Source organism: Mesocricetus auratus, unplaced genomic scaffold, assembly GCF_017639785.1.
Source record: "Mesocricetus auratus isolate SY011 unplaced genomic scaffold, BCM_Maur_2.0 Super-Scaffold_100023, whole genome shotgun sequence".
Lineage (NCBI taxonomy): Eukaryota > Metazoa > Chordata > Mammalia > Rodentia > Cricetidae > Mesocricetus > Mesocricetus auratus.
The window spans coordinates 27,823,541-27,967,719 of NW_024429204.1; the positions used below are offsets into that span (position 1 = coordinate 27,823,541).

Below are 144,179 nucleotides of genomic sequence, written 5' to 3' on the forward strand. Positions count from 1 at the left end.
AAAATATCTGTGCTCATTTCTTTGTGGCATCACCTTTGTGTGCTGGGGCATACAGAAACCTAACCAGCCTTTTTTTTAAAGCTTCCTTTCTGTAGATCTGCAAAGACCCCACATGTGCCCCGTCTGAATCGAGAGCTGGCTTGGGTGATGAGAACCTAAGACCCACCTAAGGATTCACCATGTGGAAAGAATGACTATACTCTGTGTAGGGACAGTCTGTGAGCAGAAGGCAGACCCTAGTAAAGATGCCCAAACATTCTTTGACACTCTTCCCATGGGATTATGGGATATGACTCCTTCTCTAACCACTGAACTGAGCTGTCAGCTGAACAGGCATGGTCAGGTCCTATCCTGTCTGTCTTGGTGACCTTGGATTCGCAAACTCCATTAAATGGCCTCTCATGGTGTCTGTCTTTGGTCATTTAGGGGCCGACCAACTACTAATGTCCCTAGCAGATAGACATGAGTTGGATGGAAATGAAGAACTATAACTTCTGTGAAGCTGCTCCCTTCCCCTGTGTGTGTGTGTGTGTGTGTGTGTGTGTGTGTGTGCGCATGTAGGTGTGGATGGATGTATTTGTGGAGGTCATCAAATCAAGGGGAACCCTTGGGTGTTGTTCTTTTCTCAATTGCTATTTATTTCTTCCTACCCTTTTTAAAAATATTTTTTGAGATAGGGTCTCTGACTGGTCTGGACCTCGGCAATCCTTAGTTGTCTGTAGTTCTTTGTCTAGGGAGGTAAACTTTCCCCCATCCACATTAGCAAGTTTATTGACATCCTATCAGTTCAACTTATGTTTACGCAGCTATGCTGGTTAGACTTGATGAGTGAAGCTTCTGGCATTTCTAGGTGAGACAACCCTCACAGGCTCCCGGCTCCTCTGGCTCTTACACCCTTTCGTTCCTCTCTTTCGCAATGATCCCTGAGCCTCACGTATTGGAGTTGCATTGTATATATGTCTGATGAGACTGTGCTCCACAGCTCTACAATTTGATCAGCTGTAGTTTTCTGTTATGGTCTCCATCTGTTGCAAAGGGAATTCACTTTGATGTGAGGGGTGACTTACCCTTATCTACCCGAGTGAGTATTGGACATGTAGTTAGGGATTATGCTAGTTTAGTAGAGTGGCAGTTGTAGGTTCTCCTACAGGATCCATGACCTCACTAACCATGGGTAGTTAGCTAGGTTTCTAGTTAACAGTCACGATTTCCCTCTGGTTGAATGAGTTCGAATCCAATTAGAGAGTTGTTGACTACCACTGAGGTATAAGTGCTACGATATAAGTTATATGTGCCACCTCTAAGCACTTAGAGGTATCGTGCCACACTGGTTGTTATGGTTCATAGATGTCACATCTTGTAGGACAACTGGTTGCTTCTCTACTTTGGAAGCTTGCACGGTACCTCTGGTAATTATGAAGGACATTCCTCAGGGAGGAAGCCTAACATTTTTAAAGGACTATTTCCCATGAAATCAAAAATTTTTCCAAAAATAATTATTGATGTGTAAAAGATACTTAATAATTTCTCCCCTGAGATATTAGATGATCTAAAAGATTGCAGCATTATAATTAGAGCCAGGAAGACCACCCACACACTGAGGTATTTTCGTAGAGCATAAACAAATACCATGATCTTGCTGCACTTCAAAAATCTTTCCAAAAATGCTGCACCATTTGTGTTGTCCCCAGCAATAGGTAGAGGCACCCAGATGCACAGCTTGAAGGGGAAATCAAAGGCACACAGGGCTTTCCCTGTCCTCAGAGAATGACATCATTTCTTGGCACGTCTGCCAAAACCAACTCTGTTGGGTGGACCGTGAAGCGTGACTTTTTTTTTTAAGCCAAGGAAAGGATGTCTGAAAATGGGATTTTAATTTTTTTTCCAAATGAGTGGGAGGCCAGCTGGCTCTAGATCTGAGTTTAGACAGAGGGAAAAAAATCAACTGAGCTACAATTGCTTTTTCTCTTTAATCAGAGATTCATATGAGGATTTTCTCCTTACACCCGAAACCTTCTGCAGTCCAAGTGGCATACACTGCACACAAAAGACCCCTTCCAAACTGACTCTGATGCTGACTCATTGGCAGGGAGATTGCAAGCGAAGTACTTAACTCCCCTGTAACATAGTTTCTGTCTCTGCTGGTGAGGTCACTAAGTGTTCAGAAGGTTTAGGGACAGTCAAATACCACCCACCCAATCCTGTGCTCTGAATTCAGTACCCCATCTACAGGACAACCCATTTCCTTCCATGCCCAAGAATGAACTTGCCAGTTTGTTTGGCCCCAGAATGCTGGCCTCACCCAAGCTTCCAGATTACTGTGAAGAACACATTCCCTCAGTTCACCAAATGTTTCATTGTCATGCTTGCTTTTTTTCCTGTAAGAACACATGCATGCTTCCTGTATTTTTTCCTAAAAAAGAAAAAGAAATGCAGAACCCAGTGCTGCCCCCAGCCCTTCACCCTCACCCCCAAGCCCACACCCCTGTGCATTGTCACCGCCAATCACTTCATGTGTCTTTGACTTTCCCTCACTTTGTGACAGACCTTTCAGAAAAGTCTTACTTATAGTTCTTATAGTTTTCACCCTTTCAGTGCCTTCTCTCATTGACATTGGGTTTGAAGTGAGAGGTGTGGCCCCATAAACCCTCCCTGGCTGCCTCTCTCTCTCTCTCTCTCTCTCTCTCTCTCTCTCTCTCTCTCTCTCTCTCTCTCTCTCTTGTTCCTCCCCCTTCCTTGTTTCTTCCTCTCCAGGTCCATGGCCTCCTGGTCTAAGTGTTTCAGTTCATTGCAGGGTCTTTGCACCTCTCTGCCCCTCAGTCTTGCTAGAGACCTCTTCCCCAGGAAGTCTCTTTGACCATGGTAGCACTGAGGTCTATGCTTGATGCCTGAGGCGTAGCCTTCCTGACCACAGAGGCAGCATTGCCTCTCTTGCCTTTTCTCTCTTGTTCCTTCTCTACACAGCATAACCATATGGTTGCTTTGTTTATTCATCTGCTTGCTTATTTTTCTGTTACATTCCATAAGAAGAGGCTCTTGTCATTTCCTCTGATTGCTGTACCCTCAGCCTGAAAGCTGGTAAGTCCTCAGTATTGGCTTGAAATAACATAGGCCGTGCAGTAGATACATAGCACACACTGGTTATCATTTTAGCGATTTACAGAAGTAGATTAGCCTTGCTAAACTAAGTGTGTCGTGGAAGCAGTGCTGCTGAGACCCATGAGCGCCGACCTTCTTTTGGGCAACCAGTTCACAAATAACAACATAGAGACTTACTAGTTATGAAAACCTGGCCATCAGCTTAGGCTTGTCCCACCAGCTCTTATAACTTAAATTAACCCACAGTCTTATTAATCTATGTTTTACCATGTGGCTTCTACCTGTCTTCCATCCTGTGCGTCTGACTTGTTCCACATCTCAATGGTACCCCTGGAGCCTCTCTGTCCCCTGAAGTCCTGTCTAACCTCTTCCTGCCTGACAACTGGCCATTCAGTGCTTTATTAAACCAATCAGAAGGTGCCTCGACAGAGACACATCTTCACAGTGTAAACAAATATTCAACAGCAAGACATTTTCCATTTTTCTGAGTTGTCATTTTTAATAGAAGAACATATTTAAAGTCATATTTTAACAACTTTTCCCTAAAAAGAAAGGCAAATTAAAGCAACAGTTCCTAGCTTAGTTAACACTGTTGGCTCATGGAATAGCCTTCATCTGGTCTAATTAAAAAAGCTAGGCATAATTACAGGCCATTTCTGGAGATTGCTCCTTCTCAGGAGCTATGAGAAGACCTAAGGATGAGGAGGGCATGGGGGCTCACATGATCCCGCTCACCTAGACCTCTGAGAAGTCTCCTTTCTCCCGTTAGCTGTGTAGGAAGACCTGGACATGTTTCTACTTGTGCTGTGATGACCCAGTTCCATGTTGTCTGTCTTATATGTGTCCTGTGCACTGAAATTTCGGCTTCCACGACTATGCACTGGGTGAATTCCAGGTCAGTGATGTGCCTCTTCTGCCCAGTTTGTTTATCTGAGAATAAGAAACTCAGCAGTGCATGAAATTGTTAGAAGGGGATGTTGAGTGGTACACACACAATCCTCAGTGGATAAGAGTGACCTTTCACATTCAGAGTTGGTTCAGGACTTGGGGCCATGTGAGAATTCAACTCAACCTCTGTAATTCCAGGTTCTGACATGTGGGCTACAAAAAGATCATCACAGCCATGTGGGGTGGAAAATAATCTCTACATCTCCATGAATGCTCTTTCTTTGAAGAAGGGCCATATAAGAATGGACTGTGCCCTGACTCTAGGGTGGGGCCGTCAGTTGAAGTTGGAAGTGGGAGTGGCCTGCAGTGCACACATGAAACTATACAGTCCCTGTGTGTGCAGACTGACAAGAATACCTGACATACATCCAACACAGTGAGTCAGGTATGTGGCAGGAGGGATGACTTTCCTGCCAAGGTTTATTCCAGAGTTGCCCAGGAAGTACTTCAAACAGAAATAAAGGGACAGGAGATTGTACTGAAGGACTGAGGGGAATAAGACCATGCAGCCTTACTTAATGTGTTAGCAAGACGCCTTGTCTTATTCCCTATTAAAACATACCTCAATGGTGCCTGTTAGCCATTCCAGATCAAATTAACTCAAGAATATGGAGAAGATCTTTCAGTTTTGCCCCCATTTTTCACCTATACCAGTCATGTTCTAGGTGTAAATTTTTGCATACGGTTGGAGTTAAATTTAATTTTCTCCATACAGACACACACTTGACTTAGCATTATTTATTGAAGAGATCACATTCAGAGAATCCCCCACATAAATACAAATCACACCAGCATATTCTTCTGTTGCTTTCTAGTTCTCCCTTTGTTGTAGGCTGAGTGTCTCAGTGGGGTTATTTCATTTCTGTGTTCTACTTAATTCAATTCACACTGTTCAATTCTTTATACACATTCCTATTCTCTATATTCACATTAAATGAGAAAGAGTCATCACCACCACCATCATCATCAACATCACCTGTAATGGGATTTCTTCCAGTCAGCCTGGTTCCAGTGCCACATCAACCCCAAATAACACACAGAGACTCTATTAGTTACAATGCTGTCGGCTAATGTCCAGGGCTTCTCAATGGCTAGTTCTGTCTTAAGTATTAACCCATGACTACTAATAGATATTTTATAAGGACTTATCTTTCTGAGGATGCCAGACTTGTGCCCTTTCCTCCTGGGATTACATGGCAACTCTCTACTCTACTACATTTCCCAGAATCTTCCTCGACTCCTAGTCCCACCTATCTTTCTTCCCTATTAGCCAACAGTACCTTATTCATCAACCAATAAGAGAAACATATTTACAGAAAGACATCTCCCATCAACCACCACCACTATCCAACATCATCTGGCTGTTACCAGCACCACCATCTTTATAGTTACATTAATAACCTTTCTGTTACTGAGATGAAACACCCTGACTTAAAGCAATTTACGGACAAGTATATTTTGGCTTGTGACTCCAGAGGGATAACATGGCAGAGGGACATGGCGTCAAACATAAGAATGGTGTAAGGATCAGGAAGCTGGGAGATCACATCTCAGCCACAAGTCTAAAGCAGACAGAGAAAACTGGAAGTAGATGAGGCCATGGAATCTCAAAGTGCAATTCCAGTGATACAGTTCCTTCACCAAGCTGTGCCTCCAAAATCTCCTCAGGAAGTATCACCAACTGGAAACCAAGTGTTCAAATACATGAGCCTACCGGGGACATTTCTCACTGAAGTCACAATACCTAAAGCCATTAAGTGCTTGCTGTGTGCCTAAGCACACTTAAACCCTACACCCTATGATAGGGCATTACTATGAACCCTCTTTTATATATAAGGATTTTGACACTCTGAAATAGAATGCAACATTCCTAAGATCATAGTGTTACATGATGATCTGTCCCAGTTCCGAAAGACCCTAGGCCAAAAAGGCTTTGATTTAAACATTGTGCTCCCTCAGAGGACCCTCAGAATACCCACCTTGAGACCAGAGAAGGCTATTTGTTGATAAGGAAACAACTTGAGCTTTTCTTGTGTTTACTGCCTTTTCTGAAGCTCTGAATGAGTGAATTTCTTCACAGATAGAAAACTTTAAGCCTGTAAAGCACTTAAAGATCTGTGACTGTCCATTAGTGTAGTTTATACTTAGAAGCAATGATTCCCGATCTCGGCAATGCTAACAACACTTGGGCCCACCTGCAGTCTTAACTGGAGAAATCACATACTACCCCAGGGTTCCCATGTGCTCCTCTTAGAGTCCCCACATACTTATACCCTTCCAAGCAGATGACATTGGAAAGACACATACGTGTCATTCATAAGCAGTTGGGCCCATATTTTCAGGCAGAATTTTTATGGAAACATGACAGAGGAAGAGAAAATCTGCTGTAACAGGTAGAGTGCCCAGCTTAGAGATGTGGGACTGAAGCAAACGGGGAAAACATCAGAAAATGTGTGCTGGGCTTTTAGTGGTGAGCAGATATAGGAGAGAGGGGAAAGAGAATGAATGGTAGGAAGAAGAAAGATAGATAGGTTAGGTAGGTAGATAGAAAGACAGACAGATAGATGATAGATTAGAAAATGGAATGGGGGACATAAAGTACCTCAGTAAGTGGACCAGGCAAGTGACATACCAGGTATGGAGGTGGAAACCTTTTACACCAGCACTTGGGAGGCAGAGGCAGGCAGACCTCTGAGTTTGAAACCAGCCTGATCCACAAAGAAAGTTTCAGAACAGTCAGCGCTGTTACACAGAGAAGCCCTGCCTTGAAAAACCAAACCAAAAAATAAAAGAAAAGAAATGAATGATGACAGGAGAGAGTTGGTTTTAAAAAAGGAGGGTAATAAGAAAAAAGAAAGGAAGGAAGGAAAGAAGGAAGGAAGAAAGATACAGATATATTGAAAAAAACACATAGGACTCGTTAAGGGTATCTGTATTGTAAACAGACAGTGGTCCTGGGATATACATAGAATACAATCTGTAGGAAAGTTCTTTCTTAATGGTATTTGCTCATAGTGCATGGTGGGAAACCAGCTTGAATTGATGCTGAGTTTAGAGTTTTAGGAGTTGAAGTCCTCTGCTTTCTTCCATGCCAGGTGTCGGGGCTCATGTGTAATATTTCAGAAAGATGCTCTTTCCAGCCACAAATTCTAGGTGCTCAGAACTTTTATTGTATTTTAGTTGTTGACCTCTGGATGGCATGGCCTTGGTGGAGAATGGCTCCTATTTTGTATAACAGAAGACCTAGGCCTGAAAGGGTCTACACCCACCCTGGAGGCTAGTGAGACATGCTGATATGGAGTGTCTGAGGGCTTGAGTATGTGCTGCTTAGGAATGTCTCTAGGATTAGGAGACATATTTCCTATTCAGTCCTCTATACATGATAATAGATGTCTTCTGCCATTACTCCCCACTTTTGGATAGTTACTTAACATGATGCTTCAATAAACCGAGGTCTCCAGTACTGACTGGGAGCCCTCTTGCTATGACGGAATGAATGTCTTTGTCTTGTCCTTAACATCGTTGGGTAGCTAAGCCTTACCACGTCCACACTCCTCCACCCAGGGTCAGACCCGAGGCTGATTGGCTGGTTCTGAACGAAGCCCCAGAGACATCAGTTCAGAATAGATGGCCCCTGCAGTGTGAGACTGATGCAGGCCAGACCCAGCAACCAGGAACCCATAGTGAGGTCCAGATGTCCTATCACTATGTTCAGGCCTGAAATACTGATCCAATTCAGGGAGAAAACAAACTAAACAACAAAAAGAAAAGAAAGAGGGAGGGAGGGAGGGAGGATGGACGGACGGACGGAAGGAAGGAAGGAAGGAAGGAAGGAAGGAAGGAAGGAAGGAAGGAAGGAAGGAAGGAAGGAAGGAAGGAAGGAAGGAAGGAAGGAAGGAAGGAAGGAAGGAAGGAAAAGATTTTTGAACAAGAACCTTGGAGAGCTCCACACGGTGGTGAAAACCAGTCAGAGAGCAATGGGAATCTTTCTTTTGGGATCATGGAGGAGGAAAACTAGCTTTCCGAGATCCTGGAGGGGAAACGAGTGTTGGGACCTGACTGCCTGCAGGAGGTAAGTTGTGTCTGTAGCAGTAGCCGCCATATCTGCACAGGCTTCCCCACTACAGCAACGTGAGCATGAGGGTACCGTGTGCCAGGACCTGTGCGTGGGAAGCTTGCAGTCTGCCGCATCCAGTCCTGAGAGATCTTGATGGCGTCCAACTGGCGATAAGCACTGCCAGCTCGCCCCCAAGCCATTCCCTCTGGTTGCTAGGCGAACAGCACAAAGGAAAACAGAGGGGGAGCCAAACAGCACAGAGACTGTTCTCACCAGGTGGGTAGACGAACATGGCCAAAGAGAAGGTAAGTCTGCATAGACCCAGAATCCACACTGCTGGCTGATCGGGTGAAATCTGCAGACCCAGAGTCCACACTGCTGGCTGCTCGAGTGACATCCGTAGACCCAGAGTCCACACTGCTGGCTGCTCAGGTGAAATCCGCAGACCTAGAGTCCACACTGCTGGCTGCTCGGGTGAGATCCACAGACCCAGAGTCCACACTGCTGGCTGCTTGGGTGAGATCCACAGACCCAGAGTCCACACTGCTGGCTGCTCGGGTGAGATCCACAGAAGTTAGCACACATACCATGTTTTTTTAAAAATATAAGAAAAGTAATTAATATCACTTCCTCACTTTGCTTATTTCTTTTCCTCACTCTTTTTTTCTGTAGACACAGTGTAACTCAGACTGAGTAATTGGCATGTTTATATGTGTCTAATACTCAATTTCTTTGACTTGCTTTGTCCTGTCTTTATGAGGAGTTGTTTCAGTTTTAGCTTTGCTTTGTTTTTCATTTATATTGGTTTTGTTTAGAGATTAGGTTTTGCTTTACACAGGATATAGGCTGTCTGGGACTTGTAACCGCCCAGACTTAGATTCCTGAGGGCCAGGTTGTTACATGTATGCTCTCACACCCTGGTCTTAATATTTATCTTGAAATTTCTTATTATCTACCTATTATTATCTATTATTATTATCTGTCTTCACATAAATGATTTTTTTCTGTCTTCCTTCTTAATTTTTATCCTCTTTCACCCATCTATAAGCTTTTTTGCTATTTTGGTGTTTTTCCCCTCTTATTTTACTTTTAGCTGGGTTGAAGTAATTTCTTTCCTTCTGCATTGGCATTTTCCATTCTATTTAGTGTTTCCTCCTCCTCCATTTCCTCCTTGCCATCATCCTCTTCTTCTATTTTTACTAATACTATTCATTATAATTATTCTTTTTCTGAGCCTCTCTGAACCAACTAATATCTTCTTTCTATACAGTATTATATTTATTCCCCTAAAGCTAATGAAGTTATGTTGATTTTTATAATTTGATATTAATGTATTTTTATGGTGGATTTATCTGTGGTTGCTTCTGCAGTGATTTTTATTTTATCAGTGGTATTACTTGTAGCAGGCTGGGTGGTTACTTGGCTTTGAACTATGTTTTTCCTGTCCAGTTGTGAAAAACTGCATCTCATCTCTGCCACGACCCTGTCTCCCCTAAACTTCTATAATACTTCAACTTAAATAATGGGAGAAATTGGAAGTTAAAACCAATGAACTGAGCTCCAGATGTTCATGTCCATTTTTTTAAATGTTAAAAATAAGAAAGTGTGATTCACATAAAGTTACAGAACATGGAAAAATCAAATTGGAACTGACAAAAAAAAAGATGTCTCACTGTGTCTACTTTTCGTGGTACTGGAAGATGCTATGTAGGCAGTGTGTATGTATGTGTGTGTAGGGGGAGAGTCATCAACAGTCTTACCCAACTGTGAATCTTGTGAAATGCAATAATGATGGTGTAGCAAGATATGCCCATGAGTGTAATAGCGGCATGAATATTATGGGGATAACCAACCTCCTTCTGATTGTTTTAAAGACCTGCTCCACAGGAGGAAACACTTGGCTGCTACTGTAAATCTGACCGTGAAACCATTGCTTGGGAGCTCACAGTCCACAGATGTGAACCTATACCTATCACTTGTAAACATTTCTGCTAAGTAGACACAGTATTAAACTACCCCCAAAATGTTGTATCTGTCTACTTATGTGTGGGTATAGCTCTCAGACCTCATCAGAAAAGCTCTGTGTGCAGTGGAAAAATAATTAATACAGAAACTTTGCAACTGGTCAAAGTATAGAGAATAAGGAGCAGTGGAGTGCTCAGCCACAAATGAGACATCTACATCATCCCTACCTCCAGGTTCTGAGACCATAATGGAACAGGTGTATAAGAGCTGGAGGCCACAGAGGAACAGAGCAGAGTGGTGTTTCCCCAGGTATGACAGGACAACTGTACTCAGGAATTAATAAGAGCCAGACTACACAAGGAAAAGCCAGTCAACATTCTAACACAAGATAGGAAGGTGTCCATGACCTTCCACCCCTAAGTAAGGTGGTATGGACAGCTAAGGGCTTAAAAGGGAGGGAATGCCAGTTTCTTTTTTCCAGGGGTGTGACCTCTATTAGGTCAAGCATGCTCCAGTAGGTGGCCCTATAGGCCATGAAGTTTGTGGGGGAAGAAGGTAGATCTGGGAGGAATTAGAGGAAGAAGTTGGGGTGAGTTAAATCAAATTACATTGCATGGCATTATGAATGAATTAATAAGATATTTTTTAAATGAATTTGTGAGATGTAGTAATAAAAGCAACAATAGTTTGTAGTTATAAGTCAATGTCTACTTTAAAAAGTCAGAAAAGGCTGGGGGGTGGTGGCACACGCCTTTAATCCCAGCACTTGGGAGGCAGAGGCAGGTGGATCTCTGTGAGTTCAAGGCCGGGCTGGACCCACAGCCTCCAAAACACTACAGAGAAACCCTGTTCTCATAAACCCCCCCCCCAAAAGTCAGAAAGATCTTAATAGCTAATAATTCCTCCCATAGTCTTAGATAAACAAGAACAAGTCGATTTAAAACTGGACAAGTAGGAATAAAGATAAAAATCCAAGCTGAAATAATGAAATGAAAATCAGAAAAAAATACAATGGCTCAATGAATCAATGTGATGATTCTTTGAAAGATGTCATCAAACTTTTAGCCAAAATAATCAAAATAGAGAAGACACTAATTCATAAACTAGAGTTAAAAATATGGTACATATACAAGGAGAATCCAGAAGTTCATTAGATAACTTAATACACTCTACAAGTTAAGAAGTTTAGAAGGAAATGGTAGAGTTCTAGATACATAGAAGCTAACAAATTAAAGCAATAAAATTAACACAACTAAGTCAATCAATAATGGATAACACTCTGAAAGACTAATAAAAAATAGTCCAAGGTGGATTGAATATACTGCTGAATCCTATGACCTTTAAAGAAACTGACGCTGAAAGACAAATAAAAAATAGTCCAAGGTGGATTGAATATACTTCTGAATCCTATGTCTCAAATCATTGTATAGACTAGAAGAGGATAAATAGTTGAAATCTCATTCTAGAAAGTCAGGATTGCCCTGGTACAAAACTGGAGTGAGGGCACACACAAAAAGACTTACAAGACAATTTCCTTGATTAGCATGGATGTAAAAATCCTCACTGAAATACTTGCTAACTGTATTCAATAGAATATTAAAAAATCATATATCATTACCAACCTGTATTCTCTCCAGAAATGTAACTACGTAACATATACAAATAAATACAAGACATTATATGAACAGGGACAAGAATGAAAATCAAATAATCATCTCAACACACACAGAAAAAAGCATTTGCCCTAACCCAAGGTCCTTTCATAACCAAAGTTCTAAAACACTAAGAACAGAAGATCACACCTCAACCTAAGTTGGCTACATACAACACAGCTGTCGCCAGCAATATATTCAGTATGACAAAACTTAGAATATTCTCTAAGACCAGAATTGAGACAAGGTTGTCCACTATTACCCTCACATTCAATACAGTGCTTTTAGCCAGAGCTTATAAGGCAAGAAGAAGAAATAGGAAAGGAGTGATAGAAATAGGAAAGGAAGAGATCAAGTCGTCTTTGAAGATTAAGCAATGCTACATTTAAAAGACCATATAGACTCTCCCAGAACTGTTGGATCTGAATAATAGTTTTATCAAGGAGTGGGTTACAAAATCAGCATACAAAAAAGTAGCTTGGACTGGAGAGATGGTTTAGTGGTAAAGGTACTTACCACCAAATTTAAAAACCTATGTTTGATCCCTGAGGTCTACATAGACAGAAAGAGCTCACTCAAATGTCTTTTGGCCTCTGTTATGGACTCTGTGGTGTACCTGCGCACTCGCGCGCGCGCACACACACACACACACAGATAAATATATAAAAAATTTAAAAATAAAAAATCAGTAGCTTTTCTGTATAGTTACAATAGATTAGCTGAAAAACAACTCAGAAAAGCAATCCCATTCTTAATGGCTTCAAAAAGTTAGAAGACGAAGGTATGAACTTAACCCACAAATTTACAGATTTCAACAATTAAAACTATAAAGCACCAAAGAAAGAAATTACAAAAAGCATCATTTCCCCCACATACACCAATCTGCAGAATTACTAGTGTGAAAATGCTTCAGAAGCAAAAGCAATACACCAATTTTATAAAACCCTCATCCGAATTCCAATGAAAATTTTTCACAAAACAAGAAAAGCAATCCTAAGATTCATATGGAAACACAAAAGACCCCAAATAGGCAAAGGAATCCCGAGCCACAGGACAACGTAGTAGTCACCATAGTGTCTGCCTTCAAACTACAAGACAGCATGGTGTTACTAACAAAAACAGACATGTAGACCGGAAGGACGTTGAAATTCCATTTCACGCTAGTCCTGATGGCTAGTGTCAAGAAGGCAAACAAACAAAACTGCTGGCAAGTCCAGAAAGTAGAAACACTTAGATCTGTCAGAAACATAAATTATTGCAGTGACTGTGGAAATCCGTATAGGAGGTTCTTCACGCAGTTAAAACTGGAAGTTCCATCTGCTCTACATGTGCCTCTTCTGGATTCACAGCCAGTACCCGTCCCTCAATAATCTAAGTCAAGTTACTACAGAGATGCATTAGGGCATCTGTGGCCACACCAATTACAATAGCCAAGATTTGGAATCATCCCCGCTGCCCACCAACAGAGCAGATAAAGACGACACATTGCGTATGTGTGATGGAGTTTCCTTCAGCCACAGAGAGGAAATCATGTCATTTGAAGGAAAATGGGTCGTACTGCAGAGCACCACGTTAGGTGAAACAAGCTGGTTCCAGAAAGCATCAACAGGTGTTTTGTGTCATGTATAGAAGCTGGGAAAACCACAAGGTCTTAAAACTGAGGATGGGCTACTAGAAATGTAGACGTCGAGGGAAAATGAAGGGGTTGGGGCAGCAACCAGAAAGAGAAATGGACGGGGTTGGCTCAAGGTACATTACCTGCTTGTGTGGAAATGTCCTATTGAAACCCTCCACTTTGTACAAGCATTGTGTGTCAACTAAAATTTTAAAAGAGAGATTCCGTAACAGCAGTAAGAACAGACTGGACCAAGCAGGCTGCCAAGGGCCCTGAGCTTTGAGGGCAACCGCGGTGGGCAGAGAGACCGGAAGGTCACTGGGAGCCAGAGAGGGCTTGGCCTCCTCTGACCCTGAGATTGGGCACTGTTTCTGCTCTTCTTGGCTACTGGCAGCAGCGGGGCAGGTGCTAACTACATTCAGGCAAAGCTTCAGAGGTAATTTCACGCCCCGCCTCAGTGCTGATGAGGCACTATTAATTTGGGGACACTTTAACACCACTTCAGTGTGGCAGCTTAGCAAGCTGGCTAATTAATAGGGCAAAACGAATAAAGAGTCTATTTTAAGAGACATCACAATGAAAACCGGTCTTTGCAATATTTGGATAAAATGAGGCAGTTTGGGGGATCTGTGTGTGTTGGTGATGAGGCTACAGTTGTGCTGACACACATCTATATAATGTGTTTTCTTTATCAGCCAGTATGATAGGACGCATATATCTAAAAGAATGTACATCGTGAGAAGTACATAGGTCTGAAATAAGATGGATGTTAGTTTGAAATCAAACTCTTTTTCCCCTACTAAAATAATGTGGGAAAGAAACATCTCTCACCCATTAATCAGACATAACGTCAACATATTGGTTTATCCTGGGAATATGAAATGGGAACATATGCTGTATCATATTGGTCCTTACTACTGTTTATAAATCTACTATAGTTTATAAAACTACTATAGGTTATAAATCAGAGTCCATCATGAAACTGTTCTCAACTGGCAAAAGCATTCATGAAGTGGGTTCTATGAACATTAAATCCATTGTTTGCAAAGTTCTCATGTTCCCATGCCATGGATGATTTGGAGTTTAAGGTTGCAATGTGCTTGGTCAAGGGGCCAGGCAGGTGCACATAAAACTACTGGATCCCCAGTCTCATCTACAGCAAGTCATGGCCGTATGCCAGTCTTCCACAGGATATTAACAGTTTTCATAATATACCACCCAGTGCATGGTGAACTCACATGCTTACTTTGTTCCTTTCTGAGTTTTCTTCTGCCCCAAATGTTGACCTGATACTTGAAGGTACAGCAGCAGTTTTTTGAGGATAAAAGTTGTATGCCCATGTCCCAGTAGGAGGGGGAGTGACCCAAGCTAATGACTGTCCTGCCAAAAGAGGGAGTGACCCAAAGCTAATCCCCAATTTAATGCCACCAAGAGCAAGCTATAGAGACAAGGCTTCAAGTGTTTACAAAGAAAAACAATTGGCTCCCCAAAGCCACACCTGATGAGGTCATCACACTCGAAGACCATGTCGGAGAGGGGATAGGACTTTGGATATACATCACAGGGATACCTTTAAAATTATTAGGTAATACTTTTCCCGCCCTGTGGTTTTTTTTTTTTTCTTTAAGAGGGCTCCACGAGATCTCTCTTTGACATGACTACCTGTTGAGCCTGACTGTCTCTGGGTTCCCGGAGGCTGTGACACTGGCTAACAGAGCACTCTACCCTCTTTGACTTTGACCCAGGGGGCCCCCAGAGGCCCCATGACATCTGGTGCCCAAACAGGGTATCGCTGTGATGTATCTAGTGTCCTATCCCCCACACGATCTATGCTCCTCCACACCTGTAGTGGTGTAGTGGGAACACAGGAAAATCCAGTGGTTTAGAATCATCAAAGTGGCCCTGAACTTTTATGTTGGGCATATTAGTCAGTGTTTGCAATGGTATTGCACATGTGGAGGCTAGAAATGGACATATGATTGAGACAGGATCTTTCATGAAACCTGGGACACCTGGAATTGGCTAGACTGGGTCGCCATCTCTGTCTTCCCAGCGCCAGGAGTAAGTAGCTGTATTTGTTTTTGTTTTTGTTTTTTATGTCAGTCCTGGGGACCCCAATCCAGGCACACATGTTTGCAAGCCAAGCACTTTACTGACAGAGCCTCCTCACCAGCCTCGTGGGTGTAACTTTGAAGTTTCAGATTATGCTAGATGAAGCAACAGGCCTTCATCGCCTCGTTTATAGGGCAGAGATTAAGAAAGGGTGACGAGCTCTGAACTGACACAAGGGACACATGGAGTGGAGAAGCTGAGGGTCGGAGCTTAGTGACAGAACGATCCCATCGAACAGGCAGCCGGGATGGTTTGCAAAGTACCTTCCAGCATAAAGCAAGTGACCAGTGATCTGAGTCGGAAGCAGAGAACCGATGGCAACCTTTGAGGAACTCTAAAGACCAAGTCCTCAGGCATGCAGCCCTACATCGGACAGAAGGAGACTGTGAGAGCTGCGAAGAATGCAACTCGGGCTGCAGTACTTCCATGTAGCCAAGTCATCAGTCATGAAACTGCCAAGGACTCGGTTTCCTTCTCTGTAAAATGGGCCAGGAATCAGCCTGGTGAGGGAAGGTCTTCATTCTGAACCGTGTGAAGCCATCTCCTGGAGCTGGACCTCTGACTGTGAAGAGGTGACAGCCACTCGCTGGACTACGGCACCGTGGCTTTTTGCTATGGCCATTGACTCGTGTCTCTCTCACAGCTGTGTGGGATGGACCACTCTGCTAGCTTCAGCAGGGTAGAGAAAGTGAACCTGGGGTCATAACCCAGAAGTTAGTGACCGGATGAGCTCATAAGCAGCAACTGCATGGGAGCAAGGAACACAGAGCCCTCCCTGATTTTAACTCAACTCAACCTTGTGACCTCATGCTACCTGCCAGGCTCGGTAGAGATTGCCAGCCTGAATTTGTGAGTGAGTTCTGAGCTGGGTGGGTTGTCATGCAGAGACTGCTTCCCTCACCTAACTGGGAGTTCAGTGTTGCCAGGTATTTAATCTTGGCCAGTGAGAAATACAAAGACATTTAAGATCTTCAAGAGGGATTCTGAGAGGCAAGTGAACCATGGACAAGTGAAGGCCAGGTTTAAATGCGTTCACCAGACCCAAGATAAATAGATAAATGATAAGGAAGTATTTATAGGGAAGCACTTACACAGATAAGAGTAAATAACCACCACAGACTTTCCCCTCCAGAGGACACAGTCTTTGCCTTTCTGATGCTCTCTGCAACCCAAGAGAGTGCAAGCCAGCCCCTCCTCTACCTTATAATGGGTCACATCTGCACCTGAAACCACGCCCAAAGGGTGTGGCCACCACTCCAAGCTCACTGGCAAAGCAAGATGCCACTACAGACAAGTACTTTTTCCTTTGTCTAGATGACCCATGTGTGTAGTGGCTGGCACTCTAGTCATGAGATACTCTCAAGTCATGTCCAGGAGAGAATTAATTACAGTGCTGAATAAAGAAGTAGAAGCTAGAGCATTGCTCCTTGATGACACTTCCTCTGCTGTTATCAGGTCCATTTCTTTCATTTCCTGTCGTGTGTAACCAAGTAGGGCAGAACTAAAATACATAACTCTTAATTAACACAGCTAATGTACCAGTTAGTACTATTGGCTCTTAACCTTAGTCTAGGAGAGGGAGGCCCAGACTTAAGTTCAAAGGTCTGAGATGGGTACAGTAAAGGAAAGGACTGTTCCAGATAGTCCAGTCTCTGGGGGGATTGTCTCATGGTTTCTTCATGCTACCCTGGAGACTGAACCTCATGCTGCCTTGTATTAAACTGCAATCGAGCTCGGAAACACATGCTGTAGGTACACGGAAGGGGAGAGATTAATTCTACCTTGACACTGGGAAGAAGGTGAATACAGAGGATGGAGAAGACAGAATCAGGCAGCCGTCAATGTGAGCCTACCAATCTGAACCTCTTCTGAGTTGCATAAAGGATTTCTCAGATTTTCTAAGCAGAATATTAGAGACAAAAACATTGAGCCCTACTGACTCTCCTTTGCTCTAACTTAACACATAAACATCTGCCCTATATTACTCTCTCTCCTTCAAGTTGTTGTCTTCCATTTATTCCGGTATATGTGTGTGCTCTTAAGCCAGGAGAGGAGGTTCAATGGTTAAGAGAACTCGCTGCTCTTCCAGGATACCCGTGTTTGTTTCCCAGCACCCACACCAGAAAGCTTCCCAAATGCCCATAACTTCAACTCCAGTGGATTCAACACTCTCCCCTGGGCTCCGCAACCACTGCACACACACACACACACACACACACACACACACACACACACACACACACACACACACACTTTTAGAAAAATTAAATTTCATGAAGCAAGTTGTTTTACAATTTTATAAAACATTTTCATTCTATGCACTTTAATTTTAACCCCATCTCTTACTTTCATGTAAAACTACTTAAAGATCTAAGTTTGTTTCTGTGCACAGCTCTTGCCTGTGATGTTTGATCCTACAAAGAACACCATTTGAAGTACATATCATGCCAAACAGCCACCTCCCTTAATACCAGGCATAGGTCCCTCTCCCTCTTTTCTGCTGCAGACTTTAATGTTCTCCTACTGTTTTTATTGAAAGTAAAAATTCCTCTAAAGGTAAGCAGTGACATGCATTATCTACTAGGCACATTCTGTACTCAGTTCCCGAAGTTTTATTGTCTGCATCTCCTTGATGAGGACACAAATTACAGACTCCCAGCATGAAACCAGGTGTTTGCTAGACACCATCTTGTTTGCACAACATATTTAGGAACCCCAAGACATCTTATTAGTTCTGAGAATGTTTGTAACTCTCCCGAAATCCCAGGTTCCAACTACCAACCATGCAAGCTGGCTTTTCTACTGGCTTGCATATTAAGGGTGTCTCGGGAGAGAAGAGAGCATGTTGGTGCTAGAGACTGTATTTTAAAACTGTTTCAGATTTTAACCTTCTAGAACAGCACTGGCTCAGAGTATAGCCTGAAGACTACTCCCACCACTGCCTGAAGAGTTTAAGAGATTTTACGAGAAATGGGCTGACTCCTAGCAAAAACGATTTTGTGGAATACTGACTCTTAAATTAGAATCCCCACTCTATGATCTGGTTGGGGGTGGCTGTGTTTGGTATTGACTGGCTGTATAATACATCTCTCTCTAGGGGTATGTCCTAGCCATTGATGGAAGCAATCTGTGTGAATGATCCCTAAACATAATGAGTCTAGGACTGTTCAGAAAATAAGGCAAAACTTATCTGAAAGAATGTGACTCTCATATAGAGCCCAAAGATTTAAGTATCTAAATGTCCATTCCATGACACAGACTTAATATAAAATTCAGACTTTGTCATTTTTGTAGAGAACTCTAGCACTTCCAAGGAAATGGGATCACATTGGAGAAGAAAGAACTTGAGAGCCCAGAGAGATAGCTCAGAGGTTAAAAAAAGCATATTATTTTCTCTGAGGACTTGAGTTCAGTATCCAGAAACCATGTCAATTGGTTCACAAATTGATGGGGAAGTCTTGTGTATATGTCAATAAAGCACTGGTGGCCAATAGGGAAGCAAGATAGGTGGGACTAGGAGTTGAGCAGAACTCTGGGAAGGAGAAACACAGGGAATCACGATGTAGCCCACCAGAGAAGTAAGATGTCTGGACCCCATTCTCTGGTAAGAGAAATACTTTGATGGGTTAAATACTTAAGTCAAAGATAGCCAGTAAGAAATAAGCAAACGGCCAACAGCTTCATAATTAATACAGTGTCCTGTGTGTTCATTTGGGGACTGCAATGTGGCAGAGCCCAGGCGACTGGTGGGGAAAAAACCAAAGCGGCTGGCAAGAAAAAGCCTTCCCTCAACAACAAATGTCCATAAATCCAGCTGCATGGGATCCATCTCCTTCTGACCACCATAAGCAGAGTACTAAGGGGCACATGCCCTCTGTAGACACATGTGTGTGCATAATAAGGAAATTTAATGTACTTGAGAAGAATAAGGGGAGGTGAAAGAGATTATCAAAAAGGAATAGAGGATTGGGGTGATCCCACAAGTTCTAGGATGCAGTGTCTTGCACTATGAGAGAGGGAAAAGAGTACCATGCTCTACCCCAGCAGGGCTTTCCACAACCCAACACTTGGTACATGGAGGATATGGTCTCAATTCACACAGAATTAGGCCATATCCTGAGGTCTTGCCTCTAAACTCAAAAGTTGTAGGGCCTCTTAATAACTGAGGTCCTGGGATGGTCATAGGTTGAAATTTTGGTGGTGGTCCAAGAACCAGCATAGAGAGTATAGGTCAGGAGAGAGGAAGCCTCCTCCCCAGAGGAGTTTTGCAGTGGTGGTATCTGAGTGCCTACATATGAGGAATTTTCCCCAGGAACATTAGGACTCAGGCTGGCGTTCCTCCATCAGCAGGTGGTGAGGAGCTGGGCAAGTCTGAGTGAAGACTTTACCTGTCATTTCAGATAAACCCACAAGCCTTGGAAAACTTGAATCATATGGGAGATAATGCAGATATAAAAAATGCCAACCAATTAAAAGGTAAGTGCAGCCACATGGTTAAGCATTACTCTAAAGGGAACACCGTTAGAAGGTTTTTCCCCCTGAAAAATCTAAGAATCATTAAATGGGATCTAATTCTAAACAGCCTAAAATGCCTAAGAGGGACCTTACTTGTATTGATTTATAAATTTCCAATTATAGACTCCTCTGGGGGAGGGAGTGTGAAGGAGGAGTGTGGGTTAGAAAAACGATTCTGGGCTAAAATTAAAAGAGACTTTTTCTCCCCAATATTTCACTCACACAAGGTCAAGACAGCAGCCCCAGCTTCCCCCTTTCTCCTTTGTGGGAGAAATGCCTTTATGTCACTTCTGCAAACCTGAGTCTCGCGGAGGAACTCCTCAGTCTCTCTTCTTTCAGGTGTTCTGTGAGTTCTTTCCCTTGCTCAGCAAGAGGTGGGAATGGCGTCTTTTTCCACCGAATCTGGGGAGGCCTTTGACTTGTTCTGATGTAACAGAAGGGAACTGTGGAGCCTTAAAATCTAGATCCTATTAAAATCTAGATCCTCCAAATGCCATACACATCTTCAGTTCTCTGTGGTCCAAAGACGCTGAGAACAAGCCCCATGGACACGTGCAGGCACTCTTCTTATCAGGCCAGCTGAAGACTGTTCAAATTCAGCATCAACTATGAGGTGTGGGTGAAGACACCACTCTCCTGGCTTCAGGTTAGCACTGGTTTCTGGGTCTTCCAAGCAGAGGCCCCAGATTGGTTTCCAAGATTCGATCTTCCTACACATCTTCCCTGTATCTCAAGACTTGCCTATCACCAGGAGAAAAGACCAGTTGTCTCCACTATACATGCTTGCCTTTCTGACCTAAGCGAGCCATACACATAACAAAACTGGTGGGTTTTATTATGAAGCACAGAATGGTTGTTAGGCAGCCACCAGGTGAATATGCGAAGCTCTTCCTTTGATGGTGGAATTGAGAAGATGAACATGATTTTCCGTAGCCCTGGGTGTTTGGGCGTTCATAGATGATCATGGTCAGTGGTTCATGCTCTGACAGTACCATCATACTGAACTGACCCAGCATAGTTGTCACAGCATGGTAGTCTACCATGCCAGAAGTAATAATTGGTCACAATTATTCTAACAGTGGTGGCTTTTGTCAAGTAAGTGCTCCTGGTGTGCCTTAACCCTGATTTTTTTCTATACCACTTGGCCCTCCGCAGTGTTCATGGTCCATGGAGGTCCTGCCACCCACTTGTCCCACCCCTGAGGTGAGTTTATATTTCAGATGTGCTGGTATCCTTCCTCTGTTCAGTCTTGATATTCACGAGGGTCTAAGAACACTCAATGACTCTCTGCATGTTTGAAGGGGCAGGATCCTTGGAGGTGTTGATGGATGAGGATGTAAAATTGGCCTCTTCAGAGTTGTCCTCAAGGTGATGGTCTAAGGAAGTGCTTACAGGGAGGATGTGTATAAACGGAGAACCTTGACAACCAGACACTGGGAGATTAAAGCAGACAGGGAAGTGGGTTGGGGAAAGACAGAAATGGCCTTCCTGAGGTAGACTTGAAAGGACTGAGTTGCCACCTGAATATTGAACATAGGAGTCAATAGTGAGTGTTTTAATCTGGCTAATTAAAACATGAATACCTAAAAGAAAAGTCAGAAGGTAAGGTGAGGTAGCAAGAAATCACAGAAAGATGTGCTAAGTCAGAGATGTGACCTCAGAAGGGACTTTATTTAGGCTCAACCTATGGCTGGGAAACTCCAGAGGTAAGCTTGTCTAGCGGAAGCAGAAACTACGCAATAAAACAGGTTCACTGTGGTCTTAGGAAAGGTGAGAAGCTTGGGGCAGCCTGGGGGACTGTCTTCTTGTGATCGGTTATGGCAAAATCCTCAGTAGATGGACAGCAGAAAGAAAAATGGGTTCCGAGAAGAGACTCTGTCCTGGCATCTAATGGGGCTCCTCAGATCTCACGGGGACTCCTTCTGTGTGCACTGATTGAAGAGACACTGCTTTGGGAAATGGAAAGAAGTCTCTGCCACAATGAGGCACCAGGCTGAAGGAGAAGGAAGAGTTGGGGGAGACACACAAAAGAAACCTCATTTTAGCGTAGGGCCATGAGCATGGCAGATGCCCTGGCCTGACATGCGTCATTTGTAGATCGGGAAGCACTTTCCCATCCCAGTGTGTCACAAAGGCTGTGAGAAGCTGTCAACGGTGACAGACACATGCTGCGTGCCACAGCCCCAGCTGCCAAACACAGGGCAGTCTTTCCTCCTGTGAAGGGAGCGCTGGAACCTCGAACTCTCTCCAAGCCCGTGACATCGTCTTGACCTTTGCTGGCCATGCACAGTCAGGGGGGATGATTGCATACCTCTCATGGTGGCTCCTGAGAGTACAACGAAGGGTTGTGAGAGGCTGAGCTGGAGACACTGAACAACCAGTGGTGAGCTATGAGGAGGAATGACCTGCTCAGGCAGCTAGGGAGGAACCCAGGACACCAAGTTTCCTCCCTAGCGTGCTGGTAGGGAATGGGGTGTGGTACACATAGTGTGACTTTCCCCTGGATGTAGGGAGGATGAGGACAGAAGGCCTTCTTTCTCTGTCAGTGCCAATGGATGGGAGAGACATCAGCAAAAGTGGCTTCAGGAAGCAAAATACCAAGAAGACAAGAGAAATGGAAGAGGAGAGGAAATGTGTTGGGACCTGAGTCCTGGGTGTGACACTCACTGGTCATTACATGCATCATCTCCAGAATCTAAGAATGTCATCTTCTTTTCTCAGTGAGGTGGTACGTCTTGGTATTGGGTGTAGACTTAGGTAGATTCCACTGCATTTCCACTGTGACCAACATGGCAGCAGCAGGAGGAAATATGGAGCCCATTCTATTCTAAGGTTTCTTGAAGGTGCCAGGGGATGTCGTGGTTTGAATAAGAGATCTACTTCATAGGCTCACGTCTTTGGTTGGCTGTGCTAGTTGATGAGTGAATAAAACTTTTAAGGGGTGCTGCCAGCCTTGCAGAAGGAAGGACATTAGTGGAGCTGGGCTTTCGGTATCTGGAGCTTTGACCCGTTCCCAGTTGCTTCCCTATGTTTGCATCCTGTTTGTGTCTGAAGATGTGATTGTAGACAGAGACTCTGTTCTGCCTGGTCCCACTGGCCTTAGTTCCAAACAAATACACAGAGGCTTATATTAATTAGAAACTGTTTGACTGATGGCTCAGGCTTCTTATTGGATAGCTCTCTCTTAATTATTAGCCCATAACTACTAATCTATGTATTTCTACATGGTCTTATCTTTACTGGAGAACGTCTGGTGTTCTATCTTCCAAAACAGCTACATGGTGTCTCTCTCGTGGCTTCTCTCTGCCTCCTCTCCCCAGAATTCTCCTTGTCTGGTATCCCCGTCTATACTTTCTGCCTGTCTACTGGCCAATCAGTGTTTTATTTATCAACCAATAAGAGAAGTGTATCTACAGAAGGACGTCCCCCATCATGTTGCCATGACTCCCCCACCGTTATGGACTCTGTAAGCCCAAGTGAACTTATCTATCGCAACAACAGAAAAGTAACTAATTCAGGGGGACACCTAACTCATTGCCTTGGCAGGCTTCTGTCCGGGTGGCAGGCCCTGTGTCTCCCTGGAAGATTCCCTCAGTCTGAATGAGTGGACTTTCCTTCTGTTCAGAGTTTCCCCTGAACCCACCATCTGGAGATTTAAATTACAAATAGCATCTTCACTGCCTAACATTCTATGGGATGCTGCTTAGATCAGGAAATCCAAGTTGCCTTAAATGAAGTCTGCTGATGGAATGACATCATGATAGTCTGTGGAGCTGCTGTGCTCTTTGTCATTCTGGTTTGACAGAAGTGATACAACAAGGATGTAGCTGGCCGTTTGATAATTTAATGCCAGTGCCAGATGTATATATAGGTCTGGTACCAAGAGGTCAAAATGGAGAGATTCCCCTCATCATTGTGCCTATGTTTGAAAGCTATACTGACTTGGCTGGTTTCGAAGAAAATACAGCATCCTTCTGTGAGTATAATTCTGACTCCTCACTAGATGTGGAAGCAATTTGCCATTTGGCATCCTTGTGCCAGCCAACCAGCAAGCAATAGCGAAGCTGACAGACTGACTATGATCCTAGGACAATGGAGTATTGCTACCTGAAGGATGGCTTGAGACTGGAGGATTCTAGCTAAAATGAGATAAGTTCTCAGGGATTCTCTATGGAACCAGTACATGGGTAACCAAACGCTCTCTCCTCTTCTCTCTCTCTCTCTCTCTCTCTCTCTCTCTCTCTCTCTCTCTCTCTCTCTCTGTGTGTGTGTGTGTGTGTGTGTGTTACTAGTGCAGGATTGTGAAAATGAAGGCTGTATATTTCCCCAGAGCAGGAACTAGTAGCAGATGAAATGTCTGCTCAGAAAAAGATAAGGTAACAGGTAGTAGAAGACAGAAACCATCAATGCAAGTCATGAACATGTGATGATGTGTGAAAACAAGAGAAGCTCCAGCTGGAAATCTGCCGAGGGAACTCGGTCATGAGTCTACAACACAGCAACTCAACACTGTCTACCTTTCAGTAGAAGGGTGGTTTCTACAGGCCTCCCTACCCCCAGTTCTGGCCATCCATCTGCAACTGTGCTTCTCTCTTCATTCTCCACCTCCCTTCCAGATCCCCTCATAACTAGGTTCGACTGCATCCCAGCCCCCTATTTCCATCAAACCTAGAGAGGCACAATTTTCTTGACTCAACACTGATTTACACATTTTGTCTTCTCTGCAAATAAAATATCATTGCACATTCCTGTTGGAAAGTCTTTCTGGTGGAGTCCTCATTCTTGGCTGGCAAATTATGTATGACAGGTAGGAAGTTCTGGAGGCTGAAAAACCATTGGTCAAGTCTCAGAGCTACTCGGCAATCTTCAGGCCAGGTTCACTACGCAGAGACACCCTCTGTGGGTCCTTTGTACCAATGCTACTTATGTGTACCTGCCACCAAGAAAATAAGACAGGATGTTCCAAGACTCTCTGAGATACTGTGGCCAAATGTACCTGGGTACTCCACGTTGTCATTATCCCTTGTTTTCAGGTCTCCAGAGCATCAGCATCTCCAACAGTAGGCTCCCTCTCAAGATGACACCATATAAAGATGACCCTCAATGATATGGGCAATGACAATGAGGATTTCTTTTGCAATTCTGACCTGACATGAAGAATGAGTTACTATCTCTCCTAGTTAGCTTTCCTTATTAACATTACACAGTCTAGGGTCATCTAAGAGGTAGGAACTGCCTAGTTAGCTTTCCTTATCAACTTTAAATAGCATAGGGTCATCTAAGGGGTAGGCCTTTGCTGAGGAACTGCCTAGATTAGGTTGGACAGTGAGCGTATCTGTGAGAGACTGTCTTTATTAAAAGACCCACAGAAACAGTTGACCTGAACAAGGGGAGCTCTTGGACCCCAAACTGATGGCATTGTGGACCCCCCCTGAATGTGAGTGTCAGACTCTGGAGATCTACCATGGAGGGTCTCATTCTCCCTGGGGATTGGAGTGGAGATTGGGTGGGGTATTGGGGGGCCTGGTGGGGAGGAATGGGGAGGAGGGAAGGGAGAGGGAGCTGAGATTGACATGTGAAACAAACTTGTTTCTTACTTAAATAAAAAAAAAGGAAGAGAGAAAAAAAGACCTAAGAGGGCCCAGTTCCCTTGAGCACAACCATCCCTAGGCAGTTGTCCCTGACTGTGTAAGAAAGACAGGTAAAGAGTGAGTGCACGTGCAAGTAAGCAGAATTCTTCATGGCTCCTGCCTCTCACTTCCTGCCTTGCACTCTCACCCTGACTCTCCTCTAGGATAGATTATAACCTGGAAGCAGAAGCCAAACACACCCCTTCTTTCCAAAGTTGCTTTTGGTCACGGTGTTTATTACAGCAACAGGAAACAAAAGAGAACAGAGATTGGTACCAGGGTAGGGCGTTGCTATAATGAATCTCGCCATATGGTTTTGTTGGAGGGTTCTCAAAGTGTTTAGAACTTTGTGGTAGAAGAGCCACTGAGTGTTCCCAGCTTAATGAACTATTGTGAGAGTTTCCAAGAGAAGAATTCTGAGGGAAGGCAGACAATGGAGGCCCGGCTTTTGAGATTACAGAGGGAAGCCGAGAGACTACGGGGACCATTTGAGTGATATTTTTATTCTTTTAGGAAGAAAGCACTGATTGATGGTCAGGTACTATAGAAGAATAAGTTGTGATTAATAAGAGGTGAAGCCCTCTGTGTTCCACTTCAACAACAGGCAAGGACTGTCCTCAGGATGAGTGCGCAGATGCTGTGGGCCAGGGCAGCCAAAACTGCCAGTCATGCTGGCCGCTCAACTTGGGAGTGGAGAAGAGTCTCCCACACGGTCCTGGTTTTAAAGGTATGAGAGTTGCAAGACTTAAGGGGTCATGGAGAGAAGATGAGACTTTGCCCTGTGTAGTGGGATTAGAATCCACATGGGGAGGCCTGTAGCACAGATGGAGCCCCAGTTTCAGTGGGGGCCCCCAGGATGGAGGGGATGTGAACAACGGGGTGGGATGGCTCCCAATGACACAGGCAGGTATGAAGTGGAGCCCGTCCAAGCTTGCAATGAATGCAAGCTGAATGCATATGTGCTGTGGGTTGCAGAGCAGAAGGACCCTGCCCAAGCACTCAGTAGCTCAGGTCTCAGTGAGTCCCAGATGTCAGACATCGAGCTACAGAATTTGGATTTTCACTGTTGGCTTTTAATTTCACTTTGATCTGACATGTTATGCCTAAATTTTTCCTTTTAAAGATGAAAGAGTGTAAGTTTTTATTGTACTGGAGTCACCACAGTTAAGTAAGTTTGGTTTCTTAAAGAAACAGTTGACTTTAAGACGTTGTACTGTGATGTACATTATTATAGTAACATGAGATACTGTGTACAAAGAGGGAACACTTAGAGCCTAACGTGGTATGTTTGTGTGTCGAGTTGACAGGGAGTAGGGTTTCCTCACTAGCTTTGATTGCTAACTTGACACAAACCTACAGTTACTGAGAGGAAAACGGTGACTGAGGAAACACCTGGATAAGACTGCCCTGGAGGCATCTCTGAGAGGGATTTTCTTGATTATTGACTCAATTAGGGGTCCAGTCAATGGTGTGGGACCCCATCTCTAGTCAGGTGGTCCTGGACTGTCTAAGAAAGCTAGCTAAATGAACCTGTAAATGAAAAACAGCAAAACTCATCCCTCCATTGTTCCTGTCTCCCAATTCCTACCTTGAATTCTTGCCCTGTGATGGACTGTAACCATGAAGTGTAGACCAAATAAGTCCCTTTCCCCCAAGTTTTTGGTTATCGTGATTGTAACAGCATCAGAAAAGACATAAACACACAATCTCACCAAAGTCTGTACCCCATATCAGCCACTTGATTCAAGGACTGCAAGAGTTACATGACTAGCACAGCTAATCTGCTGTCACCTGGTGTCCTGACTTACCTCATAGCTGTAGCTTCTGCTCCCATTTAGACAAAATAGAGGAGGTGATAGGGGATGTCCTCCTGTATGTATGTTTCTCTTATTGGTTGATGAGCAAAACACTTTTTGACTAACGAGGCAGGACGATAGGCAAGACTAGGAGATGAGGTGGATTCTGGGAAAGGTAGGTGGAGAGAACTCTCCAGAGAAGATGACATGTAGCCGCCAAAGGAGATACAGGTCCAGGCATTCTCCAGTAAGCCAAGATCCCGTATAAGTACATAGATTTAAAGAAATGGGTTAATAATTAAGATAGAGCTATCCAATGAGAAGCCCTAGCCATAAACTAACAGTTTAACAATTAATATAAGCCTATGTGTGTTCATTTGGGCCTGAAGCAGTGGAACATGGCAGGACAAGAAAACTCTCATCAACAAAAAAATCCACCTGGTGACAGGGTCATTTCCTAATTTTTGCTGCACAGTTGTGGTGATAAATTCCATGGTCACAATGATTGGATTAAGAAATACCTACAGCAGGGACTACAGAGATAGCTCAGTTGTTAAGAGCCCTTGCTGGCCTCTGTACTCGTCACATCTCTTTTGAGGTGATAACAACGCCATGGCCAAGACAACTTATAGAAGAAACTGCCTTACAGTTGTAGAGGGACAAGAGGAAGTATTGGCAGAGCAGCAGGAAGCTGTAGTGGCAGCCGAGACTTCAAATCTCAGAATGCAAACAGGAAACAGACAGAAACCCAGGAGAACAGTGACGAACTTCCTCCAGTAAGGCCATGTCCTATCATCCTCACCAAACAATCGCCATCTGGGTACCAAGCATTCAAATGTCCCAGCCTTATGGGAAGCATCTCATTCAAACTACCACCACCTCGTAGAGATCCCAAGTCTGTGTAACTTACCACTACCTGTAACTCAATCTCTAGGAGGTCTGATGCCCGCTTTTGATCTCCTTGAGTGCACACACATAAATAAAAATAAATCTTAAGAAAAGAAACACCCAGAGCGTTCATGAGGCATACCTTTAGGTGTGTCTACGGTGATATCCCATAGGAGACTCACTGATAATGGAAGCTCTGTCCTGAACGTGGGTGGCACCATCTGTAGGCTGGAATCCCAAAACAGATAAACAAGGGAAAAGGGGAAACCCCACTGAGTTTCAATGTTACTCTTTCTCTCCTGTCCCACTGAAATCCAGGAAGGCAGTTGCCACTGGCCTGCCAAGAGAGAGCCACCTGCTGATTTGTCTTCCACACCAGGATGGGCTGTAACTCCTCCAACCATGACCCTTAGGATGCGTATCAAGTATTTGGTTACAGAGATGCAAAAAGTAGTGAATGCAGTAGCATCTCCGATGCCACTCAGATCTCCTAGTGTCTTTTTCATGAATGCTGATGCTCTCTGCCTCTCTCCTCCCCCTTCCCCCCTCTCTCCCAATCTCTCTCCTCCTCTCTCCTCTCCCCCACTCACTCCACTCTCTCTGACACAGAGATCTTTCCTTGGTTATCCCGAACCTTGAATCTTCTCATTCGTGAGGTGACACAGAGGAAGCTTCCAGCATTGCCTTCCAAAGGCCTTGCTCCCACAGACCTAAAGACCTCCTGCAAAGCTGCATTTCCCAAAGGTTCTACCTTTTTCCTATACCAACACCCAAAGAACCAAGTTCTTAGTGCATGAACCTTTAAGGCAACACATTCCAACTACAACCAAACCACTGCACTGAACCTCATGAATCATTCGAACACCTGATGATTCCTCAGTGAGCATCCACTGGAGAAGCATTTGAGAAAGCCTGATCTGATGCTGTGACACCAAGATCACAGGGTACCATGGTCACTGTTGCTAGCATGGATGTGGAATATTGACTTAGTAGTTATTTTAATAAAGAAGCGATGGCAGACATGCCAAGAGATGAAGCAGGAATTAGACTAGGAGGGGAAACCTGGGGAAGAAGCTGAAGAAGGGAGAGAGGGGAGTGAGCAAGCCAGGAGATGCTAGGATGGCCCTGTACGGGATGAGTTACACAGCCTGCTTAGAGACCAGCCTATGAGGAAAGCATCACTGTCTGCCTAGTAGAGATGAAGTCACCCTGCCCTCGAGGGCAAGGACCAGCTGGAAGTCTTCAAGCAGCGACTCAGCAGGAATACAAACACAGGGTCCGAGGTCAAAATTCGTATTCTCGCCTCGGTATCATGCTACTCAAGAAAGCAGACACACGGGAAGATAAATGGAAACACTGTTTAAAATCGTGTCAAAGCATGCTAGTTGGGCCTGAGACTGCAGTTTTACCACCTCAGTCTGACCCGTTTTCTCAAGCCCTTTTCCGTATGACACAATCTGCTGCATAACCAAGCACTAAGTGATTCATTCCTAATGTTGAATGTCATAGTTCTATTACATTACTGCATATTTTCAATAGCTAACCTTAATTATAGATGAGCGATAAGTCATAGCACATTTAAAGCATGCAATTTAATTTTAACTCACTTAAGAATATTACTATGCAAAGTAGGAAATACAACACCAGAGAAAATGATAATGAACTATGTTTGCCCCGTGAGTGACACATCCATTGTTGACACGGGACGACTGGGTCGCAGTCAATGACCGCAGAGCCTCAGGTTTCAAATTAGCGGAGGCACTTCTGGGTGGTCACCAAAGTCGGGATCTTCCTCACAGGGTGCAGTTTGGGGTTGAGAGTCCATTCTTTTAGGTTTCCGTTTTCTCTCCTGAACTATAGTAGTCACATCAGGGAAGGAATGCTTGCTGGGATCGACTTCTAACCTTTCTGTCTGCTTTCTTCTACAACAGAAAAAAGACAAAGGGGGACAAATATTAATATTAGATCCTTTAAAATTAAGCTTCAAAGAAATAGAACTCATTTACTCAGTGAATATTTGGCAAGTGCTGTCTATAGGGCATAGGTCAGTGATTCTCAACCTTCCTAATGCTATGGCTTTACTACAGTCCCTCATGTTGTGGTGACACCAGACCATAAAATTATTTTCGTTGATACTTCATAACTGTAATTTTGCTATTGCTATGAATCATAATATAATATCTGATGTGCCGGATATCTGATATAGGACTCCTGTGAAAGGGTTGTTTGACCCCTAGGGGTCAAAATCCACAGGCTGAGAACTGCTTCCATAGAGTAAAGAAAAGACTGTCCATTGCTTCAATGCTTACAGAGAATTCTAGAAATAAGATTTTAGTCCATGGAGAAATAAAATGTCAAACAGAGCTGTGCTGCTATACTGGCAGCAGGAGATGAGGAACTTGGGGAACTCTCTTACATCAAATATTAAGATGATCCAATGAGCCAAGTGACAAAGACAGAATCAATAGGACACTGGCCAAGTATAATCCCAGACTGGACCTGCCTGGGCTCGACTCTGGTGGGTATGTTTAGACAACAAGTTCAGGGACTTGTGTAAGAAGGCTCAGTCCACAGCTTCTGCTCAGAAGCATCTGCTCCAATTGCCCATGCCCAGTAGTCTCAGAGGCGGTACAACCGCAAAGGACCAGCAGGAAGCTCCATTGCTGAAGAGCCTCGGTGTTGAGCTCGCAGAGGAGCTGTGTGCATGGTGACATCCCTGTGCATGGTGACATCCCTGTGCATGGTGACATCCCTATGCATGGTGACATCCCTATGCATGGTGACATCCCTGTGCATGGTGACATCCCTGTGCATGGTGACATCCCTGTGCATGGTTACATCCCTGTGCATGGTTACATCCCTGTGCATGGTGACATCCCTGTGCTGTTTTCACAGCAGGCTTTGTTCCTCCCACGTGGACTCAGGACCAGTGATCTACACTTCCCTAGCCTTCCCAGCGATTCTTCCAGTACCTAGACACACCATTTGCAACCACTACACCATTCGCTCATTTGTTCATTCAACAGACACATGTCCAATACCTCTATATTCCCGGTACAACAGAATAAACTGAGGACACCTTGGTCTGTATGAAATGATAGAATTCCGGCAACGACTCACAGTGCAGTATAATGCACAAACACAGAATTTGTTACAACATCGTAGAAGTCTATCATACTGTTCTGTTAGAATGCTGGCATCTTCAAGGCAGAGATTTTTTGCTGTTTACTTTTTCCTTGACATACAGCATATTGAATAAATGTTTATTCTATAAGTGAAAGGGTATTATCCTTCACTGGAGAGAGTGAGAAACTGTCTCTGGATTTTGGAGGAGTTACAAAGTGATGTCCTCAGGTGAAATGCACCCAGCAGATGCCGTCTGCTGAGCAGAAGAGAGTCTGTTCTCTTGGGGAAGCAGAAACACTCTGTTCTTCTTGAAATCCCCCCTCCTCATTCCTGGCCTCTGCTCGGCCCTTTAAGGCATTTGAATGAATTCCTCTCAGTGATTTGAGTAATGCACATGGACTTGCTGAGGGAGAACACTAAGACTAAAGAGACTATAAAACAGTACATTCTGTAGTCTGGCTTGTTTATTGTAAATGAACTCTGTATGCTACAGGAAAAGAGAAGAGACCAGAATGGACTGTGCCCTCACTGAAGAAGTGACTGAGATAGGGTCAGATGATGAGGAAACGGGGACTCAGATAAACGATCAGTGTAGGAGGACGAGACCTGGGCACACTATCTCCTCTGACTGTAGGTAAAAAGGCCTGCGAGGCGAAGGCTTGACTACACTCCGTCTCTATAGCAACAGGAAACTCTGAAGGAAGGATGCTCCCTGACCCAGCAGCATATGCAAGCAGCATGGGAGTAGAATTTTGGCATGCTCTCGCCCCCAGTGAGAACCCCAAGTACCAAGCCTCTAATGAGCCTGCCTAATGCACCATGATGGTGCTTCTCTCGCTGCTGCAGAAATTAAGTGTCTCGTGTCACTCTAGAGGAAATGACCCTTAAGAGCATGGCCCTAGTTATCTTCAGACTTGCCCTTGGCTGAATTTTCTTAATGGGGTTCTGTTTTGTTTTGTTTCTGTAATAAACAACAGCCACAAGTACGACTGCGCTGAGTCCTGTATCCTAGCAAACCATTGAGCCTGGGGTCCTCGTGGAGATGCCAGACACTGTCCTCAGACATAGCTTTTGTTACTCCCTCTGAATCCTCAGATACCTTCTGCCACCGGCCCTTCTGGAGCAGCAGAACAGGAGGATGTCAGTCAAAGCCTCAGACATAAACAACCGAGGTTGGGGAGCTAGTCTGGGTTTATGACATCAGCACCACACATATGTCACTGGGAGAAAAGAAGGCGCCAAGTACAACACATGCGGTAGCTTTTTCATCCTTGGACTTGGATGCGCCCTTCCATCTCACTGCCTTGCTGGTCATCCCTGGTAATTGCCCACTAACTGTGTGTTCTGGAGTGACCCAGCCATTATGGCTCAGTGTTCTCACCTTAAATGCTGGATTGGCGACAACATACATATGGATGCTGTCCAGAACAACTTAGTTCATGGAAGTCAAAGAGAGAAAGGAGCCCCAGGAACTCAGCAGAGAGTTGGTGAGGGTGCGACCCGTGCGGAAAAGATGGCAGAGGTCAAGGACATTGCTCCAAGGGTAAGAGTTGGTCATTGGCAGAGGGCAAGGACATTGCTCCAAGGGTAAGAGTTGGTCATTGAGTTCAGTGTGGCTTTTCACCACACCTCTCTCAGGTACCTTGTGCTGTGATCGGTGCTAGGAACTTAGAGATAAAACATGACTTGTGCCCGCAATCTGAGGAAGAAGGCACAGACAGCACACACTCAGCTGCTGTGCCGCAGGCTGCTTGGCAAGATCTTCGGTGTTGGCACCACAAATGCTGTCGAAAAACCAAGACGGGCATGACAGATGGGTGACCCGTGAGAGACACAGAGGAAAGGAAGGGCACCGGCGCTTTGTGGAACTAAGGTTGTAGTTGGCACACTGAGTCATGGTTTCGCTTTGTGGAACTAAGGTTGTAGTTGGCGCACTGAGTCATGGGTTTCACTTTGTGGAACTAAGGTTGTAGTTGGCGCACTGAGTCATGGTTTCCCTGTGATGTTTTCATACCTGTACATCATCACACTGTGTTACCTGACACCTCCTTCCCTCCCTCATCCTTCTGAGGCCATCCAGATTGTTGCCTTTAAAAAGGGATACAGCACTCCTTGAACTTAGTCATTCCGAGATCAGGTACTTATGTGAAGACTGAATTGAACTTGCGCTCTGATTTCCCGTCTATCCTCCTGATGGGTGATGTGATTGCTCCTGACACATGTACCTCAGATGCAAAGTCCCATACCTGGGAGGCCATTATCAGACAGACCATGAACTTTCAGAACTGGGAGCTACATAAACCTCACCTGTTTATAAAGTTATCCTGCTTCTGGTTTTTCAAAGTAGTGTTTGGAAAAAAGGATGGATGTAATTTGCATGTGGAGCCAGGCAAGTTCATTCTAAAATTAATGTAGGCCTATAAAGACACAAGAATAGCCAAACGCCTCTTCAAGAAGGTGGGACGACTTTTCATGCGAGTTATAATGACTTACTATAAAGCTATGGAAATCAAGGAAGGGGAACAGACACAATCCAGAAACAGAATCCAGGCCTTCACATTCACATGCATGATTCGTGACACAGGGGCCTTGATGACCAACTTTTTAGAGATGGTGGAAGTGGAAAAGAATCACACCTTAAACGAAACTTAATTCCAGGTAGAGAACACCTAAACACGAAAGGCAAGACGACAAAACTCTAGCACAGGGGCAGGGTAAGACTCGGAGAGCAAAGCAAAAGAAGCATCAGCCATAAAAACATGGTTGTTTCAACTCGGGATGTTGTTCTCACTAGTGCAATAAGCAGACTAATGTCAAAGGCCAAAGTTCTGGAGCCACCTCCCACTCATTCTGTGATCTCCGTGGATTCAGCTTCTCTGTGTCTCAGTAGGAAAGGCTTCTTTCATGACACGCTGCGTTGATGAGGAAAGGTAGTTTGTTTTGTCAATGGTCTCAGCACCTGCATTCATGAACACTTCCACTTTTGAGGAGCCTGAACATTTTGCTTTGCATCGCAGTGTCAAGAGTCACATTTGGGGGCTGGAGAGATGGCTCAGAGGTTAAGAGCATTGGCTGCTCTTCCAGATGTCCTGAGTTCAATTGCCAGCAACCACATGGTGGCTCACAACCATCTGTAATGGGATTTGGTGCCCTCTTCCTGCATGTTGTCTCTCTATGTAAGTAGAGCACCATATTCATAAAATAAATAAACCTTAAAAAGGAGTCACACTTGTTCATCAGGTGTTCGACAAACCATCCCTTCTTCTTCCTCTACCTGTTCCATCTACACAGCTTGAGAAACGGATTGCTCCAGTTAGGAGAAGGTGGAGGCCTTGTCCAGCCCTCCCAGATTCCTCCTGCATTGCTGTCCCTCTTCTGGAGAGACTCACAGCCCACCCAGACTCAACCCCGAGGTGCACCTTTAACAGACAACTTTAGTTAATGCGGTTGCGCAGACCAGAGGGGATGACGCAAAGAAGAGCTCAGGTGGACGCTCAAGTTTGTCAGAGACGACAGAGATCCACAAACAACCTCCACACAAGCCCGGGATGTGGGGCTGGGAGGCGAACTTTCTCCACAGTGAAACTGAGAAAGAAATGCTTTGTGACATACTTTGCTAAGACTTCTCCATCTGCCAAATCTAATCAGAGTAATGACAGTCTTCCTGGGGTCTGGTAATGACCTCCAAACTACAGTGGTTTGCCTTCCTATTCTGCAACTCCTTGCAAAATTGCAAATTAGCTCAGATTGTTTACATGGCTTGAGGATATTGGGGTTAACTCTGACTAATACTCACATAAGTCATGATACCCGAGGACCTTGAATATGTAGTAAAATTCACTAGGTTGAGAAATACGAATGGCTTTCTAAGGTTAAAAACAGCAAACTGGTTTTCAGTAGAAATTCAATTCCATACCTGTTGTTCAAGCAAATCCCATATTTAAAAATCTCTACAAGATCTAATTGGTCACCTTTGTCTATAGAAATGACTGAGGCCTTAAGATGCAAAAGACAAATGCAGCATGTGTGCAGGTATTTTTTATGATGTAATCCAGCATGCACATTTGTAGCACAGAGATAAATTTGCCTCAGTCCAAAATAGATTTTGCCATCTGGATGTTAAGAGTCTGGAAGTCATGAGAAGTAGGTTAGCTAAAGAAACTGAGGTCTTATCCAGAACCTTGGAACTAGGAGAGCTTTGTACAAAATAACTTTGGTGCTGGCATGTGTAGGGGAGATTGGCTTTGTCCTCAGTCTTTCCAGGAGATGAGCTAGGATCTCAAGGAAGAGGTTTCTAACACGGTGCAATACTGGGAATGGATGGATAGTATCTTGAGAAATGGAGAAGAGGGCAGTGATAGAGGCTCTTATAGTTAGGGAACCCAGAAGGTCAGGTGACAAGAGAATCATGCAGGGATGTATTAAGAGCAATGTTACAGACATGAACTGTTTCCACATGTTACACGGTCTTTGGGACACTCAAATCCCCCTTGGCAGGTGGTGCTTGAATAGATTAATGTGCAATGTGGGTACAAAACATGTGTTCAGGAAATGCCAATAATCATCGTGGATATTATTGGTCTTACTACTTTTCTCACAAGCGGTTGGGACGTGCATGGACACAGGTTGGAGATTTGAAGATCAAGAGCCCTAGAAATGAAGAGTCTAGGGAGTTGGAATGAATATGAATATGCATGGTCTGAGCATTTTCAAACATTAAATGTTTACAGTCATTCTAGCCAGCATGTGATAACGAAGGGAACAGTAAGTATCATATAGATGAGGACAATCCGGAACATGATACCTGTGGCTTGTTTGCTCTTTGCTGTGGTCCCGGGTGCTTTTCACAGACACGGGTGTCCGTTGACCTCCTGTGATCACTTCTCCTACCTGAAATAAAAATATGACACGTGTAGAGTGAAGCATTCTTCCTTAAAGCATCTCAATTTCTCTCGTACATATTCCATGGAAGAGTCTTAATTTAAGCCTCTAAAACACAGTAGTCTTGCAAAGCCTCAAGCTATCGAAAGATTGCCAAAAACAAGCAGGCAGATTTGGTGAATTAATTTATTTAACGAATGTATTTCATCTGAAAGCCAACAACGTTGCCAGCCACTTGCGGGAAGTTGTGGATGCTGGCTTGAGAAGGATGCCTATGTAGTGTTCCCAATGAACATAAGTGCCGAAGAAAGTGCCCAAGCCCGGGACTCTTCCTCTTCCCACTTAGACCTCTTGCTTCAGTTTTGAAATTAGGAGGGAAACAGGCTGTGCTCTCAAAGGTCCCTTCTGGGTCTGAGAATTCTGTAATCCTATTACTGCCTTTATTCTAGATAAGTTCAGTGCTAAGCATGTTGAGAGCACAATAAACAAAGCTGACAAATTCCATTCAGCAAACAAAGACTCTTCACAGGCGAAGAGAGGTCGTCTAATTTGTGCCCTCAATAAGTGTCCAGGCTCTCTCAGTGGACTAGGAAGAGGACACACTGCTCCGTATCATGTCCCAGTTGTGCAATAAGCTTGAAGTTAGCTTTAGTGTTTACGTTACATGTTTTACTTATGACTCCCTCTGCCCCCAGCAGCGCTCCTGTGAGACAGGGATTGCTTGTAAGAACACAAGGGCATCTCAAGACCCTTTCTTTGCACTGCTTGGGTCAGGTGACCAACTCTGAGTCATCTGTCCTTTCTGTTCCAATGTCACGGAGAGATACAATCCCCCGCTCACCCTCACCCTCATCACTTCCTTCTCTTTGACAGAAGGAGACTCATTCCTAAACACATATGTGCGTGGGGGGGGGGACAGGACAGGAGGAACAGTCATTGTCCCAAAAGCTAACATGAACCTGCCATCCTTTTTTGTCCTACCCGAGACTTGGCGTGTTACACAGCTGTGACCCACGGTCCTACGATGGATGATGGCGAATTCTTAGTTTTGAACTTGGGGGGCTTGCCACCACCTAGTTCATCTGCTGCCACAACCAAACATGCTGGACTCATTCGCCTTTGGGAAGGGAGTTGGTTGCCTGGCTTAGCCACAACACTAAGTCTGTCCACCTGGATGCATAACCAAATTCACACGCACGGGAAACAATGATGGTTTTGCCATCTGGCTGAGGAGTTTGTCTTGCATGCACCACACAGCTTGCAGAAGTGTGGGTCAGGCCTTGGTTGAGCCTGCATCATGGCTCCCCCCCCCCCAGTTCCTTCTCTCCCTTCTCAGGTGCTGAGGCTTGGGAAGTCCGTGATGTTTTGCACATTCGTCTACATCTCAGAATCTGCTTTAGGCGGTGCGGTGGCACCTTGGCATCCTTTTATTATTGAAATACTTAAATCATTTTAAACAACATCACCATGAGTTAAGATGCGTTCAAATATCAGCTTTGTTGGGGAGGGAGTACACACTTTATATCGCTTCCCATTGTAAACGCACTAACAAGAATGAGAACTGATGCATAACCAGAGTCTTAGAATGCCTGCTTCTAACACCGCCGTTTGTCACATATTAGGCACAAAGATTCTCTGTGTTTATGGGAATGCAAATGGAGTCACAAATTTGGAAGTTTTCTTCACAGGGAATTTGCTGTGCAGCAGCATGTTCTTATTTTTAAAATAGTTTTCCAGCACAGTTGGTTTCTAAGGTTCCTTTAAGTTTGGAAGTTACAGGGAGCCGAGACATTGGCAGTGAGGAAAAGCACGGACATTGACATTCCTATTCATGGGGGAGTCCGTCAGCACCGACATTCTCACCAACCGCAGGAGACCCTGTCTGATAGGACCTAACTTGGCCCACAGTGCCAAGGTTCGGAAGCCATGTCATTCAGTTTCCCATGGTCGTGTAGTTTGGGGCTGTGCCTCCTCTAGGCGACAGTGCTCATTAAGCAGGTGTCGTAGGCACTGCCCCATGTATGTTTTAGGGATGACTAATGGAAATGTTGTAAGGACCAAAACATGTCCAATAAATTAGATAATATGAGACCAACAGTTTCCTGAGCCCGCAGAGGGAAATGTAATTAACTCCTCAAAAATTCAATTCTCGGACAGGCACTGAGGTACCAATTAACATTTTAATGATGTTACATTGTGTTAACTCTTGGAGGCTTGCTCTGGGGAGCTGGTACAGAGTACGGATGGACTCAGTGACAGGGTTTTGCTTAGATGGTAGCCTGAGTGGCGGTCTCATTACCTCCTGGGCCAGCAGCCGGCACTCGAATATTCGACATGGTTACTAATAAAATGTTCACAGTTGCTTTACTAATAGTAAATGGCACTGTCTCTGAGACTCTGGCTGTGGAGCCGCTGCAAAAGAGAGGCCAAGTCCTTGACTCCCAAGTTTTTTTTTTACAGTAAACCCCATGAACTGCCAATCTATGACTATTTCTGATGCTCAGGAGAGAGGGTAATTAAATAAGAATCAATAAACAGTTACTTATAAATCTAAATAAATACGAGCGGATGGTCATTGTTTTAGTTGAGAACTTGCTTGTGAATTCAAAGAGAAAGAAATGTAGTTAAAGATGTTTGCTGAGAAAAGTATGCAACGATCCACGGCTGGGCACATTAGCAGTAAACTCCGAGTCAGCAGTTATTCAGCAGTAAACACTGAGTAGCACCTCAGTGCGGGCGTCAGGAAAGAACCAAGAGCACTCACCTTTGGTGTCCCTAACCAAGCTCAAGCCCAGAGCTGAATCTCTACTGTGTTTTCCCCTGTGATGTTCATCCTCCCTCCCAGGGGGCTTTGCTCTGAATTCATTGAACCTCACAGACGGTATCAGGTGGGGAGGGATGAGGGATACTTTGCAGGTTTCCTAGTGAGCAGACCACTGACGCCAACTGATCCCAATAACAAAAAGTATTATAAACACCATTGTTTATCAAGTGATATCCAAATGTCCCCTCCAACATTGGTTATCCATGTTATAAGATTACTTCCAACCGCCGTTTTTGCTGTTTTCAGCAAATGATCACCATAAGATGCCTGCATTACTCTGGTTTAAGAGCACAGAAGAGCACGTAATTCAGTATTACATCTGTGCTTTAGCTTAGGTTGTAAAGTTGGCTGTTTGGGAAATCTGAGGCAAGCATGCTTGGCTGTTGCATTGTTCTCTAAAACACAGGTTAAACACACAGGCTGAGAGTACACAGTGGCACCGTCACTTAAATCTTAAGTGACCTTAGGATGTATTATTAACCCCGCTGTGAGGTTCAGCAAAATGCCAGTCTCTTGGAAAGTAAGAGACATATTTATCACGATGCGTGGCCACAGTTTACTGTTTCTTAGAAATTTAGCCCTGCTTCTTAAACACAATATGCATGAAAATCCACAATAAAATTCCTCGTGAGGACTTCTCTCCCCCCCCCCCCAGTTTCAAATGTTACCTCCATTGGGTGGGTACACTGGGCTAAGCACAGGACTGAGGGGTAAACTGAGATTGGCGGCAGATGAGAAACAACCTCTGGTCATTTCACAAGGGAAAAAGACACCACCAACAGAAGTCCTGGAGGGATGTAAGTGATGGACAGATGCATGGCCAGGATTCTGAGTAAGTTTGTTAAAGGACACAGTGTTTCATAACAGAAAGAGCAAGCCTGAATATTCTAGAAGACAGAGATGAGAATGTTCTGGGGGAGAAAGAAGCATCCTCTAAGACAGTGGAGCATGTGGACCCTTAAAATGCACGGGCTGGGACCGTCACACATGGGGACAAGACAAGAGACCTGGAAAGTGTGCGCTGCATGCATGGAGGGGAAGAGTGTGCGCTGCATGCATGGAGGGGAAGAGTGTGCACTGCATGCCTGGAGGGGAAGAGTGTGTGCTGCATGCCTGGAGGGAAGTGCATGCCCTGCATGGGTGGAGGGGAAGACTTACGCTGCATGCCCGGGAGGTGTTCAGACTTCTCCCGTGAGCCCACAGAAGGGTTTTGAGGTTTTACGCATTTGTTCAAGTCAGCTCAGGAGGAATGGTTAAACTATCTTCCTCAACCACTCAGATAAAGTGTGTGATAGCAACCAGAACACCTGAAAATCCCCATAAATTTAACCTGCCTAAGAAGATAACAGTGTACATGAAAATTACATTCCCTTACAGAGTTCACCGTCTCTCCCTTTTAACTTTTGCTTCCATTAAAACTTCTCAATGAAAAGTTTCCTTGAAGCGTTTCAATGTGCAAGGACTTTGTTGATTTGCATCTTTCCTTGTGTTGTCACCAGGGCAGAAGCCCCATACACTAGACCTGTATTCTACTACTCTGAGTTATCTCTCCCACAGTTGCTGGCTCTGCATGAGATGCTAGTCCATCTGCCCTGTGTTTCTCGGATGTTCAGGTATTACTGCTGGAACAAGGTTCCACACCTCCTATTAGAGTTTGCAGATAGCAGCGTGGAGTCCAGTCTTTCTGCGGATGTTTTCTAGGTGATTCTGATGCTGGCAAGTTTGGGATTTGTCTTGGCTGATTGCAAAGCACTCAGGCTTTTCTGGCTGCTGTTGTTGATGGTGTGCTGTGTGTAAGTGTGTGTGTGAGTGTGTATATGTGTGTATAGGTGTGTGTGCATGTGTGTATGTGTGTGAGAGAGAAAGGGAGAAAGAGAAAGAGAGAGGAGTGTGTGTGTGTGTTGCTGGGGGGGGGCTATCTTTCTGCAGCTGAGCAAATGCTCTAATACTGAACTGTGACTCATAGCTTCATATTCACTTACAGAAACTACATCTAAGGGAGGTGGACAGCATCCCAGGAACTGATGTAGGATCTGGGATAGCATGGAAGCCATGGATGAGCAATAACAACTGTATAATACTCCATCATGTGTGCATACTGTTCTGCAATGAACGGTTTATCTATAGAAACTTGAGCTAGTTTACAGTTTCTCAAAATTATATCATGGTATCTACCCATTACATAAAATTGTATCATTGATTTATTTTGCCTTGGAGTCCAAAAGTATAATTATGAAGTCATAGCCTACATCCTAAAGCTTGATACATGATGACAGCTTTTACTTCCAAAAAGATTAGATCACTTCCTGTTTCCTCTGGCAATTTAGGAGAGTGATCTCCCACTGTAGTCTCACGGCATTGAATTTTTAAAAGGTTTCTGATAGAAAATTGGCAGTGGTGTTAGATTCTCCAAGAGAAGGTTGCTGAGGAAGATGGTTTGCACTGTGGACTTCTTAATACTCATACAATTTGTGCTATAGAAGATATAAGCATAGAGCCTAAAAGTTTGTAATCAGATGAATATGCATAATACTTTATTATAAAATAGGATGCCTTGTGGTCTACGAATATTATCTCCCTTGATCTTTTGTGCATTTTTTCTGTCAGTGGAGCATTAGAAAAACAAAGTACTGAGTTGTTTATTTACTTAGTGTTTGTCTTACCCCACTAAAATGCAAATGCCATGGGAGCAGGAATATCCGTGCTGGGCATACACTAGGAACTCGGTAATTTTTATTAACTAATGGATAAACTTAAACAAACAATAAATACTGAGACTTTCAATATAGCTGTTAAATCTTAATTAAAGACTACAGGATGTGGCCAATATTTCACCTGTGGAAAATATGTCTCTACAGAGAATGAAAGTGTATTAAAATAATACTATTTCTGTATTAACATAATACTAATGACTAACTTTACATGAAACTTATTCTGACGCATAGTACTAAATAAGATGCTGTAAGAAAAGTGGTGAGGAGAGGGACTGATCAATCATTAAGTGCTCTTGTTGTTTTTCTAGAGAATAGGTGTTTAGTTCTTCACACCCGCATGGGGTGGCTCACAACTACATATAACTCTGTCTCCAGGGGAGCAGATTTTATCTTCTTGCCAAGACAGGAACTGCACACATGTGGCATGCCCATATAACACATTCATAGAGACACAAATTTTCAGAAATCTTATAAAAGATGGCAAACAGATTATCTCTAGTAGAAAATATTCAAATGTTTGTTGCATAATCATTGTTACGCTTACTATGTTTGCTAACTTGCTTATCCAACCAATTTCAATCAATGAGTCAACAGCGGTTTCTGGTTGTCCCAACTTGCCCCTAAAGTAGGCACACCTCTTGTTTTAGGGAGCTTGTGGTCTCGTGAAAGGGGGTAAATCTGTGTGATCCAGGCACAAGGTGCCCCAGGAGTTCTGTGTGACAAGAGACTCTGGCGGTTCAGGGTCACTTCCCACCAGAGTGTCATGTGTGCCAGAAGAGGATTCATGCCATCCGGAGAGAGGGTAAACCTGTGTGAAATGTTGGGAATTGAGAGTTTCAGAACTGTGGACAGCTCCGGGCTGAGCAGGTCTGAAGCAGGAGTCCTGGAAGGGTGGGAGCTGAGCCTACAGACCTAACCTGAAGGCTTGGAAGCCACCGCTCTAGTTGGCATATTACCCTACCGATGAGAAGGACACACCCAACAGGCTTCAGGACAGGACAGTGATATTGTGGACTTGGGGAAAATACCTGAAATAAGTAATGGCATTCGTAAGAATTTTATAAGGATACGATTTAAGATCGGATGGCAATGGTAAGAGAGAAGAAGTCAGAGCGAGATGTAAAAGCGGCAGGGCCTAGCAGCCTGGAGCATGGGAGGAAGGACAGGGGGAGAGGATGACAGAGAGAGTCACCAAGGAAAGGGATTGGGAAGGCAGGGTATGAACGGGAGGGAAATGAGCTCATATATAACTGAAAATCCTGGCATACATATTCAAGTTAGCATGGAAAAAGTACCTTCTGCCAATTTATCAGGGAGGATCAGGCAGGAGGCAAGGATACATCCCTGAGGAAGGGGCCAGAAGAAAGACAGCCAATGACTGCAATCTACAGGAGGAAGTAGACATGAACTGAACCCTACAGTCCTGCTTAAAATAGAAAATAAATAAGTGTCTAAGTATATAAGAACGAACATATGAAAACAAGGAAACAGATTGGTTTTCTTAAATAAGAAATCCTAAACAAAATTTGAAGAAAAAAAAGACAGCTCCAGTAGTTAAAAATGATGGTTGTGTCTAGTAACTAAGAGCTTTTGTTAAGACCAGCATATTTTTTAATTGCTTTTATTTCTCTATATGCTAGTGTATCATCTTGGTTAGGGTGTACTGAGGCAAAGTCATTCCCTGGCAGGGAACTCTGCCTGTCTAAGGATGGAGAAAGCAAACTGAGCAAAAATATCATTGCTCCCTGGTCCTGACCATGGATGCCACGGGACCGCTTCCTTCCTCATGCTCCTGTGGTTGAGTCTTCTTCACTAAGATGAACTAACACCTGGAAATGTGAGATAAAGAATCCCTTCTCTTTAAGCTGCTTCAACTTAAACAAAGTAACCCCCAGCAGTCATATCCCAGGTAATTCTAACTTGTGCCGAGTTGAAATTTATCGCCAATCGTCTTGGTGATCAATGGCTTTTGCAGAGGGCTCTAAGAAACTCAAACAGGAAAGCAAAGCCTGGTGGTCACAGAACTGCACATCCACACAAGGAACAGCTTCATGACATACAGAAAACCAACTTGAGATGGGTCGTGTATCTAAGGGCAAAAGATATAATGATAGAAGATTCTACAGTAACTAAAAGCATCATGAACAGGGAAGGGGGAGCAATCGCCCAAATGGAGATAAAACGCAGAACCTGTGGGCTAGTGGCAATTTATTAAAGTTGCTTTTATCAGGGCACTTTATTTCACCGCAGTGACCTTGCAAGTAAAAGCCTTTTCTATTCTGCACACTCATCTGTGTATCCTTGTGCCACACTAGGACTGCCTGACTCTGTACTAAGGGTGGAAAGCTAAAGCTCTTCCAACTTTGCTGTTTTGATCATTATTCTGGCCATTCTTTGCATTTTTACACAAATTTGAGAACCAAGACATCAATCTCCACACCAGAGCCTTGTTGGGATAAGAACCGAACCTGCAGGTAAGGCTGAGGAGAACCAGCCCTCAATAGGACGGCGTTTGTCCACAGTTATGGAGCTCCTCTCTATCACCTGTTTTAAAATCTATCCCTGCGTAAGAACTGGGGCTCTGTCATCCTGTTATTAGTACATCGCTCAAGATAAACCAAGCGATAGGAGTGAGAAAGGTGGCTGTATTAGTCATCTTACCATTACTGTGACAAAAACTACCCACATCAAACAACTTATTAAGTAATAAATGTTTGTTTTGCCTTTTCAGAGGTTTCAACCCATTGCGTCTTGTCCCGACTGTTTGGGGACTGAGGTGGCCTGGTAGGGAACCACAGCAGCACGTGTTAGAAGAACCTGTTCTGAAGGCAGCCAAGAAGGAGATGGGGGGGAGGGGGAAGGAGAGAAGAGAAGGAGAAGGAAAGGAAGAGTAAAGAAAAAGGAGTTAGGATCCCAGAATTCTCAATAGCACCCCTATGCCCTTAGTTCCTCTACAAAGCCCTCCCTCAGAGTTACCCCAGGCTTGAAATGATGCTTTCAACACCTTATCCTCGGAGGGCCAATCCAGATGCAAAGTATAGCATCGTGTTAGCAAGAGCGATCATGAAAAGGCAACATTTGAATTAAGACCTGGTTATGTGTTCCCAGAAATGAGGGGAGTGGTGTCCAGAATATAAATGGGGAAGGAGGGTATCAGAAACATAGGCCAAATCTAGTTAAAACTGGACCAAAAGGGATGCAAACACTATTCTGTGTGCTGTGGAAGTCATCGGAGGCAGGGGGCTCTAGCAAGGGAATGAAATTATCCAAGCTTTTAGACGGGAACTCTTTTACAAGGAAAGAATCGAGTATTTAGAAAGAGCAGTGAGAGGGCCTGGTGCTGGTCTGGTTGACAGCTGAGGTGAGTTTTAACAGAGGTGACAGGTGGTAGTGTCAACCAAACAAGTAAGTGACACATACCTCCTAATGTGTGACTTGGGCACTTGGGCACAGGCTGGTGCCATCTTCTAAGAGGGGTACGATTCTGGCAGAAGCAGATGCAGGCACGGATATGGTTCATTGGACCAAACTATGGGCCAGTGGGAGATGGAGCATGACCAGGTCTGCCCTGACCATGTGATGTGCCTGTAGATGGGGCACGCTAGGTCTGCTCTTTCCATGAGCTTGTGGAGCTAGTCACTCGGCATGCGCATACAGAATGTCCTTGATTCTAATGTCTGAAATATTTACATTAATTATGTGTTTTATATCCCAAGCAGTGTGGGGCTACAAGTTACTTGCTTTGTCATTCGACAGCATACTAGAACATTTCCTCAAATTTATTTGTAGGTTTTCTCTGCATGTTATATTTAGTTTTATTTTTGTTGACTATTAAATGTAATGTCTATAATTTTTTTCCTTTGGGAATGAAAAATCAAAAAATTTCCCAAGGTTTTGTTTACTCTGAAGCAAAGCCATTAATATTTTAAAAGAAGACGTTTAGCCTTCTGGCAAGGGATATGTTCGCTATATTATTCAAATACTGAATCTTCTCACATATTGTTGGTCAGATCCATGAAACAGAGAACCATGTGTGAGTCTTACAACTCATTCTATCAATAGTTCTAAATCTTATGGTTTGCACACTATTTCTGATCAGCCTAACGTGCAGGGCATTTGGAAGTCATCTCTAGACGACCTTTGTAATTAGGACATTTTAGCATTTCAGTTACTTTCCGTATTGCTGCAATAAAATAACCTACGAAGGCAACTTAACAAATAGAGGGTTTGTTTCAGCTCACAGTCTGACTGTGCAGTGAGCTAAAGAGAGTCCATCGTAAACAGCAATGTCTGGCCGCGAGAGCAGCTGCAGCTATGATGGCGAGAGCATGAAGGAGCTGGTCGCTCTGCATCACTGTCAGGAAATAAGACAGAGGTGAATGCTTGATCCCAGGTGGCTTCTGCTTTTCTATTTTACACTCAGTCCAGGATCCCTGCCCAGGGGCTAGTACCACCTGCATTTCTCAGTGGGCCTTCTCTCCTGAGTTGGCCTCCCAGAGATGTGCCTCCTGGGTGACTCTCAACCCAGTCAAGTGGACGGCGAAGACCACAGGCCACAAAGAGGAAGACCCTGGATGCAATTGGCGCTAGTTTGCTTCACGTTCTGTCCACTGATAGGACTTAGCTGGGAGACTCCAGCTAGCTTAGACGCATCCGGTAGAGCTCCCTCTGTCCTTTAGACCCAAGGGTGCAAGCTGGACGTCAGCCGACTGCCTCTCTGCCACCTGCTGACCAACGTTCCACCGCTTAACCTTCTCCCGCACCTTCCTCGGCTGTTTTTAATACCTCTTGGCTGTACTGGGCTCGGTTTGCAATTAGTTTCTGTCATGCTTTGTAATTTACATGTTTTAATTAAAAATCTGCTTGCTTTCCCTGACCTGTTTATATTCAGTATCAGCCTGAATAAGTGCAATAAAAGCATTTGGGGGTAATAAAAAAGAAAGTGTTTACATTTGCTCCTCTTTGCCATAATTTTCCCGTTTCGTGTTTCAACCTAGTCCCCTAAATCGTATGGCTTTCTTATAGTGTCATCTTTACGGTTTCTGCAAGGGAAAGTCATCACTTCGGTGTGGTTTTGCAATGCAGTTGATCCCAAACAATTGCCACTGCTTCCATGAAGTCACTGAATGCATTAGGGAGAAGACGGGTTGTCAGCAGCAGAGGGTGAGTGAGAGGATGGAGAGAGAGGACTAGAAACTGGAATCACTCCCGGGGCCTTCACCTCAGGGAATTATGGGAGACAGGATGCATTGCAGACTCCGTGCAGGCTCTCTGTGAGGATAGCCTGGGGGAAATCCAAGCCTGTGTGAGACTATTGCTTCCTTTGTGTTTCTAACAACGCAATATATGTATCCAGCGCATAGCAGGTGATGATTAAAATTTCTGGGATGAGTGACACAATAAAATGATGAATATAGGCTAGAACTAACAGCAAAGACCTCGAGAGGCACCCGTTCCATCCTGTTATGTCTATGAACAGGGGAGAGGAGACCCTGATGGTGTTGGGCGTAACGAGAAAGGGGAAGGATTGGGGAAGTCGTGCCTTTAGTCCATGAGGCAACAATGCAACTTCAAATCTAAGAGCAAGGGGAGGGTCTCCACCAGAGTCTGAGCCTATGTGGAGGCGAGCATGGGGCTTGCCTCGTCACACATCTGCGTCTATGGGGACCATGGCTATGGACTGAAGAGGGAGGGGACAGGAAGGGGCAGCAGAGGGACACAGGTCCCGACTCTTCACTCTTCCACAGTAACTCACAGAGAGCTTCATCTACACCACACGCTTAACAAATGCCGACTGACTTTAATAAATATTTTACTTGGCTAATTAATAATTCATCGATTTAAACTTGTTCAGAATTGGGCAGACGGCAGTCTGCTGCTGAGTTCTAGCACCTCGCTTCCACATCTGGAGAGGCGAACGTGATAAATCATCCCCTCATCTGATATTAATAACTTCCATATCAGTTATTTATGGCGACTGCTTGGCGTCCGTCTATCACCACTTTTGCTTAAGTGCACACATTTAACACCCTCACCCAGGCCTGGCAAATGATTTCTAGAAATGCCTCCATGTTTTTCTCTGCATAAAACTTCCAAACTGTCTGCATCCTTTAGCCATGAACCTGCCTTGACAGCAGGCGGCTATGTTACTTGGGAATTGGGGTGGGTTGTGTCACATTATATTAATAGTGCTCAGTAATGAGGCTCAGTCATGCAATTAAAATAGACCACTGTTTTCTAACAATCCTTCTGTCAACTGCAGAGGAATCTTTTTTCGCTTGTAAACAGTGCACCTTATTACATAATTTGTTACGTATAATATATATATATGTAATATATGTGTATGTGTATAAAACTCTCTTGTACAGCATTTTAGTTCTGACTTCTGCAAAGTATGAGTCCTCACATTAAACTATGGAAGCAAAATTTCCTGCTGAACCGCAGCACTACGTGTTTATATGTATATATAAGCCTCCCTTAGACATATATTGCTGCTGAGCTTTCTTTCCTACCAGCCACAAATAAACACACAGACGCCATATTAATTATAAAACCAATGGCCAATATCTAGGGCTTCTTATCCGCTAGCTCTGCCTTAATTATTAACCCATTTCTATTAATCATTGTATTGCCATGAGGCTGTGGCTTACCCACAGTCCGGCATGTTACTCCTTTGGCAGTCTACGTGGTGCTCTGTTCAGTGAGCTTGCTCTTTTGCCTACCCTTCCCAGAATTCTCCTTATCTCCTCACCCTGCCTATCTTCCTGCCCCTATTCACCAAACAGTGTTTTATTCACCAGTCATTAAGAGAAACATATATACAGAAGGACACCCCCATCAATATATAATACTTATGTGCATATAGTTGATATTTTGATTTCATGGCTTTAAAAGAATTTCTGGTTTTATCTTTATCTTTCCTTTTGCATCTTTCTAGATGATTTGTCTGTTAGGAGGCCACTTGCAAGAGCAGAGAAATTTAAATGAAAATGTAAATAGACTACCTGTCAATAAATACTAAGTCTGCTTCCTTCAAACCTGAGGCTCTGGGATCTCTATCAAGTCTACCCCCCAAGACAACCACACACAGCCAACCTTCAAAAAGACTTTCTCAACATAAGGAGTTAGTGTGAGTATATATTATTTGTACAAAGTAATGATTTGTTTATGACATTTCTGTGTGTGATACAACGAACTTGGATTGTATTCACCTACCCATTACCCTTTTCTTACATTTATCATTTATGCATTAACTTAACATATGAATGAATAACAACTAAAGAAAAAGAGGGATTGAGTCGGGGTATGAAAGAAGATGGAGGAAAGAGAAAGATATGAAAGATGTGATGATTTTTTAATTGCAAAAAAACACAAAAAAATTTGGATGAGAATAAGAAGAAATTACAGGCATGAGCCATCATGTCCAGCTTGAGTATTACATCAAAATCAATTTTCTCTATGTTATGCTATATTTGTCACTTTCATTTATTAACAAATATATTAATACCCTAGGAAATATGTTCTTATTTAATCAAACATTTGCTCCAGCATTACATCTTAGGATTACTGTTATTTTATTTAAAGCTTTTTCTCATATTCTATATTTTGGCCATTTTCTTCCTCTCGCCAACTCCTCTCACGGCCTTACCACCTCCTTACCCACCCAACTTCAGGTTCTGCCTCTCTCCCAGAATAACACTCACAAGACAACTCAGGATATATATTTCTTTTAGTTGTGTATGTTCCTTGTATGTCCATTTTATCACCATGAAGTCCAGTCTCCTGGCAACCTGACTTGCATCATCATTCTCCAGTTTATAAACTTCTAGAAAATAGCCCATTGCTCTGCCTTTTTCTCTTCCTCTGCCTCCTTCCTCGTCTTCCCGTCTTCTCCTGCTTAGGTTTCATGGTTGCTCAATGTTGATTCTCTCAAATATTCTCATTCCATTGCCTCAGTTCCATTAACTGGCCTGGATCTTTTCTCTCTCTCAACAAAAACAATTCAAAATGTAAAAAATCAAACCACCAGACAAAGACCAGTAAGACAAAAAATAACAAACCAAATCAAATGAAACAAAAAGCACCCCCCCACACACACAGACATGGGATTTACTTTGTCTTGGCCAACTGCTCCTGAGCATGGCGCCTGCCTTGAAGTATGGCTGACATACCCACAAAGCAGTGCTGAGTGATTAGAAACTCCATCCCAGAGATGCCATGTTTATTTCTCAGACACACTGACCACAGAGGAGCCTTGTCACTGTCGGCTAGTGCATCTCATTCTACTTGAGGGGAAAGTGACAGCAACCCTCATCGCAAAGAAAATACTTTTTGTAGTCACTTGATCTTTTATCAGGCACAATTAAAACAATGTGTTTTAGGAAAGCATAAATGCCATCTTCTTTCTTTTTATTTCTGTCTTTCTTGCATTGATGCCCAAGAGCAATTTAAGAAATCTTCCATGTCGATGAAAATGGGACAGAGTAATTAGATAAAAGCATAGTCCAATGCTATAGATTTTGTGTGCTTATCTTCCGACTTAAAGGACATGAAGGAACATAAAACCCAACATGAAGCTCAAGTGTAGACGGGGACGTTTTCGTCTAGTCTGGGTCACCCTTGGGCCAGTTTCTCTCTGCCCATCAGGATCCCACACTTGCTTATAAGATAACCACTCAAAGGGACAGGACCACCTTAACAAGCATCTTGCTTTTATCCCAATGGTCTCTCAACCACAGTTGCTGCCCGAAGATCAACTCTGGCTTCAGGAGGCCTTCCCCCAGCCACCATCACTCAGGCTAGTGTTGCTAGTTTGGAAGACTCCAAGATGACACTGCTCGTCTTGTCGTTGCTCTCACTTGGGACCCCTGGTGACTCCACAGAAAGCCTGAAACGGGTGCAATGCAAGGCTAAGGACTAGTAAGTATTTGGGGCTTGTGATCGGTGGCACTTACAACTTTTCACGTGCAAAGCTATAGAGAGTCTACTTCTAGAACTTGTGAGGCTAGTCCAAGAGGCTGCTCCAGTCTACCCGTCATTCGTTTTACAACATTAAACACAATGGAGGGTCCCCTAGATATCCTTTACTGCTTACTTGCAGTCTTCATCATGGATAGAACTAAATAAGATGTTTCTATGAAAAACACCAGAACCAGGGTTTTCAGCCCTACACCAACCTAGCAGGAGCATAGACATCTGGCAAAGATTCAAAGCACCTGGGAGCTTTAACACAAGTTGGGTGCGGGGCTGCTGTCACTCCAAGCTCAAAGCAATGCTTTTGGCATGCATGTCTCCAACTACAGGTCTCCAGTTTTGAGAGATTAGAGAAATGAGCCTTGAGGTTCTCCGGGTCTAGAACCATAAGAGAATGATTTTGAAAGTCTAGAGCTTGTTCTGGCCTGAGCACCTAGACAGACATCAGGCTTCTAAAGACCACAGCCATAGACCTCACTTTCTCAGAGCCTAGAGCTGCATATTTCTGGGTTTATGAGTCCAGGCTCTCAGACTCTGGAGATAAAGACCTCTGAGTTACCCAACAGGAAGGGAGCTGTGCTTTCCTTATATGTGATTTCTATCTGAATAGAGCAAAGTCTTCCTCAGTCAACTACTGATGACAATCTGATGTGTCCAGATGACAAATGGACACAATTTTCTTATGAGGGTGAGAATGCTGGCCAGGAAGGGCTCACAGAGAAAAGATCCAGGCCAGTTAATGGAACTGAGGCAATGGAATGAGAATATTTGAGAGAGCATCAGCATTGAACAACCATGAAACCTAAGCAGGAGAAGACAAGAAGACGAGGAAGGAGGCAGAGGAAGAGAAAAAGGCAGAGCAATGGGCTATTTTCTAGAAGTTTATAAACTGGAAAATGTTGATGCAAGTCAGAATCACATGAATCTGGTTGCCAGGAGACTGGACCTCATGGTGATAAAAGGGACATACACAACTAAAAAAAAGGTATATCCTGAGTTGTCTTATGAGTGTTATTCTGGGAAAATATTTCAAAGTTGTTCGAGGGGCCTTCAAGTCACAGACCAGAACCATGTACCGAAATTAACCCTCTGTCCATCCAATCAGCAGTTGAGTACACATGGCCCACTGCCTCTACTGATGGTGGTGCCGTTCATGTCAGGTAATAATGCGAGCCGATAACCAGCCTGATGTTCAAGCACACTCCAGTCTCACCCAGAAAAAAAAAACACAAACAAACAAAACCCCTAAAGATCAGGGACTCTTAGAATAAAAAGCAAGTATCCTTTCCTTAATTTTTATAGTTTTTGGTTTCTTAAAAAAGATGTCAAGTTTCACTTTTTCATCCTAATGTAATTAGCATCTCTGTCTGAAAGAGACATTGTTTATGCCCTAACCACACCCTTTGAACTTGCTGTGTCCTCTAGTAGGCTCTTATCCATCATTCCCTCTACCTCTGTGGCACAGGTTTCTTCCCTGAAACGACTCGGGATTGCCTGGTCTATGGTACCAGCACATCTGAAGTGCGTGGAGAGTATCACATAACTACCACCACACATCACGTAGCAGTCAGTAACAGCCACTGTTCAGACACCCTAGTTCCCACTGTTCTGCAAGCAAAAGTGTCCTGATACATGCGTTTCGTTCACTGTCCTCTAATTTCCTTACAAGGGTGGTTGTCCTAATGTAGAACCATCTTTTGGTTCCTTGCCTTCCCTACTTCCTGATCAACACCCCTTCCCTCTTCAAATAAAGTGCCGTATTCAAGTAGCTACTACTCATCTCCTAAGGAATTCAAATTTTAAGATGCATTAAAAAGTGCGAAACAGTCTGTGGCTTCGAATTTGGTAGCTACAAAAGCCACAAAACTCTGATACCACTTCAAGGAAGGAAAGCAACAACCTGGTATGACCAGATTCAAAACACTCCCTGGATTCCTACTGTATGTTACTTATATTCTGTGAGTGTCTGGATTATCTCTGCATGCTGGATATTCATTTGAAGTAAATTAACATTCTTCAAGTCACAATGAAGCTATGTCTGATAAATCCATTGGAAATGAACTGCACTCAGTTGAAGATGCACTCAGTAAACGTGGCCTACTGAGCATCCCAGTTCAAGAGCATAGTATAATTGAGAGTCTCGGTTGTTTGCTCTGATGACTGTGTGACTAATTGGGAGCTGTTATTATTGCATTGCAAGAGAAGATCACACCCCATATATCCAAGATACAGAAACAACATTTGAAGAATGGTTTCAACTGAATATACCAGTTTCTCATCATTCTGAAACAAAGTTCAGTCATTATAAAAGATCATGTGAGTGCATGTGTGGCAGGTATCTCTGTTCATACATAATTCCTCTAGAACAGATTCCCATTTGTGAGTAATATTTATATGATATTCTCTTTCTTCACATTCAAGGCCAAATCTGAAAACCATCTTAAGATACTATGACAGTCCACAAGGCTTTCTGAAGCATGGCTTGTTTCTTGATTTGAAATTATAATCCTTCAGAATCACAATTCAAGGTAGAAGGTCATATGTGACAGCCCCTCCCCCCATTGACTTAATGTGAAATTCAAGTGCTTTCTGAGTAGTTACTGGAACACAAAGTTTAATCTTTGGCCTGTCCACCATATTGGTGGACATAAATTGTTTACAATTTAGGTACTGATGTTATTAAGATTTTAACTCTCCTCACTACAATTGTTGCTCTTTTTTCCTTATTGGAAATTATCCGATGATGGAGCTCCGGTGGCATTTAAAGTCGGGGAATTAAACAGACAGTAAAAATAATAGAACAGAAGCAGTCTAGGAACTGAATCGAACATTCCCACTTTCAGGCTGTGTATGAGAAAGAAGCATCCAGTTTACCCTGTCCAAATACAACCGGGGAGCAGAAGCATTTGGTGACACTGGAAGACAGCCCATAACAAGAGTTAAGGAGAGGGGCTGTTAGCGGCAAGAAACAAAGCAAGCACACAAACCAACGAGAGACCTGCCAAATGTCAGCTGAGCAGAGGATGAGAGATGGTGGCATAATAAAAGTTAGGAGAGGGGATGGCTGACAGAAAATAAAAAACAACAAAGCAAGCAAACAAACACAAGCCCCTGCACAAATGTCAGATGGGCAGAGGATGAGAGATGATCACAGGAGATAACAGTGGTAATGACTGCGGACCTCATAGAGATGCTTCAGGGGAGGGCAGTTAGGGAGCCGACCCCTCGCTGGAGTTGGTTTGAAAGAATCTGAGGAAAGACACCAAATCCAGTGACAGCGATGCTGGTGAGGATGTGGGCAAAGAAGAGCCTTTGTTCACCGCTTCAGTCATTATGGAAATCGGTACGCTGGTCTTTCCAAAGCTAAAAACAGAACTACCATGTGACCCGTTTGTATCACTTCTGGGCATATACCCAAAGGACTCTATGCCCTACTACAGAAATACTTGCTTATCTACATTCATTGCTGTCCTGTGCACAATAGCTAAGAAATAAAACCAGCGTAGCTGTCCATCAATGGATGGAGGAATAATGAAAATGCTGTGGGCATATGCAATGGAATTTTGTTGAGCAATACATAAAATTGGAATCTGAAGGCCAACAGAGGGAGCTAAAAAGAAAGAGATAAGAAAAAGAAAAAGCACAGTGAGTGAGGTATTCAGACAGAAAGACAAATGCCACATGTTCTCTGTCCAATGTGGATCCTAACTCAACTCTTTAGATCTGTGTGTTTAACCTGGAGCTCATATAGAAAGTCAGGGAAACAGAAAAGGGCTGTTGAGTGGTGAATGCCTTAGGACAGTGGAGTTAGGCAGATTGGGGCTGGCATGGAAGACAACAGGGGTTAATTGGGCTTGGGGTTTGGGGGCAATAAGAGGAGAAGGAGGCATTCATCAAAATGAAGATCATATGAAAAAATTCATAGGTAAACCTACTGCTTGCAAGTCAATTAAAATACAAACTAAAAAATCAGAACCAGAACGGTTATCTTGTTTGACTGGATAATACGGTTCCCATAAGCCATGGGTGGTGGCTTATTATTATTAATAAACAAACCTCTAGTATCAGATATGTTGTTTTTATGAGGGTTCTGTTTTAGCTCAAGGGGTTCCCAGAAGTGCTTAAAATTACATGTTCTTGTCATTCTTCTTGGCTGTCCACCAGAATGAGATGGTAAGACTACTGCTAAAGACACCACACACCTTGGTTATAAGACACAGAGAAGTCATGCCAGAACTGAGCTAAAAACCTTCCTCCTCTCTCATTAGCTCCCATAGTGCCGAAAGGTGCCGTGGCAGTGCCAGGGGAGAAGAGGTATCAGAGGTAACTGCAATCCAACCCAGGCACTGCTAACATTAGTGCCTCGCCCACTAAGGCAGCAGCCAGCAGCTCTCTTCCTGAAACTGAGGCACACTCTGCAGGAAGGAATTCAGGCCTGGTATTGTAAGCCCAGTAAAACCCATGCCTGTGGATGTCGTAAGTCCTAGAGGGGAACTGAACACCATCATCTGGATAAATGCACGTGGCATCAAACTATACTTGCTACTCTTAGCTTAACCAGAAACCATGCCTTTACAGTGACTGGTCATAATACAGAGATTCTTGGCTGCCCAATGTGCTGAGAAGAAGGGACAACTAAGTATTCAACCCTAAGCAGGACATTCATGCCATTGAGTCTGCACTCAGGAATATCACATGAGAAGGCCCAATGGAACTCAAGAGCCAGAAGAAAGGGAGAAGGGCGGTGGGATGTTATTTTCTAGGCAGGACACAGGCACTCAATCATGAACTCACAGCAGCTACACTTCCATGCAGTGGCAAGTCACAACACACTGTATCTGTCAACAGCCAGTGACGGATAAGGGAAGGGCAAAGAAGCAATACCCCCCATGATGCGCTATTTGGTTACTAACAGACCCTGGGGCAAAGGGAGTTATTAGTTTCAGATATATGCACACTGATGAGCCCACCAAGCTCCACAGTATAGTTCCATACCTGTGGTCCTAAGATGGCCCTGGTTAAAACTAGTGGGTCACAAAACAAAAGAGAAATGAAAATTGGAAAAAGGCCTGTAAGGTGGAGGAGTCGTTGACAAGGCAGAGGGTAGAATGTGAGAGTAAACAGAATGCACTGTAGGCATTCATTCGTGGAACTGTCAGAGAATCCCCCAACTTTATTTTGGTTGCTGTGATAAAATACTGTGACAAAAAGCAACATAAATGAAAAAGCAGCTAACTGGCTGGCAATTCAACTTATTGTTTATCATTTCAGGGGAGCCATCACATTTGCAGTCAAGAGCTAAGACAGAATATATCTTTGCTTGGGTAACTACTCTCAACTAGCTTTCTCCTTTCTTATGCTGTTCAGTGCCCCTGCCTAGGGAATGATGCTATCCAAATCCACAGTAGACTGCGTTATCCTATATCAACTAACAATCAAGATATCCCCCCCACAGACACACCCATCGTCCAACCTGATTTAGATAATTCCCCAATAAAGATTCTCTTTTCAGGTGACTCTAAGTTGTATCAAGTTGACAATTGGAACTAACCAGCATAGAAAACAAATTTAATTAATGAAAATATAGTACATAAATAAAAAGATGTTCATTTAAACAGTCTTATAACAAATCAGACCAGGGCAATAAATACAGGGGTAGGTGTTTTTCATTTCTCGTTTATTTTTGCCAGGCGGTGGTGGCACATGCCTTTAATCCCAGCACTTGGGAGGCAGAGGCAGGAGGATCTCTGTGAGTTCGAGACCAGCCTGGTCAACAAGACCAGGACAGCCTCCAAAGCCACAGAGACACCCTGTCTCGAAAAACCAAAAAAAATTGTTTTTAGAAAGATGATATTTCCAGGACGTTTCTAGTATGAGATCCAGATGAACATACGTCACTGAAACAGTACAGAAAATTGCCAAAGGGGGAAGAAATCACTCTTTGAAACTTGAGTGGAAATAGGATCCAACCCCCCTGAGAGGAAAGTGGTTGGAAAGACCACAGGTTTATACAACCAGAAAGGAGGGCTAGAAGGGTTAGAGTAGGTGGGGATAACCTTTCAATGCTTATGTTTTCTCGGGGAAGGAAGTTTCAGGAATGAGTCCAAAATGAGAAATAAAAGAATAGCACAGTGAATGCAATGGACCAGCCTAGTAAGATGACCAAGGAGCACCCCAGGCCCACACAGCAGTCAAAGAATAAGAGTGGGTCTATGCTGACTGCATCACTTGCATATCTGCGTAGAGACACATGTGCCTGAGTAATACGGAGGCAGGTACTCTGGGCTTTATACAGTTATGGTCTGTCCTGTTAGCCTTCAGGTGTGACCTTCATCTCCTGTTTTTCGTGTAAGCGCAGTCAAACAACGTACTCACCAACCAAAATGGAAATGCACTTTGCTGTTCCATGCCAACAGCAACTTCCTTAATCTCAGTTAATTATTCTAAAAGCAATCCTAAAAGAAATCATGAGGCATGGATGATCCTATAATTTGCCAATTGAGAGTCTGCACGGGAGTTTAACTGATGAATCAGCTTAATCTGGTTCGTGGGAGCAAGCCCTCTCAGTGAATGTGAAATTTCAGTTAGATCTTATTAAGCTGGACTGTGATGAGGTCGCATGCCCAACATCCCCGAGCAAATGTGGAGGAGACTATCATATACCTATTGCTGAGTCTCATGACACACAGGGAAAACGGGCTGGAGGGTGAGCACCAGCTCTTAGAAAATGTGAAGACCAGCCTCACTCAAAACAGCAACTAAGATTATATATCTGTAAATGGAGCTACAAATTGCAGCAACTGTACAGAGAAAACGAGTGAACGACAAAACCTTCTGAGGGACGAAAGTGTCACAACAGAGAAGGATGTTATTGTATTTCAGGTTTAATAATGTAAATTCATCCATTCATCCCTCGTACAATCTACAAGCAGTGCCATGGCTGGGATGTGGTTTGTCCCTATCTAAGTTTATTGTCCAGTGTGATGATACTGACGGTGGCAGGGACTTTAAGAGACGGGGCCTTCTTGGAGGTGAGTGGGGGCAGGGCCCCCTTGTGAAGGGATCCTGCTAGTCTTGTGGAGGGATTAGTTCCCAAGAGCATGGGATCTCTCCACTTCCTTACTGATTCTCTTAACACATGGTCCTCTGCCCATCACTCTGTCTCCAATCCCATGGTCCCCCACACACGACTTCATGTGTCATGTTGTGATCTAGCCTGGGGAAACTTGTCGGATTCTTGAACAACACTGTTTGTTCTTCTGGAGTTATGAGTCAACTAACTTAGCCATAACCAGGTCCCTCTGTTATAGCCACAGGGAGTAGGCTAAGATAATAATTACAAAGCAACATCAATTGATAGTATAGCACAATATTAAGAAATAGTAAGAAAAATATTAATTAAAATTATGTATGTCTCAATACAAACATGTATCATGTCTCAAATACTGTTCTAGGTGCTTTTATTTTTCAATCGGTTTGTATCATGCTTAAAGAAGCTTTCTGAGGCCTGATCTATTATAATCACTTTATACATAGTGCATCAAAAGCATGGAGGAGTGAATAATTTTCCAGATGCTGAGTAAAAGTGACGAGATTTGACGCAGGTTCTCTAGCTCCAGAGGCCATGCCTTTAATCGTTGCATTCCAATGTGTCTAGATGGATGGCAACAGAAATCAGAGTGGGCTTGTTTTGGAGGCAGAATCTGAGAGGCTTGTTTTAAACATCATCTGAGTAACACAAGTGGGAGAATGTGAAATATCTGGAGATGGTTGCTAATTAGGGGAGATTAATATTTTAGATATTCAAATTTGATTACTGTATTCACTCATTCAAAAACAAATCTATCTATTCTTTACCAGGCTTTATTCTGGGCCACACAACAAGGCAGTCTGGAAAAGACAAAACCATTTGTTCTCTAGAGGCTTAGATAGAGTCTTGTCAGGGAGAAGGCAACAGAGAAATAAGTCACCAGTCAATACACTCTGCAAGGGACAAGACAGTAGAATGAGATGTAAAGAATGAGGTGGAGAGTATCGGGAACCACCCCCTGGATCAAAGCGCCACTGGGAAGAAACCTCAAGGACAGGGCCCTTTATGAGAGTGGCTGGGGAGCAAAGCCCTGGCCCACGCCCAACAGGGCACTTACTTGTGGTGTCAGGGAAGCCCTGATGTTGGCAGATGTGAGGGGAAGGGGTAGGCAATGAGGTGGGGGGTGAGGACGGGAACGGTGAGCACTCAGGGAATGCTATCCGGGGAAAGTGACATGGTATGACCCACCTTTAGTATAAAATGGTCATTCAGGCTGCTGTGCTCAGAAACAACCTTCAGCTCCTCCATGGAAGCAGAGTGAACCCTTGAAGGACAGATGGCACCGTGGTCCTGATATCAAATATAATAAAGGCCCGGGCACCGATGCCTGAGATTCTATTTCCTTCACTCCCAAAGCAAAGGCTAATGAATCCAGAGTTCTGAAGCCAGGAAAATATCTCACTGAGCACTGGGCATGCCAGAAAAACCTGTGTGATGAGTTTCCCACTCCACTGTCCAGGGATCCACTTTCTGCTGTCTGATGCTGCCTCTGTGAACAGCCGGAGGGCTTCATCACCTACAACCCCATGAGCCACCTTCAACCTGAAGACAGTCCTTGGTTGCACAGGAGGTGCAGTAGGACACTACAAGCTGGAAATATGGTGGCCGTGAGTCAAGCTACAAAGATGGCAAACACAGAGTACGCAACCCAGAGTAGCTCAGACTGGTACAGACTGGACAGCAGATGTGGCACAGTGCCAGGGGCCTCTGACAGCCAAGCTCCCAGTGAGGTGAGCAACAGAAAATTTAGCCTTGACCTATGCAATGGGGACACGCTTAAGCTGGTGAAATTTGCCTACTGGTCAGCACTCTGTATGGATCTGGGCTGCTTTATGTGTTAAAAAAGGAAAAAAAACATTTTGACACCATAAAAATGCCAAAAGAAGTGTCTAATACATAACCAGCCAGGTGTAGGAGCACAGGTCTGTATTCTAGCAAGTCAAGAGGCTGGCCAGAGGACTGCAAGTTCAAAGCTTTTCTGGGCTGTAGACTGAGTCCAAGGACAGATCAGGGAATTCAGGGAGAGTCTGCCTCAGTGTAAAACAGTAGAATAAGGAGTGAGGGTTTGCAGTTCAATGGCAGAGCAGTTGCCTAGCGTATATCAATCCCCACGTCCAATATGGTGTTGATCGTTTTAACTTAACGAAAAGGCTTGTGTCCTTGGAAATGGGCATAAATTTCATCACTGAATTTCCACAAATCCACATGATATGGTCATTGCCAATCCTGGCCCAATGTAGCAGGTCAAAGGGTTCTTTACAAATACACCACGGACAGACTTGGTGAACATCAACTTATGACACAGTCTGATTTAGACTATCAAACCCATATAAGACACTAGGACTATGTTAGATAGGGAACCCTAGTTTCACTTACATACTAACACTAGTAGTCTATGGACGAATTAAAATGCTATGCATAACTGAATTGATTGTTTTATTTTTAGATTAAGCAATATATTTTTATTTATTAAGTAAAACTCTTTGAGTCAGAGTTTTCTGCTTCTTGAGGCCAAAGGCATCTTAATTACATGACTTCCTTTTTGTCAATGAATTCCACATACTGTGTATACTTAAGGCTTACACGATGTTAGAGAGCACAGTAGATAATGCAGGAAAATTAGCATAGCCATCATCTCACGGCTACCCTTTGTGGCAGTAACAGCTACAGCCTGTTCCTATAGTGCAGAGAGCAAATGCAAATTTCCTGATGCTAGCTCCTATGTTGCATGCTGGCTCTCTAGACTTGATTATGCCACATTTCTTTTACTGTCCTCAGACCTACATCGTCCTGTTTCTGTCCATCACTCTTCATCGCCATCCTTTTGTCTTGTTTTCTGTTACTTCCTTTCAGAATATTTAGTTACTATTATTATTTTTAATTAGCTTATGAAGGAGTAGGCCCCCACGCTGGGCTTTCATACCCAGTTTTGGTTGCTTCCCCCATCCCATCTCTCTGCCTTCACCCCTTTCTTGGTATTCTTTTTCTGCAATAGTATTTATTCCCCCTTCTGGTTTGTTCTATTGCCTTTCCCATCCCACCCTACTCATCCATTTGCTCTCTGTCTCTGTATATTTGATTTCCAGAAACATCAACATATAAGGGAGCTTGTGCAGGTCCTTTCTGTGCCTGGCTTGCTTCATTTAGCATAGTACCCTCCAGGCTCATCCACCCCACAGCAAACGTGATAGACTCGTGCATGGATGTACAACTGTTACCATGTAGATTTACATGCACCAAAGCTTTTCCAATCAGTTCACTCATGAACACACATTGAGGTTTACTCTTACAATATGCTGTAATATTCCAAGGGTTTTCCTTAGTAATCATAATGCAGGCTAGCCTCCTGAAACTTCCCCATGAGTCAGCAAATCTAGATAAGTGGAATACCTCACTGGGTTCAATGTCAGTCCTTCAAATGCTTTAGTCAGAAGCAGCCTCATGAAGGTGTTAAGTTTTCAGTAACATTCACTTTAATGAAGTTGATTTTATGTATTAGCATTTGATGGGTCAAGTTTATATGCTCATAGATGAAAAAGCATTAGTTTTAGAGAAGAGGTTGTTTATTCTCTGAAGTCTGATTCTAGTGACGCCTCTTTTAAGGACAGTGATACAGGATGGCTAATCTATACCTGGATGCCATTTCACATCTTAAGAGACAAAGAAAACGTGTTCTAAGTGTAGAGTTGAAGACAAGCTGGAACCGGCTCTACATGGCCGCCTGTATCATCTCACCTCTATTCTGTTCTTAATAAACTATCTGCTATGGTTTTTACACCTTATTATGAAACACAAAGGCAATTATGAAAACAAGAAGAAATCGTATTCCTCGGGAGGCTAAGGTAGAAAAATCCTGAATTTATATCACATCTGGTTATGGAAGTAAGACTTACCCCCAAAACAAGACAACAAAATTTGCAAAAGGCAAATGCAAACAAGAGGCTGTGTTTATTTAAAAGACTCATGAGTACAGAAAACAAATAATTTTTGCATCTATTGCCTACCACCCTGAACAAGGTACCCAGGCATGTCTCTGGTTTTCCCTTTAAGAACAGCAGTTATCGGCCAGGCAGTAGTGGAGCACTTGGGAGGCAGAGCCAGGCAGATCTCCATGAATTTGAGGCTAACCTGGTCTACAGAGTGAGTTCCAGGACAGTCAGAGCTGTTACACAGAGAGGCCCTGTCTCAAAATGGTACCCCCAAGAATAGCATTTATCATTTCATCATTGTCTTGTCAGTTACATTAGAAGTTTCCAGACAAATGGGGTAGGAGATTGCCGCTCCAGGTATCGCACAAATGTCTCTTATGAGTATGGAGGAAATTATGCTTTCTTGTAGATTTCCCTGTAGATACTCTAGCTAATATAGGCACAGGCCTTTAATTTGTTGTGGCCACCAAGGACAAGATGATCCTTACAGTTCTGTTTGTTATTTTATTTCCTGACAACAAATTTTACTTTCTATTTTTGGCCTCAGAATAGAAATACATAATTGATTATCTACGGCCAATCTGTTGGAAAATTGGCTATGGAAAATGAGGGGCTATTCAATCACTGTGGAAGTCTTATTGGCTAATCAAATTTATATTCTTCCTAGCAGACACTCTCCTTCCTATTATCCTTCCCCTCCCTGGCAAAGAAACCCATTACTGGCTTATCTGTTTTTCTTCTGGAAACCTAAGGGGCACTGAAAAAGGTAACCTCGCCTTAGCGAGGGATGAGCTCTAATGAGAGAGGTCAGGCAAATGTCACCAGTCCTCTGCCAAAATGGTTTCATCTTTCAGAGTGAAGCTAATCGAGACTAGATACAGTTAATCAAGACTAGATACTAGACAGACTCTTCGTTAATTGGACCACTTATTCTAGAGGGGCTTTTGTCCCAAGGAGATGAGAGACTCTCTTGTCTTTGATTTCTGCCCATTTCTATTGCATGCAAGGTGGGGGTTAGTAAGAAGCCTGGTCTGTGACTTCCCGTGCTCATCTGATAGGAGAGGTTGGCGTGAAGATAAACTGACATTTCAGAAAGACGGCCGGCCCTACCTGCTTCGAGCCTCTCTACTTTCTCCTGCCCCCCCCTATAAAGGACAAAATTGTTTCTTCATGGTTAAAGTCAGTGTGTAGGGTGAGATTCTATAGATGACAGCAGAAAACATTTTAGCTCACTCAGCGGCTTATAATGAGGATTCCAGATACTTCTCAGGGACAAGTGAAAAATTTAAAACCAGGCCTCTTGAGTTTCTTTTTCAGAGTTCCCATCTATGCTAAGACTGTCGTAGTATCAAGTTCTGTCTCTGATGTTCAACTTCAAGATCAAAGGAAAATTGCATAAAACTCTGAAAGTAAACAAAGACAATCCTTCCAGCCTTTGGAAGTTATAAATGCCAGGGCTTTAAACTGCCAGGGAAGCACAGTGAGTCTTCCATTTGTCAGCCATCTACGGCCTCAAAGCCCACCCTTGACTCTTCACCCGTGAGTAGCCACTGGGCGGCTACTTGATTCCCATGGTCAGCAAAATTTCCAAACCCCGCTGTCTGAAGTTTCTCTCTTCCGTGTCTCTAATCCTGAGAGGTTCCTCCGTCCTGCTGGGATGACTCTCATCCCTGTGGCCTCCATTTTGACAAATGCAGGGAACACATCTGTGTCTTCCTTGGACTCGGCTTCCTTCTGGAGAAGATGTATTCTCTAGACTTCTCTGGTGCATTGAACATTCGTCCGATGGTCTTCCCAGTTCACTGATTACTCACCACACTGCAGCATGCTGGCTCTTTCTCGCCCTGCTCTCAGGTGGCGGCTATGTCTCCTTGGCTCCACCACGAGCCTGCTCCATCTGGACCCTGACAGGCACCCCCTTCCTACCCACCATCTCCATGCTCACGATTCCAGGTCCTGACCTCTGATCAGTTATTTCCACAGAGCTCAAGGCTATCTAAGAATTCAGCTAGATGACCGGAGGCATAATTATTTAAAATCAGTACGTGAGACTATGACCCGCTTTCCTCGAATCCTTCAGAGGCCTCCCCAGCTGATATGACGCCAGAATATGCCTGTAAGGTAAAGCATCTTTGATTTTCCTGAATCTTTTTTGGCATCCCCTGAGAATATATCCTCAAGCTGGTGACTCACCACCTGTCTGGCGCCTCCCAATAGGGCTCCCTCGCTGCAAAAACTTCTCACTTCTTGGTATTCTGAGTCAGTTTTTCCACTGTTTGGTTCTTAATCCACACAGAAGGCAGAATGACTTCTTTAAAATGTTTTTTGGGCTGAAAGAATGGCTTAGCTATGCAAAGAGTGTACTGTTCTTACAGAGGACTTGGTTTCAGCCCCAGAATCCATCCATGTTGAAGTAAAGGCTCACAATTACCTGCAACCCCAGATCCAGAGGCTCTGACTCCCTCTTCTGGCCACTTTGGACTCTGCACCCATGTGCATGCGCACGCACGCGCGCACACACACACACACACACACACACACACACACGCCATTTAAAATGAATAAAACTTTTTAAAAGCATAGGTTTTAATGCCTGCTCAAGAGCTATCAGTGGCTTCCCTTGGTTCCTGGACTCATATTTATGTTCTTTGTTATAGCCCAGAAGACTGTAAAAGCAGCTTCAGCCGGTATTTCTGGCATCTTCTTCCCACTTCATTCATTGTTTCAATTATTCTAGACTTTTCTCTCATGTAGTAGCCCCATTCCCGTCGGTTTTCTTTTTACTCGCTTTCCTTTCTGCTTAGCACATCATCTTTACATGCCTGGATCAACTGTATCGTAGGAATGTCAGCTAAATGTTGTCTTAGTTACTGTTGCTTCAAAGAGACAGCATGACCAAGGCAACCCATAAAAGAAAGTGTTTGACTGGGAGCTTCCTTACAGCTTCAGAGGGTCAGTCCACATCGTCATGGCAGGGAGCACGGCAGCATACAGGGCCCTGGAGAAGCAGCTGAGAGCTACTTCCTGCAACACTGAAACCTCAAATCTGACCCACGCCCCCTGTGACACACTTCCTCCAACAAAGCCACACCTACTGCAACAAGACCACACCTTCTAACCCCTTTAATCCTTTCAAACAGCTACACTCTCTGGTGACCAAGCATTCAAATATATGAGCCCACCCAGACCACCACAAATGTCATGCTTCTATGGGTGCCTTATTTTTTTATGTGGGCTTTCCTTGATCCTCCCGTCTACAAGGCCTCGTCATATGCCTTCAGGCAGCCTTCTCAATCTTACTGTCTGTTTATCTTCAGCAGGCTTCCTGGCGCCACTGAAAACAATCGTTTCTGTTTAACCGTTTGTGGTCTCTGGGTCCATTCATCACCTGACTGCTGCTATGCACTCACCACACTGAAGAAGGAAGTCCAGGGGGAGCTGCTGCTCTGTTGGATTTACCCAGGGGCTGCCTCTCTGGCTTTCCTAGCCCATCCACGATAAGAACCTGCATCAGGAGTGATGCTTCAAGTGGACGTCACCACAGATTCTTCCCATGAGCCTCTGGCTCTCCTTTCCTGTCCTCTCTGACATCTGTCCCCCGCCGCAGCCACACCCAGTCACTTTGCGGCCACACGTGTGCCTCACCCTTCTTGTCCCCTTGCCATTTAGCGGCTCTGTCGTCCGTGAATCACAGCCAACCGACCTTTCAAAATCGGTCACACAATTATTTATTGAATTAGTCAGCAACGTCACTATTTCTAGCACATGCTTCCATGATGGTTTTTCTCAGACTGTGACAAAGTTATATACTTATAATCATGTCTCCCAATTAGAATCATTAAAGACATAAAGTTTCATATTCATCTTTCACCCAGCAGCTGACAGCAGGCAGGTATTCAATGCAATAAATGTTTTTAACTGAATCAACTTGACCCCCTGCCATGTGAAAATATAAATAGAACATCAGCCACTTTCCCTCTAAGGAATAAATTTAAGGAAGAAATAACAAGTTTTACATTATTAAAAAAAGCTATATTACCAACATCACAGAATGCTGTTTATATTGTGAGTTTTCTTCACATTCCTATCTTTAAAATTCATACAAACTGGAAGCCTGGAAGTAATACTAACTTTTCCAAAGCTGCAAACTATCAAGCTAAACATTTAGAAATCAAATGCAGTATCTTTAGAGAACCAAGGCCAGCTAGACTCCTATGCAGCAGCAGACAGGATCATTGGACCCAGTCTCACTTAGAAACACCATGGGGTCTGGCACTCCAAGTGCTACCCAGACTCTGGCCTGCAGAAGTGACCAGATTGGAAGGATGAGTCACTTTGGGCCTCGGATACACCCCAGTCTCAGAAATTTCTCCTGAGAGGCCTTAGTTTTCCTACATGAGCAGAGGTGAGAGTGTTTCTGGTTTTCTCAACTAAGGGCATCAGAAGTCCTCATTAATGCCAGGTGGTGGTAGCGCACACCTTTAATCCCAACACTCGGGAGACAGAGGCAGGAGGATCTCTGTGAGTTGGAAACTGGTCTCATCTACAAGAGCTAGTTCCAGGACAGGTTCCAAAGCTACACAGGGAAATCCATCTCAAAAAAACAAAAACAAACAACAACAACAAAAAGTCCTCATCATCCCTAACAAGTCACAGTCCTTTGAGACCCAACACACTCAGACTGGAAATCTGTCCAAATGTCATTTCCTACCTTGGGCATGCAGATGAGCAGGTGTCCTGTTGTCTGAGACCGTTTGGCAGAGCTAATGTCGGGCTGCACCTCCGCAGAGAGGGCGAGCTGAAATGGCTGGGGGCGAGAGAACAAGGGGCCATGGAGAACACGGGCATGTTAAAACAAAAGCCCACCTCGAGGGGCCTTTCCACTACAAACTCATCACACGCTGTTAAATTGAGACAGCTGTTCAGATGCATCAAAATGCACTATATAGGCTGTTCTCGGCACACATGAACCGTGTTAGCTGGATTTAGGACAGTCTAAGGAGTATTCGACAGCCACAATCAGTAAAATCTCCATGAGTCCATTTAGAGTGGAAGGCTCACTTTTAGATAAAACATCAATATATGTCTATTTGAATGTCTCTCTGGGCTAACCCAAATGAATGCTCAGAATCAGAAAAAAATACTACTTCAAAATGATATAGGTGGCAAGACTTGGCTTGTTTAACCCACAGGAACAGCTGACCTGAACAAGGGTTAGCTCTTGAACCCCAGGCTGATGGCTGGGAATCCAGCATGGGACTGATCCAGACTGCGTGAGTGTGGGTGTCAGTGAGGAGGCCTAGGCAATCTATGGGTCCTTGGGTATTAGATCAGTATTTATCCCTGGCATACAAACGGACTTTGGGTGTCCATCCACAATGAGAGATGCACTCTCAGCCTGGACTCTTGGGGGAGGGCCTAGGCCCTACCCTGGATGAAATGACAGACTCTGGAGATCCTCCATGGAAGGTCTCACCCTCCCTGGAGAAAGGAATGAGGATTGGGGGAGGGGAGGATGAGGGGGTTGGTGGGAGGGCTTGGGAGGAGGGGAGGGAGAGGGACCTGGGATTGACAAGTGAAGCAACCTTGTTTCTAATTTAAATTTTAAAATTAAAAATAAGACATAAAAAATGGTAAAATTTTACTTTCCATGAACGAACTCACTGACCACTTAGAATGGGCATCCAGTTTAACTTTATGGCCATAGTATGAACTTTGGAAGTCTACCGTGCACCAGGGGCAGATCTAAAGCATTCATATTCTCAAAATCCAAGAGGGTAACGGCCATTCCCACTGTATACCATCCTGTGGTATAAACCCGCTTGCCTAACAAACAGTGCACTGGTTGGGTTCTAGTTTTTCTGATTAGGTGATATATATATTTTTTTAAAAACTGGGACCACGCAGCTTAGGTCAGGACTTATATTTAAAACGGCAACGCTCATGGTTATGCCTACCTTTCCTTTGACCGTTACTCGAACATAAGTTGGTTGTACATCAACCTCAATCAAGGAAGTATCCATGTACCTTCAAAATCAAGCACACCACATCTGGGAATTGTTGAAAAACAAACATCCAGCCCAAAGAAGTAAAACATGGAAGCATGCGTACAAGACCACTTTAGATGAAGAAAGTTTTCAATGTCCACACCAAACTGGTCCTAAAATGCTGGCCTTAAATTATTCCTGGTCCAGAGGAAATTCAATATATCAGCAATCTCATTTTTAGACATACAAGTACACTTGGCATTGATTGCCCCTAGCCCAAAAATATCTGAGGTCTGAAAAACCAGAGGTTTGCAAAAACAAAAATGGTTTGTTATATTCTTCCATGAATATTTTATTCGAAGCCCCTAGTGTTTTAGGAGCTGGGAATGCTGCATCCACCACACTCCGGGCCAATGGCCACTCTCTGCTTTGCAGATGCATCTGTGCCCTGCAGCTGCTCTGCAGGTGCCCTGGACCTGCACCTCTGGGATGGGAGCATCTTTCCCTGGAAGGTACAAATGGCTGAACGACAGTGCTTGAGACAGGAGCATCAGAAATATCACAGCTCTGAGAATCATCTCAGCTCTGCCAGCATGGTGCAAGAGTCCATAGCCATGGGGCCAATGGTTTCAACCTTTTCATCTTTGTGCATTTAAAAATGCAGTGACAGATGTCTACAGTGACGGACGTAGCGACGGCTCAGGCTAAGAGTACTTGTTGCTCTTGCAGAGGACCTGCGTTGAGGTTCTCAGCACAATGGCTCATGACCACCTGTGGCTCCAGCTCCAGGGACTCCAGTGCCCTATTTCGTCCTCCGTGGGCACCAGGCGTGTTACACAGTGCACATACATTCATACAGGCAAACATCCATACATATAAAATAAAAATAATAATTCTTTTTTTAAAAACCACAGTGAACACTCTCTCTCTCTCTCATTAAAACAGCAAACTGACTTCTATTTCCATGCTTCAGAACTCAAGGGGTTGTTACCTAGAAAGAGATCTGATGGGAGGGCCATGGGTATGATGTATAATAATAAATGCTTTACCTATAGACGGCCAGGTCCAGGATGATCTGGTTGTGTTTCTCATCATCTTTCAAAGAGAAATCAAGTCTATAAAGGACACATGAGGTGGGGGGACTTTAGTACATTGTAATGATAACCCCATTATATAATCGAAAGTAAAATACAACTGCTATATAAAAACCCTCGATGCCAAACTTGCTTTGCTAATTAGACAATAAGACATCTATGCTGGTAGCCTATTGGCAAATCACTCTTGCTGACTTTGTTGACATGGGAGTTTTTGAGGTAAATTCTATGCAAAGCACTCCCTTTTGTTTGGTGCAGAGATGGAGACACCTGGTGGCTGAAATGCTCTTCTGCATTTGAGTTTGCTAGAACCCAGTGAGAGCATGGATGTCCTTCTGGGGACGGGAAAGCCGCCTCTGCGGGCTGTGCTTCCAGCACCCGGCTCCTCAGGTCCCTGGCAGCCTTCCTTCTGTTTTCTTGCCATATTTTGTCATCCACTTTCATGTTGTGTCCCCCCTTTTCATTCTGGGAAAGGCTGAGACACAGCCAGTGATTTACGACATATTTTTTAAGACCTGTTAAAGAAACTGAGTTTCACGATGATGGAGATGCTCAGAGAGGAGGCACAGGAACTGGATAGGAAAGAGTCAAAGGCCCTGACCCTTCAACTACACTCCCTGGTCCTCAGTAGAACTGCTACACTGGCCGTATATTCCACAGAATTACTTGGTCAGTTCCAGTTTGAGTGACTTACTTATAAAGCTGTAATTGGTAAAAACCCATCAGCACTAAACAATATACAGTAAATTGTTTGGAAAACACAAATTAACCTCTAAACTTGGCTATTCGCTTCCGGTCTGCTGTGGCAGGGACTCTTGTTGTTCCCAACAATCTAACCGTGCAGGGCTTCTTGGGGGTCTCACACAAGCCGCGCCTGCGCGCCTCACCTCGTGGGAGCCTTCTGTGTGCTGTCCCCTCTACTTTGCTTGCTAACCCCACAACTCGATAGTCAGCTGATTTGAACTCTCTTCCTGTGTAACTTAAAACTAGTTTTAGAGGGTCTTTGTTTTCCTGGGTTGAGGATCACTAGAAAAGTCCCTACAACTTTCCCTTGATTTCTAGCAATGAAACCCAATGAAGAACATGGCTACACAGAATAAAGACACCGTTTTCTATCCTCCCTTGAGCCAAGGTTAGGACGTATGAAGGAATGTGTTGTAGGCACTTCCCAGGAATTTCCCTTTAAAAAAAATCAGTCCTTCCCTGACCAATTCCCTTATTCAGCTGAGAATAACAGATGACGCTCGCACATGAATCATGGAGACTTCTTATCAAGCTTGTAATTAATTGTCTAGGCAAAAGGTAGCAGCCCACTCTAAGACATAAGTGAAGGAGTTGATGCATAGTTGGTCTCTGGTACTAAGAAAATAAAAGTATATGGTGATCATTGATAAAAGCCAAGGAGAGGAGAATCAGGAACCAAGGGATTTGGGTTTTAGCGCCAACGGGTAGATAACTGTTGCTGAACTGGAGACAATGGGGGTGAGCTTGGTGGGGAGTTGAGAGCAGTAAGTAGGGAAACAGAACGCAGTTGTTCTTTTCCAGCCTTCTGTACCAACAAACTGATGCCACCTAGCTGACTATCGCAGCCTTGAACTCAGGGGCAAGGCAGGGACTGTTAAGAATAGTATGAACACTGTGGTGAAAACTACAGGATTTAATTTTAATTATTTATTTTTGTCAGATTGAAAGTTTGTTCATATGATATACTTTATTATATTCTTTTTTCTCCCCCTAAGTCCTCCTAGATTGTCCCCACGCCTCTGTCTATCGAATCTCATGCGCTCTCTCTCTCTCTCTCTCTCTCTCTCTCTCCTCTCTCTCTCTCTGTATTCCTGTACTTGGGCCTGTCCTGGGGTGAGGTTGATATACCCACTGTCACTTCATCTGCTCTACCAGAAGATGTCACCTGCAAATAGCTTCAAGATTAGGGGTGGGGCTTTGTGATCACTTTCATTTCTCTGTGCTGGGAAAAGACAGAGGATTTCATGAAGTCCTGACCCAGAAAACAGGAAAACATCACACACACACACACACACACACACAGCTGAGAAACTTTGTCTAAAACTCATAGAAGAAGAAGATGCAACCAACCATAAGGGCAAGAGGAAGAGCTGCTTTCTCAAGGAGGGGGCTCTACTGGTTCCAAATTCCCAAGGTAGAGTACGGTGGGGCCTGGGCTTTGCATCCTCACTGTGCAAATGATGGGGCTAAGAGCGTTTTTGGATAATGCAATATTCATGAAGAATTGCAAAGAACCAAGCAATGGTGGCACACGCCTTTAATACCAGCACATGGGAGGCAGGTGGATCTCTGTGAGTTCAAGGCCAGCCTGGTCTACAAAGTGAGTTCCAGGACAACCAGAGCAACAGAGGGAAACCCTGCATTGAAACCCACCCCCCAAAAAATAGGAAGAAGAAATGCATAGTAAAAAAAATCAGAGACGGAGTACTGACAAGTCTGCTAAGAAATCTGGCTACTGCTTGGGGCAGAGAAGCAGGAGTTGACAGAAACTGGAGAAAGGGAGGTCTTGTTTCCGTTAAGGAAAGAGTTATCGAAATCTGCCCCTATGCTGGTGCTGCTGGTTCAGTGGAGAGAAATGCTGTGGGAGAGCAGGAGTCGCTGAGAAGCTAAGCCTTTGATGGCAAGAGAAGTTGGATCAGTGAGCCAGCAAGGGAGTGCAGCCGTCGTAGAAGGAGACTAGTGTCTACTACAGTAAACAGAAGATGCCTGGTTGACTTCATATTTTCAGTGAAGAAACAAGGCCTTTGGTTAGGGCTATGGGAGCATAAGGCAGTGCTGGAGGTGAGGAGGAGGAGGAAGAGGCGTGACCCCTGCCTGCAAGCGACTGGGAGGATGTTCATCGGGACGGTACAGGGCAAACATGGTGGACTTGAGACCTGTAGCCTTGCACGCTCGCGCAAGGAGCAGCAGGTAAAGGTGGATACGCCACTCCCTGCACACGGAGCAGGAGGGACGCCACAATGCCTGGATGGACGTGTGAGCTGGTGAGGACGGACAGAGGGAAAGAGGAAGCGGAAGACTCTTCTGACAAAGAATTTTTGTGAGGGATACAAAAACCAAATCAGGAGGAGAACACAGTGTCGGGAGCATACGCAAAGCTGGAGAGCCTGTGGATTCCTGTGTGAATGGAGCCTGTGACTGCTGGAGTGGACAGAGTCTATTACACTGGAGATGACATTAGATGAGTTGATGCGGTTAAAGCTCAGGACATGGGCTACCGACAGCAGCAAGTGGAGGAATGAGACCAGGATCCTGTGTCTGAGCTCAGGGGTCAATGACGTGTGAAGAGCCACCAGGACTGACGGTGGGGTTGGCGAGGCGGAGAAATGGGGACCTAAGTGCTGGGATCTTCCATGAACTGAGAGGGAAGGTGGTTCGGGACTGACTGGGGCTATGTGGAAGACTAGGAAGAAGGGATGAACAGCCACAGGGGCTGGGGGAGTTTAGGGAAAGGCTGCAGGAGTTGCTGAGGGCTATAGCTTCACCTGAGGTTGTCGGAGAGAAACAAGGGGTCAATGGTGGAAGCAGAAGTTCTGCAATTAGTCACTGGACAGAGATAGAAAGAGCCTGAAGGAAAGGGTGAGAATGATGATGGATCTGTAAGGTCAGAAAATGCAGTGGATGGCAGACGGGCACAGGAGAGAGGAAACTGGGATAGCTGTAAGGGCATATGATTCTGATGAGGACAGATGACCTGGGGCATGAAGGAGGAGGGGCATCCAAGCAATAGAGGGGCTAGGGGGCTGTAGAGAGTAATCTCTTCATAGAGCACTGCCTTTAGAGCAGGTGGGATAGTTAGTGTGGTGGGAAGATTGGCGCTGTGTCCAAGAAAATGTCCCCACTGAAGCTGAAGACAGAGTATCTTCCCCTTAGGCTTTCAGGCTCTGTGAAAGCAGCTCCCGTCACGCCCACTTCCACACCAGCATACCTAGGCTAGTGTCTGGAGCCGCATTCCTGTCTGCTGGACGAAAGGAGGGCATGCCACACCAGAGACTGGAGTCTCAGTGGTGGAAATCATCCCACTGGGACAGTGTGTACAAGTCCGATGCATCAGCTTAATAACTGTGTGACTTTGGCCCCATCGCTGGCATAGAGAGATGGTATTCTGTGGGCCAAGCATGCTGTCCATGAAGATGAGGAATGCCTGGAATGACTCTAGATTGTCTTTGTTGTGTAATGACATAGGAAATGAAATGATGTCAATAAATGGGTTTTGAGTAATGAAATGAAGCTAATGAGATTTAGCTCATAGGCTTGTCATCTGCATTGTGATTATAAAAGGCACCGTGCCTATGCTTTCTTATTCTCAGCTTTCAGACAGATAGATAGAGAGACAGACAGACAGACAGGGTTGCTCAGGTATTCTGAGACAAGAGAATTTCCAGGTTTTCCTCTCTCCCTGACTGAGGTATTTATAGCAGTGCCTTTCCCTAGCTTCTGAGTGCTCTGTAGATGTGTTCCAGGGAAAATGTAGACACAAAGGAGTGCCTCGGTGTTCTCAGACAGATTGCTTGTGACAGAGTTTCAAAACGTCATAAACACAGCAATGATGCCGTGACAGTTTTCAGGCATAAAACTGTATATGGTCCAAGATTTCACGGGATGCATAAATAACTCAGATTTGCATATGTCAGGATCGATTTCTAGAAACCAGGAGAATTGTGCACTAGGAACCATCGGAGACGTCTGGCTTTTAACCATGGGCAAAGTGACATCCCTGTCACACTCGTCAAACTCATCCCCAGTGGTCAGCGTTCTCCCAGCCTGTCGTGTAGGCCACAGCAGCACGCGTGTGCGCTGGTGCCTCCCCAGGGGCTCCACCTGCCCTCACATACTTGGCTTCGTTGACATTCAGCACCTTCCCATCTTTAGTGACCAGCGTCCGGGGCGGCTTCGCTTCCTTCTTATTTCCACTTAAGGTTGAGGGTGACGGGAGAGACCAAGGCGCAGCCGCAGTCAGGGGAAGCAAAGCGAGTATAAACATTACTAATACATCTTTGCAAAATACTTTAAGAAACTTAGCCAGGCATTTGTCAGAGTATACTCACAGCTCACTCCCAGTGTCAGTCCTCTCAATTCTAAAACCGAGCCAAGTTTTACATGGCTACAGTTGTGTCTCCAAAGCTAAAAATGTGACCAAGACAATTTGCCAGAGAATTTGAATTGGGAAAGTAAATTCCCTTTCACGAGATACTCATGAATATTTAAATGAGTCTATTTTATGCATGATTTACCCAGATAACTGTCAATTCTCCACGTGTGTGTATGGAACGGCTGCTTTAGTTAAAATTACAATTTCTGAAATACAAGTGAAATCTACCCTGTGGAAATAAAAATACTGGTATATATGGGATGTGTAAACTGACAGTTCTTACGGCATCATTTGCAGTGGCAAGTCCAGAATTGCTAAGAATGTCTATCAGTGCAGGGCTGATTGGCTCCATGGCGGCACATAACGTTGAGAAGCACCTCACAGCTGTTAAAAACGTGTCTGCTTTTTACACGCTGATGGCAGAAAACAGCGGTGGTATATTTAACATGCAAAGACACGCCGTGGAAGTTTACTTTGTTGTGTAGATCTGGGGATTAAGTCAAGGGGTGCATGCCTGCCAGGGAAAGTGCTGGACCACAAAGCATGGTGTTTTGGGTCATCTTTCCACTTGGTTTCTTGCTTTCCACTGACAATCACAGAAACCATCACTTTTCATTCATCTCATTGCCACACAGACAACTAGCTCACTGAGGACATTCCCAAACTCACAAATCCCAAGTAGCCCTGTTAGTGGGCACGCTTTACATTCTAGAGTTCAGCACTGACTTGGAGTGGGAAGAAGCAGAGCCCATTTCTGAAAATGTGCAGTTGACAGAGCATTGCTTACAGACCCTAGAAATTAAGAAGTCGCGAAATTACATCTAGACTCTTCAAAGTGGCTTAATGAAACTAACTCTAATTCTTCGTTTTGCAAATATACAGAACAGACTTACAGAAATGCATTCATCCCACAGAACAATCTTCTCCTTTGAGGCTTAGGTTGTATTTCCAACCTAGGCCATGCTATTTCTAGATATGTGTAAAGAGGTAAAACAAAATCCCATCAAAAGAGATAATACAAAATCCATGATGTTCTAAACTTGTATTTTATGTTAATAGAAGTTAACCAATAAAATTCAATGAAAACATATTTAAGATTCATGGGTGATGATTAATAATGGTTTGGCACAGACAACAGGTAAAACACACACAGTCATGAACACACAGTCCATGTGAGAGTGCTGTCTCATTCAATCACAGGGGGGAAAACAGAATACCTTTGTTTTTCTTGGGCTTTACGCTGTTTCTCCATGTGTCTAAGAGTTTCCAATCTAGATTCGGGAGTGAACAAGGAGGGTTTGTTCCAGAATGCCATGTCCTCTTCGCTTTCATCTGATTTCTTCCCGCCACGTCCCTCTTCTTGTGTTTCTGGTACCTGGAGGTGGTCTTTGTTCTCCACGGAAGATGGACTGGGGCAAAGAAAACAGAGCACGTGAGCCCAGGAATGGACACAGAAACTTCATCTTTAATGCTTCCCTCTGCTAACATCGTATCTGAGAGCGACAAATGTCCTTGGGAGCTCACATGAGCTAAGTTGGAGGAAATTATTGCCTCGGCATCAACACAGATCCCTCCTCATCCATCTTAAAGATACTGCAGTATCTAGGCTGAGTGTGCAAATGCCTCATTATTACGAGTTGGCTTGGGAGCTCTAGACATAGTAGAGGTTCTGAGCTATCATCAGGCCTAGTTCAGAGAACCCGAGTGGGACCCATGGGCCCCTGTAGTGTCTTGTAGGGGGAACCCATGGGTCCCTGTAGTGTCTCGTAGGAGGTTCTGAAGATCCGCTGAACATGTACAACACTGAACCTCTGCAGTTTCCCCACATCCGGCCCTGCCCCCATCACATCATCCCCACATCCGGCCCTGCCCCCATCACATCATCCCCACATCCGGCCCTGCCCCCATCACATCATCCCCACATCCGGCCCTGCCCCCATCACATCATCCCCACATCCGGCCCTGCCCCCATCACACCACCCCTTGTCTATGCTGCTCCTGGTTCTGGCTCTAACAGACAGTCTGGTCGTTTGACCTCCAGGCTCTTCAAGAATCACTCCCTGTGAACGATCTGGAGAGACAAGAGGAGCTTTTGTGGTGTGTCCTCCACTTTATTTTTCCCGTTAACTTCCGATTGTGCTGCCTCATCTGGTAGCAGCCCCCTCTTCTTTTATCCTGCCTTGTTATTGTCTGGAAATTAAATGATCTCTCTGTGTAATTGAATGAGTACTCTATGAACTACTCAACATTTGCTCACCATGAATTCAAGACATTTACCGAGCCGGAATCCTGAGCAAGATAGAGCATGAGACCACTTTCGGGACATGGTTCTGTTCTAGCAGAGAGAAAATGATGCCCATAAACATTAAACACTGGCATGAATTCTCTCCCCTCACCGCTCCCCAGAATACACACTCTGTTAAAGAAAATGCTATTCAATGTAAGCTTACCTAAAGCTATTAGTTCTAGGTATGTTAAATAATTACTGTGTTGAAGAATATTATTTTAAGGTGTGTGACTTTTGTTTATGCTGAATTTGTCTAACCCTGTGAAGCTGTGTTACTGAGCCTGTCTAAAACACATAATGGTCCTAATAAAGATCTGAATGGCCAATAGTGAGGCAGGAGCAAGGATGGGCAGGGCTGGCAGGCAGAGTATAAGGAGAACTGAGCAAGAGAACAAGGAGAGGAGGGGGTCAGGGGTCAGCCACCCAGCCACCCAGCAGCCATGGAGTAAGAATGAAAGAAAGATACACAGAAGTAAGGAAATGGAAAAGCCCAGAGGCAAAGGATAGATGGGACAATTTAAGTTACGGACAGCTGGCAAAACAAGCCAAGCTGAGGCTGGGCATTCATAAGCAAGAATAAGCCTCCATGTGTGATTTTTCTGGGAGCTGAGTGGTGGACCCCCTAAAAAGGACAAAAAATAAAAGAGTAAAACACTAACTGTTGGGGGAAGTCCTGTGTATATGTCAATAAAGCACTGTTGGCCAATAGGGAACAAAGATATGTGGGACTGGAAGTCCAGGAGGACTCTGGGTAGGAGAAACACAGGGAGTCAAGATGTAACGCCATGAGGTAGGAAGCCCGGAAACTTCTCCAGTAAGAGACATACTTAGATTAACAATTATGGGATGATTACTTAAGTCAGAGCTAGCCAATAAGAAACAAGCAAGGCCAACAGCTTCATAATTAATATAGCCTCCTGTGTGTTTATTTGGGACTGATGTGGCTCTGGAACCAGGCTGGAGGGAAGGCTTCTCTCAAGGAAAGGCTTCCCTTTACATAATGGTGATCAGGAGTGGGATGATGAATTTCCATGTAGAATGACAAAAGCTTTAAAGGAATTTTAGAAACAAAAGATTGGAGAGAAGCACAGATTTTTGGTAGCAGCATTTTTCTCAGGTGTGCTCTATTTTGCTAGTGACAAGCAGAGATTCACGAGGCTGGCTTAAGTGAGGCTTCCTGACTCAGCATTAAAAAATAAAAACTGAGGTTCTTTTAAGAGGCTCCGCCAGCAATTGAAAGGTGTGTACATACAGCTGGAAGTGGCAGTGACCACATCTCCTAGCCGGCAGCTTTTGCTGGATCTCAACATAGACTGAGACAGTGAGCTGGAATCACACTTATGCCCGCCATCTTGGAAAAATGGCAGTTTAAACAGCCGTGGTTTTAACAGATAAGACACGTGGCCAGAAAAACATAAAGATTTACAGTAAAGTCAGACTTGGATGAAGAAAAACTTCTAAAGGTTTACAGTGTGTTTAAAAATATATGTAAGATTGAGAGAGAAAAAAGAAACGACATAATGTTAAATAAATAGAGAAGCCGGCAGTGGTGGCACAAGCCGGTAGGATTTGCTGCAGAGGCAGAGGCAGGCTGATTTCCAAAGAGAAACCCTGTCTCAGTGAAATAAATAAATAAGTAAAAGTAAAAGAAATACAGTAATAATAATAGATAAATAAATATGCCACGTAAAGATGAAAAATACACAGAAAGTCTGGATACTGTACACTATTGTGTTTTTCAGTTTTTTGATTGCTTAGGAAGGAACAACTGCTAAAACACGCTTGATTATAAATGCTGCTGAATTAATTCAACTTATACCTTTTAAAAATGCCTTGAATTCAAAATGTAAGTATAAGGATATGTTACTTTGGAAAGGAGTTTTTGTCTATGTTTCTACAGAAAATGAAAAGCTGAGGATTCCTTCCAGGTTTCTGTGGTTTGATGAACTAAGACCCCCGGAAGCAATGGCCCAAGTGATTCAACATCTAAAACAGCTAAGATGATGCAGTCTTACAGACCCTGAAACTAAGGACTTATACAGGTTTCTGAGTTTTGTCATGATCCCCATGGTATGAACAGCGCCCCCTTCCAGCATGAAGCAGTTTGGAATGAGCGACGTTCTAATTCACATCTTGTTTATAAATCTTTGTTTACATTTAAATGGGTTGTTTATAATTGGTTAATGATCACAACCAATCTCTTCTTAAAGGAAAAAGGGGGGTTATGGTATGGAAATGAGTACTTTGTATTGCTATGGTTTTTCATTTATTGAGACAAATTCAAGGTCAATTTTGTGATGTGTATATTTCTCCTCTTGATTAAGTATTGTGCTTATACTGATCTTTTAAAACATAATGCATAATTAAATACAGACTATAGATAGTTATAATAGTCAGAATTTATAGTTAGGTAAGTTAGGTTTTCTAGATATATAGAGATGTATTTGAGAGAGATAGTCTTCAAACCTTTCAAAGACCTTCAGAAAATGGCATTTAAAATGTTTTAGAGTTTTTCTTGACAATGAGAAATGTCTGCTCCTGGCATCACCAATTACATCTGAGAGGAAGATGGGCATCGAAGAAACTCATTATGGAGTTTGCTTTCAACATGACAAGATTAGACATTTGGGCAAGAAACTGCTCTTGCCTAGACTTCTGGACTTTTGCTGTATAATCTGGACATGCAGGACCCACAGGAAAGTGACTGCTGAACTCATACAGTCCTACAGGGTTCCTGCTTCATGGAAGAGTCTACAAGACTTTCTGCAGGACACAGAAAAATGACTGACAGACTGCTGATGCAGATGGAAAGTTTGAAATTTCCTGCTTTGCTGAGAAGTGTTCCAGACACACTGTGGCCTATGGGCTGAAGATGGATGCCCCAACATTACAGAGGAACTTTGGGTGACTGTCCAGGCAGTAAGATGTCTCTGTCAGTTCTAGTGTTTACATATTATCCTTCTGTGGTCTTTGATGGAGTTGAAGACAGATAGTTATAATTATAGTTTTCCTTAGTTATGATAAAAGATAAGCTACATATAGAACTTTGGACTCACAAGGATGGGATGGATGATATTTTCTTTAAATCTTGCTGAATGTTGATAGACAAAATGTTGTAACTATGTTCTTACTTGATAACTGTTCTGTTATATATATAATTTGACTATATTAAAGTTAAGACCTTTCTTTTTGTTTAGACAGAAAAGAGGAGATGATGGGAGAAGTCCTGTGTATATGTCAATAAAGCACTGTTGGCCAATAGGGAACCAAGGTACCTGGGACTAGGAGTCCAGGAGGACTCTGGGAAGGAGAAACACAGGGAGTCAAGATGTAAAGCCATGGAGTAGGAAGCCCGGAAACTTCTCCAGTAAGAGACATACTTAGATTAACAATTATGGGATGATTACTTAAGTCAGAGCTAGCCAATAAGGAACAAACAAGGCCAACAGCTTCATAATGAATATAGCCTCCTGTGTGTTTATTTGGGACTCATGCGGCTCTGGAACCAGGCTGGAGGGAAGGCTTCCCTTTACAACTACCAATATTGCTCAGTATTCATTAGGTTTGGGAATTGTTAATGAAAAATTCTCATTTAATTGATCTTTAGGAAGAACACTATTTTATAAAAGCATTGAAGGGACAAAATTAATGAAATTTACATACTACAGGCAGAAAATAGAAAAAAGGTTCTGCTTGGGTTTCTTTACATGTCATAAACTTCAACTATTCCAATGAATAAAACAATGAAAATAACTGAAAGGAAATGCTTTGCCCTAGAGCTAAAGTTCTTTCTGATACAGAAACATCAACCTACAGGGGAATCACTAACATTCTACAATATAGTGGTGAATTATCACAGGAAAAATTAGCTCCATTCTTAGATGACTTTTCCCTATAAAGTGACCAGTTGCCTTACTTTCACCCTTTGCCATCCAAAACTTAAAATGGTTAAAAAAGAGTCAGAGACAGCCCCTGTTCCCACTGTTACGAGTTCCTGTCACATATATGCAGGGTGCCCAGGTCAGTCCCTGGTTATTGGTTCAGTCTCTGAGAGCCCCTATGAGGCCAGGTTAGTCGATTGTATGAGCCTTCCCACAGTGTCATGACCCCTCTAGCTCCTACACTCCTTTTCCCTCCTCCTTTGCAGGATTCCCCAAATTTTGCCTAATGATTAGCTGTGGGTCTCTGCATCTGCCTCCATCAGTTGCTAGGTGACCCCTCTCTAATGACAACTGGTCGAGGCACCAATCTGGTCACAGGAGAAAGCCAGTTCAGGCTTGTTTTCCAGTACTGTGACTCTTGTACTGGCTTCTGGAACCCTACTCCTCATACTTGGTGACCTTGTCCAGCCTTAATCCATGGGGAGGTGCTTAGTCTTACTGCAACTTGATAGGCCATGTTTTCTTGATACTCATAGGAGATCTGCCCTTTCCTGGATGGAGACAGAAGAGGGAGGATTGGGGGATGGGAAGGGAGGCTGCAGCCAGGATGTAAAATAAATAGATGAATAAAAAAATGGTTTAAAAAAACATCTACTTGTGAAAGACTACTACTACTATTCTCCTACATGAGCATAGCAATAAGTGACTCCTAGTGACAGGTTACCCACAAATGAGTGCAATGATTTCCCACAGCAGAAAAACTTCTTGCAGGGATCCACAACTAGACTGAGTGCCTGTGTGCTATGAGAGACTTTGGAGCTTTCAGTCCTAAACCAGATGTCTTATCAAACCTCTCCCCACCAGGCCCAGGGGTCTATGTGGAAGAGGAGGCATAAAGATTTTAAGGGTCGAGGCAATGAACAATTCCAAGGAAACTCCCACATGCATGAAGACTGATGAACACGTGAACTCCCAGCCACTGTGGAAGCATGCACAAGACCTGCAAAGTTTCAGGTGGGACATAAACCCAGCACGGAAAATGGGGAGTGGACGCAAAGTCCTACCCCTTACCAAACGTGCTTTGCAGTTAATGGCTGCTGGAGAAGGAAACTCAGTTTCCTCCAATGGAGTCACTGAATAAAATAACACCAATCACTGAAAGGAAGTGTTTTGCCCTAGAGCTAGAGTGTGGTATAACAACCACATTCCATGGTGGGCCGCGTGCCTTGTGCAATTGGTCAATACAAATCAGACAGTGTGTGTGTGTGTGTGTGTGTGTGTGTGTGTGTGTGTGTGTGTGTGAGAGAGAGAGAGAGAGAGAGAGAGAGAGAGAGAGAGAGAGAGAGAGAGAGACTGCATGCATGTGCTCATACACGAACAAGTGAACACTGTTTTTTGGTCTTGTTTTGCTTTGTAAGAGAGAGAACATGAAGCAGGTGGGTAAGGGGAGGGGAAGATCTAGGAGGAGTTGTCGAAGAGGATAGACTATCATCAGAAACCATGAAATGAAATTCTCAATAAATAAATACAATACAGAAAAGATTTTAGAAAAGAAAAGCCAGCAGAAGCATTGGCTAAGTGACTTAAGTCTTCAAAATCAGACTGAATCCAAATGCACGTGGCTGGTGACAAAATGTCGGAGCCCTCTAGAGAACGGATGAAATTCCACCATAATGTCAGAGCTCTCTAGAGAATGAATGAAATTCCACCTTAATGTCGGAGCTCTCTAGAGCTCTTTTGTCCCTCTTCCCTCCAGTCAGCAGAACCGACAATCACTGTTCAAGAATAAATTCATTGCAGCTAAGATGCACTTCCAGGCCTTAAAATGCCTACAGTTTACACAGAAGGCTCGTGTTTATTCCCTCTCCAAGTTCCAATCTGTCTTGGCCCAACTCGCAGTCGGTTTCACCTGGGAGAGAGGCACAGTCTCCTCCCACTCCCCTGCCTCATCTCTCTTTCACCTCTGTGCTCATCCTTAGGCCTGGTTAGACTCCCCAGCCTGGAGTCTGGCCTGGGAGGATGGGAAGGAGAAGTAGGTGGGTGTCACCGCCCACTTGACCACTGCCCCTGTGACCCTGCTGGTGTTGCCTCTCTGTCCAGACAATGGCTTCTCTCTCCCTGGGTGTCTTAGTCATTCTCAGAGACACCACAAGAGTTCTCCAGCCACTGTTCCCTGATGGCATGGTTAATATACTAGGCTGATCCTTCTGGGACAACTCCTGAGAGTCTGACACTGACAGTTCAGGCCACAGTCTCTTATTGTGGCCACCACCTTGGTAGCATCCCTTTACAACACCTCAGACATCGATGCCCCTCCTAACATCTGCCTGTGCAACAGTCCCGGGTCACCACCACGTGAAATGTCGGCAGGAACCCTGTCCTCTAGGCGGCTGCCACTCACTCCCCATCTTTCTCACTGTTCAGTCACCTGCCCTGAATTTCAGTGACATTGTTTTTCCTGAAACCTTGGGGGAGGTGCTTCCTTTTCCTCCCTAATGAAGCTAATGACTCAATAGGTCAGCAAGTACCCTAGTCTACACCACTGACAGAGCTTGAGTATAGACAGAGCTTGAGTATAGACAGATGTCACGTCGTGAAGGATGAGTATAGGCGGACAGATGTCACGTCGTGGAGGAGTGATTAAATGAGCAAGACAAAAAGGACCGACATAAGTTTAACTCCATTAAGACATTTTGTCACTGTGTAGCCCGGGCTGGCTTGGAACTCACAAGATTTGCCTGCCTGTGAGCCACCTCACCCAACTACATTAAAATATATGCAGCCTTCAAGGCAGCCGACACCATTGAGGATGAGGTGGGACCAGAGGAATACTCAGCAGGCATCTAATGCTTTCATGACGTATTGTTTTCTCCTAAGAGACTCACTGCAAGCATACTCATGGCTGTCACTCATTCTGTCTGGGGGTAGAACAATAGCTTCTTGCTTAGTTGTCTACAAAGCATTTGTACACATCTGAAATATTTTATAATTGTTATTTTCTCAATTTGAAGAACTATTTGAAACTTGCTCACGTGGAATCGAATCAAGGGACTATACTTGGGATCCACAGAAAATAAATACCATGAAAAATTCAGACTCATAAAAGATCAATTAGAGGGTTATTAATCACATTTAAAAATGTATTCAGTATATAATTCACAAAATAGAATGTTTTAGGATGCAATCAGAATTATTCATTTTATAATTGTGTGATTTGCATTTAACTTTCTAAACTATTCCTGCCTTAGAAAATAAGGCACACCTGTTAGTTCATCTTCCCTGTACATGTACAGAGAGATTTCTTTTGGGATAATTTCAGATGCAAATGCAAGTTGCTGGTTGGGAAAAGCAATCCTTCCAAGGGAAGAAATCCTGCTAGAATTGTTGTCGTGGGACGCTCATGATGCCCCACCTCCTTGCCATGTTACATTCTGGAGCATAATTGATGCTGCGAACGCTTTGAGGAACACTGCTGCTGTTTTAATGGGAGGAATCCAAACCACTCCTGTACGCACCAAGCAGCGTGAGTGTCTGTGTACCAACGCCCGTCAGAGCCTGGGAGGCTGTTCTTCTTGCTCTCATCTTCTTCCTCGAGTTTCCTCCGAGCCTCCTCTTTCTCTTTGGCCCGTCTAAGGCAGTAAGCTTTCTCCTGCTCTCTGATTTGCTGTTCAACGGCTGGGTAGTTCTGCAATGCCTGGATCCTTTCAGACCGTTCTATTTCTTTGCCATCCAACCACTTAAACAAAAAGGCAATAAACAGTACAATTATTCGATTCATCAAGCAAAGTGATTCATGCCTGTAATGCTAGCGACTTAGGTGACTGATGCAGGAAGACTACCAGACTATGCCAACTTGTGAAGGTAGGAAGGGGGGGAGATGAAGGAGGGAGGATGCGAAGGAACAGCCTTAAGTTTATGTTGACTGATACATTTTTAAATTAGAAATAATAATGCCATAGCAATGGAGAGTTAAAACAAAGTAATTAATGGGAAATATCAGGGATATTTGTCTGAGTCAATGTATATTTCACACAGGCCATAAAGTTTACAAGTGGGTCGTCTGTCAAAATAACTGATGACGGGCTCTCAAAATATTTCTATTAATTTCATAACTGCTCACTGTATTAACAACGCTGATGCTTAAATCAAACCAAAGCTCCTCTTAACAATGGCATCCTGCAAGCCTCTTCATGGAAAAAAAAAAAACCTTACACAAGGAACTCCAACTCAGCCCAGCTCGTGTGCCATCCTGGAAAGACGCTGACAGAGTGGTCTTTGTTACAGACAGCGTTTACACGATATTTGGATATCTGCATCATTTTTCCAAACTGAAATGCAAACGTAGAGGGTGAGAGGGTGGCTTGGTCAGTAAGTTGCTTGCCGTGCGAGCAAAGGACTGTGTTCTGTCCCTGTCTCCAGGTAAAAAGCCAGGCATGCTGTAATTCCAGAGCAGTGGAGCTCAACACAGGTAAGACCCTGGGGCTCTCTGGCCGGCTAGCCTACCCTGATTGGTGAGCCCTAGGTCCCCGTGAGAGTCCCTGTGTAAAAACAAACAGCACAGTGTGAACAAGGCGGCATCCGAGGAGGAGTAATATCTGAAGTGGTCCTCAGAGCGATCTGCATATACATGCAACCCCGATATGTACGCATGCCCCACACACGAATAGACAAGTACCTGCGTGCATGCCCCGCCCCCAAACACACACATAAGCAAACGGTAAAAACAAAATGCCAACTAAGATACAAAATACCAAGGCTTCCAGTTCAAAGAGAGCTGTTATTAGCCCATCCTGGTGCTACAGAGGGGGGCAGAGTTAGATTCACGCGCTTGGCCGACAGTGGTTTCCCTGGGTGCCTGTGATCCGGTCACTGAGAATGTCACCTCACCTGGTCACAGAGACTTAGAGGTGATGTAGCTAATGATTTTGAGTGAGCAGGTGGGTCCCCATCGGATCACAGAGAGCCTATAAGCAAGACATTTGGAAGAGCAAGAGCATGCCTCAGAGTGACAGAAGTAGGTGAAGACAGAGGACTTGAACTTGTGAAGTTCATAGTCTGACTAGTTCCTGGACCCAACTGCCTATTGAAGGGCATCTGAAATACTGATTTCCTTTCCAAACCTCAGGTCTTTTTAAAAGCTGTTCTTGACCACTTTAAAACAAGTTTAGAGGTGTCTCTTTTTCTCATTGTGTGTGAAGAGACACATCATGTATCATTAAATTCATAATATAAAACTGAAAGGAGAAAGAAGGAAGGAGGGAGGGAGGGAGGGAGGGAGGGAGGAAGGAAGGAAGGAAGGAAGGAAGGAAGGAAGGAAGGAAGGAAGGAAGGAAGGAAGGAAGGAAGACCCAGGAAGTGGCCATAAATCCAAAGGTACAGTCGCCCTCTAGAGGTAGCAAACAGGAAGACACGTGTTTTCTCCTACGAATAATAGACCTGTCAGCACCTATATTTCTGCCTCTACACCTACATTTCACACTCCAGGCCTCTGACCTTCAGAACCCTAAGGTGAATTTGCCTTGCTCTAAGGCTTTATACATTTGTGTTAATCTGCTGAAATAGGGACAAGAAACCAGAGCAAAGTGAATTTACTGAAGTATAAAATTTCCAACTACTGGGATAAGTCATATTATACATTAAAATGATAATGAAGAGATTAGGAAACATATTTTTAAGATACTCATACAGCTGCTGTGCATAGGCTAGAGATGTCATTTCAAGCTTCCTGGCAGCCAAAGTAAAAGAGAAAAACATTAGTACGTAAATGTTTGATTTTCACTCTCTTGAATTTTAAAATCTATTAATTTCTGGCTTTGATCTAATATTGTGCTTTAGAATATATCTTAAAAGTGAAATACCATAGTGTAGGTTAGGAGAAATGTTACACACTATCTGCTCAGAAATACATTAGAAGAGTTCTGGACTTTTCAAAGGCTCTTTGTCTCCAGCATCTGTCCATGAAGCCTGAGGCCATGGTGATAAATCTGACTCCAGTTGAAGCTATCATTTATGGTAGTAAGTGGTTGCAGTGCACTTTCTAAAAGCAACTCAGTTTAAGCTTGAGTTAAGGTCTTATCAACTTGGAAAATTCTAAATGAAATATATTCATGACATAAATAAACGGAATCTCTGTAATAAGCACAACATGCAAATTTGTAAGTAAATATTAGTATGTGTATGTAAATGAGACCATAAAATATTAACATAACTATGGATTAGACATTATTGTATTAGATTGGAAGAGTCTCGCTAAAGAGAATTTTTTAGCCTAGGGTTCTGATGAACTTGGGGAAGCAAGGTGCTGTCCTTGGTTGTGGAGCACATTTGCCTGTTTGATGTATGTCTTCATAAATGTTTTAAAAATTTATTAAATCACATGTACTGTTCCTAAGAACATGACAAAATAGCCCTCTATCACCTTCCAGACTAGAGACCTCATACAGAGGACTGGCTTCGCATTTGGCCCTGTGCCCAGCCACCTAGTGTGGGGACCTCATTTATTTGAAGATTTCTTCTAGGCAATGTTCAAACTTCTCCTATGTATTTTCCGAGTCTGACCGACCCAGTCTGAGGTGGGCAGGCCTTCCTCAAGGCTAGGTCCCTGCATCTGGGGCAGCAGTGAGTTCATGCTTGGTGATGATACTTTGCCTGGGTTCACACTTATTGACTAGTGATATCCATGCTTACTGAGGATAACTGCCATAGGTCCACACTGATGGTACCCATGCATCAATACGCACTTACCAGTGACACCATCATTGGTCCTTGCTTACTGAGGATAACTATCATGGGTCCACATTGATCGTCACCATGCATGGATATGCACTTACTAGTGATACTTTCATTGGTGCATGTTCACTGATGATAATTGTGCCTGGGTCACTACAGAAAAGCGACTGAGCTTAACTTGCCTTTACTACAATATCCTACAGGAACAGACAACATCCAGCCAAAGAAGAGTAAGGTAAAAGGGATCTGGAGCTCACAGGTCACATTTAGTAACACTGTGAGGTGTGCTGGCGTGGCCAGTGCCCACTCACTATCTGCAGTGGTGCAGACACCAGGAAACACTTGCAAAGGTTGGGTCTCCAAACCCCTCCTCTGTTCTTAGAGGCTGAATTGAGGTTCTAACTCCAGGACTACAAACTGACTATTTGGAAAAAGGGACACGGAAGGTATATTTCATTTGTGGCAGAAAAAAAAACTTACTGGAGTAATGTCATACAAGTGGTATAATTACAAACAGAACTCCATGAGAAGGGACAGAGGCCTAAGCACAGCTTGAGAAGACAAAGGCAGAGTCAGAGTGACAAGCATAGGAGGCAAAGACTGCCAAATCGTGCCAGCCAGACCTGTTAGGCAGGAGAGAGGCATAGAGTCTCCCTCACGGACCCGAGAAGGGCCCAACACGGACATACGGGACTTACCTTTTCAAGATTCTATAGAGTTTCAGAAACAATGGCAAAGGTTTAGAAATCAATGAATGCGATTTTATTCTCTAGAGGATTCCCATCTCTGAAGTCACAAATTTTCACTAACAATTCCAGGAAGACACCGGGAATTACCATGATTGGTCCTTTTCATCTTTCTCCCCATTTCCTGCTTTCTTTTTTCTTTCTCCTTTTTGCTCACCTGTACTCTAAGCATACCTTTAGCTGTTGTAAGGTCACCACCACGAACTGCCTGTAGCCATCAAAGTCAGCACACGGGTTGCCCATGAGGAAGAGCTCCTTCAGGTGGATGTTGTGTTTCAGGGTTTTGACGCTGCTGAGCTCACCAATGAAATTTACAGTCAAGTCAAGTTTTGTCAGCCATTCACATCCTGTCAAGATAAGAAGAAAAAGGGAAAAGAAAAAAAACATAGAAAAATGGCTATGGCTTACTATCTAGCCTCTCTGGGTCTGTGGATTGTAACATGGCTATCCTTCTCTTTATTGCTAATAAACACGTATGGTATCATGCTTGTCTTTCTAGGCCCGGGGTTACCTCCCTCAAGATGATTTCTTTTCTAGTTCCATCATTTGACTTTGAATTTCGTATTGGCATTGTTTTCAACAGCTGAGTAATACTCCATTGTGTGAATGTACCCCATTTTGTTTATCCACTCTGCAGTTGAGGGGCATCTAGGTTGTTTCCAGGTTCTGGCTGTTAGGAATAAAGCTCCTATGATCATAGCTGAGCAAGTGTCCTTGTAGTATGATTGAGTACCTTTTGGTATATGCCCAAGAGTAGTATAGCTGGGTCTTGAGGTAGGTTGATTCCCCAATTTTCTGAGAAGCTGCCCTATTGATTTCCAAAGTTTCCGTACAAGTGTGCACTCCCATCAGCAATGGAGGAGTGCTCCTCTTGCTACACACCCTCTCAAGTATTAACTGTCACTTGAGATTTGATCTTAGCCATTCTAACAGATGTAAGATGGAATCTCAGAGTCATTTTGAATGCATCTCCCTGATAGCTAAGGATGATGAGCAATTCCTTAAGTGTCTTTCATCTATTCGAGATTTTTCTGATGAGAATTCTCTGTTTAGATCTGCACCCCATTTTTAATTGGATTATTTGGTTTTTTGATGTCTAGTTTCTTGAGTTCCTTATATATTTTGGAAATCAACACTCTAGCAGATGTGGGGGTTGGTGCAGTTTTACCCATTCTGTAGGCTGCTGTTTTGTCCTACTGAAGGTGTCCTCTGCCTTACAGAATATTTTTAGTTTCATGAGGCCCCATTTATTAATTGTTGATCTTAGTGTCTGCACTACTGGTGTTCTATTCGGGAAGTTGTCTCCTTTTCCAATGCATTCAAGGCTATTCTCCATGTTGTCTTCTGTCAGGTTCAGGGTATCTGGATTTATTTTGAGGTCTTTGATCCACTTGGACTTAAGTTTTGTGCAGGGTTATAGATTAGGATCTATTTGCATTCTTCTATATATATTTACATTCAGTTATACCAGAGTCATTTGTTGAAGATGCTTTTTTTCCATTGTATAATTTTGGCTTCTTTGTCAAAAATTGGGTGTCTGTAGATGTGTGGATTTATGTCAGGGTTTCTGATTCCATTTCATTGATCCACCAGTCTGTTTTATGCCAATACCATGATGTTTTTCTTACTATAGTCCTGTAGTACAACTTGAAATATGGGATGGTTGTACCTCCAGAAGCTCTTTTATTTTGCAGGATTATTTTAGCTATGCCACAATTTTTTTCCATATGAAGTAGAGTATTGTTCCTTCAAGGTCTGTAAGGAATTGTGTTGGAATTTTAATGGGGATTGTACTTAATCTGTAAATTGTTTTCGGTAAGATGGTCATTTTTACTATGTTGATCCTATGGATCCATGAGCATGAGACATCTTTCCATCTTGTGGTATCTTCTTCAATTTCTTTCTTCAATGACTTGAAATACTTGTTATACTGGTCTATCACTTGCTTGGGTATAGTTACACCAAAATATTTTCTATTACTTGTAGCTATTGTGAAGGGTGTTGTTTCCTTGATTTCTTTCCCAGCCCATTTATTGTTTGTATATAGGATGGCTATTGATTTTTTAAGTTAATCTTGTACTAAGTCACTTAACTAAAGGTGTTAATCAGCTGTAGTAGTTCCCTGATATTATTTTGGGGTTGCTAATATGTGCTATAATATCAATTGAGGATAATGATACAGTGACTTCTTCCTTTCCAATTTGTATCCCCTTGATCTCCTTTATTTCTTATTGCTCTAGCTAGAAATTCAAGTACTATATCAAACAGATATGGAGAGAGTGGACAGCCTTGTCTTTTTCCTGATATTAGTGGAATTGCTTTGAGTTTCTCTCCATATAATTTGATGTTGGTTTTTGGCTTACTATACATTGCATTTATTATGTCTAGGTATGTCCATTTTATCCCTGATCTTTCCGAGACTTTTAGCATGAAGGACTGTTGGATTTTGTCAAAGGATTTTTCAGCATCTAATAACATGATCACGTGGATTTTTCTTTCGGTTTGTTTATATGGTGAATTACATTGACAGATTTTTCGTATGTTGAACCATCCCTGTATCCCTGGGATGAAGTCTACTTGATCATGGTGAACAATCATTTTGATGTGTTCTTATATTCATGAGTATTTTTAGGTCAAAGCTCTTGAGTGAAATTGGTCTGTACTTCTCTTTGTTGAGTCTCTGTGTGGTTTTGATATTAGGGAGACTGTGACCTCATAGGAAGAATTTGGCAATGTTCCTTCCATTTATATTTTGTGGAATAATTTAAAAGGTATTGGGATTAGCTCTTCTTTGTAAGTCTGATAGAATTCTGCTTTAAAACCATTTGGCCCTGTGATTTTTTTTGGTTGAGAGACTTTTAATGATGACTTCTATTTCCTTAGGGGTTATTGGTTTATTTAAGTTGTTTATCTGACCTTGACTTAACTTTTTCATGTTGTTCCAGATTTCCTGAATGTTTTATGTAGGAAATCTTTTAGAACTGACATTTTCTTTGGCCAATGAATCTCTTCCTTCTATTTTATCTTCAGCACCTAAGATTCTTTCTTCCATTTCTTTAATTCTGTTGGTGATGTTTGCATCTGTGGTTCGTGTTTGCTTACCCAGATTTTCCATTTCCTGAATTCTCTTAGTTTGTGTTTCCTTTGTTGCTTTTATTTGGCTTTCATGTCTTGAATACTTCCCTTCAAATGTTGGTTTAGTTTTATTATTAGCTTCCTTGGCATTCTTTAAGATATTTGTTGATTTTTCTCCAAGTTTTTGGTTGTCTTTCCCTCTATTTCTTTAAGGAAGTTTTTTGTCTCCTCTTTAGTGATCCCAATCATCATTATAAAGTTGGATTTAAGATCATCTTCTTGTGCTTTGGAATATTTAGGGCTTGCTGTATTTGGATGGATAGGCTCTGGTGGTGACATATTGCCCTGAATATTGTTGTTTGTGTTCTTACCTATAGGCATCTGGATTTGCAGTGATTATAGATCTAGACGCCAATTTCTAGATTTGTCTGGTTGGGAAGCATTTTCTTCCTTTTTTTCTGTTTCCTCTCTGGTCTTCTAGATCCTGTGGCCTGTGGTTGAGGACAGGTCCCCACCCATGTTGAGGACTGAACTTCCTAAAGCCTGGATGGACTCTGGTCCAACGGGGGGGGTGCTGCCCAAGTTTGAGGCTGAACTTCTACTTTGTATGTGCATAGCTGATCTTGCTGGGAACCTCTATGGTTCAGATTCTGGCCTGGCTTCTAGTGGCATAGGAGGTTCCTGCCTGGTTTTCAGGGAATTGGTCTGGTCTCTGGGGTTCAGAATGTTGGTCTGACCTCTGGGGATCAGCATTCTAACCTAGCCTCTGATAGGGTGGAAGACTTTTGTCAGAGGTGTGAGTCAGGATATGGTGACAAAGAAAGGAAAGGCAGTTGGAGTTACGTTGGACCAGCATGGGTAGGGTTGGAGGGCCAGTGTTACCTGGGGTTCAGGATGCTGGCCTGGCCTCTGGGGGAAGAGAAGTCTGGCACCAGAGGTATGGGCCTGGATGTGGTGACCCCCTATGATTTTTATTACACTGCTTTCCCATTGTTTTTCTATGGATAGTTAACTTAAAATAAACTTGATTATGTCAACAAAATGAACTCAATTCAGATTGGTTCATAGTTCTGCAATCTCGTCACATTTGGGGAGTGACCTCATTTCTCAAATTGTATAATGGAACTGAATTGTTATGATAGTTTCCCTCTCCCCCTCTTCACATTTCCTTGATAGCACTTGACTCCACCTTGGCCTGGGTAGGAGGTCATTTACTGTAGCAAGGACAGCTTGCCAGTGGCTATACCACTGGTGACATTAACACCAATCTCATTTTTTCTCATATATTTTATATTTTTATATATTTTTATATTTTTTTCCACAAAACCTACTAGGAGCACTCTAATTTTGGTTCCTACTAGCTTTTGTATGAAATATGAAAAGAATCTTCTAATCTCACTAATAACAAGGATATGTGAAGGGAAAAATGAGGAAAAAAAGTAGATAAATGACAGAGAGAACTCAACATCTTGACATGCCACAGGGCAAAGACATGTTCAGAGACCGTGAAGAGCCCAGCAGGACATGGGAGTATGTTTGGAAGGATTGTGCTGACCATGCTTAGAACAATGTGAACACCAAACTAAAAAGAAAAGAAAATGGTACTAACACAATCTACTGCATTAACACTGAATAAAGCAAGGGTCCATGTACCAAAAATGATGGAAGGAACAATGAGCTAATAAGTGGAGGAGAAGGTCACATTCTTCTTTAAAGTATAATGCCGTCCAAAAAATAGAGAATAATAGAATTGCAGGATCATTAATGAGTATATTAAAACCAACACATAAAATAATGATAAGTGATAGGATATTCACATAATGTCACATAATTTCTTCCCATCAATTGCTTATTAACCAGAAGATAAAATGTAGGAACTGCACAGTAGAGTGCCAAATTAAATTCTGACTGTCCTTTTGTTCTTTTTGTGACATTTAGACATTTTCTAATGTTTTAATTTTCTGTACAACTTTTGTCTTTTCTGATATTTTCTTGTACTGTGATTGAATGCTTATAACTTAGCCTTTTCTGTTATAATCTGAGCTCCTTGGACACTGGGAAACTGTCTTAAACATGGTTCAGGATTTCTATTGCTGTAAAGAAACACCATGACCACTGTAACACTTATAATGGAAAATATTTAATGGGGTGGCTTACATTTTCAGAGATTTGGTCCATTATCATCATGGTGGGACGTGGAAGTGTGCAGACAGACATGGTGCCAGAGAAGTAGCCGAGAGCCCTATATTTTTCAGGCAACAGGAAGTAAACTGAGACACTGGGTGTACCTTGAGTTTGTAGGAAAGCTCCAAGCCCACCACCACAGTGGCACACTCCCTCCAAGGCCATACCTCCTGCAAACACATCTCCCAACAGTGCCACTCCCTTTGGGAGCCATTTTCTTTCAAACCACCACAGAAAGGCTTTGCCTACTACATACGAGAAACTTCTTAGCATAATATAAAAGGTTAAGGAATATTTGTGGAAGAAAGACAGCAATGGAGGCAGAAAGAGTCGCAAGGAGAAAAGAGAATTATGAAGAAACAGAGAAAGGAGATAATGGGTGATCAAGTAGGTTGGATGCCAGAGTAGTTATTTAGTTGGCCAGATGAAAATCAAAGAAAATACAACTTTAAAGAGAATGGAGCAACTGAGGAAAGAGAACTGATGAGGCCGAGTGTAGATCAAATTCTTCCAGTGCCACAAGGTGACTGTCACTGTGGGACATGATGCTATGGCCAATAAACACACTGTATAAACTATGTCAGCACATAAAGAAAGAAAACTAGCCACGAGCTCAGTTTGAGAGTGGTTAATCATGGCTGTGAGGCAGTTCAGTGTGCAAAATACTTGTTGAATAAGCATGAGGATCTGAGTTCATCTCCCCTGAACACACGTGAAATCTGGGCTTGGCAGCAGTCACTTGTAGTCCCAGTACTTGAGGTAGGGTGGGAACAGGTAAACCCTGGATATCACTAGCTAGCCACTCTAACCTAATGGCATGTCCAGGGTGCAGTGGCAGACCTCTTCTCAAATAGAGGGGAGAGAAAAGGAAAGGGGAATTGAGGGGAGGGGAGAAGATGTGGCTGGAGGGAGAAGAGTGGAAGAAAGGAAAAGGAGGGGAAGGGATGGGAGAGAAGGGGAGGGGAGGAGAGGAGAGGAGGAGAGGAGAGAAGGGGAGGGGATAGGAGAGAAGGGGTGGAGAGTGGAGGGGAGGAGAGGAGAGGGGAGAAGGAAAGGAGAGGGAGGGGAGGAGAGGGAGGAGAGGAGAGGAAAGGAATGCAGAGGAGAGGAGAGGAATGGGGAGGGGAGGAGAGGAGAGGGGAGAAGGAAAGGAGAGGGGAGGGGAGGGGAGGAGAGGGGAGGAGAGGAGAGGAAAGGAATGCAGAGGAGAGGAGAGGAATGGGGAGGGGAGGAGAGGGGAGGAGAGGAGAAGAGAGGAGGATGCTGGATGTTTACCTTTGCCCCCCACACACACAAATACTCCCCCACACACATATGAGTATGCACAGACACACACACAAATACTCCCCACACACATATGAGTATGCACAGACACACACACAAATACTCCCCCACACACATATGAGTATGCACAGACACACACACAAATACTCCCCACACACATATGAGTATGCACAGACACACACACAAATACTCCCCCACACACATATGAGTATGCACAGACACACACACAAATACTCCCCCACACACATATGAGTATGCACAGACACACACACAAATACTCCCCCACACACATATGAGTATGCACAGACACACACACAAATACTCCCCCACACACATATGAGTATGCACAGACACACACACAAATACTCCCCCACACACATATGAGTATGCACAGACACACACACAAATACTCCCCCACACACATATGAGTATGCACAGACACACACACAAATACTCCCCCACACACATATGAGTATGCACAGACACACACACAACTCTCCCCCACACACATATGAGTATGCACAGACACACACACAAATACTCCCCCACACACATATGAGTATGCACAGACACACACACAAATACTCCCCCACACACATATGAGTATGCACAGACACACACACACAACTCTTTGAAACTGGTCAAACTCTACTGTATCCTTTCACCCCACTATTATCAAAAACATTAAGAATTTTTGTTATGAAATCTGTATTACAAAATGGGGGAGTTAATGATCAAAGTGAAGAAAACGAAAAAAATATTGCCCATGTGCTATGGCAGTGTTCAAGGACAGGCGGAAAAATAAACATGGCACAGTGATTGATAATGGTAATGGTAGAAGTTAAGAGTGAGCTAGCCTTTATTTCAAGTGATGATGGTGATGACGGTGATAGTGATCAGGATGATGGTGATGACGGTGATAGTGATCAGGATGATGGTGATGACGGTGATAGTGATCAGGATGATGGTGATGATGGTGATGATGATGATGATAGTGATGATGGTGATGATGATGATGATGATAGTGATGATGGTGATGACGGTGATAGTGATCATGATGATAGTGATGATGATAGTCATTATGATAGTGATGTGGTTTTGCTGCATTTTTATGGATGAATGGCTCAGGATTCTCTATATATTCATAATCGTTTGTAAAAAAAACAAATCTTCACTCTCCTTATACTTGACATAAACATAAAAATCTAAACCCTGTTTTCCATGCTGTAGACAGATGAGCATGCTCCTAGGTGGCCAAACTTGACCAAGTTGCCCCTGCGAATGCAAGCCTTCTCTCCTTCACCCTTTGCCTTCCACCCTGAAGCAGGCCAGCTACTGACCCCAGGGCCTGGAGGTCACTGAAATCAACAAGATGGCTGCCTCGGCGGGAAGGCAACTAAACACTTAGGACTCTTCCGGTCCCTCCAGTTTGTGCAAGGTGGTTCTGGAGGACAGACGGGAAGGAGACACTTCACTCTACCCTGAATCCTAAACATGAAAGAGAAGAAGGGAAAGAAAGATAGAAACAGTTCCTCACTTTGATTTCCTCTTCCCCTTCCTCCTCCTCAGGGGGAGGGGGTACAAAGTCCCCATTTCCTTTGTAAAATCGAATTGAGATTTACTGTAGCAGATGAACTGAATACATTCATCCATCTTCCTCTTCTCTCACTTCTAGCCCTTCAGAGTAAATCAAAAGTGCATGCACCTCAGAAAAAAAAGTATGCCTTCTCTCTTTACCGCCCCTTTACACACCCCTGATCTCGATATGCATGCCCCAAATTACCCTGTACCTCGTTCCTGCCCACTGGAGCCACAGGGCACAGCACAGACGGGAGCACCTGTCCAGAGAGCCGGGAGAAACAGACAGACGGGAGCACCTGTCCAGAGAGCCGGGAGAAACGGCACAGACGGGAGCACCTGTCCAGAGAGCCGGGGGGGCCCCGGGCTGACAGGAGCACCTGTCCAGAGAGCCGGGGGACACGGCACAGACGGGAGCACCTGTCCAGAGAGCCGGGAGAAATGGCACAGATGGGAGCACCTGTCCAGAGAGCCGGGGAACACAGCGCTGACAGGAGCACCTGTCCAGAGAGCCAGGGGACACGGCACAGACGGGAGCACCTGTCCAGAGAGCCGGGGGACACGGCACAGACGGGAGTACCTGTCCAGAGAGCCGGGGGACACAGCACAGACGGAAGCACCTGTCCAGAGAGCCACAGGGCACGGCACAGATGGGAGCATCTGTCCAGAGAGCCACAGGGCACGGCACAGATGGGAGCATCTGTCCAGAGAGCCACAGGGCACGGCACAGACGGGAGCACCTGTCCAGAGAGCCGGGGGACACGGCACAGACGGGAGCACCTGTCCAGAGAGCCAGGGGACACGGCACAGACGGGAGCACCTGTCCAGAGAGCCGGGGGACACGGCACAGACGGGAGCACCTGTCCAGAGAGCCGGGGGACACGGCACAGACGGGAGCACCTGTCCAGAGAGCCAGGGGACACGGCACAGACGGGAGCACCTGTCCAGAGAGCCGGGGGACACAGCACAAACGGAAGCACCTGTCCAGAGAGCCACAGGGCACGGCACAGACGGGAGCACCTGTCCAGAGAGCCACAGGGCACGGCACAGACGGGAGCACCTGTCCAGAGAGCCGGGGGACACGGCACAGACGGGAGCACCTGTCCAGAGAGCCAGGGGACACGGCACAGACGGGAGCACCTGTCCAGAGAGCCACAGGGCACGGCACAGACGGGAGCACCTGTCCAGAGAGCCGGGGGACACGGCACAGACGGGAGCACCTGTCCAGAGAGCCACAGGGCACGGCACAGACGGGAGCACCTGTCCAGAGAGCCACAGGGCACGGCACAGACGGGAGCACCTGTCCAGAGAGCCGGGGGGCCCCAGGCTGACAGGAGCACCTGTCCAGAGAGCCGGGGGACACAGCGCTGACAGGAGCACCTGTCCAGAGAGCCGGGGGACACGGCACAGACGGGAGCACCTGTCCAGAGAGCCGGGAGAAACGGCACAGACGGGAGCACCTGTCCAGAGAGCCGGGGGACACAGCGCTGACAGGAGCACCTGTCCAGAGAGCCGGGGGACACGGCACAGACGGGAGCACCTGTCCAGAGAGCCGGGGGACACGGCACAGACGGGAGCACCTGTCCAGAGAGCCGGGGGACACAGCGCTGACAGGAGCACCTGTCCAGAGAGCCGGGGGACACGGCACAGACGGGTGCACCTGTCCAGAGAGCCGGGGGACACGGCACAGACGGGAGCACCTGTCCAGAGAGCCGGGGGACACGGCACAGACGGGAGCACCTGTCCAGAGAGCCGGGGGACACGGCACAGACGGGAGCACCTGTCCAGAGAGCCGGGGGACACGGCACAGACGGGTGCACCTGTCCAGAGAGCCGGGGGACACGGCACAGACGGGAGCACCTGTCCAGAGAGCCACAGGACACGGCACAGACGGGAGCACCTGTCCAGAGAGCCGGGGGACACGGCACAGACGGGAGCACCTGTCCAGATGGGTGGAAGGCAGGTGGCACACTGAAGACTGCCTTACAGAGTTCGAAACACAATAGCTGCATTGTTGCCCTCTAGTGGTGAATGGTCAGAACATCTGTTGAAAGGGAAGTTCCCCGATCTATAACAATTTCTCAACAGAAACAAGCCCTTAGATAACCCTAAAGAGAGAGAGAGAGCTGTCATTAGAGCTTTCTGACATTTACATTAAAAATGTATTATCATAGACGTACATGCTGAGTAACTGTTATCATTCCATGTGACCACAAGCTAACAATGACAGAGTTGTTGTGCACAGGCAAACAGTGGGGCCTCTTCCTCCAAAACAGAAAGCCACTAACAGTGTTCTGAATCTCCGCACTGATACACTCCATTTGGGGCTTCGTTAATGGCAATTTCTAGGTTTGGAGGATAAAAATTCAAAAGGAACAACGCATATTTATGTCTGTAGACACGCCACTTTTGAAATGCCCATTCTACACCGGGAGGCAAAGAGACTAAACCCCTGTGTCCTAAGTGAAATCCTCCCAATTGAGCTGTTGACAGATGGGAATGGGGTGGCAGAGCAGCTTGCCGGCCTCTGCACCACGCCCCTCCCTCTGCAGCAAAGCTGCCAGTCAACATGCGCCACCCACTCCCGGGGCACACAGCCCTGCCAAGCAGAAGGCAGGTTGGCTGGGGACACCGAAGCTCACAACTGCAAGTCCACACTAGCTGCTGAACACGCCAGACCCTCTGTGAACACTGCGGGCCATCGAGTGACCCCCTAAAGAAAACAGCACAGAGCAGGACACAGCAGGCGACACGGAGAAGGCATTGGAAGAACGGAAGGGATTAAAATCAGAGTTGTAATTACATGAACACATACGCTAGATGATATCCCGTCCATCAAATAACAACAGCGCTGCAGGAAAACAGCAACCAATGCAGGAGTGAGTGAGAAGCATGAAGACTGTGGCCAAACAAAGGGTTAATTGCAAATGAAATGAATTCTAGGATGAGGAAGAATTAGCATAGCATAATTATTCTGGGATTTAAATCTGGTGAGATGTCTCAGACTGCAGAATAAAAAGACAAGCTTGTTTAAATAGACGTGCAGCTTAGGAGGCATGGAATGTCAGCTGAGTATAACCAAATCCAATTAATAGACTACAGGCCATGACAAAGAGATACAGGCGATTAGAGAGACAGAGAAAGGAAGGATGACAGAAAATGAGATAGAAAGAGGAACAAAGAGAAAGGATCAAGGGAGAAAGGAAAAAATGTTAAGAATTCTTTATCTGGAAAACCCCCCTCAAAATATTTTTTGCAAATAACAAAAACTGAGATTTTTGTCAACAGACGGTCTACCACACAGTAAAAAACAAAACAAATAAAATATTAAGTGGCATCATTTGGATTGAAATGGAGACAGTGGAGAGTAGCTCAAATTCATATAAAAATATCAGAACCAGCCTGAGAGCTATTGTGGATGGAGCTTTTGCAGGTACAACAGGAAACTCCAGGGCCACCAGTCACTGGGTGGGCTACTTGGTGCTCAGACCCAGGATGTCATCCACGGGGACCTGGTACCATGGGAGAGCTACTCCAATCTTGCTTCCAAAGTCCCACTGGGGACTACTCCTTCTGGTGGAGGCAGGGAGTTGAGTCCACTGCATCGGTAGATAGGATTTCAATCTGCGGGAGGCATTGACTGCCAAATACAAGAAACAAGACGGAATCACATCTGACTAAGACGATGTCTTCCCAGTTCTGGAGGAGCCACAGACAAAAGGCTGAGAGAGCTTCATGATCTGTACTAGCTGAGACACTGGACTATGGGGGAGGGCGGGGCCTGAGCTTGGGAGTTGATGGCAAATGTCGTTCAAGAAACTCAGCCCTAACACACAGCCTATTACCATAACAAGGTTGGCAGTTGAGAAGCATGGACAGGGCAAACTGAGCAATGTGGACCAGTATTGTGGGTTGGCACTGTGTACCAGGTATGTGTGTCAACAGTGAGGCCCAGCAGTGTGGTCCAGCAGCAGATGTCACAGAAAGTGGACAGGTGCCACACAGAATAATTCCCTCCCCCACCACCTTTGAAAGAAGTAAGGACCCAAATGTCTATGTTTGGGGTTTGTGAGGCCAAAGTCAATTATGTCCTGAAGAAATGTTCAGAGGTAGAAAACGTACCCCCCTCCCCCTGTGGTGCTGCCAGCCCAATTGAGGACAACACAGAAAAGAGTTGAATTCATTAAAACACGTGTGTTCCTGATACTGATCCGACCCTCATACTGTCCTCAGCAGGGAAGGTGGGGGCGCATGTGTAGTAAATGCTAAATGATGAAAATATTCTGGGACATAGAAGTGTACCAAAAACTGTTGTTCATTCACCCTGGTGAATATTATGGTATGTAATTTATATTTCAATTTTAAAGTATGGTCCAACTATTTCAACCATGATACATTTTGAGAAAATTATCTTTTGATTCATGGTAAACTTGAGATGGATTATAGAGGATGTGTGAAAGATTAAGTCACTGAAAGTAGAACTCAACACAAAATAGACTGTATTTAAAAACTGTAAAAGAAATTGATAGCTTACTCTATTATAGTGTAAAACTTCTGCATACCAATGTCATAGCAGAAATACATGAAAAAGTGGTATATAAAAGGAAAATATCTGTACCATGTGACAATGGCCTAAGATCCAGAATATATAAGAGTACACTATCCAAAACGGCAAATCAACCAACAAATGGACTAAATGATAGGAAACATTTTAGAATTCACCTAAGAAGAAATATCAACATCTTATATGTGTCTGAACACCATAGCCAAGATCAATACTAACACAGAACCTCAAAACAAACAGTGACAAGCAGTGAGATGTTCCCAAGTGTGCTCCAGTATGTGGGAGGGAGGCTTTCATGAAGACATACAAAAATGACACTCCTGTGGACCAGCAGGTGCAAAGATAAATTGATGCAATCCTTCAGAAGAAAACTTTGGCAGCATATTTCAAAGTCTACATATGTAAGCCCAGGAATTTCAAGTCTAAATAAAACCAGGGGTAGAGGGAGGACACGTACAAAGAAGCTGAAGAAGGGTGTGAGCTGAGATAGATCCATGTCTATCGCCATGAACAACACTTAAGTCCAAAAGGCTCAGAGGCCTCAACATAAATGCAGTCTTCCTGAGCATAACACCCGTAGCACAGACCCTGAGATCGACAGTTAATAAATGGGATGGAACTAGAAGAAACCATCCTGAGGGAGGTAACCCAGACACAGAAAGAAACACATAGTACGTACTCTCTCTCATAAGTGGATATTAGACCAAGAGCAAAGACTAACCAGCCTACAATCCACAATCCCAGAGAAGCTAGGAAACAAGGAGGACCTAAGAGAGACACACTTGGTCCCCCGGAGAAGGGGAAAGGGACAAGATCTCCTGAGCAAATTGGGAGCATGGGAGAGGCGGGAGGGAGGTAGGAGAGAGATGAAGGGAGAGAAGGGGAGTGGGGAGGGGAACATGAGGGATCAGGAAGGTGGAGTTGGGGGAAGGACAGAGAAGGAGAGCACAGAAAGAGATACCTTGAGAGAGGGAGCCACTATGGGCTTAACAAGAAACCTGGTGCTAGGGAGATTCCCAGGGATCCACAAGGATAACCCAGACTTAGAATCTGAGCAATACTGGAGAGGCTACCTTAAATATCCTTCCCTATAATGAGACTGATGACTACCTTAAATGCTATCATAGAGCCTTCATCCAGTAGCTGATGGAAGCAGAAGCAAACACCCACAGCTAAGCACTGAGCCAAACTCCTGGAATTGAGTTGTAGAGAGGGAGGAGTGATGAGCAAAAGGGTCAAGACCATGCTGAGGAAACACACAGATACAGCTGACCTGAGCAAGTGGGAGATCACGGACCCCAAACTGACAGCTGGGGAACCAGCTTAAGACCGAAGTATGCCCCCTGAATGTGGGGGTCACTTGGGGGGGCTTGGACAGTCTATGGGGCTGCAGGGAGGGTAACCAAGATTTTTCCTTAGTGCATGAACTGGATTGTTGGAGCCCATTCCCTATGGAGGGATACTCTCTCATTGTAGATACAGGGGGGAGGGCCTTGGTCCTGCTCCAAATGATGTGACAGACCTTGATGATCCCCCATGGGTGGCCTCACCCTCTCTGAGGAGTGGATGGGGGTTGGGATGGGGAGATGGTGGGAGCAGTGGGAGAATGGGAGGGAGAGGAAACTGGAATTGGTATGTAAAATAAGATTGTTTTTAATTAAAATTTTAAAAATTAATTAAAAAATAAATATGTACTTTAAATATTCCTAGGGTGGGATACCATGCCTGGTGGCAGTAGGACCACAATATAAACCTGGTACATGAGCTAGCTTGTTGGAGCCCACTCCCTGTGGAGGGAGGCCATGCTCAGACTTAATGCATGGGAGAAGGGCCTGGCCCTGACCAAAACTATTGTGCCAGACTATGATGACTCCTCATGGGGGCCCCAACCCTTGAGGAGGAGTGGACTGGGGGTGGGCTGGGGGGAGGTAAGGGGGTGGGAGGAAGCGAGGGGATGGAAGTAGGGGTGGGAGGGAGAACTGTGGGTGGAATGAAAAATGAAGAAAAAGATAAGGGTGCACACTGTCTCCAGTAAAGCACAGGGATCCTCAAGCGTCCATCTGCAGACAAATGCCTAGCTAACCACCTCCCCATTTATGGCACCGCACAGCCTCCGGTCCCTTTGCCTGAACATCAAGACAGCAAGGTAGAAATTAATTTTCAAAGTACTAATCATAAGGACCGGGGAGAAAGAGAGCTCAATGCCTGCTGGCAAACACGAGTTAGAGTCCCCAGAACCCAAAATGTGGAAGGAGAGAACCTACTCCAAGTGGTTCTTTGACATCCACACGAGGTCACACACACTCACACACACGCACGCACGCATACACACACGCACGCACACACACGCATGCACACACACACGCACACACACACGTGCATGCTGAAAAAACGTCAAGAATGATATATGCAGTATGGTCTGACAGAAAGAAAAACAAGAGAGAATGGTGTCATATATTCCAAGATGCCAACCACAGCAACCTCTAGCAAGGAGACTAAGCTAGGAAGGAATGAAATACATTTCTGCCTTTGAATTTACATATCGCTCCACTGTTTGAATTTTGTAAGAACTGGGATGAGCAATATTTATGTAAAATGTAATTTTAAAATGTACTTTTTGTATCTACAATACTGTATAAAGCTACTTTCAAGTTTTTCTTTACCTCATGAGCAAAACAGGAAAATTCTTACCTTCCAAATTTTCAATCCTTTCAATGTTGTTTAGTGCTAAATTCAAATATTCAAGTTTCTTGAGTTTGCCAACATTTTCTGAAATACAGATAATACAATTAATTAGCCTTCAAGGGAGACGACTACTTCATAACTTATCGTGAAGATGACACAGAGAAACACAGGGGAACATGTGGCTAGCGGCTGGCTTTTCAGATCTCTACTATCTTAGTCGTCATTTCTCTTGCTGTGCTAAATCATCGTGAGCAAAAGCAACCTGGGGAGGAAAGGGTGGCTCTTCCAGGTAGCACTCCTACACTGAGGGAAATCTGGGCAGACACTCAAGGCATGAAACCCAAGGCAGCAGCAAAGACGGAGCCACGGAGGATGCTGCCTACTGAGATCCTCCCCGTTGCTGGTGTTGCTTGTTACCTTAGATCACCCGGGACCACCCGCCCAAGAGTGGGCCACCCACCACCCACGGTGATCTAGACCCTCCCATATCAATCATCAATCAAGAAGATGCACCAAAGTCTTGCCACGGGCCAATCTGCTGGGGAAATGTTCTCAGTTGAGGCTCCCTCTTCCCAAATGACTCCAGCTCATGTCAAGTTGACATGAAACTGGACAGCACACTGTACAATAGACACTAGGTTGCTGCAACGTTTTCTTCTCTTCCTCCCTTCTTAAGAGCCCCGATGTTCGCTCATGTCTCCACCCATCTCCAGCCTCACTGGGCTACATTTAGGAAAGCTAGTCGGGGCGTAATACTCGGTATTTCCTGTTCAGTTTCGAAGGAACAGAACCCTGGGTTAAATTAACCAATGCAGAGCATCTCCTGGTAGTCACGTGCTGTAGGAAAGGACACGCATCGCAAGTATTCAGTCAGTCAGGCAAAAACGTAATGCTCTCTGCCTGTCTCTTTTTACTACTAGATGGAAACGATATGCCGTACAGTGCTGAAGTTTGGTCATGAGGGAATTGCCTGTGAGTAGTGTCTACCCTGTGGCAGGGGAACAGAGAAAAGCAATCCACTGCTTCTGGAGTCCCCTTTATCTTGACAGAATAATAAGTTTCAGGACCCTTAAGCCATGGGGAATGGGATTTCCTTTACTTAAAGCCAAAATTAACCTGACAGGGGATTATCTTTTTAAATAAATCTGGAAGGCCACTCACACAAAATAAGCATGAGCTAGTCAAGGAATCACTGTGGATTAAGTGTCTGTAAAACAGCTGATGATAAGACACAGCTAACTGTTTTGTATATGCCATATTATATCCTAGACTTATCGCCTCTATTACATTTTAAAAACCATTTGATTGCATTTATGTATTTTGTGTATATATGTGGGTATGGGTAAATGTACCGTAGGATGAGCGTGGGCATCAAAAGACAGCTTGTGGGAGTCAGATTATCTTCCTCCAACATGTGCATCCTGGAGTTTGAGTCCAGGTCATCATGCTTGAAGGCAACCCTCTGAACCATCTCACGGGCTATATGGTTTCCTATTTGGTCCTAACAAACATTCCATGAGGTAAAAAATTATTGCCATCTCTTTCTTTTCAAATGAGAATGCCCATATGTAGAGAGAATCCATGCATATGTCCAAAGGGAAATGGTAGAGCCAAAAGAATTTGATTCCCAAGATGGGCACTAAAAGAATAATTTTTAAGACAAAAAAAGATGACATCCCTGTGACAACATGCGTATTTTGGGCAGCCTCATCGAAGCTCAGAGATGTTATGAATAGCAAGCATGACTTCCTAGCATCGCACTGAGCACTACTCCGAGTTCGTCTATACATAAATCGTATCTCTAGCCTCAGAGATCTGAGAACAGCAGCATTAGTCCTCGGGGCCTCAAGTCCACTCTTTTGTAAGATGAGACTCTGAAGATGAATTAATCTTCTCTCAGTAATTAAATTATCCAACCAGCACTAATGTTTACAAAAGGGTCTCCAGCAACATCTGAGCATCCAGGCGTCAACATGTTTGGAGGTTTCTCTGTGCCAAGAATCGGGAAAGGCAGAGTCTGTCTGTATCCTGGACAGACATGCTCGGTCATTCCTGTTAAAGTTGCCATCCCGCAGGGGGATACCTGCTTTGCAAAGAGCTCTTCTTCCTGCCCTGGTTATTTGTGAGGCCCTCAAATGTTGGAGTCTCCCAGTGAAAACCCACACAAGAGTCATACAAGAAGAACTTCCTTGGTTAACACCCCCAAGAGACAGGGAATCAACCGGCCAGGAGAAAGACAAAGACTGTAAGTGAAAACTACACAGGCCCTCTCCAGCAGCCTGAAGGGGGTTTGAGAGCTCTAGCCCAAACCACTGTGGGAGCTGCTGTTACCAACTGCCACAGACAGGCCCACAGACTTCTGGTTAACCATGTCCCTTCACCCTTGAAAGATACGTGTGAGCCACCCCAACCCCCCTCTTTACAAGGCCCACAGGGGAGCTGTGGGGAGAGAGGATCACTGGCGGCTACACCTACAGGCTCTGCACTTTAGTGGAACCCCAGATGGTCATTGGCTCACACTTGCTTCATGGCTGAGCAGAGCCTTCCTCCCACGGTCCATCTGTCCCACCCAGTGAGCCAGGGAGCTCTAGGAAAGAAAGGCGGTTGCTTTGCAAACCTCCACCTCGATGGCAGGACAGCAGCATGCGTGGATCCCAGAGAAGCTCTTTTACTTGCTAAATACATGCCTAAGTGCCCATGGGTGGAGCAGCATTGAAAAATCCCAGTATTAGAATTTAAACGTGCTTAATTTAAGAATACTTCGGAAGCAAGAAATTAAGCTTTCTCACAGCTCTGAAAGGGCCTGAAATACTATGCTACTAATTAGTGATTGTGACGGACCCAGCTGTGGAGATGAAATTTTCGGGATCTCTTTGAGGTCCGCACAATCAGCATCGTTCTTCAAAGAGCCCAGTTCTCTCTAACCGCCTTTTTAATTGAACAGTGTGCCAGAGTTTCCAGTGCCTGGTAAGGCAAAAGACGCCAAGAATATTTATCTGGAGAAATACATAGTTTTACTAAATCTTCCAAAAGTGATGCAAATCTAGGATTTTTATAATCCTCGAGCCGATCTTTAATTACCCACCGAGCTGGAGGCACCCGTGCTGCTAGGGTTTCTTGGCCTCAGTAACATTCACATTTGAGCTGGATAATTCTTTGTCTGTGCAATCATGTCCCTGACCTCCTCTGGGTAGGGCCAGGAGTTTACACACCTCCAACACACACACACACACACACACACACACACACACACACACACACACACGCATCATAACCAAAACTGTCCATCCCTGTTGAGAATCACTGCACATACCTCGAAAGTTAACTGTAACCTCCACGCTGACCCCTGTACTCCCGTGGTGGCTCTCTCTATCTCCGCTCACTCCATCTGTTCCTCCAATTCTATTCACTTGTCCCTTCAGCCTCTGGCTTGGGCTGGCTACCCAAGACAGTCTGGCCTAAGGAGTGACATTAGTAGCTTGGCAGCTTTCACCCACTAAACTCTTACTTCACTGTAAGCACATTAATCCCTACAGCACCCCCATGCCATCCTGTACCCCTTATTAAATGGCTCTGCAGACCATCCTTGTACCTGTCACTTAATTCACTGTTAGGGCAAGGAGGGACTCAGGGGACAGGGAAAGACTAACTTGTCCAACAGGTAAATTGGGAGAAGAAACTGGGCATAGTATGTCTCTCCTTCCTTCCTCCCTCCCTCTCTTCCTTCCTTCCTCCCTCTCTTCCTTCCTTCCTCCCTCCCTCTCTTCCTTCCTCCCTCCCTTCCTTCCTTCCTCCCTCTTTCCCTCCCTCCCCTTCCTCTTTTCCCCTCCCTCCCTGTTCCTTCCTCCCTCCTTTCCTTCCTCCTTCCCTCCCACCCCTTCCTCTCTTTCCCTCCCTCCCTCCTTCCCTCTCTTCTCTTCTAAGGTATCCCTGCCAGAGAACACATGACCCAGTTCCCTCCTGCCACAAAGCACCGGACTGCTTGGTTGAGGAAAACTTGTGGGTGCTCAGCTTGGCCTGTAACCAAGAGGTTTACTCTAGGACAGTGCTAGCAAGTCTGTCTCCTCACTAGCCTCTGCTGCAATTCTGCAAATAGCTTTATCAGTGTGGTGGTTTCAGTAAGAACGGCCACCGCCATAGGCTCACACGGTTGACTAGTTGACCCTCAGGTGGTGGAACTGTTTGAGAAGGATGGGAGGGGCAGGCCGTGTGGTCTTGTTGGAGAGTGTGTCAGTGGGAATGGACTCCGAGGCTTCAAAAGTCCATGCCTTTCCCTGTGTCTCTCTCTACCGTGTAGTTACTGTCTGAACATGTAAGCGCTCAGCTTCTCCCCAGGCACCGTGCATGCCTACCTGCTGCCATACTCCTCGCCATGACAGTCCTGAACTAACGCTCTGAAACTGTGAGGAAGCCCCCAATGAACTGTTTCTTCCATAAGTTGCCCCGGCCATGGTGCCTCCTCACAGCATCGCAAAAGCAACTAAGATAATCAGTTAATACGCTAGCATTTTGATCATTGTTCACACGACTTCTGCATTCACCTGTCAACGCCATTCTAAACTAAAAGCACTTGGGAATACCAAACTGACCACAATACCCCATACTCAACAATGTGGCATAACTGGCTAACACAATCTGTGGGGATGTGGTATTTAAAAATATATACTTACTCTTCAGAGCAAGTTTATGTTCAGAGGAGAAACTTTGGTCAAAACTCACAGATATCACATACCCCAGTCCTTCCCTAACCAACTCCACGTCACTGGCTTCCATGCTTTACTGACATTCTATGCTAGAGTGGTAGACTCATCTCATTCGGCAAGCCTACTTTGACCTGTCACCACCCACACATTTACTGTTGATGATATGCATTCTGAGTATCTTGACACACATACAGCAGCACGTGACCACCCTCGTCTTCCAGGCCGTGACTTCATTACTTCTAGCTCCTAGAAACCACTGATCTTTTTGAAGCCTCTGTGGCTGTGTCTCTTTCCCTGTGGCCTTATTCAGCTATTTTCCAATGTGCTCCCACTAAGGAAGTCATGAAACAAATGAATGAGACTTACCAATTTTTCCAATGAGGTTATTTTGAAGGTAGAGAATTTTTAAATCTCGGCACCATTTGTCAATATGCTCCAGTCTTTCTATTTCCTGCTGATGCAAGGAGAGTTCCTCCAGGGAAAAAATGACACATTCGTTGTGCTCAGCATTACGTCTAATAAGATCTTCAGTGACTGAAAGAAATTTGCAGAATATTATATTCCCGTTTCCATTGTTCAGCATCGGGTTACTACATTATTAACAGGCTGGAGTTCTTTTTGCAACTAAGTGTTGATTCTTAGAGCCCAAGCAATTTTCACACAGTAAGATCAGACAAATTCTGCTTACTGCCCACTTCATGGAGTCTGCAAAGCCATGATGTGAGGGAAAGAAAAGAGACATAACAAAACCTTAAGTCTAGTTTATTTTTGAATGTGTATGATCTATATAAGTGTCGCACCTGCTGTGCAGCCTGCATCCGAGAATGTAGCGAGATGGTCGGGATAGATGACACAGAGACCGGTCGGTTGCTTTAAGAAAAACTTTATGCTTCCCAAGTCAGCTTTAGGAGGAGATTCCAAGTCCGCTTAGGAGAGAGAAGTCTCACCAAGAAAAAAAACGCTTCCCTTTTTAAGGACTTCTGCCATCCATCTACATACAATTCTTTCCAGACTTCTCACCCTCCTGGCTGGTGGTTTAATCTCCGGCCCCAGAATAGACACTGCAGGGGAACAGGAAGAGGCATCTAGCCGTAGGGGGTGTGAAAGTCCTGGTATCTCAGTGAGTAAGCCCTTATCTGAGCCCTATCAAGAGCTTTATAGCACTGAATTGTTTTCAGTTAACATTACACAGCTGCCTGCTCCCAGGCCGAAGGGGAAGTGGGTTTCTGCTCAAGGTCTGGTGTCCCCACATATAACTTGTACTGCATAGATGCAGGAAGAATTGACATCTGACAGCTGTAAGAATATGAACATAGGCTCTCCTGGTGGAACCAGACCAGACTGGTGAGATCCACTATTTGACTTAAGACAGAGCAACTGAGTCACAGTCTCACTGACAAAGGGCAGAACATAATAAATTTCTACAATCCAATAGGGAAGGTCACTCATCATTTAACCAATAATTGCTCATCTAGAACTTCAGAGGAAGAAAAGAACAACCCAGATTCTGATGGTGAGGGTGTAATGAGTTCACTAGACCCCAAATAAATGATAAATGGGTGTTTATTGAGGAACAATTGCACAGATAACAATAAAGAACCATGGGAGCCCCTCTCTGTCCTTCCTATCAGATCGGCTGACCCAAGAGAAAGAGACTGCACAAGAGAGACCATGCCTCACATGTCCCTCTTTCCACTTCCATCTGCCTGAAACCACACCCAAAGGGGTGTGGCCACCATGACAGATTCACCAGCAATATGCCTCTACAAGATTTTGAATCTTATACTGCAGATTTATAAAGTAGCTCTTACTTGCTGTGTTTTCTGGAGGAATAAAAGAGAGACAGAGACAGAGACAGAGAGAGGAAGGAAGGAAATGCTTATGGGAAAACCAAAAATGAGAGAGAGAGTTCCCATTCTCTCACAAAAAGTGATATGTAGCACTGACTGCCAAGACCCAAGTCAGGAGAATGTAATAACAATAGCACCAAGGGCATGGAGACAAGACCATGGTCTACTGTGGGATCGAGGAGCAAAATCATGAACCGTATTTATAAGTTGGGCTAGAAGCAAACAGGCAACAGTAATGGAGACATTCTGCATTTCAGGGTTAGTAAAAATGTTCTATTTGATCCCACCCTACATTTTCAACAGCATGTGTACATGAAGACGTGTTTTCCGTCATCTGTAGTGTACCAGGCACTAGTCTACGTGCTTTGAGTGATTTAAAGTAGTTTTCCCTCACCAGGAGAGGAACAGAAGCATGGAGTTCCCATAACCAGTTCAGGTCTTGGCTGTGGAAGCTAAGCCAGGTTTGAAATCAACAGCCCAACGGCAGATCACACCTCCATGCCATCCTCAAAAAAAAAGTTTTGCCGTTTTAAAAGACAGAGACAGGTATGAACTCACTGCTTGTTTGCAGAACTCTCTGCTCCTTCCAATGGGAGGGAGGAGATAGGGTAGCAAGAGAGGACACTTCCCTAGAATACCATGGGGAAGGGAGGTTGAGAGGCTGCAACACTGTGCGTGGTAAATTTTCATGCTGCTCTAAGAGCCACCCAAGCTGACAGGCAGAGGTGGCTGCAAACCCAGTCCTGGGAAAGAAGAACCAAAGATGGCAAAGGAGCCTTAGGGAGCATCCTGACCGGCCCTGGCTGGCTGGATCCTTCCACTATGTCTGGAATGTCACTGCTCATTCATAAGCCAGCTGGCATACACTATTTAATAAAAAGGACCAGAAAACAAAAGCAACCAATAATCTTCTTAGTAACTGAACATTAAAATGGGATATTAAACTTACCCTACACACACACACACACACACACACACACATACACACACACACGCACGCACGCACGCACCAAGGTGGGTTATTTTGTTTGTTTCTGTGTATTTGGGGGTTTGTTTTTTGTTTTGTTGTTGTTGTTGTTTTGTTCTTTGTGGTAGGGATCAAACCTGGGGCATCTGCCACTAGGCATGTGACTCATGGAGCTACCCCCTTTGTCCCTCATGTTTGCTCAATAACTTAAATGAACGGACAATGAGCAAGTAGTGATAGACAAGTAGAGAATATAACAAATCAGATGTATAAATTAAAATCATCACCTCCATCTGTAATCTACAAAAATTCTCTTAGCAAACATGCAGCTTATGGGTTGAGAAGCATGACCAATATTATCACAGCTACTTTCACGAGACACGAGAATTACCCACCACCACTGACTAGACTCTCAAATGCCTAATGGTGCATCTATGACTTAGACTACTAAATCTACATGAGAGGACGTGTTGTTGGAGGCCGTGCCACTAATAGATCTGGAGTCCATGAGCCAAGGAGATGTCCCCACCCAGAAATTATGCCCTCCCTTTAGACCATGCTTAGGGAGGGAACAATGAGATTCATTCCCCAATGAGTCCCAGGTCAGGCTATGCCACAAGGTTTGCATCCCCAAAGCCTACTGCTTCCAAGGAGCATCTGTTTGCCACATACACGGGTGACGTATAAGCTGGAGTGAGCGCGGGGTGGAGGGAGAACAGGGAATACATACAGGGAAGTAGAAAGTGAACCAGAGAGCCAGCTCCCCCGAGCCCCACACTCCAGCAAAGACCCACGGTGAGTCTGAAAAGATGCATTAAGTGTATCCTTGGGTTGCATGAAAATGTACTTCTCAGAGGAGGCATACATACTTCATTAAGCAGTTTGCTTTATAGCTCGATGGGCCACTCTTTATCCCGTCCCCCAAATGTGGTGGAGGCTTCAGTTGATATCCACATAAATGCATACCCTAACTAGTTTGAACACTGGGAGATGCCACCCAGGGTCAAGTCATATGTGCTCATGAGAACCCGTGCTGCATCTTAAGTATCTCCTGAGCATGTCCCAATATGCTTACTTCTGTAAGAGTTTTGAGGAACTCAGTAAAATTTAACAAAGCCAACAATTTAGCATTTATCTTTTAGGATTTGTTTATTTGCTGACCTGGGGGGTCTTATGTTGCAGCCTAGACTGCCTGGAACTCATTATGTAGTACAGGCTAGATTCAAACTCAAGGCAATCCTCCTGCTTCAGCCTCTCAAGTAGAGGCTGGGATTCTACCATCTCACCCAGATCATTCCTCTATGTTTCATTTCATGTTTTGAAAAGAGCTCTACCTTTCTTGCTGGACTACACTAGAATCAACCAATATGTTCACAGCAGATTTCACAGATTTTTCAAACACCTTGAAAAACCTTGCAAATACACATATGGGCATATATGTATAATATCTATATGAAATAAAATATATTTAATAGAAACACGAGACTACAAATATGTAGTTTACCTGTCACACGATCTAAATATTTTTCTGTTGAGAAGATAGCATTTCTAAGATAACACATGCTTCTTTTTCTTACAGACTTACTGGGCATCAGAATGCATACCAGTCCCTAATCCAGTGATACCTTTTAAGTGCCGTTGATGTGACTATAGTATCTAAAAAACACAAAGCACCATGACAAAAGAACTCAGAAAATGCGGTTTGTGCTACAGAGTCAAAGAAGGGAGGTCAAAAGAGGCTGCCCGGAGGAGAGGCCTGAACCTCGAAGTCTGTGTAGACGCTTGCCCCGCCCGCACATGAGGAGAGGGCATCCCAGGCCATCTTGGAAAACACAGGGTGTGGCTTGGATTCCCATTCAAAATTAACAGATTAATTCCGGCCGCTGCTCACCTTCCTTCCTTCTAGTTGCCTTAGCTGAGAAAACCAGCTAAGTGTCTGTTCTCAAAAGTCCAGAGTGGATGACTGGCTGGTAAGAGGCTGTGAGGTCCACTCAGTCTTCAATCTCAGCATGAACAAGTCAGAAAGTCCACTCCAAGCTTGGAACCCCTGGGGTTGAGTATTCCAGGCTCCCGTTATTCATCATGCCCAATCTGGATTCCCTGCCTATCTACCCCCCCAACAATGCCCCCAGAATAAATTCTAGCATGCTAAATGTGAAAATTCTGTTTCTTGGGAAGCCCAGCCTGAAAGCACTGACACCCAAAGCACCGGTGATCTACCGCCAAAATGGCGACATGGATACCACTACTGGTGGTCAGCGGGACTCGGGCAGTGCTGGGCCCACGGCTGCTGTCCGTTTGTTGAGAATTTGTCTGGGGCTGAGCAGTGATGGAGTATCAGTGGAAGGGAATGTGACCTATCGGCATGTCACTTAAAGGACAGTTGCACTGAAGAGTTCTGACTGAACACGACTGGCCACGGAAAGGGCGAGAGACCCTAATGGACTATTAAAAGCTAAGTGTGAAAATCCATAAGAAGGAAGGGAAAAATATAAAGAGGTTTTCACCTGAGAACTGTAGTTCAGAGAGAGCTGAGGACTGGGGACAGGCTAACCTATAAAAGAGTGACGGACTTCTGCTTCTAGGAATGATGAAGTCCTGGGTTAGGATTCACACTCCCAGACTCCACTAACTAAACTCCAGACATAATTTATGAAAGCATTAACTTTAAAACATCAGACATCAAGAAACAACAAAGCAAAGGTGTATTTTGAGTAGAAAGGCCTCATTGGAGACACGGGTAGGGCATTTCTGGGAGGGAAAATAGCATTGGATGTCTGTGGTAAGAAGAGTAGAGACATCAACTTCCAGTATATGTGGAAAAGGACAAATCAAATTCAAAATAGAACAAAGCAAATAATAAAGATTCTAACAGAAATCAAATGGCATAGAACTCAGGGGGGGGGAATCAATAAAAACTAAAGCCAGTGAATTGAGAAAATGAAATAATAAACATTAAAGGATACAGAGGATATTATAAATATCACTATGAGAATAAATTCAAGACTGTAGGTTAAATGGGTAAATTGACTGATGAGATGAAAACTACCAAGCTCTCTCAAGAAGACAAGGGTAGATTAAGGAGCTGTGCCTCAACTCAAGTAGCTAGGCATGGGGTAACAAGCCTTCTAGCAAAGAGAATTTGGGCACAGATGTTTCCACAGATAAATCCTACCAACCATTTAAGAAAAAATACACTTCTCTAAAGAACTCAAGGGAGAGCATGGGTATCCTAAATTTGCTTTGTGTTGATGTGATGAACACCATGGTCAAAAGGATTTATTTTTTCTTACAGGCCCCTGATCATATTCTGTCACTGAGGGAAGTCAGACCTGGAGCTTGACACAGGGACCCGAAGGTAGGAACTGAAGACACAGAGGAATGATGCTTACTAGCTAGCTTGCTTTCCATGGGCTGCTCAATGGGATTTCTCGCACAACCCAGGACTGCCAGAGTACAGGTGGTACTGTCCACGGTGCACTTGGGCATTCTCATGTCAAACATTAGTGGAGAATTTAGATACCCCCACAGAACTGCCAGCAGACCAATCAGACAGAGGCAATTCCTCAAGAGAGAACACTGATGGGGGGGGATCCTTCTGCATGCTGTGAATTTATGTTTCTCTTATTGGTTGATGAATAAAGCTGTTTTGGCCAATGGACAGGCAGGATGTAGCCAGGCTGGAAGTATAGTAGGGGCTACCAGACTAGGAGAATGCTGGGAGATAAATGCAGAGAATGCCATGTAGCTACTGGGAAGGTAGGACACCCGGGCATTCTCCAGTAAGACAAAGTCAGGTGCAAATACATAGATTAATAGAAATGGATTAATAATGAAGACAGAGCTAGCCAGTAAGAAGCCGACGCCATTGGCCAGAGAGTTTATAATTAATAGAAGCTTCTGTGTATTTATTTGGGACTGATCAGCCGTGGGACCATCTACAGAATACCTCTTCTCAGATTACCTCAACTCTGGCTTGCAATATGTTGGGCAATAAAAGCTAACCAGCACAGATGAGGAGAGCATGTATTAAAAACTCTCAAATCCAGGTCTGGTGGTTCTCAGCTGTGCCTCACCCACCTCCCCTAAAAATGGATAAGTTGGTCACTGTTCCCTGTCTTGGAACGTTGCTGAGACAGAAAAAAAAATGTGTGGAAAACATCTGAACCTGGCATGGCACATAAAAACACTTGTCATTTGTCTCACTGTCTGGATTTTAGTGAGGGCCACTCTCTTTCACCACTCCTACATGGCCACTTGGGTGCCCGAAGAAAGCCCTGCAGATGCTCGATTGAACATTTATAACAGTGACATCTTGCAGATTTCCAGAGCAGAAAGAAACCCACCATCATATTCTCATTCTCTCTGTCCTCTGTCCTCTCTCTGTCTCTGTCTGTCTCTGTCTCTCACTCTCTCTGTCTCTCACTCTCTCTGTCTCTGCCTCTGTCTCTCTCTCTCTGTCTCTCTCTCTCTCTCTCTCTCTCACACACACACACACACACTGCATCTATTTCTCCTTCCTCTCTCCATCCTTCCCTCTCCTCCTCCCTCCCAACCTCTTTCCTCTTTCGTCTCCATGAGGCTTCAAGTACAGTATCTTGATTAAAAATATTAATTATGGAGGATGAGGAGATACCTCGTATGGTAAGACAGAAGGCCATGGGTCCTGACTAACAGGAACCATTGTGGGGTATCTGTCCTGCATCCCAGCACAGGGGAGGCAGAGACAGGCAGATCATCCATCAACCAGAGCTAAACGGGTGAGCTCTGTTCCCAGTGAGAGATCCCCACTTTAAAAAAAATTAAGTGGAAAACAACTGAGGAAGACACCAATGCCCACCCCGACTCCACGTGCAATACATGTGCACACACGTGCACACACGCACCATACACACAAGTGTTATGACACTTTAACAATAACTGGTATGTAAATGCCATTTGTCAGCATCAAGCGTGTCTATATAATAAAACTTAGCTGTGGAACTGAGGACGCTGTGGCTGAAAGGTGAGGTCCCAGAGCAAAGCCATGGAGCTCTTGGGGTGGTCCTGGGGAAGGGCGTGTGCCAAACCTTGGCTCTGGCCCTGGTGGATGCTCTCCTGCATCAGGCAGCCGTGTCTGCCTTAGCGAGGGGGTGGCATTCCGATGGCGTGACCCAGGACTGCACAGCCTAACCAGCCATGTGCTGAGGGTGACCCACCAGGTCTTCCTGAACTCCCTCCCTCCGTGGCGCCCACTTCACAGACTGGCAGCAGGCGGAGCGCACGGCGAGCACCCGAGGGGACCTGAAGAGACTTAATGCCACCTAAAGGACTCGAAGGAACCTGACGGGACCCAAGGGCTCCTGGAAGGATTTAGGGGGAGCTGCGTGACAATGAGAGGTCATGGTGGGACTTCAGGGGTCCTAAGTGAATCCGAGAGGACCTGAGGGGTCTCCAGGGGACCCGAGGGCTCCTGAGCAGAACTCAGAGGGCCTGGCGCAGCTTGGGCACCCGGAGGCTGGTCCTGCCGGCGGGAGGAGGGGGATCTGGCTGCAAGTGGAGAGGGGCGCTGAGGGTTGGGGTCGCTTACTCAGGCCCATGGCGCTTTTCTGGATCACCGGTCAGGGAAATCCAGGCACCCGCAGGATTCCCTTCCGCCCTCACAGCCGCGCCTCCGCGCTTGGACGCTTGGATGCCATCCGGGAGCCATGGCAACGGGGATTCTATGGAGGCCGCAGGAGGTCAGGCGGCGCCGAGTTTCCTGACCCCCCCGCCCCCAAAGAGAAACCGGAAAAGACAGCGGAGGTGGGGCGCCACCGATCCGGAGCCAATCCTGCGCGCCTCGTCCCCACCTGTGGCTCTTTGGTCTGTTCCGAGCTCTTACTTCCTGTTGGGGTCTATCCGCTCCGTGGGTCCCTCCGGGTCTCTACCTATTCTCAGTCTCATTTGGCTGGTGCAGAGCCAGGACGGTTGCTTTTGGGCCCCTCTGAAGGGGAAACTCCCACACAGCGGGGGTCCCCCGGATTAGGCACAAGCCACACCCAAACACCTGTTTTCCCAGCCAGAGCCTTTATTAAACTGGGGAAGGAGAGTTAAAGCAGCTGCTTTCTGACTCCGGCATAAAAACAGTCACAAATGACCTTGCAGGTGTGATTCTTAAGAGACGAGAAAGAGGAGATCTGTGTTAGAATGGGTTTGGATGCCATATTGAAGGCGTTAGGAGACGGGGAAGGGGGCAGGGGGCAGGGGTATCTGTCCCCAAGGGACAAAGGGCAGCCTCTGGGTAGAGAGGAGACAGACTTGGCACATAGGCCAATGACGGTTTATAGAGGCAAAGGCGGAACCCCGTGTTAGGATGGGGTGTATAACTTAAACGGAATGTTAATTAGGTGAGCCAAAGGGGGCTCCTGATTGCTGCACTCAATACTTCATTAGCTGGATCTTGGCAGTCAGCCTCAGGAGGAGGAAGTGGCCAAATAAGGGAATAGACCTAGGTAGCCAGCTTTAGGAATGTCATCTAGCGGTTTTGAGCAAGGGGATGGAATGGTGGAGACACCCCCCCAAAAAAAACCAAAACAACAACAACAAATAAATAAAACAAGCGAAAACCTTGCGGAGCTTAAGTAAGACATCTGAGCTGACTTTTTTATAAATTATTGTTTAAGAACGTAAGACACATCTTTTTAAACAGGCTCAATATAGATTAGTTGTTATCGTTAAATTACAACCTTTTAAATCATAGCTCTATAGTCACTTCCTACAATTTTATTTTCTAAACATACCACCCACTGCCTTTGCCCACTTCCCCGCTGTTAGCATCGCATACCCTTTTCACTGTGAAACCTACAGGAGTCCCTTCCTCAAGGCATGCCTGGTGTCATCTCTGGCCACACTTCCCGAGAGTCCAGAGGCCTTAGGAAAAGTTGAGCAAGACTGACCCTGCATCCTCAGATGCTCAGACACATTTAACGTGTTACTACTTAGTGAACGGGTTTGTACACGCCATAATCGCAAGTATAAATACAGCTCTGCGTTTGCTTCAAAAATGCAATTTAAAAACAACACCACTTTCCAATTACAGGAAACCACTACAGTGCACCAGTGCACGGGGTTCTTAAGATTAGAAATGAGAAGTTAGAAGGGGCGAACGGTGAAACACGAGCACGAGCATGGGACCCAGCGCGGTGGAGCACGAGCCATGGAGAGCACAAGCCACAGAGAGCACATTAATCGTAGTTTATTACAGCGGTGGGAGAGGGGGAGGAGAGAAGAACGCGAAGAAGAGTGAGAGAAGACCGTGAGGAAAGAGTGAGATGAGAGAGGTAAGAGATAGGAGAGCGTAAGTGGGCAGGGGTCTGCCTTTTAAAGGGGTCCTTTGCACCCGCTTGCACGCTGGTTCTCACAGAACTCTGGGCTGGCCAAGGAACTGCCTGAGTGCATTCTGCCAGGTAACAGGGTAGGCCAGTGTAATGCCTGAATCTTTCACACGGTTTTTAATTTGTGTATTATGTTTGCATTTTGAAAGACTTACTGAGTACTGATAAGTGCAGAGAAATTTAAGACGTCAGGAGGTACCCATTCAGCGTTTGCTGTTGACCATTATCAGGTGTGGCCAGATATTGATGAGGAGGGCATGGATGAGGCGCAGACGGGAAAGTCAAAAGATGTGTCTTTAGAGAGGGGCAGGTGATGTTCATCAGTTTGGCCTTGAGTGGACTGTGCAGGGTTGGGCGTTGGACAGTAAATCCTGGGAGAGTGCATAAGAGATCATGCACCTCACTGACCAAGCCTAAAGAACTGGAGTGGTGGGATTTTAGGGGCCCCCTTAGGGGGAGAAGTTCCCTGAGGAGTTCCAAGGAGACGCCCAATGGCACTCAAAATATAAATTTAAGTGTCATGTATTACCTCTACAAATACCTCTAATTCTCATTTCCCTCCGGGGTTTTGTTGATTTATTTTGTTTTGTTTTGTTTTTTTCAGCAGAACAAAGTAGTGCAACGCTTAGCAGCTCTTCCATAAGACATATGATCCAAAAGTTCATGTTTATCTCTGCTTGGCACTGGACAGGTAACCCCACCTCTGAAAGCCACACCCTCCCCATTTTTACCCGAGGACAACACTAGCCATCATCTCTGGCTGTGCGTCTAAGCACTAAAGTCAGATACCCACAGAAACGAAGTGCCTAGAGCCTCAGGAGCTGCGGATTTACCTCTGCTTGAACTTAGGAGATCTGACGGCAGGCAGGGGGTTTGTGGAGAGTAAAAGGACCCAGTTTCTCAGAGAAAGGGGGCACTGGGGTACTTCAGGTAGAAAGGTAGTTGCTGGGATAGCAAAGGCATGTGGTCAGGCTCAATAGAAAGGATCTCAGGGCTGTGTAGAGCAGTGATTCTCAACCTTCCCAATGCCATGACCTACTAATAAAGCTCATGTTGTGATGACCCTCAACCATATTTTGTTACCACATCATAACTGTAACTTTGTAATTTATGAGTTGTAATGTAAATATCTGATATACAGGATATCCAATAGTAAGCCCTTGTGGGGGGGGTCACAACCCACTCCTCTGGCAGGTTCTCAGGAGCTTTTGTAATTCAAGTGTATGGTGTATTAGGGACTATTCTCTCCCTTACACCCACTCACTCTGCTCTTTACACTTTACCCTGAGACTATCTTGATGGGGGATGACCTTCTGTATACTATGAATATTCGTTTGTCTTGTTGGTTGATGAATAAAGCTGCTTCAGCCAATGGAAAGGCAGGATGGAGCCAGGAAAGAAGTATAGGCAGGGAGACCAGACTAGGAGCATTCTGGGAAGAGGAACACAGGGGGTGAGTTGCCAGAGGGACCTGGGCATCACTGCCAAGCCAAGACCACATGGAGATACACAGTTTAATAGAAATGGGTTAATAATTAAGAGAGAGCTAGCCATTAGGAAGCCTGAGCCATAGGCCAAACAGTTTATAATTAATATAAGCCTCTGTGTGTTTATTTGGGACTGAATGGCAATGGGATTGGGTGGAACAGAAACTTCTGTCTACACCATCTACTCGTCACAGAGGCTGATGTGTTTCGATTTTCTTTCGAGATTATACGTTGGAAGGTAATCTCCAATGCAAACAGCATTAAGAGGCATGGCCTTCAGAAGGTGAATGTACCATGAAAGTAGATGAAGTACATTCAGAACAATTTGACAGAAGCAGTTTCCTTCTTCTACCTCTTCCATGCTTCTCACATGAAAGGACACTTGATGTCCCCCCACTAGAGGACAACATATCACTTTGAAAGCAGAGGCATAGACCCTGTTGTTGCCTCAATCATGGATCATGAGTGATTAATACCTAGTCTCCGGTATTGTATTATAGAAGCACAAAGAGACATGGACTGGGCCTTGGAATTTTCCTGTGACCTTGAGTGTCTGCGAAACTGAATTATCCCATTGCTTCATTCATAAAGAGCCAAAGGCTGGAGCTTCTACCTTCGTTAAAATTCTAATGGCTAAAAATTCCTTCAATGTTTTAAGCATTTTTGTGCTCAACCTTGCACACATGCTTTGCTTTGGGATTGCTAACTCATTAATTCTTACAGAGGTCTTTGGGTTCAGGTCACGTTATTAATAACGTATAGTAGACAAGGAAGCAGAACCCCAGTGAGATTTTACTACTAGAAAAAGTGGGCCAGGATTTTGCATGCAAAACTGAATTCCACATTCCATCACATTCTAGACTGGAAGCTACTTGAGAGGGTTCTTTTCTTGATAGTTGATTTCTACCTTTGAGGTTTAGCTCTCTGTACAAGCACTGATACTTGAGTGCTTAATAAATATTCACTCAGTGAGTGAATAGATGAGTTCATGGTCCAGGCTGCCCAAAAGTTCAGTCATCTCCTGTGTAATAGCCACACTTTGTGACTGTGACAGAATCACCATCCAGGCATCCATGTGGGGTGGGGGGGCTAGCAAATGAGCTGAGAAGATCATCAGACAAGTTTCTCATCTTGGGAAAATTGCACCAAAACCTAGGGCAAGAGCTGTTCCCTGGGCAGGGTCTTGACAGATCTCCCACTAACCTGGTGCAACAGTTTTGAAACCAGGGGTATATTTGCTCTATTTTTATAGGTTAGGCCAGGCTGCTTATGCCCAGCCTTTCCTTAGCCAACATCCCAACATTGCATTTTCCATAAATGGGGGGCCCAAGAGGTATGAGGACATTGTGCAATGTGCTGTGATTGTTACAGAGTTTACCGACAACAGGGGGAATTGGGAAACTGCATGACAACTCCGAGTGAAGTCAAGTTCCCTTCTAAGTGAGCAAAGTGGTTCAAGATGCCTGGGGTGAGCTCTGCTTATGCAAACCCTGATTCATATAGACTCATTTCTTTGACTCATTTCTTTGACAACAGGGTGAGCAGTGTCCTCCATGCAAGCCACAGCGACATTTTGTGTATATAAAGTCAATGAAATAGATCTTGAGGAGAAATTTTGTTAAGATTTCGATAACAGCAAGATAGTCCTCCTGCTTCTTTGCTTTTTCCTTTGGGGCTGCATCAGTTTCAGAGACTCTGACCTAGAAAGATGCGCAGCTGTTATTCTCCATTGTTGCATACGATTTAGTGTTTTGATGCTGTGTAGCAAGCGCAGTAGCCATGGTTCCATTGTATTTGGTATTAATTTTCCTTCAGGAGGATTTCTTCACTGCAATGTCTCTTTCCTCACTATAAGTCCCTGAGGTTACACATACATTTATAACACACATTCCTTCCTTTTTATCCCTCCCTTCCTTCCTCTTGTCTCTTTTCCTTCCCTTCCTCTCTCCTCCCCTCCTTTATTTCTTTCCTTTAACCCTTCCATATATCAGTCTCTATGAGAGGTTATTGGCATGGTTCATTTAAAACTCTCATAGGATCTAACCTGAAATCTATGCTGCCTCATACTCCAGACTGAAAGCCACAGGAGGGCAAAGAGGGAGTTTTGTTCCTTACTGGTTAGTTTCCATCCCTGGGTCCTCTTTATACAAGTCCTGATAGTTGGATGCCCAATAAATATTTGCTGAGTGACTGAACATGTGCATTATTTACCTAGCCTGTCCTGGAGTTACTTATTCTTTTCTTTTCCAGAAAAGTAATCACCACCGTAGATGGTCACCCTATAATATATTATCCCAATTTTTTCAGATAAGGAAATTTGATCTGCTTTGTCCCAATCTGATGGAAAAGACCCAGTAAACTCAAACTTATTATTATTGGTATTTTTTTTATAGAGTTTCATGTAACCCAGACTGGCCTTAAGTTTTCCCTGTACCTAAAGATGAACTGGAACTGCTGATTTTTCCTGTCTCCACCTCCTCAATATTGGGAACACAAGTGTGTACTGCCATGCCAAGTTTGTGCAGTGCTGGAGGATTGAACCCTGGGACTCAAGCACTAGACAGTCTGAGTGGAACCCCCAGGTCTCCATTGGGATCACTGGCACAGGCACCTAGTGTGCCATGTTCCTTTCAAGGTCTCCTGACTGGTTTTCTTATTTACATTTCTATGCAGGTTCCATGCCTCTCAGCTCCATCCTTCCAGTGCTTGGGGGGTGCGGGGGTGGGTAGCTAGTTGATATTCCTGGCTCCTCCCATCCTCGGTGAAAAGATTCCTCAGGGTTTTCTGAGCAGATAATCATTTGTACAGAGTGAAATCTTGCTCATGCTGATCACACCTCCTAGTTATTCTTGTGGCACATATTTGTCATGGTTTGGTTTGTGGTACCTTTCTCCTGAGTCCTGGCACAAGGCAATCTCGTGGCCTAGTTGTTTTTTTCGTTTTTGTTTTGTGTTTTTGTTGTTGTTGGGTTTTTGTGGGGAGCCGCCCCCACATTCTCCGTTACAAGATGGCGCTGACACCCGTTGTCAGTTGGAGTAAACAACCTTGGTGCACACGTGCCTGCTACTTTTCCATCCCTTACTCTCTGCCTCTCCCGTGGCATCATATGGGCTGACGAGCAGGAGCCAGTCAGGAGATGACACGTCCAAGGCGGGGACTGCTGAGCTATATAAGGGTTGGGCTTTCCGCTCCCCGGGTCTCCACTCTGTAAGCTTATGCTCTCCCTCTCAAGACGCATTAAAGCTGTTCTGCAGAAGGATCCTAAGTGTGCCGCGTCGTTCTTGCTGGTGAGACGGTAGCACGGGACAGGTTTTGTTTTTGGTTTTGGGGTTTTTGGTTTTTTTGTTTTGTTTTGTTTTGTTTTTGTTATAAAAGCTAAAGTAACCATAATCTTTTTCTTTCAATCCTAGAAACCAACCAATGTGTGTGTGCGTGTGTAGGGGTGCATATCTGGGCTTTATTGAGAGGAACATTCACAGATGAAGACACTGGGGAAACATGCACTCTTTGTGTCTTGGTTAGACTGTTTCATCTGGAGCATGGCTGCTATTGACCCTGGCTCTAGCTTTGCAGCATTTTTAATTTCTGGCATTGCAAATTCCCCTTGCCTACGTGGATAGAAGCCCCACTGCTCTCTACCAAGATCCTGCCCCCCTCAAAAAGCCCACGAAACAGTGGCCTCTCCCCTCAGAAAGCCTGCCGTCAGTGGTCCTCTCTTGGAGATGCCCAAGACTGTACCCAGTGGCTATTTAAAACCCTGTCCATAGATCTGCCACGTGTATCCTCATGTTCTGTCCCCTGGCCTCCTGAGGGCCACCTAGGAGTGCTCTGTTTTGCACTGTCCTACCTATTAAATCTGGATTTATTAATTCAGTCTGATTTGGCTTATTGCATCAGCGGGAGAAGAATCTAGCAACTGTGATCCAATACTTAGCACCTATGTCTCTATTGTAGTTCATGAAGATCAAATACAAAATTCCTCATATAGAACTTTCCATAATAGGACACTCATAGCGAATTTGGGCTGGGGATTCCAAAACTGCCCCCAAATTTAGAACTTTCCTGGAAGGACTCATAGGTTTTACTGCAAGCTGTCGGACTCTCAGATACAGTTTCTAGTAGGAAGAGTATGCTTAGAGGCCTACTGAAGGAAGAGACCTTGAAACAGTGGGCGGGACTTCCTGACGCTCCAAATGATGCTGTAACGATAAGCAACACACTTACTGAAAGTAAAACTAAGTATTTATTGTAGAAATTACTTACAAGATACCAAACAAGTAACCCAGATGAGCCAAGTAGTTTTCCTGCTGCCGAACCGGAAGCCGAACTCTGGGTAAAGAGACCAAGACTTCCTGTGTGCTGTCTTTTATGCCTTCCCCCGTAACGCCCCCTAGCCATGCCCAAAAGTGGGCCTGGCTAGTGACGTAGTTCACCGCCTACGTACGTATACATCTTTACGTCTGTCCCTATACGTCTTTAGTCATGCCTAAAGTGGGTGTGGTTAGCGGTGTGGTAAACCGCTCTTACCTCATCTGTATGTGCCTCTAGTAAGTCACATGGTTAATGGCGGCATACAGGCTTCCTCCTACAACTTCCTGCTGTTCTCCCTTATGGTAAGGACATGTCATTCTCCCAGCATTCTTTGCATAGAGAATACATGCCAACCTGGAAAGCTGATTTAAGCTTTGGGGTCAGGATACCACATAGGAGTGATTCAGTGATTGTGTGGTTAATCTCAGTCTTTGGATCAGCTGACATCATGTGAGTTAGAGGTTTTACTTCTAACTTCGTTTATAAGGTTGGTATTTTCTATGTAGAAATCCTTCATATGGGTGCAATCAGCTCTCTTCATAAATCATTTTGTCGACTCATCACTTGACTCCAGGTCCTCAAATAAAGTCAGGAGGAAATTACCTAACCTTGAAGACAAATGGCAGACCTCTCTTTGACCAAAGTCAAATACTTTAGTGCATGTCCTCCCTTGATACTCACTCACTATAAGAATTCTCCAATACTAGTCCAGTTCTCTAAATTCTATTACTTAGATTAAGTTCACTGCTGGTAGCAAAGAACCCCTCATTGATACCAAGGGTATGCCATAAAGCTCAAAGATATTCTTCCCATTGGGGAGGAATGGCTGAATCCGAGGACATGAGAGAATACATGGTCAACCCTTCTTCTGGCGTCAGAGAAGATCCACCCACAGTGAACAGTCTCAAAGACTGAGGATCATCTGTCAGGATCCATAAAACAGCTTCACTTCATCTTGACTTGAGGCCAAAGGGTTCACAACTATTCTTACTCTTCCAAGGTTATAGTCACAAAACCTAAAGGTCTAAGGAATGGTTTGGTCTAAGGCATAGATAACTTATTTAAATAACAAGAGAATTGGTCTAAAGTGTGGTTATTCTTAACCCTTGAGGTCAGGTAACATGAGATTTAGTCTACTGAATGTTTGGAAAATTAAGTAAGTAAGTCTATTTGTTCCTTGTATCTGATAAAGAAGTCTCTTGCCTTCCCCCCATTTTTTGATTTGGGTATATTAGAATGCCGAAGAATAAATTGGGGGTGTTCAGTATTCACTGGATTGCCCTCCCAACCCTATCCCGTTTCCTTAGTGTCTTTATCTGCCATTGCTCAATCCACACTTCCCCTGTCAGGTACGAACCAGGCAAGTCAATTGGATCCCACTGAAGCTCCCCTCACAAAGACGTGTTCCTACAAGAATCCAAGCAAGGCAGTGCCCAAGTTTTCCCCCAGTCACAGTTTACTTACTTCAGATGCACTGAATGTGTCACTTCTCGGCACTTCTTGGAGACATGTGTCAACAGGTGCTAAAGGCCTGAAGAGATATAAAAGGGAAAACATATTTTAAAAAAACTATAAAACAAAACCCAATCCCTTATCTACTAATTTAATTTCCTCGGAGAATTGAGCAAACAACCGTTTTATTTAGAATCAATGTTACAACACCAGGGGCCAGCTCACAAAAAAGTCTGACGGCTATAGATTATTATCTGAGGAACACCGAACTTAGCTAACTACAAAGAGGGACAAAAAATAAATACAGTCTGAATTAAGACAGTGTCTCCAAGCCCATTAATCCTTCCTAATATAATCCACAGGGGAAAAAGTGACATGGGCCCTCTAGGGAAATTGCAAGTAGCTGCCAATTTTGCTAATGATAATAAGTTTATTTTACTTGCTAATATATTCCTAATTACTCTGATTCTAGAATGCTTATTTTGCTGTCAGTCATCGTCTTTGATTTATATTCCTTGTGAAAAGCCTTCGACACATCAATCAACTCTTTTCAAGTTTGGTGGCAGCAGCTGAACCTGATCTCACCTCCTCTGTCCCACAGCCCTGCTGGGTACTATTTACCCTGCAGGAGAGGGAGGCATGGACGGCAGACACTTCCAGAATTCATAGCTGTCCATCCCAGCTTGGAGAAAAACAACGTTTTCAAGGCTTTGGTTACAGGAAGAGAAATGACATCAATGTCTACACTGGGAACTGTTTTTTTTTATGTTTCTGGGTTTCTAAAAACACTGAGCCAGTGTCTGCATTTTCCAAACAATCATATGATATTTGCACTTATATTTAGGCAACAGAAGATGATAATTCGATACATGTACATGATACATAACAATAATCTAGACTTGTACTCTAATTTTAAATCTACTCTGTATTTTACCTGCTTCCTGTGTGCACAGACCCTGTGTGTACAATCTTTCATCTATCAATGCGTGCATGAATGTCCACAAACGACTGCCTCAAGAATATCATGTCTAGGGCTATGCAGTGACTCATTGGATAGACATGTATGTGACTCAAGCCTGATGACCCGAGTTTGGTCTTCCAAACACATGTGAACCATGGAGGTGGTGTCATACGTCAATCATCCTAGCACTCCTGTGGCAAGTAGAGGTGGGGAGACAGAGAATCACATGGAACCTCACAGGCCAGCTATTTGGGTATATGAGGTGTAGCAGAAACAAAAGAGACCTTTCCTTTTTGTTGAAGCAAGGAGGAAGGAGACATTTGACTACTGAAAGTTGTCCTCTGTCATCCGCATGCACACCATGGCACATGTTTGCCTGTTTGCCCCCACCCACCCACACACCAGCTTTATACATGTAGTTAAAAAAAATCAGCCTTAGCATATCGTTTTTTCAGTGTAAATTTTCTAATTTGCTTGGGTAGTAGGGACCCATTACTTCGTTAACCAATTTCAGGAATCAGTATTAAGGTCCTGGGAGGGAGGACAGAGGTCAAGACTGAAAAGGTTTCAATTACATTTTCTTCTCTACTGTTGGGACTATTTACAAACGACAAATGGACACTACATTAGATTAAGGACTGCGAGCAGGGTAAGAAAGAAAAATAAGAAGGCAGAAGAAGTATGGAAAGAAAGAAAAATAAGGAGGCAGAAGAAGTATGGAGGAGGGATTTTTCAGTAGTCAGAGTAGGTCTCTCAGTCGTGGTTTAAGACATGGAAGTAAGAAGAAAACAGCAGCATAGAGAATTCTTCGGGAAGGAGCAAGGCACAAAGCTCTCAGTGTAGAGAGAACTTGGCCTTCCAGAAGGACGGGAGTGGGTAGCTGACACAGCGTGACTGGTGAGGATAAGATGTCAGGGAGAGGGAGACAATCGGGCTCGTGTGGAGACAGGGCATGATTCCAAGCGTGGTGGAGGGTGCTTTATCACAACTTTAAAGGACAGTTGTGGCTGCAGTGCTGCCAGGCCCACTAGGAAGTCTAGCAAGGGAGGCGGGAATAGCAGTCACGAGAAAGATCAAAGAAACAGGATAACAAGGCAGGTGGCACATCAGCTGGACTGGAGGGAGGACTGGTAGCCGTGGGGAGAAGCCGATGGTTAGGGTGGGAGGAAGAAGAGACCCTGGGACTCACCGAGGGGGAACAGGAGGGGAATCAGTGTCCTTTCAATGTTCCTGTGTGCTGTGTTTGCTGAGATGAAGAAGAATGGATGGGGAGAATAGAGAAAGAGTGTATTTATGTGAATTCTAGATCTTGGATAAAATACATAGCAATATCAATGTCTGACCTGTAAACTCCTACATTGTTGCTGCTGCTGCTACCTCTGGGTTCAGGACTGGTCAAAGGTGATTTAAGCTTTTTCCAGCCTATATAAGTCTCCTGGGCTGTGAACTTCATGCAGACAGAGGCCTTTCATCTTCTGTTTCTGTTTCTATTAAGTCTTATTCATGCCCTGCTCAATATGGCAAAGCAGAAATCAAAGAGGGAAAGTTTGCCTAAGACCCCAAAGGAGAATGTATTGGCACTCCTATTAGACAGTGGCTGTCCATGCTTGGCACTTGGTGGCTTCTTACATCACACTAGCCACCAAATACCACAATAGACGTGATTTACCAATCATTCAATAAGCGTTTCTGGAGCAGTGCCCACATACGGAACCATTATTCTAAGAACTTTGGAGCACCAGTGAACAATGCTGACAGAAAGATCTCCCCACAGAAGTTTGCGTTCAACAAGATGGTGGTGCCTCTGCCATCCTGCTCCAACCAGTGCGCGTTTTTCTTAATGCATATTGGTGAGGCCCGGGTTAAGAGTGTTTTTATCCTAAAGCAAACACTGCTTCATTTCAGCGTGGTACACAAACAGCTGTCACCATTCTTGTCATTAGTAGGTAAGCCCCACCTTCATTGACTTCTTATAATCTGGAAGCTTCTACCACATTCTGCTAATTAATATTCACTTGTATAAAGAAACTGGCCTTGTTGACTTAACAGACGATGATGAACTAGAAACTTAGGGAACGTCTTAATCAGTGTTCTGTTGCTGTGAAGAGACACAGGGACCACGGCAACAATTGGTTGGGGGCTTGCTTACGTTTTCAGAGGCTAGTCTGCTATCCTCACGGATGGAAACATGGCCGCACAGAGGCAGACAGGACGCTTGAGGAGCTGAGAGTTCTGTATCTGGATCCGCAGGCAGCAGGAAGAAGCAGAGAGCCACTTACTCCTGCTTGGGCTTCTGAAAGCCCACCCCCACTGAGACAACTCCCCCAATAAGGACACACCAACCCCAACAAGGACACACCTCCTAATTCTAATTAGTGCCACACCCTAATGACTAAGTATTCAAATTGCTGAGTCTTTGGAGGCCATCTTTTATTCAAATCACCACAGGGGATGTGTGGAGAGTTCAGGACCTCAGGTTGTGACCGACTCCAACCTCAAGCTCTCTACCACAAAATCATACTATGTCTGCTTTCCACGCAAACCTTCATTCATTGCGCACTAATTTACCACCAAGCCCATCCAGCACTAATTGGGACGTGGTCCTTCCTCTAGGACCTACCTGATTACCTCCTCTTCCCTGTGGTGTTTGAAGCTAGATATAAAACACTCACATTAGCACCTTCGAGACAAAACCACACCCTGCCCTCCAGAGCATAAATCTGTCAAGAAGATGAAAGCTTTCCACAGTCGGTCGAGGATGAACGGTGGATGGATTCCTGGGTACACACTCTGCAGTTCCGCCTTCAGAATCTCCCTCTGCTCTGCTGTGTTGACAGTAAAGTCGTCAGCTGCCCGATACGGTGCTGGGAACCAAGCCCTGGTCCTCTGAAGGAGCAGCAAGTGCTCCTCCCCACCGAGCCGGCTCACCAGCCCATGCGCAAGTACCAGAAACCAACCGCAGATGTCTTCCTCACTGTTCTCCATCTTAGCTTTCCAGACTGGATCTGTCATTGGGCATTGAAGTCACTGATTTCTTACAAGCCATATAGCTAGCGAGTCCCTGCTTCTGCAGCCACAGTGTGGGGGTAACAGGCATGGACCCCTACGCCAGGCTTTTCTTACATGGGAGCTGGGGGCTGTGGACTCAGAGGCATTTCCCCTACCCTCCTGTTTCTGTTAAGGATAATTTTGAACTTCAGAGAGTGTTGACTAATTTCCCTTAAAACGTGGAGCTCTTAAAGAAACAGACCTGAACATCTGCAACTGCCCATGTTGCCTCCTCCATGCAAAACTTCCTCCCAAGGACAACTCTCTTGTGGGGTTTCCATGTTGACACAGAGCCAATTAATTAGACTCAAGCCAACATATTCATATCTGAGTTCCTTCAGTTCTACGAAATGCTATGTGAGGGGATTTCCAATGTTATATTACAGTGAGGTAGACACTGAGATGACGTACTGGAGAATCTGAACAGAGTCAATCAACAGTAGGGGGGGTGTACACAATAAAAACATGAAAAAATTCTTAAATAACAAATACAATTATTTTTATTTGTGTATGCACATGTATGTCTGTATAAATAGCCAGAATTGAGGAGGAAGAGACACTGGATGTCTTTTTTTTTAATTTTTATTTTTAAATTTAAATAATTTAAATTAGAAACAAGGTTGCTTCACATGTCAATCCCAGGTCCCTCTCCCTTTCCCTCCCCTCCTCCCACACTCTCCCACTACCCTCCTCCCCGCAATACCTCCTCATTTCCCCAGGGAGGGTGAGGCCCTCCATGGAGGTGTCCATAGTCTGTCATTTCATCCAGGGCAGGGCCTAGACCCTCCCCCAAGAGTTCAGGGTGAGAGTGCATCTCTCATTGTTGAATGGGAGTCCAAAGTCCATTTGTATGCCAGGGACAATAGATTGCCTAGGTCTCCTCACTGACACCCACATTCAGGGGGTCTTGATTAGTCCCAGGCTGCATTCCCAGGCATCAGTCTGGGATTCAAGAGCTAACCCTTGTCAGGTGAGATGTTTCTGGGGGTTAAACCAGCCAAGTCTTAACCCCTTTGCTCATCAGTCCTCCCTCTCTGTCACTGGATTTCTTGAGTTCAGCTCAGTGTTTAGCCGTGGGAGTCTGCCTCTGCTTCCATCAGTCATTGGATGAAGGTTCTGTTCCGCAGACTCTGGCCATGGGATTGTAGGGGCTGGATGTCTTAATCTGTTTTGTCATACTATAACGGCCTGCCTCACACTGTGTGAGATTCTAGAACCTGGAGATGGAGTTTAGGATGGAGGTGTCGGCTTCAGGCAGGCTGGTTCTCACTGCATTATGCCAGCAGAATGTGGAAGGCCAAGGCAGAGAGAGAGAGTGGGCACAAGTGCCCTCTTGTAATACCACCAAAGCCATCAGGAGGGGGAAGCCATGTGGCTTCCTCTGCTCTTAGGCATCCCACTCTTGGATGCTGTAACAATGGCAAATTCCAATCTGAGTTTTGTAGGAGTCAAATGTTCCAACCACAGCACCAGGATGAGCACGAGACACAAGTTCTCGGCTGCAAGCAGCACCCAGTCGGATAGCACTTAGGAGAATCACCTGGCCAACATTCACTGTGTACTCCCTCAGCTGGTTCCGAACTGGTCCCGGACATAGAGTGATCACGTGCCCGGAAAACCACAAAGGGAGGGAGAGAGGAAGGGCAGACCTAGAACACTGACTGCTCTCGGTTTTATTATGATCCTTCACCCTTCTGAGAAAGTGTCTAAAGCTCATTTCCCAAGGGTCCACCTTGCCCCATGTTGAAAGTGGGTCTGGGGCGACAGTGGTACCACGTGGCAGCTGATGGTGCTCCTCCAGAACCATCACAGCAGGGGCTGGGCCTGTTATCTGGTAAGTCCCTCGGCCTCCAACCGGGCAATGGCCTATGACTGACCACAGATGGTAGCTGTGTACAGTCCAAAGTCTCGCTGGGTGGCCTGTTTCCATAGCCCGTCAGCCTGCAAACCAGTTTCCGTGGATAAATACCATGGTCTCAGTCTTGGCCAGTATTTACCTGCTCACACACACTCATGCATGTGCACTCACATAGTACATAGTTACATCATGCAGAGTGGGGGGGTGTCAGTGTTGGCCTGCATGTGCCTGCTCACTCATGCATGTACACTCACACAATCCATACATACATCATGCAGAGTGGAGGGTGTCAGTCTTGACCTGCATGTGCCTGCTCAAACACACTCATGCATGTACACTCACACAATCCATACATACATTATGCAGAGTGGAAGGTGTCAGTCTTGGCCTGCATGTACCTGCTCACTCATGCATGAACACTCACATAGTACATACATCATACAGAGTGGGGGGTGTCAGTGTTGGCCTGCACGTGTGTGCTCAGACACACTACTCATGCATGTACACTCACACAGTCCATACATACATCACACAGAGTGGGGGGTGTCAGTGTTGGCCTGCACATGTGTGCTCAGACACACTACTCACTCACACAGTTCATACATACACACATCATACAGAGAGAAGGAGGAAGTAGACAAAGAAAAAGGGAGAGGAGGAGGAAAACACAACTAGGAGATAGACAAGGTGGAAAACTCTGGAGAGAAGCGTTTGGTTTTATGTTGCCTGTTACAGAAAAAGCAAAGACAAGGGCAGAGAAAAGAGAGATCAGCAGAGCAGCCACCACTGGTTTCCATCAGACTCCCACAAGCCCATGCCCAAGCTTCGTTTACACAAAGGCGGCTGCTTTGGCTGGGTTGGGCTAGAGGACCAGGCAGGCTTCCCTGCCTTTTCAAAATGCAAATTTGAGATGGAAAACGACGTTTGCCTTGGAGTCTTAGTATGCCAGCCTTTGTGTCCGCCCACACCACACCGGCGTCGTCTCGTTTTCCTTGTTTTTGTTTCCCGTAAGGCTACAAAAGAACGAGAGACGGTTTTTGCAACGCGGTTGGCCCGTCTTCAGCATCCACCCGCTTCTTTGCCCCATCCCAAGGTACCCTGTCTGGTCCTCTAGCAGGTGCAGCAGACTTCACGCAGCATGGGCAGATGGATGGGATGCAGCCCGCACAGTGGGATAGATTTTGGGGAAAAAAATAGATAATCAGGCCTTCAACGAGGCCCGCTTCAGAAATGTGGCAGGAGGAAAAGCGTGCCAAGTTAGCAGGTGCCCGGGTCTGCTGTTGCGTGTGAGCAGTAGTAGGGATTCCTGTTGGGTGGAGGCTGGCACACTTTGCCAGCACAGGCTGATCGCTCTGTGTCTCCGTTGTTTGCCTTAACCGTAGTAGATGGCTCTTGGAGCAGATTTGCGGTGGGGGTAGGGTGAGGTGACGGCAAAGGACCCTTACGGACTTGGTGGAGCCAGCCTCCTTCATTGAGCCGTGTGGCTTGGGGCAAGCGAATATCCACTCTCGCATCTGACCCCTTCTCTCTCAGCACAGCAGAGCTACACCAGACCTGGGTGCTCGCCTGGCCTCCCCCACTACCATGCAAGCCCTTCCGTGTCTCTCTGCAGCAGACACCCTGAAATGGGAAAGGCAATGGATTTCTCCTTACTGTATAGCCCTTGCATAGAAATTCTGGAATATTACTTTTGAGGACCCTGAGATAGAAATGGAAAAGAGATCATAGTTCTTTTGGCTTTTATTTAGTCTTTTGCCTCATGAACAAAGTTCCCTGAGTTAGCACTCTGATGGTAACCGGCACTTGAGCTATTTGATCTTTGAGACAGCGTCCCCTCATGCATTCCGTTCTCGGTGACAAGTCTGACTGAAATTTAGAACTCCTACTAACTTCCTTGGGAAAGTAAAGATGCCTTCAGATTAGCTATAAGATGTACAGAATGATAATTACCATGCCTGCCGCATTAACCAATTACCCCTGAGAAATATAACCAATAAGGTAGAGGATATATATTATCCATAATTACATTATCTATCACATTTCCCATTGGTTATAATATTCTAAATTATATATCACAGATTGAAAACTGTATTATATATCCTACAAATATATTACACTATAAAATTGTACTATTACTTTCTAAATTGTATACGAGTCATGTCATATACAGCTGTATTATAAACATTAATTAATAAGTTCTGTTGGTTCTATTCTCTTGAAGTCTTTGACAGCATACTCAGTGTGTGTGTGTGTGTGTGTGTGTGTGTGTGTGTGTACAGAACAAACACACATATAAATACATATGTACATACCTACCTGCTCATGTTCTCTGGGACAGCGAGCTCTCTTACTTAACTGATGAGTCGTCTGGGCAGCCCTACCAGGAGCAATGATTTTAAGATTTATAGACTCGTCGGTGCTGGCTAGTACCGTGTCATTGGGGATAGCTCACAACCTAGTGATTCAAGTTGAGACACCATGTAGCCATCTCGGGTCTGTCAGCTGGGGTCTCAGTCAGGGTGCTCCCATTCACAATTGCAAGCTGAATTCACTCCTTTTAGAAAAGCCTCACTCTCCGTTCACAAAGATGCGGCACCCACCCCCACACCGTGGAAGGCAATGTGTTTCACTTAATGCCCACCACTGTAAATGTTACTTACGTTTTAAAAATACTTTTTCTCAGCAAGGGTGAGGCCAGTATTGGTCAAACCACCAGGCGCCATAGCCTAACCAAGTTGACACACAGCCCTAACCTGATGGAGAGGCGTTCAGGGTATTTGGTAGATTATGCAGTGCTGCCTTTGCAAGGGCAGGTTCAGGCAAAAGGGGTGTTCCCAGCGGTTCTTTCTTCTCACAACTATGGTCATTTTTGTACTCCTCTTCCCTTTCCTCATTTTTAATGGTTTGTTGTGATGTGGGATGTCCTTCTGTATTCTGCAAATATGTGTTGCCTTTATTGATTGATGAATAAAACTAAATTTGCCAGTGGCCAGGCAGAGTAGAGCCAGGTGGGAAATCCAAACAGAGGTATGGAGAGAAAGAAGGTGGAGTCAGGGGGATGCCATGCAGCAAAAGGGGAAGTAATATGTGAGGTAACAAGCCATGAGCCTCGTGGTGAAATACAGAATAATAGAAATGGGCTAATTTAATTGTGAGAGTGAGTTAGTAATATGCCTGAGCCATTGGTCAAACAATTATAATTAATATTAAGCCTCAGAGTGAGGGGGCCAGCAGGGGAATAGAAGCCAGTCCATTGGGACAGAGTGAGACAGAGAAAAGCTTATGTTCACATTGTTTCGTTGCCTCTCCCCTAAAGAGAGCCACAGTATCTGGGTCCTCAGCATCCCTGAAGAAGAATTAACACGAATCCCTGAAACTTGGGGTTTTGTAAATGCTTTTTAAAAATGCTTTTATTTATATATGTGTTATCTGGTCTCTTAAGCATATTTGACACTTGAAATTACATACCTCGTCAGTTTTCAGTCCTTGGACACATGTTCCTGGAGAGACAATTTTTCCTTGACTAAGAAACATCAGGGTTTCTAGAAAGCACAGGGTGGTTATCTGGTGACCAGAAAGTGTGATGATTGGTTAAATTGGTTTTTTTTTTGTTTTGTTTTATGAGACAGGGTTTCTCTGTATTGTTTTGGAGGCTGTCAGTCCAGCCTGGCCTTGAACTCACAGAGATCCACCTGCCTCTGCCTCCCAAGTGCTGGGATTAAAGGCGTGCGCCACCACTGCCAGGCTTTTTTTTTTAAGATTTATTTATTACATATACAGCATTCTGCCTACATACCAGAAGAGGGCACCAGATTGAATTGTAGATGGTTGTGAGCCACCATGTGGTTGTTGGGAATTGAACTCAGGACCTCTGGAAGAGCAGTCAGTGCTCTTAACCTCTGAGCCATCTCTCCAGCTCCTGGTTAAATTTTTATATAGGTGAATAAGATAAATGGCTATAAATTACATGTTGTTTCTAGAGCAACAAGATAATTATCTAGAGTGAAGATCTTTAGAAGATGTATGTAAGTCAAATGTAATAACTTCAGCAAAATCTGAATCTCTACTAGTACTAGGCACACATTTTCTACTTCCATTTCTGTTGCCATGATAAAATGCCCTGACCAAAAGAAACTCACTAGAGAAATGAATGTGTTTCAGCTTGCATCCTAAATTATAATCTGCCATAATTGGGGAACTAAGGCAGGAACTTCAAACAGCTACTCACAGCATATCAAGAGCAAAAAGAAATGAACGAAGGCACACCTGCTTGCTTGTGCCCACATTGATTTCTCTACTCTGATACAGTTCTGAATCTGCTACCGAGGGAATGGTATCACCCACAGTGGGCTGGGTCTTTCTACATCAATTAACTTTAGTATGATAATCACATATAGACGTGTTCAAAGGCCAATACAATGTGGACAATCCCTCACTGAGAGTCTCTCCTTGAGTGTTAGCAACTCAAGATAACCATAGTGAGCATCATAGCTTTTTATAGTCTTGTCCATATCCAAATTCATATACTGAAGCCCTCCTGCCCAGTGTGATGGCCTTAATAGGTAGATTTTGTAAAATAACTACACCATGAAGGTGCCCTGCTGTGAACCAGCTTGGTGGCTTTATTGGAAGAGGAAGGGACACAGCACCTTTCTCCTCCATGTGAGGTCATCTATGTGAGGATTACCAGTGACTAGGGCTCAGACTTCTCAGCCTTCAAATTTGTGAGAAATGCGTATTTTTATTTAAATAATGGCATATATCATTTTAGCTAGCATCCAGAAGTATGACCTCCAATGAGCAAGGTCATCAGTGCATCTTATCAGCAGTGGCTATATTATATTCTTGTTTTATATAATGCGACCTTTCCCTACTAGACAAAGTTCTTGAAGGCAGATGGCAAGTCTCAAACCATTTTTACCTGCCTCCTTTCTTGCATTAATGTGTTCTCAAATATAACAATAAGTGCTGGCTGAATTCTAAAATGGTTCCAGCACCTGTGTAGTTGCCAAATGCCACCAAGGCCTCAGGTTGCAGCCCCAAACCTGGGCCTCTTAGTGACTATTGGTGGCAATTCAGTACCTGGACTTCATGAAGGTCAGACTCCCAGCCACAGGAGGACCATGGACTTCAACATACTCCTTAGCAGCCTCTGGGTCTGGATGTCACCACTGCCCTTAGCAGAAGCATGGCCCTGAGACACTACCTTGGCCCTTGATTTTGGTGTCTGTATGGTCTTCGATGGTAGCAGGAACATGAGACATCAGCACAGACCCTCTCTGCAGTGGGACCATGTTAAAAATGCCTTTTAAGGGAATATTTCCAGTGACAAATTACCTCCCTAGGTCCACTTTCTAAAGTTCCTACCACTTCTCAGCTGCGGCATCAGCTGTCAACCAAGCCTTCAACATGTGAGCCTGTGGTGGCATTCCATATTCAAACTACAGCCTACCACATACAATAATCAACTCAAAATGTGTTGAAGTCCTAAATGTAAGCTCTTGAGAATCATGGGAAAACAGAACAAAAAAAAGTTTGTTGATATTGGCTTTGGCAATGATTTTTTTTATTATCACACCAAAATCGCAGGCATCAAGGATAAAAATGAACACGTGGGAGGGTATTAAATTAAAAGCATATGCACAGCTTAAGAAATAATGAACAAAGTGAAAAACAAAAGCTATGGGTTTGGCAGGAAGTATCTTTTGCCATCTATCTCATACAATACATAGGATATTCACACAATTTAATGTGAAGACACACAGTGGGTCTTGGAGACTCATGGCTGTCATCACAATGCTCAGAAGGCTGGGTCCTGAGGATTGCCATGAGTTCAAGGCCAGCCTGAGTCACATGGTGAATTCTAGGCTACCTTTGGTCTGCACACTGAGAGATTCTGTCTCTGAAGCCAAATACCAAAACAAAAACAAACAAACAAAAAGTCAAACCACAAATAGACTAGTAAAAAAAATGAACAAAAACCCAAAGAATCAAGGTCAATAGCTCCGTGAAAAGATACATAGGAATACGTAAATATAAATCATATGACGCACATGGCATGTGTGTAATCTGATGGCGAGTCTGCTTGGTTATTAGTATAATTTCACTTAGCCAAAAATCGTACAGAAATAAAAGTGATATTATATTAGCTACTTTTCTTATTGCCTCAACAAAACACCTGGCAAAAGTAACTTGAGAAAGGAAAGGTTTATTTGACTCACAGTTGACAGGGATACAGTCCATCATGATGGGAAGGCAAGGGGCAGAAGCCTGGGTAACTGGTCACATTGTACCCACAGTCATGAAAGAGAGAGAGATGGATGCTGGTACTCAGCTCCCTTTCTCCCCGGCTCTATTTCATTCAGTCCCTGACACCAGCCCATGGGATGCTGGTACCCATGTTCATGGGGAGTCTTCTCTCTTCAGCCTAACAGAAACAACCACATAGACATATCTACCTGTGTGTGTCTCAGGGATGACACTGAATACAGACAAGATGACAGTGATTATTAACCACAGATATAAAAACAGTTAATTTGGCATTATCACTTTAAAACATATCATTCTCTACACAGAAGTTTCTCACCAGAGGATACAGAGGAGAGCATTCTCATTAGGGCACAGCTGAGATTTCTTGGTGAGAGGTAAGACTAGTAAGTGTCTTCTATAGTTCTTCAGCCAGTTACAGAGTTTTACCATTTTTTTGTGTTTTCAAACACTCTTATTTTTCCTTTATCTTTTATGCAGCATATTTTAATCACAATTTGAAAGGAAGATGATCATTACTCCCCAGAAAATTTTTAAAAACTTAGTAAGGAAAATCATTCAAGAGAAGAATTCATATTAAAAAAAGCTCTCTCCTCCTCATTTTCCATCAGTGATGAGCTACTCTCTTAGTTCGTTTTCCATTACTATATTGGAATACCCAAGGCAGAATACTTAGTAATGAAAAATGACTCATTTGACTCACAGCTCTGGAGGTTCAAATGCATCTGCTTCATCTTAGTGGTGATTTCAAGGTGGATGGCGTCACATCACATGGGGATGGATGTTTGCAACATTGTATCATGTGTACAAACTTTGTCTATTTCCTATGCAACATGTATTAATTATATAAGCTTGTTTGCATTGTCTAGTTAAAGTGGGTCAGCAAAGCATAGCTGCATGCTGGTAGACCAGAGATATTCATGTTCCAAGTCACTCACAGATTTCTCTAATTAAAATTAATATTTGAGGTCCACCACCTTCAGGATAACTAGGGGAGCATCACTCCAGGTGGTCTGTGCTCTGTCACTTCCCCTGTCCCTTCTGTTTCAACTGACAATGTTCGTGAAAGAAAAGAAATTCAATATTAATGTCATGAACCAATTACTATTGCATGTGGAAATTGAGATTTTAGGAAGAAATTACATGGTCAAATAAAAGTTTTTTTCCTCAGTTATCCATTTGCTCATTCCCTTCCAATAAAATGGTGTATTCATTCCAAGAAGACTACAAATTACTGTTTCCAGATATTCAGGTCCAAGACATTCATCACCAGTATTCCTCAAGGACTGTCAAATCTAGATTAGAGAAGAAGAAATATGAATGAATCATCACACACACACACACACACACACACACACACACACAGGAATCTGAACAAGGAAGAGTGGTGCCTCAACCTGGATTCACTATACATCAATTTTCCCTCTCACAGTCTTCCTCTGAAACTAGGCAGGTTTTAACCTTTGAAACCCACCACATAAATAGGCTAATTACCATTTCAGACACATTCATGTAAGAGGGAGAGAGTTGCAGCATCTTCAAAACACAGACACAGAATTCTTGACTGTATAAAGAAATCCTTCAAGCACCAATGCAGAAGACATCTTTGGGCTGATGGATGTGTATAGAGCACCTATTGTTTTGATGGCGTTGGGGTACATACAGTTCTTGTTTTCACAGGTCTTCATGTGTACATGTGTGTACATGAAAACTGGTGAGCTGGAGATGGGAAAAGATGGAGAGACAATGAGAGAGAAAGAAGGGAAGGATAGGAGGAGGAGGACAAAGTATGTACACAAATCATCAAAAAAAAGATCTTTTCCCATAAATGAAGATATAGATGAGACTGTCAGTGAAGAGTCGACACACACTCTTGGTGTATTTGCTTTTAGGAGAGAACAAAGAAGGAGCACAGAGAGGCAGGGAGGTGCCTAAAATCCAACTTGGGTGAGTAACTGTGACAGGTCATATCACACATGACCTCTTCCAGGAAGGCTTTCCAGCCCACACCCCACACCTTTCACAGTCTGGCGTTCGTTTGGCCTAATGACAAGCTCCATGCTTGTGTTTACCATATAGAAAAATGTGCCCTGCCTATTGCATGTATGTGACTATTATGAAACTCTGAAGTGCTAAGACTAGCCATGCGCCTTGAGTTTGTGACCCTGAGACCCATATTAGAGACTCATTTCGTGACTATTCAGATGAACTGGGCTCTATACAGTTCCCAGGAGAGCTTTGGTAGGTTAAGTGATTCCACAAACCAAGGGGTAAAAGTTACAGAAACCGGCTCTCCAAGATTGTCATTGTAAATGTGCAAAGAATTACTCAGACAGGCTGTTATGACTAAAGACCCTCAGGGATTGGATCCAGAAGGCCTAGAATCTAGGGCAGAAGACAGCTCCTCCATGGCTTTAGGGCTTAAATTCCCACTCTGAGGAATTCTGCCTTCACAAAACTTCTATACCTGATGACAACTTATCTTTCCAGTTAATTGTGCATTTAATTTTTAATAGGAGGGATTTATATAAGTCTCACTGTCTAACAAACCTTAATGATGCTATCGCTACTGAATTTTGGAGTTTTAAGATAGCACTTTGGGTAAAAGTTGTTCTTGTTTGTCTGTTTATTGTGTTGCTGGAGAGCAAATGCAGGCCTTGCACATTCTTAAGCAAGCTTTATACAGCAGGGCTACCCTCCAAGCCACCTTCTTACTCTCTTTTAGTTTGGTGGCTCTGATATTCAAACCTAGGCTCTTGAACATGCTGGGAAAACACTGTGACCACTTCTGCTAGCCTAGCACTGGCACACAAAGCTGAACCACCATGGAACATCACAGGATGGCAAGGTTTAAAGAATATAAGTGGTGGGAGATGTCCTTCTGTATATATGTTTCTCTTTTTGGTTGACGAATAAAACACTGATTGACTGACTGGCCAGACAGGAAGTATAGGCAGGGCTAGGAGATGAGGAGAATTCTGGGAAACATAGGCAGACAGAGTCATAATAGAGAGCCTGGGAAGAAGGATGCACCAGACAACACCATGTGGAATTACATAGACTAATAGAAATGGGTTAATAATTAAGACAGAGCTAGCCAAAAAGAGCCCCTAGTCACCGGCCAACAATTTTATAACTATTATAGCATCCGTGTGTTCATTTGGGGCTGAAGGTCAGCAGGACCAGTGGGAACAAAGGACCTCCTTATATGTGTGATGGGGGAGCTGCACAGGGATTCGGGGTCTTATACACATAACACACCCCAGCTGATGGACTTGGGAACTCACAAGAGACTGGACTCAACAGCATTCCCTCGTGGGAGGTGAAAGGACTCACCAGGCAACACCCTACCCGTAGGGACTGTCGACAACAATGGTTAGGGGAAGGGTGTCACTTTCTGCAGTGGTGTAGTCACTGATAAGGTGTTCACGCTCCTCTGATAAGTAATCTCCCACCTATGCTCATTTAAACTCAGTGGGTCACAGATACAAAAAAAAAGATATGAAAATAGGAGAGGTACTTGGTAAGAAGGAAAGTTTCAGAAGGAAAAGAGCCAAAATAGGGTAAGAGTGGGTAAAAGTGACTAAAATTCATTATACAGCTGTATAGTGTAAATTATGTATATATAGTCATATATGAATGAACGAAACTGTCAAAAATAAACAAGATTAATCCAAAATACTTGATCCTTCCTGAAAAACTCTAGGTAGGGCTAGATAAGGCAAGCCTGTGATCCTCTACTTAGACTTAAATGATCTGGAACATAGGTAGGAGATAAATAGTTACCTTAGAAGAATTTTAAACAAATGTAAATATCAAGGGTTAAAAAAACAGTGATTAGGGGATGACCCCAATACCCAATTACCACACTATATATGAGATTCAGCAAATCTTATCCTATCAATGGTTGTCCTCAGAAACCTGAATAGCTGGGGATCATGGGAAATGTCACTAAAAATGTCAGTAAATCCTCAGTCTTGCTTAGAGTTGTAAACAAAGGAAATCTCCACTCCCCCCCCCCCACTGTGGTTTCAGGGTCGGGACCAAGATTTCCTAAACAAGGGTGCGGGGAGGCAAGAACGGTGGCCAATAGACTGATTTGACCTGCAGACCCTGCTCTATCTGTAAGCCCTGGTGGCTGCTCCTCGCAGCAACCACAGTGAAGGCCAGCAACACAGCCTGTCTTGCAAAGGGATGCCACGGAGAAGCTGCTTTAAATTCTGTGAGCATCTCCCAGACCCTGGAAGCCCTCTGAAATTCTCATTAGGAGAGTTTGAAAGGGCAGAGAGATTGTAGTTGGTAACAGTTCATTTCACAGGCACTTTGCCAGGCATTTTGGAAGCTGTACCACAAAGACATCTTAATATGAGATGTTTAGGAAGTGGAATGCTATGAATCTATAATGGCACTTTTCTTAAAAAATGAAATTTTCCTATTACTTCTAATGTCTAAAATATATTTCTATTTATTTTTGGGAATAAATATGACTGCTACTAGGTTTTATCACTAAAAGAAAATATTCTTCCTATGCTGATGAGGGCTGTTCCCCTCTCACCATCTCTCACTCAGCAAAGACCACCCACAAATACCCGATTCTATCATCTTTGATCAGACATGGATAGCACTGAGGCAGCACTTACTTAGCACAGGTGGTGGCTTTGAAATAGCCAGCAAGGCTGAGAAACAGCGGTTTCATAATGTCTTGGGTAGAAAAGAGAAATACGTATTTATTTTTCATCTAAATGACCATGATTTGAGTAAATTCCAAGAATTAGAGCAGTAATCTTGGAAAAGGTACTTACAAGCTATTGTGATCATCAATGCACAGGTAAAGATGCTAGCTAATTCTCCTCCCATAAACCACCTGGAAAAAAAATAAGATTGTGTAGTTGTAGCTTATTAACCCTGCATTTCCAACACATACAGTGTTCTTTTAGACCAAGCATAGACTCGGGATGCCAAGACTGATTGTGTAGATGCAAAATACAAATAGTTTTCAGCAAAAGGGTAGACAGATAGGGCAACAAAAGAGACCAGAGAACCCTGAACTAGAAACACATGGATACATTAAACGGTTTCTATTTTCTAAGATTTATTTTTACTTTTAATTATGTGTGTGTCTATGCATGTAGGAAGGACAGTATATGCATGTGAGTGCGGTGCTCTCATACGTGGGGGTCAGATTTTAGATCACCCTGTAGCTGAAGTTACTGGCTATTATGTGCCACCTAATGTGGGTTCTGGGATCTGAACTTGGAATCTCTGTAAGAGCATTCTCTCTTAACCTCTGAGTCATCTCTCCAGCCCCTGTAAACTGATTTCTAACAGAAATGTGAAAGCCACTCAATGGAAAGGCAATCTTTCCACCAACAGCCTTGAAAGAATTGAACATTTAAAAGCAAAAGAATGAACCCTCAAGCATGTATCGTTTTTTCTCTTGTTGATTTTATTTTATTTTTTTAAATTTCATTTTACTTTCCAACCAAAGTTCTTCCTCCCATCCCTCCTCTTATCCCCTCTCACCCACCCCAGTCCAACTCCCCATCCACTCCTCCCAATGGGTAAGTGCTCCCCATGTTAAGACTGGGCATGGCATCCCTTCATAGGGAATGGACTCCAACAAGCTAGTTCAAACATATATCTTTTTGCTTACTTTTTAATTAAATTTTTAGTTTAAATTAAAACAATATTATTTTAAATAGCAAAGCAGTTTCTCTCCGTCCTGTCGTTTCACTCCCCACTCAAGTATGTAACTTATCTCACACAATATTGAAATTAAAATTAGTCAGAAACTACATTATAAGCCATGAAGTATAAAACTTCCAGAAGAAATCATAGATGAAAACTGTATGACCTTGTGTTTGGCAACTAATTGTTAAGTACAGTGTCAAGTTCAGGGTCTACAAAATTAAAAAAAACAACAATAATTGAACTTTCTGAAGATTAAAGAACCAAAGCTCTTCTCCAGGAAGAACAGTATTTAAAGAATGAAAAGTCAGGAGAAAACATCTGCAAATCACAAATCTGCTAATGGACTCCAATCTAGAATACATAAGAATAACCAAACCTTAGCAACAAGGTAGCTGGATAATAACAAAGTACAATGGCATGTATATGAAATGCCATAATGAAACCTATTACTTTGTATGAAATTTTAAAATAAAACCCAACAACCAGTTAGCAATCAGCCTTCAGAAATAGATGTAAAATGTGAATACATTCCACATCTCAGGTAAGAAAATATGTGGATGAAGATAAGTATTTAAAGCAATATACAACATCATTTGTCATTGGGCCATGCAAACTAATTTATCAAGTGGCTCGAACTGCAATACTGAGCAACGATTATGTATTTATCAGAACCGTTAAGTCCCCAAACAGCCATGACAAGTGAGAGAGAGGCTGCAGGGCCATCATTGTTAATGGGAATGAAAATGGTGAAACTATTTTGGCATGGTTTGGTACCTAGTTCAAAACTAAAGGCAAACTTATTATATTATCCCACCATCCATTTGTGCATATCCAAACTCAGTTCAAGCCTTCTTTGTATAGATTTTACTAAAAATTATCAAAAAAATGAAGCAAGCAAGATGTTTTTGACCAGTGGTTATATAAATAGGCTGTTATACACCAACACAATGGGACACTGTTGAGCAACAAAAAGTAATGGCATATTTATTGTTGCTGCAGGAATGCATGTTAGGGGAGTGAATGGTTTCACACATTAATCATTTACATGAAAAATCTCATAGAACTGGGCAGCACAGAATAAACCTCAACTAGCGCTCATAAAAATTATCGAGACATTTGCATTTATGCTCAGATGGGATATTGGTCTACAATTTCCTTTTTTGTTGTTGGGTCTTTGTGTGGTTCTGGGATCAGGGTAATAGTGG

The 144,179-nt window shown here is 44.2% G+C and overlaps 2 protein-coding genes and 1 long non-coding RNA gene across 7 annotated transcripts in view; 1 reads left to right on the top strand and 2 right to left on the bottom strand.

The window, feature by feature from the left end:
- The first annotated feature begins 7,930 nt into the window (after nt 1-7,930).
- Nucleotides 7,931-50,873, top strand: LOC106021822. Of its 2 annotated transcripts, XR_001196977.3 has the most exons (5): nt 7,931-8,662; nt 19,849-19,924; nt 21,119-21,166; nt 26,198-26,320; nt 32,381-36,318. It is a non-coding gene; the product is annotated as an uncharacterized LOC106021822 (long non-coding RNA). The 2 variants fall into 2 exon arrangements; XR_005870566.1 differs by lacking the exons at nt 21,119-21,166; nt 26,198-26,320; nt 32,381-36,318 and adding exons at nt 48,760-48,951; nt 50,561-50,873.
- Dnaaf11 (dynein axonemal assembly factor 11) lies at nt 29,855-116,248 on the bottom strand. The gene is made up of 12 exons (XM_005078701.4): nt 116,114-116,248; nt 108,094-108,261; nt 103,031-103,108; nt 87,829-88,001; nt 83,695-83,915; nt 75,229-75,420; nt 73,755-73,832; nt 68,851-68,916; nt 67,772-67,841; nt 66,526-66,621; nt 36,208-36,293; nt 29,855-30,199 (listed from the first exon to the last, which is right to left on the bottom strand). The coding sequence occupies exons 1-12, from the start codon at nt 116,121-116,123 to the stop codon at nt 30,022-30,024; spliced, it is 1,416 nt and encodes a 471-aa protein (XP_005078758.3). The 5' UTR covers nt 116,124-116,248; the 3' UTR covers nt 29,855-30,021.
- Nucleotides 116,249-137,208: 20,960 nt separating this feature from the next.
- Tmem71 (transmembrane protein 71) overlaps nt 137,209-144,179 on the bottom strand; it is a 38,257-nt gene continuing 31,286 nt past the window's right edge. For 3 of the 4 annotated variants that reach the window (XM_040730499.1, XM_040730497.1, XM_040730496.1), the window contains 3 exons: nt 142,086-142,147; nt 141,924-141,984; nt 137,209-138,578 (listed from right to left, as the gene is read on the bottom strand). In XM_040730499.1, the coding sequence (XP_040586433.1) occupies nt 138,563-138,578; nt 141,924-141,984; nt 142,086-142,147 (139 nt within the window). In that variant the 3' untranslated portion in view covers nt 137,209-138,562. The remainder of the gene's footprint in view (nt 138,579-141,923; nt 141,985-142,085; nt 142,148-144,179) is intronic. The other variant, XM_040730498.1, reaches the window with a different exon arrangement.

Coding starts and splice junctions, on each gene's coding strand:
- Dnaaf11 (XM_005078701.4), bottom strand. Junction 75,421..83,694: donor ACAGACACTCACGCTGCTTG/GTGCGTACAGGA, acceptor TCTTTGCCCCAG/TCCATCTTCCGTGGAGAACA. Junction 30,200..36,207: donor AAAGAGCAAACAAGCCACAG/GTATCATGTTCC, acceptor TTTCTGTTGTAG/AAGAAAGCAGACAGAAAGGT.